Consider the following 141,327-nt stretch of genomic DNA (forward strand, 5'->3'; position numbering starts at 1 on the left):
CACGTGGTATCAGGGAATGTTCAATCTCTCTCCCTGGTTGACCACCCTCCTCTCTGCCGTAGCCGGTCCTCTGATTTTGTTGCTCCTTGCATGTACAATTGGCCCAGGTGTCATGGGGAGAGTTCTAGCATTCTTGAAACAACGACTAAACATTATTGGAGATGATGTCCTCTTGCTAAAGCACACTGTTGAAAATGAATATAGACAACCTCTTTTAGAATTAGCCTCTGAGACTGATGAAGACTCTGAATCGGGAACCATTCCTTTGGAAAAGCGTACTGGCTCCCTGCGGGCTCTCCTGGAGGGGGGATCCACTGGGGATGTCATAGCTTTAGAAGAATATTACCCATCTTAAAAAATAAAAACAGAGGACATATGGATATATCATTGGTTCAGGTTTTCTTAGGCCTCACAGCCGGGAGAACTTGACTTGACCTTTTTCAGTGCTACATGACAGACATGATTTATGGCACCCATAGCATTGCTCCTGAGTTAGATTTCTAGTTTTGCTTTCCCTGAGTTAGGTTTCTATTCCGCTGAACTTTCCCTGAGTTAGGTTTCTATTCAGGTAAAATGTATGATTTCCTGAAAACCACGTGGTATTTTGCTAATACGTATACTCTAAACGCTCGCTGATTGGTATTGGTAACTTTCTATATGCTACTTCCCTCCTTGCTGTAGTTACCCCTCCCTGCTAAAACTGCATAATAAAAGAGACTGTTGCGATCTAAAGGAGAGCATTAACAACCCCTTTTTCGTGCTCTCTCATCTTGAAAAACTCCTGGTGTGGTGTCTTTTATTTGGCTTCTTTTGTCCTTGCGAGGACCTCCTAAATTGTCTCAGCGAGGGCTGAGACTCGTTCCTGCGGGAACCCAGGACAACATCAACAGGGAACCTAGGACAACAAATACGTGTTGCAGACCAGCAGCAACAATTATTAACATAAATGTTGCTACCTCTGTGTTCTATTCTTATTATCTACGTACCGCATGGTGTCCTGTCGCAAATGGTGGCACTGGCACAATGCAGTTTTTCGATGCAGAGCGCTGCTAGAGGCCGGGGAGTGTTGTGATTCGCCAGCAGCCTCCGGACCTGGCAGCAGAGTCGGACAGTGAGGAGGCTGGGGAGGACAATGGGCCAGTCCTGGAGTCAGGGGAAGGCCCAGACGAGGGCTCTGCATCAGAGACAGAGATGGGGCCAGGGCCATCTGGGAGCGATGCACGAACTCCGGAGCCTCCAGAGGCGGACAGCAGAAAGGCAGAAGAACAGGAGGAGCCTGTTCCTAGTGCACGCGTGAGAAGAGCTGCCAGAAGGCAAGAGCAGCTAAAGGAAAAAGAATGACTCGGGAGTAAGGCCAGAAGGTGATTGGCCACTTCTATAAGGCTTAAAAGAGTAGCAATGAGCCGTTGGGTTCTTTGTAGAAAATCAATGTTGATTCCATTGCTTCTTGTCAGTGTCTCTTGAACTTTGTGGGGGTTTTGCCAAGAAAAGTCTTTGGCAGGTTGCCGGAATAGCTCAGGGCCGGAATAGCTCAGGCTGTTACAGCCTGTTATTAGAACACAGTAGCCTGCAATTACTGCAGGTTCAAGCCCAGCCCAAGGTTGACTCAGCCTTCCCTCCTTTATAAGGTAGGTAAAATGAGGACCCAGATTGTTGGGGGGGCAATAAGTTGACTTTGTAAAAATATACAAATAGAATGAGACTATTGCCTTATACACTGTAAGCCGCCCTGAGTCTTCGGAGAAGGGCGGGATATAAATGTAAACAAAACAAAAAAAAGACATCAAAGGTTGGTGATAAGGCCGAAGAATAGAATAGAATAGAATAGAATAGAATTTTTTATTGGCCAAGTGTGGTTGGACACACAAGGAATTTGTCTTGGTGCATATGCTCTCAGTGTACATAAAAGAAAAAATATGTTCATCAAGGAACAACATTTACAATACAATTGATGGTCAATATATCAATATAAATCATAAGGATTGCCAGCAACAAAGTTACAGTCATACAGTCATAAGTGGAAAGAGATTGGTGATGGGAACGATGAGAAGATTAATAGTAGTGCAGATTTAGTAAATAGTTTGACAGTGTTGAGGAAATTATTTGTTTAGCAGAGTGATGGACTTCGGGAAAAAACTTTTCTTGTGTCTAGTTGTTAGCTCTATAGCGTCGTTTTGAGGGTAGGAGTTGAAACAGTTTATATCCAGGATGCGAGGGGTCTGTAAATATTTTCATGGCCCTCTTCTTGATTCGTGCACTATACAGGTCCTCAATGGAAGGCAGGTTGGTAGCAATTATTTTTTCTGCAGTTCTAATTATCCTCTGAAGTCTGTGTCTTTCTTGTTGGGTTGCAGAACCGAACCAGACAGTTATAGAGGTGCAAATGACAGACTCAATAATTCCTCTGTAGAACTGAATCAGCAGCTCCTTGGGCAGTTTGAGCTTTCTGAGTTGGCGCAGAAAGAACATTCTTTGTTGTCCTTTTTTGATGATGTTTTTGATGTTAGCTGTCCATTTTAGATCTTGTGATAGGATAGAACCTAGAAATTTAAAGGTTTCTATTGCTGAAACTGTGTTGTCTAGTATTGTGAGAGGTGGAAGTATGGAAGGGTTTCTCCTAAAGTCTACCACCATTTCTACGATTTTGAGTGTGTTCAGTTCCAGATTGTTTTGGTTGTACCACAAGGCTAGTCATTCGACCTCTCATCTATATGCGGATTTGTCATTGTCTCGAATGAGACCAATCACTGTTGTGTCATCTTTATTTTTATTTATTTTATTAGTTTAATTTACATACCGCCCTTCTCTCGAGGGACTCAGGGCGGTTTACAGCCAAATAAAACAGAGTTACAAAAATTAAAAAAACATTTTAAAAATCTAAATTCAAATTAGGCCGAAATGGATAAAACAATGATAAAACCATAAAAAACCCACATTTAAAATACGTTAGGCCAGCCCTGCACAATAGAACAAGAAGGTCTTCAGCTCGCGTCAAAAGGTCCGGAGGTGGGGGAGTTGACGTGACTCCGGAGGCAGCTCATTCCAGAGGGCCGGAGCCCCCATGGAGAAGGCCCTCCCTGTGGGTGTCGCCAATCGACATTGTTTGATTGACGGTACCCTAATGGATAGATGGTACTCTAATGGCAGAAAGCGAAGAGGAACTAAAGAGTCTCTTGATGCGGGTGAAGGAGGAGAGTGCAAAGGTTGGCTTGAAACTCAACATTAAGAAAACTAAAATCATGGCATCCGGCCCTCTCAATTCCTGGCAGATAGATGGTGAAGAAATAAAAGTAGTGACAGATTTTATTTTCCTGGACTCCAAGATCACCGCAGATGGGGACTGCAGCCAAGAAATTAAAAGGCGCTTGCTCCTGGGGAGGAAAGCTATGGCAAATCTAGACAGCATACTAAAAAGCAGAGACATCACCCTGCCAACAAAAGTGCGTATAGATGGGTGTGAAGGTTGGACCATAAGAAAGACTGAGCGCCAAAGAATTGAGGCCTTTGAACTCTGGTGCTGGAGAAGACTCCTGCGAGTCCCTTGGACTGCAAGGCGAACAAACAAGTCAGTTCTAGAGGAGATCAACCCTGACTGCTCTTTAGAAGGCCAAATCTTGAAGATGAAACTGAAATACTTTGGCCACCTAATGAGAAAGAAGAACTCACTGGAGAAGAGCCTAATGCTGGGAAAGATTGAGGGCAAAAGAAGAATGGGACGACAGAGAACAACGTGGATGGATGGAGTCACTGAAGCAGTAGGCCTGAGTTTAAATGGACTCCAGAGGATGGTAGAGGACATTATTAACACAGCTGCTTGCAATTACTGCAGGTTCAAGTCCCACCAGGCCCAAGGTTGACTCAGCCTTCCATCCTTTATAATAAGGTAGGTAAAATGAGGACCCAGATTGTTGGGGGGCAATAAAAGTTGACTTTGTATATAATATACAAATGGATGAAGACTATTGCTTAACACAGTGTAAGCCGCCCTGAGTCTTCGGAGAAGGGCGGGATATAAATTCAAAAATAAATAAATAAATAATAAAAATTCTCAGCTGTTTTAATACAATAAGTTTGTTCTGGACTGAATTGTGTTTGGTAATCACTACTTGGGCCTCGGTCACAACAGGGAACCTGAAAACAGGCCCTGCGAGGTGCTCACGAGGCCTCTGCATGGCCTGTTTTTGGTTGGCAGTGTGCACCCGGTTGTGGCTGGCAGAATCCTGCAGGAGGCCACGGAGGACAAAAACAAGGCACGGGAGGCTGTGCGCGGCCCCCCAAAACCCTGTTTTGGCTGGTAAAGTGCTGCAGGAGGCCGTTCAGGCCAAAAATGTTAAATGTCTGTCTGGATGCCGTGCTTCCAAACTCAGGTTAGATAAAACAATTTGGGCATCCTACAGCACACTTGTAAAACCATAATTTTATTTTTATTTTTTTATTTTTTTATTTTGTCACCACAATATATATAAGTATTATACAGAAAAGATTATGAAGTGTATAAACATATATATGAGTAAATAATAGGAAGAATAAGCATATATATATATAAGAAGAAGAAAAGAAAAACATTAGGACAGGAACGGTAGGCACGTTTGTGCTCTTATGCACGCCCCTTATGGTCCTCTTAGGAATGGGGTGAGGTCAGTAGTAGAAAGTTTTTGGTTAAAGCTTTTGGGATTATGGGAAGAGACCACAGAGTCAGGTAAAGTATTCCAAGCATTGATGATTCTGTTACAGAAGTCATATTTTCTGCAATCTAGATAAAAGCGGTTAACGTTAAGTTTAAATCTATTGGTTGCTCTTGTATTATTGCAATTAAAGCTGAAGTAGTCTTTAATAGGAAGGACATTACAATAGATGATTCTATGAGTTAAACTTAGGTCTTGTCGAAGACGACGGAGTTCCAAGTTTTCTAAGCCTAGGATTTCAAGTCTGGTGGGATAAGGTATTTTGTTGTTTTCAGAGGAGTGAAGAACTCTTCTTGTAAAATATTTCTGGACACGTTCAATTGTATTGATGTCAGAAATGTGGTGAGGGTTCCAGACAGGCGAGCTGTATTCTAGAATTGATCTAGCAAATGTTTTATATGCTCTGGTTAGTAGTGTAGTGTTTTTGGAAAAGAAGCTGCGCAAGATTAGGTTTACAACTCTTAGAGCCTTTTTTGCTATGTAGTTGCAGTGGGCTTTGGCACTTAGATCATTTGATATGAAAACTCCAAGGTCTTTAACATGGTGGGGGTCATCTGCAAGGTAATGTCCATCAAGTATGTACTTAGTGTTTGGGTTCTTTTTTCCAATATGTAAGACTGAGCATTTGCGGGTTGAGATTTGCAGTTGCCAAGTTTTAGACCAAGCAGTTAGATGATCAAGGTCTTTTTGAATGGTAGATGTATTGTCTGTGGTGTTAAATAGTTTGACATCGTCAGCAAAGAGAACACAATTACTTGAGATATGGTCACAAAGATCATTTATGAAGAGTGTTGGTCCAAGAACGCTGCCTTGAGGAACGCCACTCTTGACAGGAACAGGATTTGATAGAGCATTGCCAATTTTGACCACTTGTTGTCTGTTAGACAGAAAAGCAGATATCCAATTGTGAAGGGGTCCTGAAATGCCATAGGATTTTAGTTTTAGGAGAAGTTTATCATGTACTACTGAGTCGAAAGCTTTGCAGAAGTCTATGTAGATTGCATCTATTGTTTTGCCTTGATCAAGATTTGTAGTCCGTATGTTTTTACAGTGGAGAAGTTGTAAGTTGCATGATAATTTTTTCCTGAAACCAAATTGTTTATTAGAGAGTAGGTTGTTTGTTTCTAAGTGTGAGGTGATGGATTGGTTGATGATTGATTCCATGACTTTGCAGGTGACGCAGCACACAGAGATTGGTCTGTAATTTTCGACTAAGCTGGGGTCTCCTTTTTTGAAGATTGGGATGACTGTGGCTAGTGACCAAAGTTTAGGAAGAAAACCGGTAGTAAAAGCTTTATCAAAGGTTATGCTTAGGGGTTCTGCTATATTAGTGGAAAGTTTTTTTAAGAAGTATGCACATAGTCCATCGGGTCCAATAGATAGCAATGGTTTCAAGTTATGAAGAGCTTTTCCAACATTATCTTCTGTGAAATCTATATGTGTTAAGTCGTCATACTCATTGCTGGTACGTTTTGGGAATCTCGGATATGAGTCATCGCTGTTAACAAAAACTGAGCCAAAGAATATAATACGACAAGTCTGAACACAAAGAATGAAATACTCCAGAATTTGAGATGCTTAAAAAGGCAATTCCTTTGTTCTTTTAAGAACAGGGTGAAATACTCAAAATTTAAATAAATGAGCAGGATTCTGTTTTAAGTTTTCTTCAAGAAATTAAATCTTTCCATATTTGCTACTATCAAGTTTATAAGCATTTGGATGAATGTATTCTTCTGTTGAGAAATGTGGTGGCTCAGTGGCTAAGACACTGAACTTGTCGATCAAAAGGTAGGCAATTCAGCAGTTCGAATCCCTAGTGCTGCGTAACAGGGTGAGCTCCCGTTACTTGTCCCAACTTCTGCCAACCTAGCAGTTCCAAAGCACGTAAAAAATGCAAGTAGAAAAATAGGGGCCACCTTTGGTAGGAAGGTAACAGCGTTCCGTGCACCTTTGCCATTCAGTCATGCTGGCCACATGACCAAGGAGACGTCTTCGGACAGCACTGGCTCTTTGTCTTTGAAACGGAGATGAGCACCGCCCCCTAGAGTCAGGAATGACTAGCACATATGTGTGAGGGGAACGTTTACCTTGACCTTTAAACTTCTGTTATGGTTGCATTGTTTTTATAGCTTTATAATTTTGTTTTCTTGAGAATCTCGCCGAATCGTTGAGTTGGGCGGTGTACAAGTTGAATTCAGGAGTCAGAGGAAGAACTTTGCATAGTTCAGGCCAAGAACAGACATAAGGATGGAACCAAGTAAAGCTAATATTTCTATGAGTTCTCACCTGAGTGGATACCTTGATGAGAAATAAGGGAATTGCTCTTTCTAAAGCCGTTCCTATGATCCAAGGAATTATATGGGTTTTGTCCTGTGTGGATGAGTTTATGAGAACGAAGAGATCTCTTTTCATGGAAGCTCTTGCCACACTGTGCATTTATATGGTTTCTCCCCAGTGTGAATCCTCTCGTGGAAAGTCAGGGAACTGTTATGTTTGAAGCTCTTCCCACACGCCGCACATATATATGGTTTCTCCCCCGTATGTTTCCTTTTGTGAGAAGTCAGGTGACTGATATTGCTGAAGCCCTTCCCACAGTCTGCGCATTTATACGGTTTCTCCCCCGTGTGGAGACTTTTGTGCGATGTAAACTGACTGTTCCACATAAAGCTCTCCCCGCATTCCATACACTTATACGGTTTCTCGCCCGAGTGGCTCCTTTTGTGGGCAATCAGGTTCCAGCTTTTGCTAAAGCTCTTCCCACACTCTGTGCATTTATAGGGTCTCTCCCCTTGGTGAATCCTTTTGTGAGAAGTCAGCGATCCATTTTCCCGGAAGGTCTTACCGCACTCCAAGCATTTGTAGGGTTTCTCCCCTGTGTGGATACTTCTATGGGAAGCAAGGGAACATTTCTTTTGGAATATTTTCCCACACTCCGTGCACTTGTACGGCTTCTTCTCAGTGTGGATCCTTTTGTGATTAACGAAGGCGTTGCTACCCCGGAAGCTCTTTCCACATTCTAGGCATTTGTACGGTTTCTCGACGGGGACGGAGTGGCACCTTTTATGGGAAGTGAGGCTGCTGCTCGTGCAGAAACTCTTCCCACACTCTGAGCATTCATAGGGTTTTTCCCCTGTGTGGATCCTTTTATGGGAAGTCAGCTGACTGTGCCACCGGAAGCTCTTTCCACAGTCCGGGCATTGATACGGCTTCTCTCCCGAATGGCTCCAGGTATGGGAAGTCAGGGTACTGTTCTTGCTGAAGGTCTTTCCACACTCTGTGCATTTGAAGGGTTTCTCTCCTGTGTGGATCCTTCGATGACAAGTAAGGTATCCGCTTTTTCTGAAGCTCTTTCCACACTCCGTGCATTTATAGGGTTTCACTCCTGCGTCGGTTATTTGGTGGGAAATGAGGGAATGGTTGCTGACAAAGCTTTCTTCACATTCCCTGCAGCTATGTATCTTTTCTTCCACATTGATGTGTCCGTGTGTAGAGAAAGTCCAATCTGAATATTTTTTCACCTCCCCGTAGGGATATTTTTCTCCCATCAGGTGGCTCCTGTAAGGTTTGCTTACATCAAATCTATCTTCGCATGCTTTCAAGTTTTCCCCCGCACATTTTCTCTTCTTTTTTTCTTGATGCTTTTGCTCGGCGAGAAAGTCTTGAACGGGAGCACATGGGGAAATGGATTTTTTATTTATTCCCTCGGTGAGTTGCTTCTTCTCCAAACTTTTTGATCCCATTTCGTTGGCCAACTTCTCTTTATCTTCTTCTTCAGGATGATGTGCATGGAATTGTTGGTTGCAATTTCTCCCCTCTCTCCCATGTGCTCTTTCTGCAGAGAAGAAAGAATGAAAATATAGCAAGGCTAAGGAAAGGTTATAAAGATTAAACCGCAAACTACAGTTTAGCATTTTTCAAGGTTATTCCATGGACCAACATGAGGTATCCACTAAGGAAAACCAAATACTCATAAGTTCTCATGTATAAAATTGCACAGCAAGGGCATGAAAAGTGTCTATTTTTGAGTACAGTAGTAGAAAACTTTTTAAAAATTGGAATCTCATGTAAACGTAGCTATGCTGTCCTTGCCCAGTTCTCATCTTAATAAATTAATGATACGTAACATTGTACATGAATCTCAGCAAGTATAAGTATAAAGTACAGGTAGTTCTCACCTTAAGACCAGTGGTTCTCAACCTTTATAGTGCTGCGACCCCTTTAATACAATTCCCCACGATGTGGCGACCCCAACCGTAAAATTATTTTCTTTTTGAATTTATCGTGCCTGAAGCTGTATTGGCTAGCGATCTGAACTGCTTGTGATTGCCTTGAGGACAGAGGCATTAAAGCAGAGACTCCTCCCCTATTAAGTTTATCGTGCCTGAAGCCAGATTAGGCTAGCGATTGGGAGTGATTGCAGCTGGCTTGAGAGGGAGACATCAGAGCAAAGATTTCTCTCTTTTTAAATTCATCGCGCCTGAAGCCGAATTCGGCTAGCGATTTGAAGAGCCTGCAGCTGGCTTGTGGAGTCAACTATTGAGGGCGATTCTTCGAATCGCAAGTATACTTCCCATATTTCTGATGGTCTTAGGCGACCCCTGGCAAATCGTCATTCGACCCCCAACAGGGTCGAGAACCGCTGCCTTAAGACCATTTAGCAACTGTTCAAAGTTATGATGGAGCCCCAAAAGGTACTTATGACCTGGTGTCAAAGTTCTAATAGCCTCAAGTTCATGTGAACTCATTTTGGGAGCTTGGTAACCAGTCCAGAGTTATGGCCATTTGTGGTGTCCTGCAGCCACATGACTGCAATTTACAATTTTGCTGAAAAACAAATTTCCGATTTTGGGCAAAAATGCCCCATAGTAAACAATGGCTTCACTTAATGACTGCTGCATTTGCTTAATGACTGTGGATTTATGTCAACGTCGAACTGAACTTGGCAGAAGCCATTTTCTAGTTCATCGTTGCCACCCAGTACGGAAGCGGGGGAGGAAGGTGGAATGCCTTACGAGACACAACATAGATCTTTCTCCTGGGAACCAAGGTCATCAACCCAGGTGATGGAGGAAGGAGGAAAAAGGTGTCTGATGAGCCAGCCAATTAACCTAATTAGCCAATGTGACCAGCGACACGCGAGAAAGGATTTATTGCTTGTTTTTTTTTAATTATGCTGAAACCGTGGGAAAGAGCCAGAGTTGGTTTTCCACTAAGTGTGCCGATATGATGAACCCAATAAAGAAGTTCTTTGAGGAAGCAAGTGGACTCGGAGTTCTGATTTGTTTGGGTTCCTTGGCAATTCACTTAATGACCATGGCAATGGTTCACTTATTGGTCACCACAAAAAAAGGTCTTAACTTGACTTGCTTCCATGATAACCTGCTTTACGAACATTAAGGCTCCATTACAGTCATAATTTGAGGATTACCTCAAGAAGATCTAACGGGCCCTCTGGGATGAGATTTCCCCCCTCCCCTGAATTCTGATGGCTCTCCCCGATGATCTTCACAAAAGTGTTGAAAACCTGGCTATTCCCCCAGACTTTGGGGCAGCGGGATAAACAAGTCCCTATTGGAAGGGGATGTTAATTTTTTTTTTGAGCTCCTCATGCTTTCTTCATGGTTTTTTTTGTACTTTATCTTTTTAATTTTAAGCCATTCAGAGTTCTGGGAGCCAGGGCACCTATTAAGTTTATAAATAAATAATTTTTTCATCTCCGCAACCACGGGATTGTCGCATGAATATTAAGTTTATAAATAAATAATTTTTTCATCTCTGCAACCACGGGATTGTCGCATGAATAGGGAACGTCTGTCAAAAAGAATATCTTTTCCTGTAAGGTCAAAGAATCTGAAAGAATACAGCGAACCTTGTTAATACCGTGTTTCTCAGAAAATAAGACCGAATCTTATTTTCTTTTAGACTTGAAAATAAGCACTTGGGCTTATTTTTGTGGCGGTCTTACTTTTTTTTGAGGTGCAGCAGGCCAGACTCGGTGAGCTGGACGTGCCGTGGATGCACCGCCGCTTCCATTTCGAACCTTCAGCGTTCGGAATGGAGGCTTTTTGCCGAACGGGAGGAAAATGGGGAGGAGGATTTTGCTGCCGGTTGTCCTTCCCTCAGTCTGTACTGAGCTTGAGGAATGGATGACAGGCAGGAAAAGCCCCCTCCCCATTTTCCTCCCGTTTGCCAAAAAGTCTCCCGCGAGCCTCCCAAAAAGATGGAAAAAGCAAAGCAGCTGGCCGCGGAGCTGCCGGCTTCAGAGAAGTGGCCCAACATGCAGAAGCGCTGCACCCAGAAAGAGAAGGGCAAAAGCGGTATTTGTGCTACCCCAAGGGGCCAGCAGGCTGCAGATGCAGCTGGACAGTTGCCCCCCGCCCCGCCCCCGGTACTGCTACTTCTGTTGGCCACGCCCATCCCCCGGGCTTATTTTCAGGGTAGGGGTAATAATAGGGCCACTCCCCAAAAAATTAGGGTTTATTTATTTATTTTATTTATTGTTCAAATTTTTATACCACCCTTCTCCGAAGACTCAGGGCGGTGTACAGCATAGATAAAACACATATACAAAAATTAAGATGCAATATATAATTAAAAATCTGATTCCATGAGCTGAATATTTAAAATGCGTAAATAAAATTATAGAATAGAATAACCCCGCTAAAAAACCCCAATAAAAACCCTCGATTAAAATTTATCATTAGGCCAGCCCTGCTTGATGAAAGAAAAAAGTCTTAAGCTCGCGCTTAAAGGTCTGAAGATCAGGGAGTAGGCGTAGCCCCACGGGTAGTTCATTCCACAGGGCAGGGCCCCCCACAGATAACGCTCTTCCGCTGGGGGCCGTCAGCCGACATTGTTTGGCCGATGGCACCCTAAGGAAGCCCTCCCTGTGAGAGCGCACAGGTCGATGGGAGGCTACTGGTGGCAGCAGGCGGTCCCGTAAATATCCCGGTCCCATGCCATGGAGCGCTTTAAAGGTGATGACCAAAACCTTGAATTGCACCCGGAAGACCACCGGCAACCAATGCAGCCTGCGCAGGAGAGGTGTTACATGGGAGCTACGAGATGCTCCCTCTATCCCCCGCGCGGCCGCATTTTGCACCAGTTGGAGCCTCCTGGTTGGGCTTATTATTGGGGTGGGTCGTATTTTCGGAGAAACACGGTATAAATGGTGATAGTTTATAATACTTTATTAGGTGCAATAGAAATTTCCACAGCCAGGAAGATAAAGCAGAAAGGGTTAAATTGATTAAACTAAATATAATTTGCAGCCCTTCTTTTATACTTATGGACTGGCTTTTATTGTTTTATCTATATATAAAATATGAAGAAAAATAGAAATGGGAAATTAGGGGAAGGAAAAAGAGAGGGGGAAAGAAGATGTAAGGGTCAAGGGAAAAAAGGAAAAAATGTATTGACTTCCGACTCTTTTTAGTACAGTACAACATAGAAAGACTCGAGCCTCAACTTTTTGCTTTTATACATTAGTATATAACTAGTGGTTTCTGTAATGACAAATCTATCTAGTCGACAAAACCAGAGTCAAAGTTTCATTTTTTTTCCCCATCACAAACACAAAATCCAGACGGTGATATCCAAATGGAAAACGTACTTAAATATATTCTCCTCTTTGAATAAAATAATCAATTTAACCATTTCTGCTTGCTGCGCAAATATGTATTTCTATTTGCACCGAATAATCTTTATAAACTACCTGTCAGGCCTGGAAGCCATTTTTTATATTGGGCCTTCAGACCTGCCACATTTACTACTGTGGGAAATTGGGAGGGGGGATTGCATGGATTGCATAATAAAATTCCTTTCTCAGAGGTTCAAGGCCATCTTGCCCTGCACCTGGATGGCTGGAACTGAGAGGCATTTCCAGTTAGGATGAATAGAATAGAATGGAATGGAATGGAATGGAATGGAATGGAATGGAATGGAATGGAATGGAATAGTATAGAATAGAATAGAATAGAATTTATTGGCCAAGTGTGATTGGACACACAAGGAATTTGTTTTGGTGCATATGCTCTCAGTGTACATAAAAGAAAAAGAAAAAAAATACCTTCATCAAAGGTACAACATTTACAACACAAATGATGGTCATAGGTTGCAATTTAACCCTTAATGATAGCAACAAAAAGTTACAGTCATACAGTCATAAGTGGAAAGAGATGGGTGATGAAAACGATGAGATTAATAGTAGTGCAGATTTAGTAAATAGTTTGACAGTGTTGAGGGAATTATTTGTTTAACAGAGTGATGGCCTTTGGGGAAAAACTGTTCTTGTGTCTAGTTGTTCTGGTGTGCAGTGCTCTGTAGCGTCATTTTGATGGTAGGAGTTGATGGTGTTTGGATTGGACCATGTGATGGTCTTGTGGGTGTTAGGCAGGGACTTGAACTTTCCTTTGGATGGGGAAAACCTAAAAGCTTTCAGATTCGGGTTTTCCCAGATGTGCCAATATAACATCTCTAATAAAATGTAACTTTGAGGAATCTCAAGCCTCAGAGTTTTCTTTCGTTGGGGTTGTTACTTGGAACCCTGACATCAACCTGAATCTCCTTTAAACAATTCACCAGCTCCCCGGAATCCAGGGTGCTGTCCAGGGTGCTGAGCCCCGAACGCTGACCCAAAACCAGGCAGTGTGAAGACTCAGGGAAGATGGGGGGGGGGGCGGGAAACTGCTATCGCCATTTATATTAACAAGGTTCACTGTTTTCTTTCAGATTCTTTGGCGTTACCGGGAAAGAGACTCTTATGGCCAGCTGTTCCCTATTCATGCTACAATCCCATGGTTGCAGAGACAAAAAATGGAGTAGTGGGGTTTTTTTTAAGCCCTCATTCTGTGCTTCCATAGAGAAAATCTGCACAGTTTCACGCAGAATCTCAAAGCTCTCAATTAGTTTGGGGTGTGTGTATGTCATATAATGCACCCTCCTCCAATGCGGCGGCAGCCCAAAAAGCCAATGCAATTCTAAGTTGCATCAACAGAGGGATTCAACCAAGATCAAGTGAGGTACTAATATCACTCTAGTTGTGTTCTAGAAGACCAGCGGACCTATAAGAGGCACGTTGGCTCAATAGATGGTATGCAGAAAACATGAATTGTGGGGATAAGGATATAGAGCAGTGGTAGTCAACCTGGTCCCTACCGTCCAGTAGCGGGCGCTCCAACTTTCATGGTGGACAGTAGGGGTTTTGTCCGATACTGAAGCACTTTCCTTTTTTTTTTATTTAATTGACTTTTTTAAAAAAAATCATAGCATTATTTAAAAACATTTTCATTAGGTTTTCATCAAATTCCCTGTGACAATTTAAATTTCTGAAAATATACTATTTGTATTGCCCGTGCATAAATTTAGTTCACGTTACGTAAGTGAAACTAAATGGCGCTATAGTACGACCGCAAACAAAAGAGCCTCGTCCCAGAATAGCTCGCGCATCTCCCCCCACACCACCCAGCTGTAACAGACAAGCAAGCTGGTAGCTGGCGCCTCTCCACCCAAACCCAATCCACAATGCGCGAGAGGCATGCGCAGACAACGATATACGGCGCAGTACTGTGGAACCGGTGGGCGATTAGAAAATTTTACTACTAACAGAGATACAAAAGTGGGCGGTAGGTATAAAAAGGTTGACTACCCCAATATAGAGCAAAAAGTCCTTACCCACAAAGGCGACATTCTTTGAATTCTCCAGCATCACCTCCCAATGGAGGGCTTTCTGACCAGCATCCAGATGGGACCATTCCTCCTCAGAGAAATACACAGCCACCTCCTCAAAGGACACGAGACCCTGAATATGGAAATGAAATGTCCCCATTAAAGGGCAGACCAAGGAAAGAGGCTCAAAACTAGGAGCAGATGGCCTTCATACGGTCCCCTACAACTCTCTGCTCTTTCTCCTCCTACCTGACTTGGAGGTCCACCTGCTCTTTCAAAGATGGTAGAAGAAGGAGCAGATCCTACAAACACCACGGACGTCATCCCACTGTCTGTAAGGGAGACAAAAGCAAAGGAGACTTCAGACAACATTGTTAATAAAACATGGGGAGATTGTCAGGGTTCCAATTAACATACCCACAGCAAACAAAGCTCTGAGGCAGGCAATCTCCTCAGAGAATAGGTTTATTAGATATGTCATATATTGGCACAGGCTGGTGAAAACCGACTCTGTCTATTCTCACGGTTTTCACCTAATTAAAAGTAAAAGTTTGTCACTTTCTCAAAATAATCAGTCAGGATACCGTCCAGTTGCTAAGTGACTCCAGTCCCCTCTTTCCGGACACCTGCAGGAATGACCTTGGTTCCCAAGAGGAAGTATTTTGTTTTGACTACAACACCCCAACTATCTCTATTCCCCCCTCCCTACTCCTCTTCTCCAGTGTGTCAGCACTGAAGTCTCAAAATGGCCACCGTCAGGCCAGTTTCAGGGTTGACAGAGGTATTGCACCAAAGAGTCCACGGACATTGGAAGATGGAGTTTTGAAGGACTTTCCTCACCTGCTGAAGAGTCACAACGCTGATCTTCCCTAGAGCCGCCTCTGAGAAAGAGCTCCCTCCCTTCCTCTGGATTTTCCATGACTGTCTCCAAGAAGCTTCCCGGGACCTGTTGTATCCCACGACACCAAAAATGGAAAATAATGAACCAACACACAGAATGAACCGGATTCTTATACTTTGCCCTCAGCTTTGTAACTTAATCGCTCTATATTCATCAATGAAGATGAAGGAAAGAATTATCCCAAATATTTCTGGAAGGAGATATGCTGCCTAAAGAATTAAACACCTCATATTACTTATGCCCAGAATCATGAGGTATAGTCGTACACCTATGAGAAGCAACCTAGAAACTAAGAAGAAATGTCCCGACAGAACAATTAACCAGCGGAACAACTTGCCTCCAGAAGTTGTGAACTCTCCAACACTGGAAGTTTTAAAGAAGAGATTCGACAACCATTTGTCTGAAACGGTATAGGGTAGGGGTCTACAAACTTGGCTCTTTTAAGACTTGTGGACTTCAACTCTGGGAGTTGAAGTCCACAAGTCTTAAAAGAGCCAAGTTTGCAAATCCCTGGTATAGGGTTTCCTGCCTAAGCAAGGGGTTGGACTAGAAGACCTCCAAGGTCTCTTCATACTATTCTATTCTATTCTACTTCATGAGCTGAACATCTCTGAAAGTTGAAAAGGTGAAGTCCTCTCACCTGTGACTCTTCCTGCTTCTCCTCCTCTGCCTGGCTTAAGAGGAAGCCTTCTGCCAGGGCCACCGCTTGGGAACTAGTCTCTACTCCACACTCCCAGATCCAGCCCTCCATCTGCAGGGGCAGACGGGCCAGGAGTTGCCCCAGGATCACTAGGTCCAACATCTGAGCCTTCGTGTGTCTTTCTGGCTGAAGCCACTGACGGTAAAGGTGGTGGAGATGGCTGCAAATCTCTCGGGGACCCTTAGACTCTTGGTACTGGATGCTCCCGAAGTGCCAGCTCTGGACCTCTGAACTGATGGCTTTCTCCTTCAGGATCTTCTGTCCGGTTCTTGGCCCGGTCTCCCCAACTTTTTCAGCTCCTTGATCTTCTGGGTGTTGTTTCTCCATATTTTTTTCTCTCTCTATCAACAGATCCAAATGCAGCCAACAGATCTCTTGGTTCTCCAAAGGCCTTTTCTTTCGTATGACCTGGATTAGATGAAGAGAAGGAACACAGGATGTTTCAGCTGCTATACCTGAGTGCAACCCAAGTCATTTCTAGACGTTCCCACACTGGTTGGGGCTTTAAAAAAACCCAGCGAGGTAATGTCAGACATATTATGAGGAAAGAAAGATAATTTGGAATCAGTCAAGAAAGATTGCAGGTGGTCCTTGAAGCAATGGATGGAAACTAATCAAGGAGAGAAGCAACCTAGAAAGGAGGAGAAATTTCCTGACAGAACAATTAATCAGTGGGAAAACTTGCCTGCAGAAGTTGTGAATGCACCAACACTGGAAATTTTTAAGAAAATGTTGGATAGCCATTTGTCTGCAATGGTGTAGGGTTTCCTGCCTGGGCAGGGGGTTGGACTAGAAAGCCTCCAAGGTCTCTTCATACTATTCTATTCTATTCTACTTCATGAGCTGAACATCTCTGAAAGTTGAAAAGGTGAAGTCCTCTCACCTGTGACTCTTCCTGCTTCTCCTCCTCTGCCTGGCTTAAGAGGAAGCCTTCTGCCAGGGCCACCGCTTGGGAACTAGTCTCTACTCCACACTCCCAGATCCAGCCCTCCATCTGCAGGGGCAGACGGGCCAGGAGTTGCCCCAGGATCACTAGGTCCAACATCTGAGCCTTCGTGTGTCTTTCTGGCTGAAGCCACTGACGGTAAAGGTGGTGGAGATGGCTGCAAATCTCTCGGGGACCCTTAGACTCTTGGTACTGGATGCTCCCGAAGTGCCAGCTCTGGACCTCTGAACTGATGGCTTTCTCCTTCAGGATCTTCTGTCCGGTTCTTGGCCCGGTCTCCCCAACTTTTTCAGCTCCTTGATCTTCTGGGTGTTGTTTCTCCATATTTTTTTCTCTCTCTATCAACAGATCCAAATGCAGCCAACAGATCTCTTGGTTCTCCAAAGGCCTTTTCTTTCGTATGACCTGGATTAGATGAAGAGAAGGAACACAGGATGTTTCAGCTGCTATACCTGAGTGCAACCCAAGTCATTTCTAGACGTTCCCACACTGGTTGGGGCTTTAAAAAAACCCAGCGAGGTAATGTCAGACATATTATGAGGAAAGAAAGATAATTTGGAATCAGTCAAGAAAGATTGCAGGTGGTCCTTGAAGCAATGGATGAAACTAATCAAGGAGAGAAGCAACCTAGAAAGGAGGAGAAATTTCCTGACAGAACAATTAATCAGTGGGAAAACTTGCCTGCAGAAGTTGTGAATGCACCAACACTGGAAATTTTTAAGAAAATGTTGGATAGCCATTTGTCTGCAATGGTGTAGCCATATTTTCTATTCTATTCTATTCATTCCATATATTCTATTCTTCTATTCTATTCATTCCATATTTTCTATTCTATTCTATTCTATTCTATTCATTCTATTCTATTCTATTCTATTCCATATTTTCTATTCTATTCTATTTTATTGTATTCATTCCATATTTTCTATTCTATTCTATTCTATTCTATTCTATTCTATTCATTCCATATTTTCTATTCTATTCTATTCTATTCATTCCATATTTTCTATTCTATTCTATTCTATTCTATTCTATTCATTCCATATTTTCTATTCTATTCTATTCTATTCTATTCTATTCTATTCTATTCTATTCTATTCTATTCATTCCATATTTTCTATTCTATTCTATTCTATTCTATTCATTCCATATTCTATTCTATTCTATTCTCTATTCTATTCTATTCTATTCTATTCTATTATTCTATTCTATTCTATTCATTCCATATTTTCTATTCTATTCATTCTATTCTATTCTATTCTATCTATTCTATTCATTCCATATTTTCTATTCTATTCTATTCTATTCTATTCTATTCTATTCATTCCATATTCTATTCTATTCTATTCTATTCTATTCTATTCTATTCTCTATTCTATTCTATTCTATTCTATTCTATTCTATTCTATTCCATTCTATTCATTCCATATTTTCTATTCTATTCTATTTATTCTGTTCTGTTCATTCCATATTTTCTATTCTATTCTATTTATTCCATATTTTCTATTCTATTCTATTCATTCCATATTTTCTATTCTATTCTATTCTATTCATTCCATATTTTCTATTCTATTCTATTCATTCCATATATTCTATTCTATTCTATTCTATTCTATTCATTCCATATTTTCTATTCTATTCTATTCTATTCTATTCATTCCATATTTTCTATTCTATTCTATTCTATTCTATTCTATTCTATTCTATTCATTCCATATTTTCTATTCTATTCTATTCTATTCATTCCATATTTTCTATTCTATTCTATTCTGTTCTGTTCTGTTCTGTTCTATTCAATTTATTCCATATTACCTATTCTATTCTATTCATTCCATATTTTCTATTCTATTCTGTTCTGTTCTATTCTATTTTATTGTATTCATTCCATATTTTCTACTGTATTCATTCCATATTTTCTACTCTATTCTATTCTATTCTATTCTATTCTATTCTATTCTATTCTATTCATTCCATATTTTCTATTCTATTCTATTCTATTCTATTCTATTCTATTCTATTCTATTCTATTCTATTCTATTCATTCCATATTTTCTATTCTATTCTATTCTATTCTATTCTATTCTATTCTATTCATTCCATATTTTCTATTCTATTCTATTCTATTCTATTCTATTCTATTCTATTCTATTCTATTCATTCCATATTTTCTATTCTATTCTATTCTATTCTATTCTATTCTATTCTATTCTTCTATTCTAATTTACTGACCATTCAAAGTTACTCCACCATTGCAAAATGTGACATGACCGTTTTTCACGTTTATGACCGCTGCCGCATCTCAACGGTCACATAATCGAAATTCAGATGCTTGGCAAATTGGCAGGTACTTACGACGGTTGCGACGTCTTGTGGTCACGTGATCCCCTTTTTGCAGCCTCTTGACAAGCAAAGTCAACGGGGAGCCAGATTCATTTAACAACCGTGTTACTAAAGGTCGTCCTCGACTTATTACAACCGCAAAGGAGCCCAGCGTTTCTGTTGTTACGGGAGCCATTTTTAAAGTGAGTTTTTGCCTCACTCTGTGACCTTTCTTGCCTCTGTTGTTAAGTGCATCCCTGCAGTTGATAAGTTAGTAACTCAGTGGTTGTGCGAATCTGGCTTCCCCATTGACTTTGCTTGTTAAGGGGTTGGCAAAGGTGGATCACTTGACCCCGGGACACAGCAACGGTGTCGTGTCCCACTCCTCCGCTGACGGCCGGGTCAGGGAAATCCGAATCAGGCGTGCCTCTGCAGCTCTGCCAAAGTCCTAGCAAAGTCTTCAGGGCAGGCAGGAGACCAGAAAGTGACTTCAGCAAGATATGTTTAGACTTTGCCTGACTCAGAGAATGCCAGAAAGCAGATCCTTTATATAGGCCATGGGGTGTGGCTCCATGACTCAGCACTTATCCAGGCCTGCCCCTCCCTTTCTTCTGTTGCCTCCGCCTATCAAGTCTTCTGACGCGAGGGTCACTCCAGTCGGCAGCTGTTGGCAATTGACCTCCCTCAGGCTCACATGCTGTGGGGGAGGGGGAGGGGTCTAGTTGCTCCGTTTGCCTGGGCATGGAGCCAGAGCTGGGGGCTGGAGGCTGGAGGCACTTCTTCCTCCTCAGCCTCCTGGGCATGGAGCCAGGTCTGGGGCCGGGAGGTATGCTAGGACATTCCTCAGCGTTCGGAAGCAGATAAGATGGGCCCGGCTGCGGGGAAAGCGGACAAGGCACAACACATCCTTCTGTATCTTGTAATCTACAAAATCAACTAAACATTGCAACTAATTCTACGTGGGACAAACATCACAACAATTAAAAACCAGGATCCACGAACAACGGGTGGCAATCAGACGCCACGATCCCAAATCCTTCATCCCTACCCACACCGACACCGAACAGCACCAGCTCGATTGGAGCAACACAACAATTATCGGCCACGCTACCACCCACCACGGTCGTGAGTTCATCGAAGCCTGGCACTCTACAAGCAATTCTGTCAACACATTGACTGACAACTGGCCTACAAACCCCTAAGAATGCAAATCAACTGCACAGTGAACCAGAGACGGCACCAACCCTCAACCAACCAATTGACCTCCCTCAGGCTCACATGCTGTGGAGGAGGGGGAGGGGTCTAGTTGCTCCATTTGCCTGGGCATGGAGCCAGAGCTGGGGGCTGGAGGTATTTCCTCTTCAGCCTGTCTGGGCATGGAGCCAGGGCTGGAGCCGGGAGGCATACTAGGCCATTCCTCCGTGTTCGGAAGCAGATAAGAAGGCCCCGGCTGTGAGATCGGACGAGACACAACAAACGGTCATAAATATGAACCAGCTGCCAAGCATCTGAATTTTGATCACATGATTATGATCAGGGATCTCCAACCCTGGCAACTTTAAACCTGGCGGACTTCAACTCCCAGAACCCCCCAGCCAGCAAAGCTGGCTGGGGAATTCTGGGAGTTGAAGTCCGCCAGGCTTAAAGTTGCCAAGGTTGGAGACCCCTGATCATGAGGATGCTGGAAAGGTTGTAGCTGTTTAAAAAAAACAGTCATAAATCCCTTTTTTCAGTGTTGCTGTAACTTTGAACGGTCACTAAATGAACGGTTGTAAGTCGAGGACTACCTGTATCTTAACAACTGCAGCGGCTCAATTGTCGTCTGCGGCGAGAGAGGTCGTAAAGTGGGACAACACTCACTTAACAACTTTCTCGCTTAGCCACAGACATTTTTGGTCACACGTCGAGGACCGCCTGTTTTGGGAAGAAACCGGTTTTCGTGTTTCTTTGTCAAATACGGAGGATACAAATTGTGGAGATTTTGGATTGAGGATACAAATTGGGAGATTTATTTATTTATTTATTTATTTATTTATTTATTTATTATTTGCATTTATATCCCGCCCTTCTCCGAAGACTCAGGGCGGCTTACACTGTGTTAAGCAATAGTCTTCATCCATTTGTATTTTATATACAAAGTCAACTTTTATTGCCCCCAACAATCTGGGTCCTCATTTTATCTACCTGTGTCATAACAATATATATAAGCATCACACAAAAGATTATATAGTATATAAACATATATATGAGGAAATATTAGGAGGTATAAGCATATTATTATTATTATTATTATTTATTATATTTGTATACCGCCCATCTCCCGAAGGACTCAGGGCGGTTCACAGCCAATAAAACAACAGAAAACATATAATACATATAAAACAGCAAAAAGAATAGACAATTAAATTCAGTTGATGCCTTAAAACTTTTAAATACAAATTTAAAACCCCATTTAAACCCCTGATTTAAAAACCCCAATATAAAACTACGTTCAAGCTAGTCCTGCTCTTCGAAACAGCAACGTCTTCAGCTCATGGAAGGACCTGAGATGGGGGAGTTGACGAAGCCCCAGAGGGAGCTCGTTCCAGAGGGTAGGGGCCCCCACAGAGAAGGCCCTCCCCCTGGAGGTCGCCAGCCGACATTGTTTAGCTGACGGTATCCGGAGGAGGCTCTCTCTGTGAGAGCGCACTGGTCGGTGAGAGGCTAATAAATAATATATTTATTTATTTATTTATTTATTTATTTATTTATTTATTTATTTATTTATTTATTTATCACATTTTTATACCGCCCTATCTCCCAAGGGACTCAGGGCGGTTTACAGCCTATTAAAAACACAAATACACAAATATAAATACAAAATAAAACACTAATTAAAAAACTTATTAAATAAGGCCGAATTAAAATTTATAATTAAAATAATAAAACCCCATTAAAACTACATTAAATTAAAATCCTAGCCCTATATATAGGGCTATATATAGGGCTTCTTCCTATATAGGAAGAAGAAAAGAAAAACAATAGGACAGGAACGGTAGGCACGTTTGTGCTCTTATGCACACCCCTTACGGTCCTCTTAGGAATGGGGTGAGGTCAATAGTAGAAAGTTTTTGGTTACAGCTTTTAGGATTATGGGAAGAGACCACAGAGTCAGGTAAAGTGTTCCAAGCACTGATGATTCTGTTACAGAAGTCATATTTTCTGCCATCTAGATGAAAGCGGTTGACATTGAGTTTAAATCTATTGGTTGCTTTTGTATTATTGCAATTAAAGCTGGAGTCGTCTTTAACAGGAAGGTCATTACAATAAGATGATTCTGTTGAGTTAAACTTAGGCCTTCTCTCTTTTCATCCAAGTTTGCTTTTTAATAGCCTCCCTTCTCCCTCTCGCTGCAGGAGAACTTCATACCATATGCCAGCCTCAAAGGTAACCCCCCTGTTACGGGCTCCATTCCCGTTAACACAAGCTAAGCCCAAGCGAAGAAGCTTGTGACTTTGACAAAAGTTGGTGTTTGGGGAAGCTTCCCGGGACACTGGGTCCTGCCTGAAAAGGGGTGGCAGGGGAACATGGAACCTAGGCTCTTCCCCTCCCAAGTTTCAGCAGATGGACGGAGAATTGGTGTGTCTCCACCTCCTCCCCAGAAGCACCAACACTCACCCACGGTCACTGCTTGCCTGCAGCCTCTTTGGCCAAGGTGTGAGAGAGAGAGAGCGCAGAGTCCTAGAGAGGCCGGACTCTCCCTGAGGTCACTCACTTCCTGCCTTGCTCTGACACATCTCAGGATGCGGAAGAGAGAGTGAGATAAACCCCCCCCCACCCACTTCAACCTGGCATTTATTTATTTATTTATTTAATTAGATTTTTTTTTTCTCCCGAAGGACTCAGGGCGGTTCACAGTCAGATAAAAACAACCATGAATAAATTACAAGGTAAAACAGTAATTAAAAAAAAAACTTATTAAATATGGCCCGGATTAAAATACCTTTAAAAGCAATAAAACCCACTAAATAAGATGAAAAGCCGAATTAAAAAATGTCTAAAATTCTATGCCAGTCCTGCGCGGATAAATAAATACCTCTTCAGCTGGCGGCGGAAGGTCCGAAGGTCAGGAAGTTGACGGAGTCCTGGGGGAAGTTCGTTCCAGAGGCGTGAAGGATCTGCGCAGGCTCCGTTTCTTCTCTGACGCAGGAGACAGCCGATCCCCTGATGGTGGCAGAAAAGGAGCCCCCTGGTGGGCTCTTGGGGCAACGCAACGGACCTCTTGCAACAGGGGAGTGCGTTTGTGGGGTTGGGGAGGAAGCCCCTGGTGAGACAGAGACTAGAAAAGAACTTCTACAAATCCCCAAGGTGCTTTTTTTTCAAGAAGCCACTGGACTTTCTGGTTTTTCTTTGAAGACGTTTTGCTTCTCATCCAAGAAGCTTCTTCAGCTCAGAGCTCCTCTCCTCTTCATCTCTTCTCTTCTCCTCTCCTCTCTCCTGCCTTCCCTTCCCTTCCCTTCCCTCCCCTCCTCTTCATCTCATCTCTTCTCCCTCCCTCCCCTCCCCTCCTATCCCTCTCTCCGCTTCTCCTCTCCCCTCCCTCTTCTTCATCTCTTCTCTTCTCCCCTCTTCTTCATCTCTTCTCATCTCATCTCCTCTCCCCTCCCCTCTCTTCTTCATTTTTTCTCTTCTCCCCTCTTCTTCATCTCCTCTCTTCTCCTCCCTCTTCTTCATCTCATCTCCTCTCCCGCCTCTCCTCTTCATCTTATCTCTTCTCCCTCTTCTTCATCTCTCTCCTCTCCCTCCCTCTTCATCTCTTCTCTTCTCATCGCATCTCATCTCCTCCCACTCTCCTCTTCATCTTTCTCTTCTCCCTCCCTCCCTCCTCTCTCTTCTCTCCTCTCCTCTCCCTTGCCCTCCCTCCTCTCCTCCTTCCCTCCTATCCATCTCTCCTCTTCTCCTCTCCACTCTTCTTCTCTTCTCATCTCATCTCCTCCCTTCATCTCTCTCCTCCCTCCCTCCCTCCCTTCGCCTGTTCATCTTTCTCTTCTCCCTCTTCATCTCTTCTCCTCTCCCTCCTTCCCTCCCCACCCTTTTCTCCTCTCCTTCATCTCTTCTCTTTTCTCTCCTCTCCTTCCCCTCTTCTTCATCTCTTCTCATCTCATCTTCCCACCCCTTCATCTCTTCTCCTCTCCCTCCTCTCCCCTCTCCTCTTCATCTCTTCTCCTCTTCTTCATCTCTTCTCCCTCCCTCCCTAATCTCTTCTCCTCTCCTCTCCCTCCCTCCTCTTTATCTTTCTCTTCTCCCTCCTCCCTCCCTCCCTTTTCTCCCCTCCCTTCATCTCCTCTCCTCTCCCTCCTCCCTCCCTCCTATCCATCTCTCCCCTCTTCTCCTCTCCCCTCTTCTTCATCTCTTCTCATCTCATCTCCCCTCCCTTCATCTCTTCTCCTCCCTCCCTCCCTCCCTTCGCCTGTTCATCTTTCTCTTCTCCCTCTTCATCTCTTCTCCTCTCCTCCTTCCTCCCCACCCTTTTCTCCTCTCCTTCATCTCTTCTCTTTTCTCTCTCTCCTCTCCCTCTTCTTCATCTCTTCTCATCTCATCTTCCCACCCCTTCATCTCTTCTCCTCTCCTCCTCTCCCTCCCTCCTCTTCATCTCTTCTCCTCCCTCCTCCCTCTCCCTCCCTTTTCTCCCTCCCTTCATCTCCTCTCCTCCCTCCCTCCTCTCCTCTCTCTTCATCTCTTCTCATCTCCCCTCTTCTTCATCTCTTCTCCTCTCCCCTCCTTCCCTGCCCTCCATCTCTTCTCTTCTCCTCTCCCCCCCCTTCCCTCCTCTCCTTTCCTCTTCAGGTGGAGGTGCCTGAATGCCTCCCCCCCCAAAAAAACACAATCCATGCAATTATTTTGGGTTAGCATCCTTGTATGCAGGTACCAAATTCCTTGTGATTCTCCGTCTCTCTCACCGTGCGCTTCCCTCCCATCATCTTGCGCCCCCTCCCCACCCCCCAGCCCCGGAAAACGCACCCCCGGATTGCAAGAGCGCCTTTGCATTGCCTGAAGAGCCCACCAGGGGGCGCTCCCTCTCTGCCAACAAGAGGCTGGACCCTCTCCGGCTTCAGAAAAGGAACGGAGCATGCGCGGACCCGTTCGGAGGCGCTCAGAGGTGTTTGGAGGGGGGGAGTTGAGTGACAGCAGGGAGAATCTGGCCTCTCTAGGACTCTGCACTCCCTCGCCCTGGCCAGCAGGCAGAGAGGCTGCGGGAAAGTCTTGCGGGCAAAGAGGTTCAGACGTGACTCCCGGGTGAGTGGGGGGCTGGGGGGGCTTTCCCCCCCCCCAAACCTGGAAGCCCCAGGAGCCTCGGGCTGCACAAGGGAAGGAGACCCTGCAGCCTTTGCAGTCCAAGGAAGAGGGAAGCGCCGGTTCCCACGTCCCTCTGCACGTGTCCCCCTTTCGCCTTTCCATGCACGTGCCAGGGGAAAGGGGGAAACCAAACCAAGGCTGATCCCCACGTGGGGGGGGGGGAAAGTCAGGATGGACAGACAGGAGAAGGAGAAGGGATGCTTTTGCAATGGCAGGGCTCCAGCAGAGAAGAAGCTTTCCAGCGATGGAGAATGGACTGAGATAGAGGATAGAGGTAGAGGGTAGGGTAGGGTAGGGTAAGGAATAGAGTAGAATTTAGAGTGGGAAGGGACCTCGGAGGTCTTCTAGTCCAAGGGTCTCCAACCTTAGCAACTTTAAGACTTTAAGCTGGCTGAGGAATTCTGGGAGTTGAAGTCCACAAGTCTTAAAGTTGCTAAGGTTGGAGACCCGTGTTCTAGTCCAACCCCCTGCTTAGGCAGGAAACCCTACACCACTTCAGACAAATGGTTGTCCAACATCTTCTTAAAAGCTTCCAGTGTTGGAGCATCCACAACTTCTGGAGGCAAGTTGTTGCACTGATTAATTGTTCTCAAGGTCAGGAAATTTCTCCTTAGTTCTAAGCTTAGTTCTAAGTAGGGTAGGGAATAAACTAGAGAGTAGAGAAGAAATAGGAATAGGAATAGGATAAAAGTTGGAAGGGACCATGGAGGTCTTCTAATCCAACCCCCTTCGTAGGCAGGAAACCCTACACCACTTTGGACAAATGGTTATCTAACATCTTCTTAAAATCTCCCAGTGTTGGAGCATTCAAAATTTCTGGAGGCAAGTTGTTCCACTGATTAATTGTTCTCACAGTCAGGAAATTTCTCCTTAGTTTTAAGCTTAGTTCTAAGTAGGGTAGGGAATAGACTAGAGAGTAGAGAAAGGGCCGGAATAGCTCAGGCTGGTAAAGCCTGTTATTAAGAACACAAAGCCTGCAATTACTGCAGGTTCAAGCCCGGCCCAAGGTTGACTCAGCCTTCCATCCTTTATAAGGTAGGTAAAATGAGGACCCAGATTGTTGGGGGGGCAATAAGTTGACTTTGTAAAAATATACAAATAGAATGAGACTATTGCCTTATACACTGTAAGCCGCCCTGAGTCTTCGGAGAAGGGCGGGGTATAAATGTAAACAAAAAAAAAAAAGAATGGAAGGGAAGGGAAAGGAAGGGAAGGGAATGGGAATGGGAATGGGAATTGAATAATAGTTGGAAGGGACCTTGGAGGTCTTCTAGTCCAACTCCCTGCTTAGGCAGGAAACCCTATGCCATTTCAGAGAACTGGTTATCCATTTAAGCCAGTGGGACTTTGAGCTTCTTTCCCGTGCATTGGATTGGATTAAAGAGGCGTCAAGGCTATTTGTCTTCCAATAGGTTGGAACTTTTGAAGACACATCAAGCTGGAAACCAGCTTCTTGAGTGCGCATGCGTTAGGCTTGATGCGAGGAAAAAGAAATACAACGTAAACACGGGGTTAACAATCGCGGCAAAAGTGGTTGTAAAATGTGGCAAAAGTCACCAAGCAACTGCCTTTCTTAACAACAGAAATGCTGGGCTGCTTTGTGGTCGAGGACTACCTGTAAGGTTGTGTTATTAGTAAAAGCAAAGTGCAGAGTGAGTGCAGAGAAGAGCAACCAGGATGATGAGGGGACTGGAGGCTAAAACATACGATGAACCAGGCATGGCTAGTCTAGGGATGAGGAGGACCAGGGGAGACAGGATAGCAGTCTTCTAATATTTGAGAGGCTGCCACAGAGAGGAGGGGGGTCAAGCTATTTTCCAAAGCACCTGAAGGCCAGACAAGGAATAATGGATGGAAACTGAACAAGGAGAAATTCAACCTGGAAATAAGGAGACATTTTCTGACAGTGGGAGCAATCAATCAATGGAACAGAAGTTGCCTTCAGAACTTGTGGGAGCTTCATCACTGGAAGCTTTCAAGAAGAGACTGGACTGCCCTCTTGTTGTGTCTGTGCCCCCCGAGCCGGCCCTGCTGCCAGAAAGTGACTTGGACAGTGAGGGGGAAGGGCCGTCAGGACTTACCTCGGGAGCACCGGCTTCCCTGGCTCAGCTCCAGGAACCAGAGGCAGGCCAGGTGGAAGAAATAATGAGGCCTCCATCCCCTGACTTTTTCCACCCCCCAGGCCACGCCTGCAGACCCAGCTGACAGCAATCAGGCTTGATTGAATCCTAGGTTTCATAGGCAGGAGAGGAGGGAACAATAGAAGCAAGGGTGGGGCAGGCCTAGGAAGTGCTGAGTCATGGAGCCACTCCCCACAGGATATAAAAGGCAGCAAGAGCTGGTGTGTCTCTTTGTAACAGGCAAATCCACTGATTGACTAGAGCTGAAGTTTGTGACTCACCAGCGTCGTGGAAGATAACGAGGGCTCTTGGCAGACACTGGCTCTTTTGCCCCCAGAGCTGATAGTGCCGGCTAATTAAGCCATCATTCAGACGGAGGCAGAGGAGGATAGAACACCTCTGTCAGAAATGGTGTAGAGTCTCCTGCTTGGGTGGGGGGTTGGAGTAGATGACCTTCCAACTCTTTTAATCTGTTATCAGAGCTTGAAGTCCCCTTCGTCCAGCCACGGGCCTACTAACTTGCCTAGGATAATAGCCAACCAAATCTCTTTGACCTTAATGGTTTGACGTCAACCTTGGCAGATTTTTAATAATTCTAGAACCTTTCCCCCCCCCAGATCTAGAAGCTGAAAGCTACTTGGGCCTCCTTGTCTGGGAGACCAAAAGACCTCCTCATCAAAAAGGGTGAATGGGCTTGAAGAATTTCTCCAGGGCTTTGTTGATCATCCAGATCGTGTGAATGAAAAGATCTTTGGAGTTCCTCAACCTCCATTGGCCCCATTGGGAACAATGTTAGAGAATGGAGAAGAAGTGGAGGGATATTACCCAGTGGGCAAGGACTCCTGGGCAGGAGCTGGGCAGAAGACCCTGGAGGTGAAAGCCATCAGTTCAGAGGTCCAGCGCAGGCTCTTCAGGAGCATCCACTACCAAGAGGCCAAGGGACCCCGTGAGATTTGTAGCCACCTTCACCACCTTTGCCATAAGTGGCTGCAACCGTTGAGGAATACCAAAAGGCAGATGCTGGACATGGTGGTTCTGGAGCAATTCCTGGCTGTCCTGCCTGCAGAGATGCAGAGTTGGATTCGAGAGTGTGGAGCAGAGACCAGTTCCCAGGCGGTGGCCCTGGCGGAAGGCTTCCTGCTGAGCCAGGTGGAGGAGCAGAAGGAACATGGAGAGTTGAAGGTGAGACCCTCATTTGGGGCAAACGTTCCGTTACTCGTTCCATCCCCAGGGGAGCCTTCAATGTTGTGGTTTGAAAGCAAGAATCCCTTGGATTTCCTTTTATTTCAGGCCCAGGCACCATCTGTGGAGGTCACTGAACATCACAGGAAATGCGGGGATTTGTCAAATCCTTCTCAGGAGCTGCTTTTGGGAGCCGTCTCTAAAAATCTATGTCAGGACATTTCAAAAGGTAAAAGGAAGGTCCTTTAAGGCAGGGCTGTCAAACTCAATTTCATTGAGGGCCAAATCAGGGTTGTGTTTGACCTTGGTGGGGGGGCGTGGCCAGAGGGCATGGACAGCTTGACGCCACATGTGTCGGGGGTGCCTGTGGAGGCCTGAGCGCTCTGCCAGTGAAAATGGGCTCCCAAGCTCCATTTTCGGCTGCGACAGCCTCCTGCAACCCTCTGCCAGTGAAAACAGAGATCGGGAGAGCCTCACGCTGCCCTCGTAAGCTCCATTTTTGGCTGCGACGGCCTCCTGCAACCCTCTGCCAGCAAAAACAGAGATCGGGAGAGCCTCACGCAGCCCTCGTAAGCTCCATTTTTGGCTGCGACGGCCTCCTGCAACCCTCTGCCAGCAAAAACGGAGATCAGGAGAGCCTCATGCAGGCCTCATAAGCTGCGTTTTTGGTTGCGACAGCCTCCTGCAACCCTCTGCCAGTTAAAATGGAGATTGGGAGAGCCTCACACAGCCCACATAAGCTCCGTTTTTGGCTGTGACAGCCTCCTGCAACTCTGCCAGCGAAAACGGAGATCGGGAGAGCTTCACGCAGCCCTCGCAATCTCCGTTTTCAGCTATGACAGTCTCTTGCAACCCTCTGCCAGTGAAAATGGAGCTCGGGAGGGCTGTGTGGCGGCCAGACTTTCACTGTTTCCAGGGTGGCCCCACAGGCCAGATCTAAACACCCTACGGGCTGGATCCAGGCTCTGGGCCTTGAATTTGACATCCCTGCAGTATGGTGTCTTGTTTATAATTTCTCCCTATAATTGTACACCTCTTGTTTATAATTTCTCCCTATTTTTTACTTAATTACTATTTAAAAAGCCTCCTTCCAATTTTTGTTTCTGTCACAGGGAACGGATCGATGCTGGCAGCATTTTTAGGATCATCTCCTTTTGCTGGTGGATCCAAAACAGCAGCTGAAGGTTCAGCTCAGGTATGGTGGGGGTGGGGGGGAGGTGTTAAATGTCAAAGATGATGCGATGGGCTGACACTGATTCAGGAAGATTCAGATCTTCTTAAGCAGGATGCATGCTAATCTACTCCATGAGAAACACGAGACCGCAGAACATTGCAAAAGGCCGTAAATACATTCCGGTTGTGTTGAGCACCTGAGGTGACTATGGAGGGGGCTGATCGTCGGAACTTTGAATCTTTGTTGTAGGTACTCTTACTAGGTAGATTTATCAGAAGTTTGAACAGTCGCTAAGCGATAGGTCATAACTCTCGGGCTACCTGTATCTTTGCAGCTTTTCCTTTCTTGCCCAATAATAAATAGAATAGAGGAGGAGGAGGAGGAGGAGAAGAAGAAAAGAAGAAGGAGAAGGAGAAGGAGAAGGAGAAGAAGAAAAGTTGGAAGGGATCTTGTAGGTCATTTAGTCCAACCCCTTTCCCAAGCAGGAGACCCTACACCATTTCTGACAGTTGGCAGTGCAGTCTCTTCTTGAAAGCCTCCAGTGACGGAGCTCCCACAACTTCTGAAGGCAACTTCTGTTCTATGGTTTGATTGCTTTCACTGTCAGAAAACGTCTCCTTATTTCCAGGTTGAATCTCCCCTTGTTCAGTTTCCATCCATTGTTCCTCCTCTGGCCTTCAGGTGCTTTGGAAAATAGTTTGAGACACACACACACACCCCTCTCTGTGGCAGCCCCTCAAATATTGGAAGACTGCTATCGTGTCTCCCCTGGTCCTTCTCTACTTGAGGCGTAGGGTTCACTTTGTGTCAATTTTATTTTTGCTTATTCTGGCTTAATTCCAGCTTTGAATTGCTTTGGAATGGCCCTTTCACTGCACCTGCTACTCTCACAGCAGACAGTACTGGTTGCTCCCGCAGCCACACTTTTGAGCTCCTTTAACTTGCTTTCCAAGTTCTTCAGGACTTCCAGGGCTTCTCTCACTATATCTTCTTGACCCTAGTGCTTCTGTGTCCCAGCCTTTTTTTCCTCACTATGTTCAGCTGACTGTCCCTTCCTTCCTTCCTTCCTTCCTTCCTTCCTTCCTTCCTTCCTTCCTTCCTTCCTTCCTTCCTTCCTTCGTTGACTTCTATGGTATGGTTGGCTTTGGGCTGGTATGGCCACCTATAAGCTCTGGCTTGTTGTGACCCAGGCTTGTTGCGACCCAAGTAGGTAGTAGGAAACTCAGTCCATGAAAACAAAACAAACTGTTGTGTCTGCACCCCCTGAGCCGGGCCCCCTGCCAGAAAGTGACTTGGAAAGTGAGGGGGAAAGGCCATCAGGACTTACCTCGGGAGCACCAGCTTCCCTGGCTCAGCTCCAGGAGCCAGAGGGAGGCCAGGTGGAGGAGATAACGAGGCCTCCATCCCCTAACTCTTCCCCCCCCAGGCCACACCTCCAGACCCGACTGATGGCAATCAGGCCTGGCTGGACCCTAGGTTTCGTAGGCAGGAGAGGCGGGAACAACAGAAGCAGGGGTGGGGCAGGCCTAGGAAGTGCTGAGTCATGGAGCCACACCCCACAGGATATAAAAGCAGCAAGGGCTGCTATACCTCTTTGTAGCAAGCAAATCAACTGCTTAACCAGAGCTGAAGTACTGTTTGTTCCTGGTTGACTCATCAAGAGAGATAACAGACACACTTGGCAGATGCTCGCTAGTTTGCTGCCAGAGCTGATAGTGCCGGCTAATTAAGTTATTGCTCAGACTGAGGCGAGTGGGACAAAACACAAACAAACTTTATTTGAACAGCTGAGAATTACTTCATTCCCAGCGTAGTTTAACTAAAAAAACAAATTCCTCCCAACAAAAATTTTAAGTCACAAAAATAAATGCAAGACGTAGACAAAGTAGAAAACTTCTGCTTCGGCCTCTGGTGGCTCAGCAGACTAAGTCCGTCTGTTATTAACACAGCTGCTTGCAATTACTGCAAGTTCAAGTCCCACCAGGCCCAAGGTTGACTCAGCCTTCCATCCTTTATAAGGTAGGTAAAATGAGGACCCAGATTGTTGGGGGCAATAAAAGTTGACTTTGTATATAATATACAAATGGATGAAGACTATTGCTTAACATAGTGTAAGCCGCCCTGAGTCTTCTCGAGAAGGGCGGGATATAAATTCAAATTTTAAAAAAAAACCAAAAACGCAGCTACCAACGTTTTCTGGCAAAGCCTAAACGCCTTTGCTGATCTGTTTTAAGCCTTATGGGAGGGGCCAATCATCTCTTGTCCCTACTCCCGAGTTGTCCTTTTTGCTTGAGCTGCTCTTGCCTTCTGGCAGCTCTTCTCATGCGTGCATTAGGAACAGGCTCCTCCTGTTCTTCTGCCTCACTACTGTCAGTCTCTGGAGGCTCTAGAGTCCGCACCTCACTCCCCGATGGCCCTGGCCCCACCTCAGCCTCATCACTGTCAGACTCTGTTGCCAGCTCCGTAGGCTGCTGACAGACCACAACACTTCCTTCCTAGTTGTCTTCTGTGGTATGGTTGGCTTTGGGCTAGTATGGCCAGCTGTAAGCTCTGGCTGGGTACAAAAGTGTTAGGCACAGGCATGTATCCCTGAGATGACATCACAGGGCATCTCCTGATATGTCATAGAACAACTCCCAGTGCTTCCTTGTGCAACTATCAGGCAGGATGGAAGCCACCGACAGCTTTGCTTGAGGCCCATCTATCAGTTGAGTAAGAAGGAAATTGGAATTCCTTTCCCTGAATTGACTACAAGAATTCAGTCAACTGTATGAAACTTGCCCCAACTGTACTTTTGGTGAGAGGCTATAAGTTCGGTCCATTTTCTTGCACATTTTTTTTACACCCACTAGAAAATAAAACATGAGCCCACTGTAGATTTCTTCTTTGATAATTTGTCAACGAAGAGAGAAAATTTGCAAATCCTTCTTTGGACTGAAGTATCATGGAAAACTCTTTCCTTCAGCAGGGCACTGTGTCCTTCAAGGAGGTAGCTGTGTATTTCTCGAAAGACGAGTGGTCTCAGCTGGATGCCCATCAAAAAGCCCTCCATGAGGAAGTCATGCTGGAGAACTCTCGGAATGTGGCCTCTTTGAGTAAGGACCTTGCTTGCCCTTGAATGTTGCCTTGTATGTTTATGGAAATTCTCAATCGTCCAGGTCGTGGTTGTCCTAAAGGAGCTTTTCAAAAGGCAGTTTGTCAGCCTCCACTCCAATCCTCACATCCTTTTGTACACTTTATATGCAGTAGTTAGATTGCAATGGGTTTTTATGTGTAATGTAAATAGCTCATGGACTTAAGATGTATTACTACCCTATTCAGGTTAAGTGGAGAGGGCCCTTTAAGAGTATCGTCTGACATGAGATCAAGGGGAGGGGAGATTAATGGTTTGTAATCAGCAAGAATGTTAGAGCGCGGGCTTTCCAATGGACATTGCATTCCTGAGATGATTAACAGCCAGAGACCGGCGGAAGAAGATTACCACGGGGGCCGAGAAGGAGCTGGCATTTGACCAGACCTGCCTGGCCTCTTGGGGGAGGAGGGACTAACGAGGGGATATGGAATGTTAGCCATATTTTGTCTCAGATCCAACTTTACCCAGCTGTAGTCAAGATGTATTTAGTAAAAGTACTTTTCTTCATTTCCAAATGAGGTCAAGGTGTTTTCTTTCCTAAATATAATCAGAGACAACCTGACACAGTTGAACTTTATTGCTTTTTTTCCCCCTTGAAAACACCTCGCTTCTCTTCCAAAAAGCCTCTTTGATTTTTCAGAGTTTGGTGAGAAGCAAAACATTTTTAAAGAAGAAAAAAAACAACCAAAGTCCAGTTGCCCTTTAAAAAGCACCTTTGGGATATTGTCTTGTATGAACTTGTAGATCTTGTGGATAGAATTAGAATTAGAATTGAAGAGTTGGAAGGGACCTTGGAGGCCTTCTCGTCCAACCGCCTGCTTAGACAGGATACCCTACACCAGGGGTCTCCAACCTTGGCAACTTTAAGACTTGTGGACTTCCAGAATTCTGGGAGTTGAGGTCCACAAGTCTTAAAGTTGCCAGAGTTAGAGACCTCTGCCCTACACCACTTCAGACAAAAGGCTATCCAACATCTTCTTAAAAACTTCCAGTGTTGGAGCATTTACAACTTCTGGAAGCAGGTTCTTCCACTGGTTAATTGTTCTAAGTGTCAGGATAAACTGCTTCTGTCTGTGGCTTTACAAATACAGATGCAACAACAGTGGAATTTTCTTTATGAAGAAATCATGAAGATAAGCACAGGTTGTTTTTTTTTTGAAGGTTTCTATCCACTGATGTGTATTAGGGACGCGGTGGCTCAGGGGCTAGGACGTTGAGCTTGTCAATTGAAAGGTCGGCAGCTCAGCGGTTCGAATCCCTAGTGCTGCCGTGTAAGGGGGTGAACTCCCGTTCCTTGTCCCAGCTTCTGCCAACCTAGCAGTTTCGAAAGCACGTAAAAATGCAAGTAGAAAAAATAGGGACCACCTTTGGTGGGAAGGTAACAGCGTTCCATGCGCCTTTGGCGTTGAGTCATGCCGGCCACTTGACCACAGAGACGTCTTCGGACAGCGCTGGTTCTTCAGCTTTGAAACGGAGATGAGCACCGCCCCCTAGGGTCGGGAACGACTAGCACGTATGTGCGAGGGGAACCTTTACCTTTATCTTTTTATCCACTAATGTAATAGACATTGTCCATTTCAATACTATATGTAAACTTAGTAATAACCAAGACTAAATCAAGCTATTACATTTCGACCTGGGTTTAGAAACAAAACAGTCCTTGCTAAAATCCCAGCGGGAAATTCACAGTCAATTTCTATAGCTGCTCTTTGTTTCCTTTCTCTGGCCTTATTACAATAGTCTTTCTCTTTTGTTTTTCCCTCCAGGGGATAAAGGGCAAGGGAATAAAAACTGCAAAGAAACCCTCCAAACTTTGATGCTGGAAGAGGGGAAGGAACCGTTTGCAAATCAAACGCAACCAAAACCGCGCGGGGAAAGTCACTCCGAAAATGGAAGGAAACGAAGCTCTTCCTTCCCATGGCCCCAAATTCAAGATTTGTTTGTCCAACCAAACCGCCATCTTAAAAGTAAGGGGAAACGTTTCGGGAAAGGCGGAGAAATATTGCAGGATATATCCGATGTAAGTAAAGCTTGCAGAAACCTAGTCAAAGAACAGAAGGGCCAGTTCAAGGAGAACAAGAGAGGTTGCCAACGTATTCTTGCCCTGTCTCTGCGCGAAAGAGTCAGCAGGGGGGAGAAACCCTACAAATGCACGGAATGTGGGAAACACTTCAGCAATAGCAGTTCCCTTACGTGCCACAGAAGGATCCACACCGGAGAGAAACCCTATAAATGCACGGAGTGTGGAAAGAGCTTCAGTAGCAGCAGCAACCTCACTGCTCATAAAAGGAGCCACTCAGGAGAGAAACCGTATCATTGCCTGGAGTGTGGGAAAAGCTTCAGTACCAGCAGCAGTCTTACGTCTCATAAAAGGAGCCACTCAGGAGAAAAACCGTACAAATGCCCGGAGTGTGGGAAAAGCTTCAGCACCAGCAGCAGCCTAACGTCCCATAAAAGGAGCCACTCGGGAGAGAAACCGTATAAATGCCCGGAGTGCGGAAAGAGCTTTAGTACAAGCAGCTACCTTACTTCTCACAAAAGGATCCACACGGGAGAGAAACCCTACAAATGCACGGAGTGCGGGAAAAGCTTCAGCAACAGCAGTAGCCTCACTTCCCACCGAAGGAGCCACTCGGGGGAGAAACCCTACAAATGCCTGGACTGTGGAAAGAGCTTCAGGAAGAGCAGTAATTTTTCTTCGCACAAAAGGATCCACACAGGGGAGAAACCCTATAAGTGCAGGGAGTGTGGAAAGAGCTTTAGTCAGAGCAGTGACCTCATTTCCCATAAAAGGATCCACACCGGGGAGAAACCCTACAAATGCATGGAGTGTGGGAAAAGCTTCAACACCAGCAGTAATCGCGCTTCCCATAAAAGGACCCACACAAGGGAGAAAATCTACAAATGGATGAAGGTCCATTTTAACAAAAGCACCAGCGTTTCTAAACATAGAAGGATCCATACCGGAGAGAAACCGTATAAGTGCATGGACTGCGGGAAAACCTTTAGGAAGACCACGACTTTCATTTGCCATAAAAGGATTCACGCGGTGGAGAAACGTTATAAATTCTTAGAAGGTGAAACTGGAATATAAGAAAACACTTTTATGTTCTCACAATAGGAAAGAGAGCCTATCAGAGTTTTAATTAAGGTCTCACTTTACTTAGCCAAATTCAGTCCGCGGAGAGCAGAAAACTGTCCCAACTTCACGTAATAGTAAAAGAGCTTCTGTTAACGTAGGTCTTTTGCTAGTACTAAGAAGCAGCAGTGGGGAGAAAGCATATAGATACCGGGAATGTGAGAAGAGCTTCCGTAGAAGCACACTGGACACCGTTCCCCCATTATGGCTGCGTATAGGAATGAAAATATGTAGTGTGTCGGAAGAGCTTCAGCCAAAAGAGCCACCCAAGGGATGGATGAAGTGTGGAAAGTGTTTCCGTACACATAGACGAGGCTTCTTGTTAAGGAATCCACAGTGGAGAGATTATATAAATGTACCAGCAGTGGGGAAAGTTTTGATTCCGTACCGATTTTTCCCTCGGAACTTAAACAATCCAGATACGTTGTAGGTGGATATGGGGGATACCTTTTTTCTTGCTCATTGTCCTCAATAATAATATCTCAATTCTCTTTTGTAACGTTTAACGTTGATGGATTGGCACCTTTTCTGTTACCCGGAAAGGTTTTAAAAGGTTGGGAACAGAAATTGCGGATTTTACGGAAATGTTTGGTAGAGAAGATGTACGTAAGTGCTCCTGCTCCTAAGGTAGCAGGCAGAGGCTGTGTCCCAGGGCATCTGCCCAGCTTCCATTCTACCAGGATCATGAAGCTCTGACAACAGCAATCCATGCCAGAATTCCTTGGACTACCGCTACCGAATCACAATTTGTAGGACTGCTTTGATAATTAATCAGAAGCTGCGATTGGTGTAGAACTTGTTTTTGGAGTGTAGCGCTTATCTTTGGAACCTGGCCTCACTACCTATAATATTCCAAATCCAATTCCATTCCTCCTTTTTACGTACATAACCCTACACTGAGTTATTTGAGAGGACATGTCCTTCAAAATTATTCTTATCCCTCTGTAAACTCAGTTGGGTCAACTACCTCTGAGAAGGTTTTTTTGGTAGATTAACGGTTGGAAGGGACCTTGTTGGTCATCTAGTGACTAGTCCAACACCACCACCACCCGCCCAAACACGAGACCCTACACCATTTCTGACAAATGGCAGTCCCTTGAAAGCTCTTCTTGAAAGCTTCTAGTGATGAAGCTCCCACAATTTCTGAAGGCAACTTCTGTTCCATGGGTTGATTGTTCTCACTGATAGAAAATTTCTCCTTATTTCCAGGCTGAATCTCTCCTTGTTCAGTTTCCATCCATTGTTCCTTGTCTGGTCTTCAGGTGCTTTGGAAAATAGGTTGACCCCCTTCCTCTCAGTGGCAGCCCCTCAAATATTGGAAGGCTACTATCCTGTCTCTCCTGGTCCTTCTCTTCACTAGACTAGCCATCTCTTATGTCCATCCATGGTTCACTCAGATGTCTTTCTTTCTTTCTTTCTTTCTTTCTTTCTTTCTTTCTTTCTTTCTTTCTTTCTTTCTTTCAACCGTTCATCATATGCTTCTTCCTTTTCATTCTGTAAGCTCAGCTGGGCCAACCACCTGAGAACTAAGGAGGTCTTGGGTCCAAAGGCAGGAACAATTGTGTGAAACAAGTTTCCCCATTGATACCGAGCGCATTGCGGTTAGCCTTTTACAAGGTCATGAACATCGTTTTGTTTAAATGAGCTTTTGAGCAGTTCTGGTGACCTTCGTTTCGCAATAGGTGCTTGTTCCAATGCTTTGATTGGATACCAAAATCATTCAGGAATTTGGGTAAGAAAAAGCAGTTGTAGTAAGTTCTTTTATTTATTTATTTATTTATTTAATCACATTTTTATACCGCCCTATCTCCCGAGGGACTCAGGGCAGTTTACAGCCTATTAAAAACACAAAAACAGATATAAATACAGGATAAAACACTAATTAAAAAACTTATTAAATAAGGTTGACTTTAAAATTATAATTAAAATACTAAAACCCCATTAAAAACTAAATTAAAATTAACATCCTAGCCCAGTCCTGCGCAAATAAATAGATGTGCCTTAAGCTCGCGGCGAAAGGTTCGAAGGTCGGGAAGTTGACGGAGTCCCGGGGGAAGTTCGTTCCAGAGGGTGGGAGCCCCCACAGAGAAGGCCCTTCCCCTGGGTGTCGCCAGTCGGCACTGCCTGGTTAACTTTTTGCCACTTCTTGGTTAACTTGGGGGTGAACATCTAGCACTCTTGACTTTATGTAGTCCAACGTCAGTGTTTGTAGCTCAAGAATACTTGTTTCCAACACCTTCAAACCAGTGGCGAAATCTGAACCGGTTTACTACCGGTTTGTTGGCTGCGCATTTGCGCTATGCGTGTGCATGCACAGTGCACACCAAAAGGAGGCGTGGGAAGTAAGTAGAACAGCTGGGAGGGGTGATCAGTTGTGGCGCGCGATCGTCAGAGCTTTTTTTTTTTTTTTACTTTTTAAAAGCATTTTTGACTACCTATTCACCCGAACCGGTAGTAAAAAAATGCCTAAAAAGTAAAAAAAAGTTCTGACGATCAGCTGAGTGTGGGCGATCGTGGGAACTTTTTTTTTTGTTTGTTTTTTAAAGCATTTTTTTACTACCGGTTCAGGCGAATAGGTAGTAAAAAATGCATTTAAAAAGTAAAAAAAAAAAAGGCTCAGACAATCGCGCGCCACAGCTGTGAACTGGTAGTAAAAAAATGCTAAAAAAGTTTTTTTAAAGTTCCAACGATCACGCGTCGCTCAGCTGATCGTCAGAACTTTTTTTTTGCTACTAGTTTGGCGAACCAGTAGCCTTTTTTACTACCGGTTCGAGAGAACCGGACTGAACCAGTAGCATTTCACTACTGCTTCAAACTAAGTCAATAAACCATGTAACAATTGGTGGCACTTTGAACCAAACTTCGGATCCTATTTTAGATGGTTAACACTCTGCCGTTGAAATTATTAGAAAGTTGGATTTTAATATTTTGCCAAGAACACATCTGCACAGTGAGTATTTGAGGCCCTATTAATCCTTCTCAACATGATCATAATTTTTTTTTCTACACATGAATGCTCTTGGCTTATTTCTCAATACGCTTATTATTTCTCAATACACTTTCATATCTAAATAATAATATCAGAGTTGAAAGGGACCTTGGAGGCCTTCTAGTCCAACCCCCTGCCCAGGCAGGAAACCTACGCCATTTCAGACAAATGGCTATCCAACATTTTCTTAAAAATTTCTAGTGTTGGAGCGTTTACAACTTCTGCAGGCAAGTTGTTCTACTGATTAATTGTTCTAACTGTCAGGAAATTTCTCCTTAGTTCTAAGTTGCATCTCTCCTTGATTAGTTTCCACCCATTGCTTCTTGTTCTACCCTCAGGTGCTTTGGAGAATAGTTTGACTCCCTCTTCTTTGTGGCAACCCCTGAGATATTGGAACAGTGCTATCATGTCTCCCCTAGACCTTGTTTTCATTAAACTAGGCATACCGAGTTCCTGCAACCATTCCTCATATGTTTTAGCCTCCAGTCCCCCAATCATCTTCGTTGCTCTTCTCTGCACTCTTTCTAGAGTCTCAACATCCTTTTTACATCGTGGCGACCAAAACTGAATGCAATATTCCAAGTGTGGCCTTACCAAGGCATTATAAAGTGGTATTAACACTTCGCGTGATCTTGATTCTATCCCTCTGTTTATGCAGCCCAGAACTGTGTTGGCTTTTTTGGCAGCTGCTGCACACTGCTGCCTCATATCTAAATGGTTGTCCACTAGGACTCCAAGATCCCACTCACAGTTACTACTATTGAGCAAGGTACCACATATCCGGTACCTGTGCATCTAAAGTTAAAGCTACTACCACTTCCATCCTATATCCCTAAATCTGATCAAATGAATCAAACATAATGCCTCTGGGTCACAGTATTCATGTAGAAAATTGTTAAGGATTGGGCCTTTTTCATTCTTCTTTTTCATTTTTCATATTCATTTTACTGTAAGAATTCCATAGATCAGAGGTTTTCAAACTTGGCAGCTTTAAGACTTGTGGACTTCAGCTCCCAGAATTCTCCAGCCAGCTATGCTGAAGTCCACAAGTCTTAAAGCTGCCAAGTTTGAAGACGTCTGCCACAGATCCTGGGAACAGAATAATTGAGCCTTTCCGTTATGTGTTTTTGAATATTCATTGGCTGTTCCTCAGACGCCAGATTTATTGGCGCCCATTTATTATTCCTCAGACGCCCTATTTATTATAGGGCCGGTTTAGCTCATGCTGGTAAAAGCCTGTTATTAAGAACACAGCAGCCTGCAATTACTGCAGGTTCGAGCCCGGCCCAAGGTTGACTCAGCCTTCCATCCTTTATAAGGTAGGTAAAATGAGGACCCAGATTGTTGGGGGGGGGGGGCAATAAGTTGACTTTGTAAAAAATATACAAATAGAATGAGACTATTGCCTTACGACTTCCGGGTGGCTCCACCTCTTCGCTGAGCCCTAATTAAAGGGGCTCCGCACTGAACATCGTAAAAGCCAGGAAAAGCCGGCTTTAATCTTTTTCTCTGGATGAAAGAGGAAAGATAAGAGCGCAGGAATGTTGGTAGACCTCCCCAGAGGCTTTGTTTTAATTAAGCAGAGCTTCGAAGGGTCGATGGGTCCCATAAATATTTCTGCCATCTCCGACTTCAGTGCGTGTCTGCAAAAGCAGGAAAAGAAGAAGGTGTCCATCTCTGCTAATTGTCTTATCTTTATGGATCTCTTTAAGCAGACGGAATGAGTGCAAGCGGACGATTATTGGATTGCAAGTATTTTTGATTTCCTGACTTCTACTTTCTAAAAAGAGAATTTTTTTTCCTTTGTTCTAATTGACTCTAAGATGGCGCCTGAACGGGAGTGAAATGACGAATGGAATTTTAAACAGTCTGTGCAACTAAGAAGATAAGAAATGTTATGTGTGGATTTTAATGAAGTGAACTGAGCTCTCCTATACTTAAAGGGAGAAGAGAAGTTTCTAGACTTATATTTTGTGAATTTTAAAACTGAAATGGCTACTAAACCACCTAAGACTGGGGGCAGAAGGGTTCTGAACCAGCTTTAGAAGATCTGATTAAAGAGCAAGGAAAGTGTCTGAAGAAAGGTTTAAGGAGATTATGGATAATAATGAGAAAATAAGAGAAGAAATAAAAGAGAATAATAAAAAATAAGAGAAGATATCTTAATGGCTTTTCAAGGTTTGGCAAAAGACTGGAGGTGGTGGAGGAGGAGGTGCAAGAAATTGTTCAGTCAAATCAACAAATAGAAAATAGAATGGGGAATGCAAATCAAATTGGATAAAAATGAAGATCAAGTGGTGGTGATGCAGTATAGAATGATGGAAGGAGCTCTGAGAATTAGAGGTTTGAATGAAGACAAAGGGAAGATTTAAAAATTTTATCAGAAGCTCTGTTAACGTAGGTCTTTTGCTAGTACTAAGAAGCAGCAGTGGGGAGAAAGCATATAGATACCGGGAATGTGAGAAGAGCTTCCGTAGAAGCACACTGGACACCGTTCCCCCATTATGGCTGCGTATAGGAATGAAAATATGTAGTGTGTCGCAAGAGCTTCAGCCAAAAGAGCCACCCAAGGGATGGATGAAGTGTGGAAAGTGTTTCCGTACACATAGACGAGGCTTCTTGTTAAGGAATCCACAGTGGAGAGATTATATAAATGTACCAGCAGTGGGGAAAGTTTTGATTCCGTACCGATTTTTCCCTCGGAACTTAAACAATCCAGATACGTTGTAGGTGGATATGGGGGATACCTTTTTTCTTGCTCATTGTCCTCAATAATAATATCTCAATTCTCTTTTGTAACGTTTAACGTTGATGGATTGGCACCTTTTCTGTTACCCGGAAAGGTTTTAAAAGGTTGGGAACAGAAATTGCGGATTTTACGGAAATGTTTGGTAGAGAAGATGTACGTAAGTGCTCCTGCTCCTAAGGTAGCAGGCAGAGGCTGTGTCCCAGGGCATCTGCCCAGCTTCCATTCTACCAGGATCATGAAGCTCTGACAACAGCAATCCATGCCAGAATTCCTTGGACTACCGCTACCGAATCACAATTTGTAGGACTGCTTTGATAATTAATCAGAAGCTGCGATTGGTGTAGAACTTGTTTTTGGAGTGTAGCGCTTATCTTTGGAACCTGGCCTCACTACCTATAATATTCCAAATCCAATTCCATTCCTCCTTTTTACGTACATAACCCTACACTGAGTTATTTGAGAGGACATGTCCTTCAAAATTATTCTTATCCCTCTGTAAACTCAGTTGGATCAACTACCTCTGAGAAGGTTTTTTTGGTAGATTAACGGTTGGAAGGGACCTTGTTGGTCATCTAGTGACTAGTCCAACACCACCACCACCCGCCCAAACACGAGACCCTACACCATTTCTGACAAATGGCAGTCCCTTGAAAGCTCTTCTTGAAAGCTTCTAGTGATGAAGCTCCCACAATTTCTGAAGGCAACTTCTGTTCCATGGGTTGATTGTTCTCACTGATAGAAAATTTCTCCTTATTTCCAGGCTGAATCTCTCCTTGTTCAGTTTCCATCCATTGTTCCTTGTCTGGTCTTCAGGTGCTTTGGAAAATAGGTTGACCCCCTTCCTCTCAGTGGCAGCCCCTCAAATATTGGAAGACTGCTATCACGTCCCCCCTGGTCCTTCTCTTCACTGGACTAGCCATGTCTTCTGTCCATCCATGGTTCACTCAGATTTCTTTCTTTCTTTCTTTCTTTCTTTCTTTCTTTCTTTCTTTCTTTCTTTCTTTCTTTCTTTCTTTCTTTCTTCCTTTCCTTCCTTCCTTCCTTCCTTCCCTTCCACTTACCTCCCTCCCTCTCTTCCTCCTTCCTTCCTTCTTCCTTCCTTCCTTCCTTCCTTTTGCTTTGGAAAATAGCTTGACCCCCTCCTTTCTGTGGCAGCCCCTCAAATATTGGAAGGCTACTATCCTGTCTCTCCTGGTCCTTCTCTTCACTAGACTAGCCATCTCTTATGTCCATCCATGGTTCACTCAGATGTCTTTCTTTCTTTCTTTCTTTCTTTCTTTCTTTCTTTCTTTCTTTCTTTCTTTCTTTCTTTCCTTCCTTCCTTCCTTCCTTCCTTCCTTCCTTCCTTCCTTCCTTCCTTCCTTCCTTCCTTCCTTTTGCTTTGGAAAATAGTGTGACCCCCTCCTCTCTGTGGCAGCCCTTCAAGTATTGGAACATTGCTATCATGTCTCCCCTGGTCCTTCTCTTCACTAAACTAGCCATGCTGAATTCTTGCAACCGTTTATCATGTGCTTCTTCCTTTTCATTCTGTAAGCTCAGCTGGGCCAACCACCTGAGAACTAAGGAGGTCTTGGGTCCAAAGGCAGGAACAATTGTGTGAAACAAGTTTCCCCACTGAAACCGAGCGCATTGCGGTTAGCCTTTTACAAGGTCATGAACATCGTTTTGTTTAAATGAGCTTTTGAGCAGTTCTGGTGACCTTCGTTTCGCAATAGGTGCTTGTTCCAATGCTTTGATTGGATACCAAAATCATTCAGGAATTTGGGTAAGAAAAAGCAGTTGTAGTAAGTTCTTTTATTTATTTATTTATTTATTTAATCACATTTTTATACCGCCCTATCTCCCGAGGGACTCAGGGCAGTTTACAGCCTATTAAAAACACAAAAACAGATATAAATACAGGATAAAACACTAATTAAAAAACTTATTAAATAAGGTTGACTTTAAAATTATAATTAAAATACTAAAACCCCATTAAAAACTAAATTAAAATTAACATCCTAGCCCAGTCCTGCGCAAATAAATAGATGTGCCTTAAGCTCGCGGCGAAAGGTTCGAAGGTCGGGAAGTTGACGGAGTCCCGGGGGAAGTTCGTTCCAGAGGGTGGGAGCCCCCACAGAGAAGGCCCTTCCCCTGGGTGTCGCCAGTCGGCACTGCCTGGTTAACTTTTTGCCACTTCTTGGTTAACTTGGGGGTGAACATCTAGCACTCTTGACTTTATGTAGTCCAACGTCAGTGTTTGTAGCTCAAGAATACTTGTTTCCAACACCTTCAAACCAGTGGCGAAATCTGAACCGGTTTACTACCGGTTTGTTGGCTGCGCATTTGCGCTATGCGTGTGCATGCACAGTGCACACCAAAAGGAGGCGTGGGAAGTAAGTAGAACAGCTGGGAGGGGTGATCAGTTGTGGCGCGCGATCGTCAGAGCTTTTTTTTTTTTTTTACTTTTTAAAAGCATTTTTGACTACCTATTCACCCGAACCGGTAGTAAAAAAATGCCTAAAAAGTAAAAAAAAGTTCTGACGATCAGCTGAGTGTGGGCGATCGTGGGAACTTTTTTTTTTGTTTGTTTTTTAAAGCATTTTTTTACTACCGGTTCAGGCGAATAGGTAGTAAAAAATGCATTTAAAAAGTAAAAAAAAAAAAAGGCTCAGACAATCGCGCGCCACAGCTGTGAACTGGTAGTAAAAAAATGCTAAAAAAGTTTTTTTAAAGTTCCAACGATCACGCGTCGCTCAGCTGATCGTCAGAACTTTTTTTTTGCTACTAGTTTGGCGAACCAGTAGCCTTTTTTACTACCGGTTCGAGAGAACCGGACTGAACCAGTAGCATTTCACTACTGCTTCAAACTAAGTCAATAAACCATGTAACAATTGGTGGCACTTTGAACCAAACTTCGGATCCTATTTTAGATGGTTAACACTCTGCCGTTGAAATTATTAGAAAGTTGGATTTTAATATTTTGCCAAGAACACATCTGCACAGTGAGTATTTGAGGCCCTATTAATCCTTCTCAACATGATCATAATTTTTTTTTCTACACATGAATGCTCTTGGCTTATTTCTCAATACGCTTATTATTTCTCAATACACTTTCATATCTAAATAATAATAATATCAGAGTTGAAAGGGACCTTGGAGGCCTTCTAGTCCAACCCCCTGCCCAGGCAGGAAACCTACGCCATTTCAGACAAATGGCTATCCAACATTTTCTTAAAAATTTCTAGTGTTGGAGCGTTTACAACTTCTGCAGGCAAGTTGTTCTACTGATTAATTGTTCTAACTGTCAGGAAATTTCTCCTTAGTTCTAAGTTGCATCTCTCCTTGATTAGTTTCCACCCATTGCTTCTTGTTCTACCCTCAGGTGCTTTGGAGAATAGTTTGACTCCCTCTTCTTTGTGGCAACCCCTGAGATATTGGAACAGTGCTATCATGTCTCCCCTAGACCTTGTTTTCATTAAACTAGGCATACCGAGTTCCTGCAACCATTCCTCATATGTTTTAGCCTCCAGTCCCCTAATCGTCTTTGTTGCTCTTCTCTGCACTCTTTCTAGAGTCTCAACATCTTTTTTACATCGTGGCAACCAAAACTGAATGCAATATTCCAAGTGTGGCCTTACCAAGGCATTATAAAGTGGTATTAACACTTCACGTGATCTTGATTCTATCCCTCTGTTTATGCAGCCCAGAACTGTGTTGGCTTTTTTGGCAGCTGCTGCACTGCTGCCTCATATCTAAATGGTTGTCCACTAGGACTCCAAGATCCCTCTCACAGTTACTACTATTGAGCAAGGTACCACATATCCGGTACCTGTGCATCTAAAGTTAAAGCTACTACCACTTCCATCCTATATCCCTAAATCTGATCAAATGAATCAAACATAATGCCTCTGGGTCACAGTATTCATGTAGAAAATTGTTAAGGATTGGGCCTTTTTCATTCTTCTTTTTCATTTTTCATATTCATTTTACTGTAAGAATTCCATAGATCAGAGGTTTTCAAACTTGGCAGCTTTAAGACTTGTGGACTTCAGCTCCCAGAATTCTCCAGCCAGCTATGCTGGCTGGAGAATTCTGGGAGCTGAAGTCCACAAGTCTTAAAGCTGCCAAGTTTGAAGACGTCTGCCACAGATCCTGGGAACAGAATAATTGAGCCTTTCCGTTATGTGTTTTTGAATATTCATTGGCTGTTCCTCAGACGCCAGATTTATTGGCGCCCATTTATTATTCCTCAGACGCCCTATTTATTATAGGGCCGGTTTAGCTCACGCTGGTAAAAGCCTGTTATTAAGAACACAGCAGCCTGCAATTACTGCAGGTTCGAGCCCGGCCCAAGGTTGACTCAGCCTTCCATCCTTTATAAGGTAGGTAAAATGAGGACCCAGATTGTTGGGGGGGCAATAAGTTGACTTTGTAAAAAATATACAAATAGAATGAGACTATTGCCTTACACACTGTAAGCCGCCCTGAGTCTTCGGAGAAGGGCGGGATATAAATGTAAAAAAAATAATAAAAAAATTGTACAGGTAGTCCTCGACCTACGACCACAGTTGAGCCCAATATTTCTGTTGCTAAGCAAGACAGTTGCTAAGTGAATTTTGCCCCATTTGACGACCTTTCTTGCCACGTTGTTAAGTGAGTCACTCAGTTCTTAAGTTAATAACCCGGTTGTTAAGTGAATCTGGCTTCCCCATTGACATTGCTTGTCAGAAGGTCGAAAAAAGGGAAATTACACGACCCCAGGACATTGCAACTGCCATAAATAGGGGGCCCCTGGTGGCTCATCAGGCTAATGCAGCCTGTTATTAACAGCAACTGCCTGCAATATTGCAGGTTCAAGTCCCACCAGGCCCAAGGTTGACTCAGCCTTCCATCCTTTATAAGGTAGGTAAAATGAGGACCCAGATTGTTGGGGGCAATAAAGTTGACTTTGTATATAGTATACAATTGGATGAAGACTATTGCCTGACATAGTGTAAGCCGCCCTGAGTCTTCGGAGAAGGGCGGGATATAAATGCAAATTAAAAAAAAATAAAAATAAAAATAAATATGTTATCATAAGGGATGCTGCAAAGGTCATGTGGAAAACGGTCATAAATCACTTTTTTCAGTGCCGTTGTAGCTTCAAACGGTCACTAAATGAACTTGTGTAGTGAGTTTTAAAAACTTTTTTTTCCTTTAGCGGAGATTTTAAGACCCTTTTCACAATAAAATTGCATATAATCCCTAGAAAATATATAAATATCTAGTTGAAAATTCCTTTGAGAATTTGGGGTAAGATGAGCGTCCTTATTTACATGCTTAAACCTAATATTTATTTAGATTTAGGGAGACATTCCCTCCTTTATTTAATTGCATTTTTTAAAATGAACTTCTGGGATGTTGAATACTGTCTTTAGCAAAGCCACCCTGTGAAATTTTTAACACAAAACATCTCGCTTCTTGAGAAGGTGGATTTAATTCAGCTGCTTTGTGTAATCCTTTTAAGAGTTATTATCAGAGTCCATTATTCTGGCACAAATATTGTGCTATTGGTTTGGAGATCTCCTTCCTTAATGCTGGAAGACATATGGGAAATAGTAACTTGCAAATATAATATTGAGTCATTTCTTTCTGAAAAAGGGGAAATTTAAATCACTGCAGTTAAAAGTAGCATTGGGTTTTTTTGTGTTTTTTATTTGAATTTATATCCCGCCCTTCTCCGAAGACTCAGGGCGGCTTACATTGTGTCAAGCAATAGTCTCATCCATTTGTATATTATATACAAAGTCAACTTTTATTGCCCCCAACAATCTGGGTCCTCATTTTACTTACCTTATAAAGGATGGAAGGCTGAGTCAACCTTGGGCCTGGTGGGACTTGAACCTGCAGTAATTGCAAGCAGCTATGTTAACAACAGACTGCATTAGCCTGTTGAGCCACAAGAGGCCCTTTGAGGGTATATTAAGTTTCTCAGATATTTTAAGTCAATTCACCAATAAGATTTTTAATATCATTTCAGATCGACCAATGGATTATACAAACGCATGTGTTCTTGTCTATACTCCCCAGTATTAGGAATCTGCCAAGAAACCCAAAAACTAAAATTTTTCAGACATTTAAAAGAATTTTCATACCCAAACTGGAAGCTAATTCGTATCAGTTGCTTGTTACCTGCCTACATTTAAATTAGTGTTTGCTTCCTTAGCAAAAGCTCAAGGAAAGAGACTTTGGAACACAATGCTAAATATTTTATGGAGTTCGTTCTGTTCATAACATAATTTGTGGTTTAAAATTATGATTTTAAATTTGAAGTCATAGGTAACATTTGTGTGTCTTTGGTTCACTAGCGGTGAAAAAATAACATTTAAAAGTTGTATTTTGTTTACAATTTGGATTTCTAACACCATCCAACCTAACAGCAACTTCAGGAGACGTAAGAATATATATTTTCCTTTGTTATTAATCCTTTTTACTAACTTGTAACTTCTGTGCTTCGGTGTTGGTGAGGTCTTCTTTGCATTAAGGCTCATCGCGCTTGATCCAATATTCTTATTCAAAGTTCCAATGCACATTATTTATATGGGGCTTGTTTTATAATTATTTGTTAGCAAAGTATTTGTATCATCCTAGGTCAGGGATCTGCAAATTTGGCTCTTTTCAGACTTGTGGACTTCAACTCCCAGAGTTCCTCAGCCAGCTTTGCTGGGAATTCTGGGAGTTGAAGTCCACAAGTCTTAAAAGAGCCAAGTTTGCAGACCCCTATCCTAGATGGACCTAAGTGTTGTTGTTAGAGTTTAATAAATGTGATCACTATACTTCATTTGAATTTAGGTGAGTCCTGTTAGATTTATTAGAAGAAGGAGAAATACAGATCCTGTCTCGGATCACCCGATGAAAAGGGGAGATATGAAACTTAACAAACACAAGAATTTAAGGATTAATGTTTTTTAAAAAGATGAACAAAGAATAAAGAAGTTCTGTCAGAATGGACAGGCTTGGTCAATGTATTTTTTTTCGTATTCAAAGAGTCCCTTGATATTCCCTTCCAAAGCCTTGAACCTCAATACTGACCTGTTCAAAAAAGATTATATTGTATGTGTAAGGCACCCTCCCACCCAATAAGAGTGAAGGGACCACATGAGGCTATTCTCAATGCCCAAAAATTCTGGTGGGAAATGAATATTAGCGTAAAGTATCCAATAATATACTTTTAAGGTAAAAGTTACCCTCGCACATATGTGCTAGCCATTCCCGACTCTAGGGGGCGGTGCTCATCTCCGTTTCAAAGCCGAAGAGCCAGCACTGTCCGAAGACGTCTCCGTGATCATGTGGCATGACTCAATGCCAAAGGCGCACGGAACGCTGTTACCTTCCCACCGAAGATGGTCCCTCTTTTTCTACTTGCATTTTTTACGTGCTTTTGAACTGCTAGGTTGGCAGAAGCTGGGACAAGTCACAGGAGCTCGCTCTGTTACACGGCGCTAGGGATTCGAACCGCTGAACCTCCAACCTTTCAATCAATCGACAAGCTCAGTGTCTTAGCCACTGAGCCACCACGTCCCCTTAATAATGTATTTTTTTCCTCGTGTTTTTAAAAAATTACTTTTACCAATCTATTTTCCCTATCGTACTTACACCTTCACTTGCTCTTATTAATAATGATCTGTTCATACGCAAACATTCCTTTGCACAAAAACCTCCTGCCGATATCAAAGAAAAAGCACAGACTTCAAGTGTTGTAGGAATTTAGCACCTACCCCCCTCCTAGAAGAATGAAATATTTTAGAAAATACTTAAAAGGCAAAATATATTTCCCTGGATGAGAAATGGAGAAACATGTTTTAAAGTCAAAGCAACTCCCCCCACCTTTGTCAATGGGCCATTAAGGCCTGAGCCAGTCCATTGTCTACATGACAAAGATAGGATTAGCCCCTACCCATCTAGCAACAGAATCTTACCATATGGCAAGGCTCAAGCAAGCTTGAGAGACAACCTACAATGTTAGCTAAGACCCCCACCCCCTGGGAGTCTGACAGCCAATCAGGATACTCTTCCTGTGCCCCAGAAAGTTCAAAGCTCAGAAAAAGCATAAAACCAGGGAGCACACAGGATCTCAGCCCTTTTTCTGTTCAGGATCTCAAGCCATGTGATCCTGGCCACCATTAAACCATCTTTCCAAGCAGCCTCCATGTTTCCAGTGTCTGTCCCCACTTGGAACTGAACCCAGATGGATATTTCTTCCAACAGTGTATGTGTGTGAAGCAGACGTTCACAAAAGTTGGAATGGAGGCAGTCCTCCCTTTTTCTTCCCATGAAGAGACCCATGCAGAAAAGAATCCTATATAAAATAGATGTTGCATAGAAAGAGCTTTAGTTGGAGAAATAACTTTTGCTGTCCCATGTGTCACACCCATCACAGTAAATGGACCCAGCAGGTTTTGATGTTTGCTGTCCGTCAGATTTTGGTCACCTCTCACATTGCACTTCCTAGTCAAATACAGCCATTTTTTTTAATTCCTTCTGATATTTTTTTTTATTTACATTTATATCCCGCCCTTCTCCGAAGACTCAGGGCGGCTTACACTATGTTAAGCAATAGTCGTCATTAATTTGCATATTATATAGGTCAACTTATTACCCCCCCAACAATCTGGGTCCTCATTTTACCTACCTTATAAAGGATGGAAGGCTGAGTCAACCTTGGGCCTGGTGGGACTCGAGCCTGCAGTAATTGCAAGCAGCTGTTTTTAATAACAGGCTGTATTACAAAAAACCCGCGGATTTTTATCAGACAACCAACTTCAGCCAGCACTTCCTAGGTTATGAAAGGAGATGCTTCTCTACTCAAACCAAAATGGGTTTTTTCCCTTCACCTCCATGTACTTTTTCCTCATATTTTGCTTCAGTTCATTACATTAACTTTCTAGTCAAGCATCTTGCTTTCTGGTTTGGCTTTTTCTTCAAGTACTTTTATTTTTTTCCTCAGGCTTTCCAGGCCTCTTGATTTCCTCACAGGGTGCTTTTCCTGAGGCAAAACTCTTGACCTCGGCTGCGTTTTCTTCAGAGGGCCCAACTAGGCCTCAGTTTCTTTCCGTCCATGTAACCCACACCCCCAACTCCTGGCTCTCCGAGAGAAGATCCTTTCACATCCACTGAGGTGAGGAAGAGAGTGTGGTGGGATTCAAATAAGATAACAGCTGGTTCTCTGTCCGAATGACTGGCTGGGTAGGCATGGCTGGGTGGTTATGTGACCTCACTCACACCCAGGGATGCCTCTCCTCACCTAGCCTCACCTCACCCCTCCCCTCCCAGCCATTGCTTGCCTCGCTTATTTACACATTTAATACTTAATGTCAACAACCTCAGATATGCAGAAGATACAACTCTAATGGCAGAAAGCGAAGAGGAACTAAAGAGCCTCCTGATGCGGGTGAAGGAGGAGAGTGCAAAAGTTGGCTTGAAACTCAACATTAAGAAAACTAAAATCATATGGCTTCTGGCCCTCTCAATTCCTGGCAGATAGATGGTGAAGAAATGGAGGTAGTGACAGATTTTATTTTCCTGGGCTCCAAGATCACCGCAGATGGGGACTGCAGCCAAGAAATTAAAAGACGCTTGCTCCAGGGGAGGAAAGCTATGGCAAATCTAGACAGCGTACTAAAAAGCAGAGACATCACCCTGCCAACAAAAGTGTGTATAGTCAAGGCTCTGGTTTTCCCAGTTGCAATGTATGGCTGTGAAGGTTGGACCATAAGAAAGACTGAGCGCCAAAGAATTGAGGCCTTTGAACTCTGGTGCTGGAGAAGACTCCTGAGTCCCTTGGACTGCAAGGCGATCAAACTGGTCAATCCTAGAGAAGATCAACCCTGACTGCTCTTTAGAAGGCCAGATCCTGAAAATGAAACTCAAATACTTTGGCCACTTAATGAGAAAGAAGGACTCACTGGAGAAGAGCCTAATGCTGGGAAAGATTGAGGGCAAAAGAAGAAAGGGACGACAGAGAACAAGGTGGATGGATGGAGTCACTGAAGCAGTAGGCATGAGTTTAAATGGACTCCAGAGGATGGTAGAGGACAGGAAGGCCTGAAGGAATGTTGTCCATGGGGTCGCGATGGGTCAGACACGACTTCGCAACTAACAATAACAACAACCCTGCGAACTTTAGTAGCTTAACAGATGGATCGTTGGAGATGCAGTCATTGGTATACAGAGAGAAGTGGGGAGAGCACACAGCCTTGGGGGGGCCCTGTGCTAATTGTACAGGTATTTGATGTGATCTTGCTTAGCTTCACCTGCTGCAGTAGGAAGGCCTGGAGGAATGTTGTCCATGGGGTCGCGATGGGTCGGACACAACTTCGCAACTAACAACGTTTCTTCCAGGGCAGTGGGGGGGACAAGCAACAGGGCTGGTCTAAAACTGTTCCCCCCAACTCCCCCTTCCTCCCCCACGCACTTGCATGCAAAGGGATGGCAGGGGAACATGGGGGCAGGGCCTTCCCCCCCCCGCCCCTTGCTAGGTTTCCAAAGACTGGAGGAGGACTTTGCAAGTCCCAGCATGTGGCTTCTCCCTCCCCTAATGAGCCCCCCACCACTCCCCAGGCAGCTCCCATTCCCTGCAAGACTTTCCTGCACATCGCAGCCCAGGAGGGAAGGGAGTGGCAAAATCCTAGAGAGGCCCAACTTTTCAGGTTTTCACCCCTCTGAAAATCCCAAGGTCCGGGAGTTTGAAACCCCACACCTAACTGGTCAGAGGATGCTGGGGATGCTCAGTTTCTTCCTGACACTTCTTAGGCTACCTTTGGTGGGGGGGGGGTTTCCTTTCTTTGCAGACCCCGCCCCCTGGAGGGCTTCTGTCCCCCCCCACATGCAGACAGAGGAACCGCCTTGCAAAAGGGAGGGGAGGGAGGAGGCCTTTTTTTCCAAGAGAGGCTCAGGATGATGGGAAAGGAGGAAGAGCAGTGGTGGGATTCAGTCAGATCAAACCGGTTCGGGAGAACCGGTAGCTAAACTTTTTCTGGACTTCATGGAACCGGCTGAATAACCTTCCTCCCCCGCCCTACCCCTCCCCATCTGCCAACCCCGCCCCACTTTTTTTTTTTTTTGTACATTTATATCCCGCCCTTCTCCAAAGACTCAGGGCGGCTTACATTGTACACTTCCCCAAGGAAAGCTGAAGCCCCTTCCCAGCCCCTCTCCTCCCCCCCACCCGAACTCGCTCCTTACCAGGGATCTCCTCGCTTCCAGAGATCCGGACCAGCGGCCTCGCCAGCAGTATCAGGGGGAGCCCAGTAGAGCCGGTAGAAGCTGCTCCCCCATAAGCGCCCCCCAAAGGGGCTTAAAAGGTGTTTAAGGGGCGTGCATAAGTGCACAAAAGTGCCTCCCGTTCCTGTCCTATTGTTTCCTTTCAATGTATGTGCTTGTATATAATGTTGTGACAAAAGAATAGAATAGAATAGAATTTTTTTTTTCATAAAAAAGTTTTATTTTTACAATCATATCAAACAACTCATCCAACGTACAGTTATATACAATTAGTCGGATTTGCCCAGTCACCCCACCCCCTTTTTAACACTCTTCCCTCTTCTACCTTCTTCTACTTTCCAGACCTTCCTCTCCTTCTCTTATCTACATCCTCTCCTCCCTCCACCCTACACCTTCCTTCTCCCTCTTCTACCCCTCTTCTCCTCTTTCCTACCTCCTACTCTCTCCTCTTTTCTCCCTCCCCACCGTTCTAAAATGGTAACTGGGCAGACCCGACCCTACATTAATTATATTTATACATCTTCAATAATTCCTCTACATTAACCATCACTCCATCTCTACCCTCAACCCCCCAATTCCCCTCCCTCTTACCCCCCACCCCGACTTCCCAGAGCAAAATGCAGGGTATCAAAACTAACAATCAGCCTTTGGGGGGGGGAGGGGACGCAGATCTAATGATATATCCCTGCATTAAATGCTCCAAGGGGCTCAAGCTTCCTAGTCACATTTCTTGAGGTGAATTTCCTATTCAATCCCTATGTACAAATGGGTTTTCCTCATCATAGTTTAGCTTTCTATTCCTTTTTCAGGATCTTCCTTTTCTTTCGTCAGAAGAGGCTGGAGGGGTCTCTGCCCTTTCTTCTCCTCCCTTCGCTGAGAGACTGAGAGAATGATTTCAAAAGGGCACCTCTATGTATTGAATTAAAGAAATAAAAATTGACAGAAATCTCCATTTTTCCAGATTGTGGCTTCCCTGCCTGTGTTCCATCTTCCTTCACTTAAGACCAAAGTTCTCAACAACCGCAAGGCACAAGCTGTGTTTCCCAGAGAGCCTCCTGGTCCTTCTCTTCTGACTGATCTGCTCTTTCTGACAGGATTTGGGCCCTTTTGAGGCCTCCTCCAGTCTCTGCCCAGCCTTCAGGGCGGCTGTTCTTGAGGGAAGCGAGTTCAAATCCTCCACAGAGATTTTTCTCTAGCTCTACAAACGGTTCCTAGACAGGAAAGAGAGGAAGATGGAGAAAGTGCTGCCTCTCGAAACCACAAAGCTTTTCTTGGGCTGCCAGGCATTGAGAGGGGCCTTTCCCCCTACTCCCAAGCCCATCATCCCTTCCCTCTCTCTTCCCCTCAGACGCGCTCCTCTTTCCCGCGCTTTCTAGAATCCTGGCATTTTGCCCCTTTATCCACCAGGGGGCGACCTCTGCTAAGAGACGGTAACGTCATGCGCTTCCCCATTGGTCCACTGGAGGGTGAACGTCACGGCTGCCTTTCCAGAGGAGACTGGGAAGGAAGTGACGTCACAAACGTTTGCCGCTCTAGCACGCCGCACTCGCTCTCCTTAACCCCTGGGCCTCCGCAAGAGGCGGAGAGGCTGCGGGAGAGTCTGGCGGGGGGAGATCCAGAGGTTCTCCGGGTGAGTTGGGGGCTCTTCCCGGGCAAAGGGAGGCGGAGGAGGGAGAGACCCTCGCCCGTTTGGAACCCTCTCACCTGTCTGGAACCCTCACCACATCTCTGACATCAATACAATTGAACGTGTCCAGAAATATTTTACAAGAAGAGTTCTCCATTCCTCTGAAAACAACAAAATACCTTACCCCACCAGACTTGAAATCCTGAGCTTAGAAAACTTGGAACTCCGTCGCCTTCCAAAGACCTAAGCTTAACTCACAGAATCATCTCTTGTAACGTCCTTCCTGTCAAAGACTACTTCAGCTTTAATTGCAATAATACAAGGGCAACCAATAGATTTAAACTTAATGTCAACCGCTTTAATCTAGATTGCAGAAAATATGACTTCTGTAACAGAATCATCAGTGCTTGGAATACTTTACCTGACTCTGTGGTCTCTTCCCATAATCCCAAAAGCTTTAACCAAAAACTTTCTACTATTGACCTCACCCCATTCCTAAGAGGACCATAAGGGGCGTGTATAAGCGCACAAACGTGCCTACCGTTCCTGTCCTATTGTTTTTCTTTTCTTCTTCCTATATATGTTTATATGTGTATATACTATATAATCTTTTTGTATGATGTTGTGACAAAATAAATAAATAAATAAACCCCGGGTCCCATGCTCCCCAGCCGCCCTCTCCATGCGAAGAGCCCGAGTGGGGGGAGGGGAGGGTCAGGAGAGGAGCGAAGCCGGGCGAGGAGGAGGCAGGATTCGGCCCAGGCTCCCCGAGGGCCCCATCCTGTCTCCGGAGGGGGAGAGAAGCGGGGCGGCCTCTCCAGCTGCCTCCTTCCCGGCCCTGCGCTGGGATAAGCCGCTTGGGGCTCCAGGCAGGTTGGGTGAAGGTTGTTTAATTGCTAAATTCCACTTTCTTTGTATTTATTTTTCCTTCAATCGCAGATACAGAAATTCAAAATTAGTTGTAATCTTTGCAAGCCAAACTTTTCTGTTGCTGGGAAAAAAAGAGCGGACTCACTTGGAGGGATCAGAGTCCTGAGGCGCCAGAAATGGTCCCGTGAAGGAAAAGGCATCTGGAGACCCAGAAGAGTCCTTGGAGCCACTTGGAGTTGCTCTGCAGGAGAGAGAAAGGATGGAGACACAACCTTTGGGAAAGGAGGGAGCCGGAAAAGGCCCTTCAGCTGCTCAGCCTGGGAAGCTCTGGACAAGGACTGGGCAGAAGATCCTGGAGGAGGAAACCATCCTCCCTTCAGAAGTTCAGCCCTGGAATTTCATCCAATATCAGGAGGCTGAGGGTCCCCGAAGACTTTGCAGCCGACTCTATGACTTTTGCAGGCGATGGCTGAGATCAGAAAAGCACACCAAAGCCCAGATGCTGGACCTGGTGGTTCTGGAGCAGTTCCTGGCTCTTCTGCCCCCAGAGATGGAGAGCTGGGTGCGGGAGTGTGGAGCAGAGACCAGCTCCCAGGCGGTGGCCCTGGTGGAAGGCTTCCTCTTGAGCCAGGCGGAGGAGCAGAAGGAGCAGGTTGAGATGCAGGTGAGATACTTTAGGGAGCTCAAAAGACAACAGAGAATGTGTTTGAATACTTCACCCCTCCTTCCCAAACCTCTCTGACATTCATAATAGGTAGCGATGTCCCACCTATTCTTGTAGGACATTGTTCCATTGTTTTCTCACTCAGCCTCACTGATGGATATTGGGGGCTTTGAGGCTGTGTTCCGAATATAGGAATCCACTTAACGTTGTGTGATATATTTTAATTCTGCTTTTCCTTCCTTCCTCGTAAGTGCTGCACTGTGGAGAACAGAGATCCTGAGGGAAAGAGGAACCCATCAAACTCCCCTCAGGAGCTATTTTTTAGGAGGATCCCTTGGGAGGATCAAAGTCAGGACACCTCAGGAGGTAATTGAAGATCCTTGGATTACCCATCTGTCTTACCTTCACTCTCTCTTCTCTTCTACATGATACCTCCCCCTATTTATAGTTCTCCAGACAAATTGCATCTTCAGATAATCGCCCAGGGACCCTCTAGGTGAGCCTCCTCCTCCTGGGGAAGGGGGAGATTGAGGTCCACCTGAAGGGGCCTGCTGAGGAATTGGTGCTTTTTCTGAAAGATAAAATTGCTCGACTTCGTTCCCAGTTGAATTCTGGCGTAGTTCCTCGTCCGGTGGAAGCCCCTGAGGCAGGTTCTTGCTTTATTATCTGGGAACGGTTTGACCCTGTTGCTCCTGAGGAAGTAGACAGGATCCTAGGGAGGATGCATGCAAGCGCCTGTGTTTTAGACCCGTGTCCCTCCTGGCTTGTGAAACCTTCCTGGGAGGTGACAGGTGGGTGGATGCTGGTGGTCATTAAGGCTTCCCTACAGGAGGGGGCAGTTCACCAGCACTTGAAGGACGCTCTGGTCCACCCTCTTCTTAACAAGCCATCGCTGGATTCCACCCTGTGAAATAATTTCCAACCTGTCTCCAATCTTCCCTTTTTGGGGAAGGTGGTTGAGAAGGTGGTTGTGCAGCAGCTCCAGAGGTGGTTTTTATTTTACCATATGTTTACAATAACTTTATATCTATTGTGTGCTCGTGTATTGTTGTGGCTGAATTAGTCATTGACAGGTAGGACCCCTACCTGTCAAGATTCAGGCCTGAATTTGGGACAGAATTGGCCTTGGTTGTGCTTTTGTATGATCTCTGGCGAGAGCGGGATGCAAGTAGTGCATCCATCCTTGCTCTACTTGACCTCTCGGCGGCTTCGATACCATCGACCATGGTATTCTCCTGGGGCGGCTTCGGGGGATGGGAGTGGGAGGCCTTGTGCTATTCTGGCCTACTTCCTTCCTCTCAGCCGCTCTCAGTCAGTGTTGATAGGAGGAGAGACATCCAGCCCTCGTCCACTGCTTTGCGGGGTTCCGCAGGGCTCGGTATTCTCTCCGCTCCTCTTCAATATTTATATGAAACTGTTTTGTAAGTTCATCTGCCAGCATGGACTGAGATATCTTGCTGTATGTCTCAGCCCATGGTGGGTTAAATGATCCTGTGTCCTCCCTCTTGCAGTGCCTGGAGGCTGTTAGGAGCTGGATGGGGAGCAACGGGTTGAAACTAAACCCTGGCAAGACCAAGTGGCTCTGGGTTTGGGGTTCGTTGGCCAAGGGAGAATTGCCACCTCTGGTCTTGGATGGGGTGGCACTACCCAAACAGACCCTGTGTGTAATTGGGTTTTCTCCTAGACTCACGACTCCTGCTTGAAGAGCAAGTGGCGGTCGTGTCCAGGAGGGCCTTTGCGCAACTACGGGTTGTGCACCAGTTACGCCCCTTCCTGGGCTGACAATCCCTACTCACAGTCACTCATGCCCTAGTCACTTCCATTCTTGACTATTGCAACACGCTCTACGGAAGCTCCAGTTGGTGCAAAAGTCAGTGGCCAGTATGGCTTTGTGCAGACCCCTGTGTGCACAAGTATCTCCTGTAGGAGTTGCATTGGCTGCCAATTTGCTTCCGGGTGCAATTCAAGGTGCTGGTTGTCACCTTTAAAGCCCTACATGGCTTGGGACCAGGTTATCTGAGGGACCATCTCTTACTGGTTACATCTGCCCAACCAACCTGAGTGTGGAGGCAGGGAATGTTGTGTGTCCCATCTCCTAGGAAGACACACGTGGTGAGACCCAGAAGAAAGGCCTTCTCCGTGGGGGCTCCCTCTCTGGAATATCATCCCCCGCAGAGATTAGAATGGCCCCCACTCTAGCACTCTTCTGGAAGGCGTTGAAGACCTGGTTCTGCCAGCGAGCCTGGGGAGCCCAGAGCGGGATGGAGCTCATTAAATGGCTCCTGTGTGGTGCTGTTGCCAGTGCAGGGGGTGGGAATGATTTTATTATTTTAATGTATTATATAATTCTCCTTTTATTAGTTTTATTATTTTAATATGGGTTTTTGTAAGCCACCTTGAGTCGCCATGTGCAGATAGGCAGCATTTAAATTGTCTAAAATAAATAAATAAAACAATTATTTATTTTGAAATTATTTATTCCTTACAGAGAAACAAAGAATGAAATTTTCTGATTTTTATGATGGCGATCAAACAGCGGTTGAACCCCTAAATCAAGTAAGAAAGGGAAAAGTTATTAGATTGCTATTCTCCCTTCAGGAAGTGAAGTGGGTGTGCAGAGTGCTCTCTCCTTCTATTTCCCCCCCTTGTTTGGACTGGATTATTTTTCTGCCCTTCCACAACATGGACAGCAGAATAGCAGGTTGAAGTTGCTGTCAGTCAACACAGCTTCCTCTGGTTATCTTATTCTGCTAGGTGCTCCTCTGTTGCATGGGCCCGAAGGCTGAAGATGATTGATAAGACTTTACAACAAACAATGTCCAGAATCAACAGCATAGAAAGTCTAGAATCAACAGCAGTTTATTGAGCATCAGACAAAGTTTATATAGTTTCTCAGTTTCTCATTTCTCATCTAACATACGTGTTACTTCATTATTAGTTAATTAGTCTCCAAGGAACAATAATTGGTTAGTAATTACATCATTGGCTTTTCATGAGAATACCTGTTTATGCTAGAAAGCAAATGCAACAGTGTTTCAGGGCTACAACTTTGTTTCATCCTGTATTCTTGTATATGCTGGGAACGCTGCTTAACTGAGGTTTGCCATCCAAGATAAAAGCGCTACCGGCATTCCAAAATGCATACATGATGAACAACAAAATGTTAGTCCTTCACAAACCCTTCATTTCCTCGCTTTTTGTTTTTAATGAAGAAAAGAGATTTTTTTCAATAGCACGCAATTGAATTGGATGCAAAGTAATTGGAGAAGGCTTACGGAAAAGAGCACAAAATGAAGGAATGCATTGCATAAAACAACCACAACTTATAAGAAAAACAAATATAATCAAACCATAGAAAAACAATAATTTTAGCCAAGAAAGATCAGGTAGCCAATTATTTAATCAATCAAAAGGAGAAAAATTTTCAGGAACATTATCTTTTATGGAAGCCTGTAAATTAGCTAGTTCATCCTCAATAGTTTTATCAAGTGAATGAAAATGCACAGCACAAGCACGCTGACCAACCAAGGTACAAAATCCACCTTGATGAGCCAACAAATAGTCTATAGTAAAACATTGTTAAAGCATATCTTTATTTAATTCTTCAGTTTCATTCTGTAAATCTCTAATGATTGCAGCAGTAGCATTGATTGATTTTTCTAAACAACATGTAAGTCCTAAAATAGAATGTCTATTTTCTTTTCTTTTTTTAATTGAAAAAGTTTTTACAAACAAAAACATTTTTCCCCCTTTTTCCCTCCCCTCCCCCCGCAAACCCCCCTTCCCCCCTCCCTTCACCACCACCCCACCCGGCTTCCCGGGTCAATCACAAGGTATTGTTATAGATAAACCAAACATAGAATAAAATTTTCCCTTCTAATCCAATTAACCTCATCCAAATCTTTTCATTTCCTAACCCCCCCATTATATAAAATAATACATCCTAATTATTCAAAGACAATCTGATATCTCTTAATCTGATACCTGTTTTGTAAATAATCAATCCATTTTTTCCATTCAATTAAATATCTTTCCTGCGTATTATCTTTCAAAAAGGCTGAGATTTTAGACATCTCAGCCAAGTTAGTAACTTTCAATATCCATTCTTCTATTGTAGGTAACTCTTTTTTCTTCCAATATTGTCCAATCAACAGCCTTGCTGCTGTTACTAAGTTCAAGATCAATTTAGTCTCCATCACTGTACAATCCGTTATAATTCCCTAAAGGAAAAATTGCGGCAGGAACTTTATCTTCTTCAGGATATTTTGAATAATCCACCAGATTCTTATTCAAAAGGCCTTAATTTTCTTAGAAGTCCACCAAATATGAAAATATGTAGCGTCATCACAGTCACATCTCCAACATTTCGCTTGGATATCAGGATACATACATGATAATTTTTTTGGATCTAAGTGCCATCTATAAAACATCTTATAAAAATTTTCCCTTAGATTCTGTGCTTGTGTAAACTTAACATTTCTAACCCAGATAGAATGTCTATTTTCTTGAGCAATTATCCCAAGGTAATGTCTCCAGTTATTGCTCCAGCAATTGCACGTCCATAGGTAGACAATGCAGAAAGTTGAGTGTCCACGATGACTTCATCAGAACATGCTGGTCCTAAGGCTGCACGCTTCCTGTGAGATGATAATCGACCAGGAACACCTATTTGTACTGGTAATGACAAATATCCAATTGCAGCACATTGATAGTTCTGAGGGTGTACATTTGTTGCATATTTATCAAAAAAGAACCACATAGTGGGATCTTTTAACTGCCAGCCAGCACAAATTGATCCAACATTAAAAGAATCTTTGGCTTTAAAAAGAGGAAAATTATCAGGATACGTATCAGGCCCAATATTATGACCCTGTGATGTTTTGTTAATATTACCCCATAACCAATATTTTTTAGTACAATGACTATAATTTCCCAAGTTATCTAAAATACATTTTGCTTTTGGGTAATCAGACCAATTATTAAGCCAAGTTTGTTTAGCATAACAACAAAAACATTTTTCCCCCTTTTTCCCTCCCCTCCCCCCGCAAACCCCCCTTCCCCCCTCTCTTCACCACCACCCCACCCGGCTTCCCGGGTCAATCACAAGGTATTGTTATAGATAAACCAAACATAGAATAAAATTTTCCCTTCTAATCCAATTAACCTCATCCATATCTTTTCATTTCCTAACCCCCTCATTATATAAAATAATACATCCTAATTGTTCAAAGACAATCTAATATCTCTTAATCTGATATCTGTTTTGTAAATAATCAATCCATTTTTTCCATTCAATTAAATATCTTTCCTGCGTATTGTCTTTCAAAAAGGCTGAAATTTTAGCCATCTCAGCCAAGTTAGTAACTTTCAATATCCATTCTTCTATTGTAGTTAACTCTTTTTTCTTCCAATATTGTCCAATCAACAGCCTTGCTGCTGTTACTAAGTTCAAGATCAATTTAGTCTCCATCACTGTACAATCCGTTATAATTCCCTAAAGGAAAAATTGCGGCAGGAACTTTATCTTCTTCAGGATATTTTGAATAATCCACCAGATTCTTATTCAAAAGGCCTTAATTTTCTTAGAAGTCCACCAAATATGAAAATATGTAGCGTCATCACAGTCACATCTCCAACATTTCGCTTGGATATCAGGATACATACATGATAATTTTTTTGGATCTAAGTGCCATCTATAAAACATCTTATAAAAATTTTCCCTTAGATTCTGTGCTTGTGTAAACTTAACATTTCTAACCCAGATAGAATGTCTATTTTCTTGAGCAATTATTCCTGGATATGATCCCAAGGTAATGTCTCCAGTTATTGCTCCAGCAATTGCACGTCCATAGGTAGACAATGCAGAAAGTTGAGTGTCCACGATGACTTCATCAGAACATGCTGGTCCTAAGGCTGCACGCTTCCTGTGAGATGATAATCGACCAGGAACACCTATTTGTACTGGTAATGACAAATATCCAATTGCAGCACATTGATAGTTCTGAGGGTGTACATTTGTTGCATATTTATCAAAAAAGAACCACATAGTGGGATCTTTTAACTGCCAGCCAGCACAAATTGATCCAACATTAAAAGAATCTTTGGCTTTAAAAAGAGGAAAATTATCAGGATACGTATCAGGCCCAATATTATGACCCTGTGATGTTTTGTTAATATTACCCCATAACCAATATTTTTTAGTACAATGACTATAATTTCCCAAGTTATCTAAAATACATTTTGCTTTTGGGTAATCAGACCAATTATTAAGCCAAGTTTGTTTAGCATAACAACAAAAACATAAACCTCAATTGACTTGGAGGTTTAGAAAATAACCAAGAAGAAGAAATATGTTGAAGTTGCGAAACAATAAAAGTAGAAGAGGTAATTAGATTAGGAATAAAAGCAACTTGACCAAGAGCCATAGGAGGTTCATAATATAAAGTTATGTTGCGGCCATGAATTAAAAACATATATTGAGCATGACAAATCTAAAGGGAAAAAGCAGGAGTTGTTTCAGAAATAGTAGAAACTGTAGGTGGAAAACAAAGAAAACAACACAAAAAAATAGTAATAGAATTAGCAGTTATAACAGCAAAAACTGCAGTTACAAGATTTTCTGGAGTTTGAGGTAAAGAAGCTTTCTTTAGTTGTTGTTGAGCTTCATAGGTAGTAGTTTTAACTTGACCCCAAGTCATGGCAGGAGGATGTGGCGACCTGGGAAGACGAGCCTCCGTTTTGAGATTCGGATTGAAGTTTGGAATGGGATTGTGAAGATTCTGATGCCACGCCATGATAAGGACGAACACACCGGCCTGGAATCCACACAGCTTGTTTTGTTTGTGGATCCTCAATTGCAGCGTAACCACGACCCCAGGTTATAATTTTAGCAGGGATCAGGAGGTTGACGATAGGATATCAGAGGTCGAGAGACAGGATCCTGAATATGAAAATGTAAATTGACTGGAATTTCTGAAAAGGAATCTAAAAAGGTTAAGTAATTCCAGCATAAAGAGCAATAGAGATCAAATTTTGAATCTTTCGCAGATTGTATGGACCAGATTCAGTTTTCAGTAATTTAGTTAATGTAGCTTTAAATGTTCGATGAGCTCGCTCAATTATAGCTTGCCCTTGAGAATTGTAAGGAATTCCATGAGTCAACTTAATATTCCATTGTTGACAAAAGGAAACAAAAGTCCTTACTAGTGTATGCCGGACCGTTGTCTGTTTTCAGTTGAGTCGGTCGGCCCATTGCAGAAAAAGCAGAAAGACAATGAGATACTGCATCAGAAGTGCACTCATGTCTAGAAGCAGTAACCCACAAAAAGTGAGAATATGTGTCAATGGATGCATGCAAATAAGTGTATGGTTTAAAATTAGGTAATTGTGTGGCATCCATTTGCCAAATTTGATTAGCTTTTGTTCCACGAGGATTTACTCCCATAGGAAAAGGAACAGCAAATTGTTGACAAGAAGTACATCCTCGAACAATATCACGAGCCTGAGAAAAAGGAATATGAAATTGTTTAGCCAAAGACTTAGCATTTCGATGAAAATATGAATGACTAGCAACAGGATCAGAAAATAGTATTGCAATATGTTTAAGAGCTTCATCAGCTCATTGATTTCCTTCTGTCAAAGAATCCTGAAAAGGAGTATGGCTTCTAATATGTTCAACATATAAAGGAAAAACACGTTCTTCCAAAATATGTTTTAGAGATAAAAATAAAGACAAGAGATTGACATCAAGAGAAGCTGAACAATAAGCATAAGGAAGAGACTCCATTGTAAGAAATACATATTGTGAATCAACAATTAAGTTAAGAGATTGGTCAGAAAATAATCTTAAAGCCAAAATGACAGCAGCCAACTCAGAACGTTGAGCAGATGTCTGAATTGAAGCGTATTTAGAAAACCATTGTTGACCATCTGTCCAAACCACAACACCTCGAGTAGGTGATCCATCTGTGAAAACTGTTAAAGTTTCAGGAAGAGGAGAACGAACAAAAATAGAAGAAAAAGAAAGATTTAATGTATTTGTAATGACTATGCGAGGACCTTTAGGCAAAAAATAGCTAACATCACCAAGATATTGAGAAAAGGCAATCTGATATGAATCAGAGACAGTCATTAAATGTTCATGTTCAAGTTTAGTACGAGTGAAAGCAATACCCTCTAAGTCTTGACCTGTTAGTTGTAAAGTACGTTGCCTTGCCTTTATGATTAATTCTTCTAAAGCTGACTGATAAGGAAAAATATTTCTCGGAGGAGAAGCAGATAAATTTAACCATTCATGAATGTGAATTGCCTTTTCAGGAGCTATATAGAGACCCCTGCTGGCCACAATGGCAGTCAATTTTTTCTAGCGAAGATCATGTAAAAATCTCCATTTTCCACTTTTCTTTTTGATAACAAAAACAGGAGTATTCAACTTCTGGTGGCTCCGCTCTCTCCGAAGGACGCCCGTGTGACACCTATCCTGCGCAGGCTGCACTGGCTACCTGTGGCCTTCCGGGTGCGCTTCAAGGTGTTGGTGAACGTCTTCAAAGCGCTCCATGGCATAGGGCCGGGCTATTTACGGGACCGCCTGCTGCTACCGGATACCTCTCACCGACCCGTGCGCTCTCACAGAGAGGGACTCCTCAGGGTGCCGTCGGCGCGACAGTGTCGTCTGGCGACGCCCAGGGGAAGGGCCTTCTCTGTGGGGGCTCCCGCCCTATGGAACGAACTCCCCCCAGGACTCCGTCAACTTCCGGACCTCCGAACCTTTCGTCGCGAGCTTAAAACTCACTTATTCATCTGCGCTGGACTGGGTTAGTTTTAAATTTATGGGTTTTTTAATGGGTTTTTATTCTAAATTTTAATCTTGGCCAATTCAATAAGTTTTTTAACTGTATTTTAATTGTATTTATTGTATCATTGTGTATTTTAATTGGCTGTGAACCGCCCTGAGTCCTTCGGGAGAAGGGCGGTATAAAAATTTAAATAATAAATAATAAATAATAAATAAATAAATAAGGGCACCCGCGCTGGAATTCTGTAAAAAGCCGGCGAAAACTGCGAATATCAGCTGGCTGAAAGTACTTTCCCCGGTAAAGGGGGAGGGAAAGAGCAGAAGAAGGAAAGGTAGAACTGTCTAGAGGCCCCGTTTGGGGAGCTCGAAGGGGAAAGTTCCCTGGAAATCCCTCTGCAGCAGCTCCAGCCCCAGCATGTCTCTGTTTCATGCAGAAAGAGAAGAGAGCGACCACTTCTGCTTCAAGTGATTGTTATGGATATTTATAAGCAGACGGAATAAATACAGGAGATCAGTCACTTAAATTGCAAGTATTAAATCTGACTTCTATTTTTTTTAAAAACTTTTTTCTTCTTTCATCTACAATCAACATAATGAAATAAAATGGTGTTTACTTGCTGAGAAAGTGAAAGTGAATGGAGATTTTATCTTATTGTGCTGGACTGTGGATTGTTGGATTATTTTAGTTTGTTTAAGTATTTTATTTATTTGCCATGAAGGTTCTTTCAGAAGAATGGATTCGTGACTTTATACAGGATTATACAGAAAGAATGTATTTAATTATTCAAAAATACGAATGGATAAAAAATGGAGATGTTTTGGATGAGAGTTTGGAGGAAATTAACCAGTGTAATCAGGACTTGGAAAATGGAATGGAGGATATACAAACAAAAGTGGATAAATATGAAGATATGATCGTGAACAAACAAGTTGATGTAAAGAAGCCTTTTTTTAAAAGTTTGGATGAAATGTGCTACAGGAGGCTGTCTCCCGAAACGGAAAAATTCACAGGGTTAATGCTTTCCAAGAGTTCTCTTTTTGGACTGATGGAATATACGGCAGTAACTTGTGGATTCTTGGACATAAGGAACTACTAGGAAATATTGCGACTGACTTTTCAAAAGGAGTAATGAAGGAAAGACAGAGACTAATGCATCAAAAAAAATGGCAAGAGACAAAAGTATTATCCTTGAAAGAATTTTTTTTTGAAATATTAACAGATAAAAATATTAGCGTCCCTGAAAGCAATACGTGAGGAAGATCTGGAAGAAATGGGTTGATTATATGTTTTATATCTATCATAAAAGACTAGATATTTGGATTTATACTGGATTTTGACGAGGAAGGACTAAAGTTGAATAGATATTGTAATTTCCTGTATTGAAATTTTATAATGTGTTGTACTGAATTTTAAATAGAATATTCTCGAAAGATCTTATGTAAGAAAGACTTGGGGGGAAAATTATATGGTTATAGAAGCTATAAGGGAGATATTCTCTGAATTGGATTGGATTTTTATGCTTTAACTGGTTTTAAATACTTTAGGATTAATTTGTTCTATTGACTTATATATTTTATTACTGTTTATTGTTAATTTTTTGAAGGATTTTGGTTATGTAAGGAGGAAGTCAGAGCTAGAGAGGGAAAATTGGTATAATAGTTTTTGGGGGAATTTTTTTTAGCATATGTTTGTTTTATTTTTAACTATACCTTGTGCTTGTTCCGGGAAGTCAGGGGGGGAGGGGGTTTGTGAAGGGAGAGGGGTTGGGGGGAAAGGGGGGGATTTTTTTTGTAAAACTTTTTGAATTAAAAAAAAACAAAAAACAGGAGTACCCCACAGACTAGTGGAAGGCTCAATATGGCCAGCATCCAATTGCTCCTGTACTAAGGAATGAAGAGCAATCAATTTTTCAGAAGATAAAGGCCATTGCTTAATCTAAACAGGTGTAGAACAAATCCATTTAAGAAGAAATGCCATCGTCTAAAACCAGATGAGTGTTGAGAAGAGAAAGACGGTCCCTGTCCCCATATATAATAATGTGTTGTACTGAATTTTAAATAGAATATTCTCGAAAGATCTTATGTAAGAAAGACTTGGGGGGATATCCCTATAGAAAGGGGATATCCCTATAGAATATCCCTATAGAATATCCCTATAGAATATCCCTATAGAAAGAGAAGTAGAGCCAAAACCAAAATCACCACAATGCCCTGTGCCAGAAGCAGAAACCTCATATGGAAGAAAAAGAAGTTGTGCCACAGAAGAGACTTTAGAGAGAAGTTGTGGAATATTAACCCAAATTTGCATCAGAATAACTCCAGTATAATCAAAATCAATAACTCCTGGAACTACAAAACATCCCAATTTATGAGCAGAAGAATGTGGTAAAATAAGGCCAACTAGTCCAGAGGGAATAGGACCAGAAAACTGTGAAGGAACAAGTTTAACTTCTAAGGGAAATTTAAAATCCAAATCTTCCTGTGTAACTAAATCAACCCCAGTACTACTGGCTGTGGCTAGGGCTGCACAAGAGAGGGAGGAGGAGGAGGAGGAGAAGGTAGGGTTATGGGAAAGGCACGCTTTGTTTTCTCCATTGGCAAGTTTCCCGAGCGAAAACTTAATGTCTTCTAACAAACCCTTTGTAAAATTTCCACTAACTCCATAATCTGTAACAGTTTTTTTCAACTCCGGTAAAATTTGATATGGCAAACCTTCCCATTCTGCTATCTGTTGTCCAGCTTCCGGTCCTGGATGATATTGCACTGGGCACACAGATAACAATTCAGCTAACTCTTCCCCAGAAATAGCAGCATCTTTCTTAAAATTTTCCACCATCTTTTGAAAATAAAATTGTGGAACGATGTCAGGGGGAGGTTTTTGTCCAGTATCAGGAGGTGCAGAAGGCAGCAAAAGTTTAGTTTCAGATACTGGAGGAAGCACTACAGCTGTAGAATGCTGAGGCGAAGGAGGTGATAAAAGAGAAACTTCCTCATGGCCAAATGTTTCCACAGCATGCCTACACAAATGCCAAACATGCAAAATGTCTATCTCTGCTCTTGGCTCAGAATGCAAAGCTTTACCAATTCTTTCCCAATCTGACAATTTTAAAGAACCCTTTTAAGGATACCATGAACATTTTAAAGCAATTTCTCGTACCAGCCGAAAAAGAGCTTTCTGTGAAACAACTAAACCAGATTTTTTAAGAAGATAAGAAAATTCATCTGCATGCTTTCTCTGTCCATGTGAAAGCAAAGACCCCATATTTACTTGGTAAGGCCACACTTGGAATATTGCATTCAGATTTGGTCGCCACGATGTAAGAAAGATGTTGAGACTCTAGAAAGAGTGCTGAGAAGAGCAACAAAGATGATTAGGGGACTGGAGGATAAAACATATGAAGAACGGTTGCAGGAACTCGGTATATCTAGTTTAATGAAAAGAAGGACTAGGGGAGACATGATAGCAGTATTCCAATATCTCAGGGGTTGCCACAAAGAAGAGGGAGTCAAACTATTCTCCAAAGCACCTGAGGGTAGAACAAGAAGCAATGGGTGAAAACTAATCAAGGAGAGAAGCAACTTAGAACTAAGAAATTTCCTGATAGTTAGAACAATCAATAAGTGGAACAACTTGTTTTCCTTATTCTCTTTTGTACGATATTCTGTTTATTCTTGACCCTTCTTTATTACGTATTTAAAATTTGTAAACTTAGCTACTTCGTGTCATCTGCTTGCCATATGGCTGTTGTATGTGTTAAAAAATTTGAGTAAAATTCTTATTTTAGATAAGAAAAATGAAAATTTACCATACCTGATATGTATTTGTATAAACCTTTTTTGACTAATAAAAACTTTTTGAATAAAATAAGTGGAACAACTTGCCTGCAGACGTTGTGAATGCTCCAACACTGGAAATTTTTAAGAAAATGTTGGATAGCCATTTGCCTGCAATGGTGTAGGGTTTCCTGCCTGGGCAGGGGGTTGGACTAGAAGACCTCCAAGGTCCCTTCCAACTCTGTTATTATGTTATGTTATGTTATGTTATGTTATGTTACGTTACGTTACGTTACGTTACGTTACGTTACGTTACGTTACGTTACGTTATGTTATGTTATGAAGAGATCATGCGAATCCTCCTGTTCTGTTCTTTTTTCCATGTTCAGGAGAGTCTTGTGTCCTTCGAGGAGGTGGCTGTGTATTTCTCTGAGGAGGAATGGTCTCAGCTGGATCCTGACCAAAAAACACTGCATTCGGAAGTCATGCTTGAAAACCATTGGAACGTGGTCTCTCTGGGTAAGAGTTTTCTAGTCCCCAATCAGAGAATTCAACAAGACAGATTAGTGTTTTTTAATAAAAACTAACTATAATCAGATATCATCTCCTGGAAAGGAAAAAGAAAGTATCTGGCCTTCTGGTACCCCAGGAAGTTTAGAGTCAGTGTCTCTTTGCTTAGATGCTTTTGGGCCATTCCTTATCTGTATTTTTCCATTTCTATTTGAACTTATCTGTGGAGGATGAGAAGAATGGGGTGTGCTTTTATGTGTCCTCTGGAGATCATATGTTATTTGTCCTCTGAAACCTCCCCAAATTGTGTGAGAACAGAACTTTCACGCTCAGGCCATGGAGGAGGATTCTCCCACTCCAATTCCAGAACAAAGGCCTCTTGAAGTGTGCCTCAGAGCATCCTAGGGTACAGATGATCCCTCAGTTACGACAGTTCACTAAGTGACCATTTCAAGTTATGACCCAACTGTCTCCCAAGTACTTAAGACTCAGTCCTGAAATGACAAATGTTACAGCACCACGGCCGTCATTCATACTTACAAATGACAGCTGAGGTGTTGCAACATGTACCCCCACCCCAACTGGCTGGGACTTACTTTACGAGGATGGAGCGAGCTGTCGGTTCCTTTGCCTGCTTGGGTGCCTACAGAGGCCTAAAGTAGTGAGAGATACGCAAGATCAATAGTGGGAAATCTGGCACTAGTCATCTCACATGAACTCACACTACACTGCTTTAGGCCTCTGTTCTGTGCTAAGAAAGGCCTGCACAAGCTCCAGGGCAAAATGCTTTGGAAACAAAGGGAAGGCCTCTTTCTTTTCAAAGACTTTTGCCCTGGATCTTGTGCAGTCCTCAGTTTGTAGGGAACACAGGACTAAAGTACTGCAATGCGAGATCCCGCAAGATCATTAGTGTGAGATCTTGCACTTCTCGTCTTGTGTGATCTCACACTAAAGTAGTTTAGGCCTCCGTTCTCTGCAAACGGAAGCCTGTACCAGATCCAGCCAAAATGCCCTTGCCAACCGATGAGTACTTTGGGGCAGTGAAGTAGTCATTCTTGAAGCCTCCCAACCTTTCCAATTTCAGTGCAAAGACATTTACTAGCTAATGGGAGGCTTCAAGCAAGGGACTTCGCTCCAAAGTCTCATCCCTGGGATCAAGGAACGAGCCGAGTGGGAGTCCTGCCTGCCAGACAGACGCCATGGAGCAGCTGCTCCAAGGTACACCAGGGAAGAAAGAGCTTGTTTCAAAATTGTTTCAGTTCTCTCAGGTCTCTGCCGAAATTAACCCACCCCAATAAATCTTAACTTTTCTCCTTATTCCTCCTTGGATGTTTCCCCTGATTATTCCATGACTCAAAACAGACTTTGATTGAGGTTTGCACATATATAGATGATTGTAAAGAAAGATATTTTTTCTAGATATTTTCAAAGCTTTCAGGACTCATGAATATAGAAATCATTCTGTCTATATCAAACCACTGTAAGCATGCAAACATAAAATATAACGGAATTTTGGAAAAATTCAGAAGGAAATTCACTTGACTTTCTACGGTTTGATCTTTTTCTCTAACCTTGTTATCATTTTCATTTCTCTTTTGCTTTGAAGGTAATAATAGTCAGAAGAATCAAGATTCCTGTGAACTGTTCCAAGTGATTAATGCTAAAGATGGAACAGAGAAATTTGGAATTCGAATGGAATTAGAAACCCATGATAGAAACCAGTCAAATGATTGGAATCAGGAAAGCTCATCTTCCGCTGATGCTCCGATACGAAATTTTCATGCCGAACAGGAGAAAATAAGGAAAAAATATATTGGGAAAAGTTTGAAGCCAATCAAAGCTAAATTACTAGTAAAAGAACACTATTTAAGCCAAAACGAAGGAGAAGATGATATAAGAAGACACAACGGAAAAAGTTACAATGTGACATTCATTCCTTCTCTTGGAAATAAGTTTCTTACACCTCAAAAAATGATTGACGCAAAAGAGAAGCCTTATCAATGCTTGGAATGTGGAACATGTTTTAGAACAAGCAGGCAACTTACTTCCCATGAAAGGATTCACACTGGGGAGAAGCTATACAAATGCAGAGAATCTGGTAACAGGTTCAGAAGACATAGTAATCTTATTTCCCATAAAAGGATCCACTCAGGAGAGAAACCGTATAAATGCATGGAGTGTGGAAAGACCTTTGCTTACAGTAATGTACTTACTATCCACAAAATGATCCACACAGGGAAAAAACAATTTAAATGCATGGATTGTGGAAAGACCTTTGTTCGAAGAGGTCATCTTATTTCCCATAAGAGGATCCACACAGGGGAGAAGCCGTATAAATGCATGGAGTGTGGAAAGACCTTTGCTCATAGAGGTAATCTTATTCGCCATAAGAGGATCCACACAGGGGAGAAGCCGTATAAATGCATGGAGTGTGGAAAGACCTTTGCTCATAGAGGTAATCTTATTCGCCATAAGACGATCCACACAGGGGAGAAGCCATATAAATGCATGGAGTGTGGAAAGACCTTTGCTCAAAAAGGTCATCTTATTTCCCATAAGAGAATCCACACAAGGGAGAAGCCGTACAAATGCATGGAGTCTGAGGAAACATTTACGCATAGCAGTGGACTCAGTAAGCACAATAAGCTACACACAAGAGAAAAGTCCTATAAATGCATGGAGTGTGAAAAGACCTTTGCTAAAAGAAGTCATCTTATTTCCCATAAGAGGATCCACACAGGCGAAAAGCCATATAAATGCATGGAGTGTGAAAAGACCTTTGCTCAAAGAGGTCATCTTATTTCCCATAAGAGGATTCACACTGGGGAAAAGCCATTTAAATGCATAGAGTGTGAAAAGACCTTTGCTTACAGACGTACTCTTATTCGCCATAAGAAGATCCACACAGGGGAGAAGCCGTATAAATGCATGGAGTGTGCAAAGACTTTTGCTCAAAGAGGTCATCTTATTTCCCATAAGGTGATCCACACAGGGGAAAAGCCATTTAAATGCATGGAGTGCGGAAAGACCTTTGCTCATAACAGTAGCCTAAGAATACACAAACGGAGACACACAGGGGAGAAGCCGTATAAATGCCTGGAGTGCGGACAGATCTTTGCTCATAACAATAGCCTAAGAATACACAAACGGATACACACAGGGGAGAAGCTGTATAAATGCATGGAGTGTGAGGAAACATTTACGCATAGCAGTGGACTCAGTAAGCACAATAAGCTACACACAAGAGAAAAGTCCTATAAGTGCATGGAGTGTGGAGAGACCTTTGCTCAAAGAGGTCATCTTATTTCCCATAAGAGGATCCATACAGGGGAAAAGCCATTTAAATGCATGGAGTGTGGAAAGACCTTTGCTCAAAGAAGTAATCTTATTTCCCATAATGTGATTCACACAGGGGAAAAGCCATTTAAATGCATGGAGTGTGGAAAGACCTTTGCTCATAACAGTGGCCTAAGAATACATAAAAGGATCCACACAGGGGAGAAACCATATAAATGCATGGAGTGTGGAAAGACCTTTGCTCAAAGAGGTCATCTTACTTCCCATAAGAGGATTCACACAGGGGAAAAGCCATTTAAATGCATGGAGTGTGGGAAAACGTTTTCGAATAGCGGTGGACTCAGTCACCACAATAAGCTCCACACAAGAGAAAAGTCCTATAAATGCATGGAGTGTGGAAAGACCTTTGCTCAAAGATGTAATCTTATTTCCCATAAGAGGATCCACACAGGGGAAAAGCCATTTAAATGCATGGAGTGTGGAAAGACCTTTGCTCAAAGAAGTAATCTTATTTCCCATAATGTGATTCACACAGGGGAAAAGCCATTTAAATGCATGGAGTGTGGAAAGACCTTTGTTCAAAGAGGTCCTCTTATTCGCCATAAGATGATCCACACAGGGGAGAAGCCATATAAATGCATGGTGTGTGAAAAGACCTTTGCTCAAAGAGATCATCTTATTCATCATAAGAGGATCCACACAGGGGAAAAGCCATTTAAATGCATGGAGTGTGGAAAGACCTTTGTTCGAAGAGGTCATCTTATTCGCCATAAGAGGATCCACACAGGGGAGAAGCCATATAAATGCATGGTGTGTGAAAAGACCTTTGCTCAAAGAGATCATCTTATTCGCCATAAGGTGATCCACACAGGGGAGAAGCCATTTAAATGCATGGAGTGTGGAAAGACCTTTGCTCGAAGAGGTCATCTTATTCACCATACGGTGATCCACACAGGGGAGAAGCCGTATAAATGCATGGAGTGCGGAAAGGTCTTTGCTCATAACAGTGGCCTAAGAATACATAAAAGGATCCACACAGGGGAGAAGCCGTATAAATGCATGGAGTGTGGAAAGACCTTTGCTCAAAGACGTCATCTTATTTCACATAAGGTGATCCACACAGGGGAAAAGCCATTTAAATGCATGGAGTGCGGAAAGACCTTTGCTCGTAACAGTGGCCTAAGAATACATAAAAGGATCCATACAGGGGAGAAACCATATAAATGCATGGAGTGTGGAAAGACCTTTGCTCATTACAGTAGCCTAAGAATACACAAATGGATACACACAGGGGAGAAGCCGTATAAATGCATGGAGTGTGGAAAGTGCTTTGCTCAGAGTGGAGGTCTTTCTTCTCATAAATGGATCCACACTCGTGAGAAACTACATAGCAATAGCAATTCCACTTAGACTTATATACCACTCCAAAATGCTTTACAATACTCTCTGAGCAGTTTACAAAGTCAGCATATGGTCCCCAGCAATCTGCATTCTCATTTTACCGACCTCAGAAGGATGAAAGTCTGAATCAACCATGAGCCTGTCCAAATGAAACTCCTGGCTGTGGGCAATTAGCCTGTAGTACTGTATTCTAGCCAGTGCCTCACCATGTATATGCATATTGTGTCTTTCTGATCTAATTAGCAATGACTGCATCTCCAATGATCCATCTGTTCAGCTACTGAAGTTCGCAGATGACACAACAGTGATTGGTCTCATTCGAGAGATTGGTCTCATTGTTAAAAAAGCCAACACAGTTCTGGGCTGCATAAACAGAGGGATAGAATCAAGATCACGTGAAGTGCTAGTACCACTTTATAATGCCTTGGTAAGGCCACACTTGGAATATTGCATCCAGTTTTGGTCGCCACGATGTAAAAAAGATGTTGAGACTCTAGAAAGAGTGCAGAGAAGAGCAACAAAGATGATTAGGGGACTGGAGGATAAAACATATGAAGAACGGTTGCAGGAACTGGGTATGTCTAGTTTAACAAAAAGAAGGACTAGGGGAGACATGATAGCAGTGTTCCAATATCTCAGGGGCTGCCACAGAGAAGTGGGAGTTGGGCTGTTCTCCAGAGCACCTGAGGGTAGAACAAGAAGCAATGGGTGGAAACTGATCAAGGAAAGAAGCAACTTAGAACTAAGGAGAAATTTCCTGACAGTTAGAACAATTAATAAGTGGAACGACTTGCCTTCAGAAGTTGTGAATGTTCCAACACTGGAAATTTTTAAGAAAATGTTGGATAACCATCTGACTGAGATGGTGTAGGGTTTCCTGCCTGGGCAGGGGGTTGGACTAGAAGGCCTCCAAGGTCCCTTCCAACTCTAATGTTATGTTATGTTATGTTATGTTATGAGACAATGATGAATCCGCATATAGACGAGAGGTCGAACGACTAGCCTTGTGGTGCAACCAAAACAATCTGGAACTGAACACACTCAAAACCGTAGAAATGGTGGTAGACTTTAGGAGAAACCCTTCCATACTTCCACCTCTCACAATACTAGACAACACAGTATCAACAGTAGAAACCTTCAAATTTCTGGGTTCTATCATATCGCAAGATCTAAAATGGACAGCTAACATCAAAAACATCATTAAAAAAGGACAACAAAGAATGTTCTTTCTGCGCCAACTCAGTAAGCTCAAACTGCCCAAGGAGCTGCTGATTCAGTTCTACAGAGGAATTATTGAGTCTGTCATTTGCACCTCTATAACTGTCTGGTTCGGTTCTGCAACCCAACAAGAAAAACACAGACTTCAGAGGATAATTAGAACTGCAGAAAAAATAATTGCTACCAATCTGCCTTCCATTGAGGACCTGTATAGTGCACGAATCAAGAAGAGGGCCGTGAAAATATTTGCAGATCACTCGCATCCTGGACATAAACTGTTTCAACTCCTACCCTCAAAACGACGCTATAGAGTACTGCACACCAGAACAACTAGACACAAGAACAGTTTTTCCCCGAAGGCCATCACTCTGCTAAACAAATAATTCCATCAACACTGTCAGATTATTTACTGAATCTGCACTACTATTAATCGTCTCATAGTTCCCATCACCAATCTCTTTCCACTTATGACTGTATGACTATAACTTGTTGCTGGCAATCCTTATGATTTATATTGATATATTGACCATCAGTTGTGTTGTAAATGTTGTACCTTGATGAACGTATCTTTTCTTTTATGTACACTGAGAGCATATGCACCAAGACAAATTCCTTGTGTGTCCAATCACACTTGGCCAATAAAATTCTATTCTATTCTATTCTATTCTAAATGAGATAAGGTTGAATCCAGTGGTGAAATCTAATTTTTTTTTACTACTGGTTCTGTGGGCGTGGTTTGGTGGGCATGGCAGAAGGATACTGCAAAATCCCATTACCTCCCCACTTCTGGGGGAAGGATATTGTAAAATCTCTATTCCCATCCCACTCGGGGGTCAGCCAGAGGTGATATTTACCGGTTCTCCGAACTACTCCAAATTTCCACTACCGGTTCTCCAGAACCTTTCAGAACCTGTTTTACACCTGGGCAGGAAAAAGAGTACCTGAAACCTAGCTCAAAAACAATAACTGTGAGAAGTACCTTGGAGTCTGAATGGATGAGTTTCCTGTGTGCAGCAACAGCCAAAAAAGCTAATACAATTCTTGGTTGTATAAACAGAAGCATAGAATCAAAATCACATGAAGTATTAGTCCTGCTCTATGAAGCCTTAGTAAGCCACCCCTGGAATACTGCATCCAGTTTTGGTCCTCAAATTACAAAAAAGATGGTGAGACTTTGGAAAAAAGTACAGAGAAGAGCAGTAGGCTGATTAAAGACCTGCAGACGAAAACATATGAAGAACAATTGCAGAATTTTGGTTTGGCTAATCTAGAGAAAAGGAGGATTGGGAGTGACATGATAGCAATATTCCAGTACTTGAGAGGCTGCCACAAAGTGGAATGGGTCAGTTTATTTTCCAAAACGCCAGAGGGCAGGACAAGAAACAATGCATTCAAAATAATCGAGAGAAGCAATTTTGAATTAACAAGGATCTTCCTTTCAGTAAAGACATTTAACCAGTGGAACAGCTTTCCTTCAGACATTGTGGTTGCTTCATGCTGGATGTTTTTAAGAAGAGACTGGATAGTCACTTGTCTGAAATAGATCCTATAGGAAGATCAGTAGATCCTGAAATGGTCTAGACCAGCAGTCACCAACCGGTGGTCCGCGAGAAAATTTTGGTGGTCCGTGGAGAAATCTTTGTATTTTTGCCGGTGCACCCTGGTGGAGGAACTGTGGCACAAACGGGCTGAAGCAGCGATTGCCATGGCTGGAAGCTGTGGGAGTGAAGCACTTCTTGCACTTGCGCAGCATCAGCATTCCGCCTCTGTATATTTGCCCAGCTGGTGGCACAAAGCAGCCCTCGTCTCCTGCCGCTTGAGACTTGGAGCTGTAAATGGCGACTGGTCTGGGGAGCAGCCGGATTTTGCTCTCTATTGTGGATGCCAGATCAGCCCCCTGCAAGCTCTTGTTTCTCAAGGAGCGCTCGCTGAAATGGCGTGGGAAACTTCAGTCACTCGGAGAGATGAGACCTTGCAGGGTACGGGTCTGGCATCCACAATGGAGAGCAAAATCTAGTTGCTCCCCTGATCAGATGCCATTTACAGCTCTGAGTCCCAAGCGGCAGGAGATGAGGGCTGCTTTGCTCCACTGGCTGGTGCAAATATACCAAGGCGGAATGCTGATGCTGCACAAAATGAAATAGAGAAAAAGACAGAATGAGAGAGAGAATGAGAGAGAGACAGAGAGAATCAAAATGAGAGAGAATGAGAGACAGAAAGAGAAAGAGAGAATGAGAGAGAGAGCACCGCCTTTTTGGAAGAAGTATGGGGGCTCCCAAAGGGGGATGTCTTGCATTAAATATCGACACCCCCACCTCAATTTCGTGAGGTCGGCACAACAGGCAGCGGTCCTTCCTGGCATGCCTTGTTTTTCCGGAGTACTACGCCCCCCCCCGCTTCTGCCCACCTCCTCCTCCTCCCTGAGTCAATCAGAATGAGAAAGAGTTGGGGGGGAGAGAGGAAGAGAATGAGAGAGTGGGAGAGAGAAGTGGGAAACAGGAGGGAGAGAAAGAATGAGAGAGAGAGGGGGAGAGAGAATGAGTGGGAGAGGGAGAGAAGAGGCGAGAATGAGAGAAAGTGGGAGAGAGGAAGAGAATGAGAGAGTGGGAGAGAAGGGAAACAGGAGGAGAGAGAAAGAATGAGAGAGAGGGAGAGAGAATGAGTGGGAGAGGGAGAGAAAGAGAGCGAGAATGAGAGAAAGAGTTGGGGGAGAGAGAATGAGAGAATGAGTGGGAGAGGGGAAGAGGATGAGAAAAAGTGGGAGAGAGAATGAGGGGGAGAGGGGGAGAGGGAGAGAAATGAGAGAGGGAGAGAGAGATGAGATAATGAGTGGGAAGGAGAGAGAGAAAGAGAATGAGAGAAAGAGTGGGAGAGAGAGAGAGTGGGAGAGGAAGAGAGAGAAAGAAAATGAGAGGGGGAGAGAAAGATGAGAATGAATGAGAAAGAGGGAGAGTGTCAGTTTTGGAAGGCAGTTTTCTTTTTGCTTCTTAGCTGCCACATATTTTAACTGGGGAAGTTGGGAGGGGGTTGTTGTTGGAGCGGTAAAAAGTTAGTCATAAAAACATTCCATATTCATGGACTTTTGCCTGCGTCTGATGTAGGCTGCCTGAAGACTGTATCCAATCTTAACAGGGAGAGAGAGAAAGATTGAGAGGGGAGAGAAAGAGAGAGAGAGAGAGAAGGGGGGAGAGACAAAGAATGAGAAAAATGGAGAGAACGATGAGAGAATGAGAGACAAAGAATGGGAGAGAGAGGGGAAGTGGGGAGAGAGAGGGGAGGTGGGGAGAAAGAAAGAGAAGGGAAAGTGCCTGAAGGACCCCATCCCATTACTGGGAATCCAGGCGCTTCAGCAAGCGGCGCTTTGGATTCGTATTAGTGGTCCATTGGATTTAAAATTATGAACTTGATGGTCCCTGAGATCCAAAATGTTGGGGACTCCTGGTCTAGACCACTGATGGCTAACCTTTTTGCCATTGCATGCTGGGCGGGGGGACGGACACACATGCATGCCCACACCCATAATTCTATGCATCCTGCGCAATCCCCCTCCCCCGCTTCTGGCATGTGATGGCCCATTAGGCCTGTTTTTCTTTCTCACCTGGCTCCAGGGCCTCCCTGAGCTGAAAACAGGGCCTCCCTGAGCTGAAAACAGCCCATTTGACAACTTCCAGTCCCCAGCCTCCAGGTCCTCTCTAGGTGTCTGGGGAGGGCAAAAAGGGCTTCCTCTCCCCAAGAGGTCCTCCGAATGCCAGAAATGGCCTATTTGACAACTTCCAGTGGGACCGGAAGTTGTCAAGCGGGCTTTTTTTGGCCTCCGGAAGACCTCTTGGGAGGGTGGATTTTCGCCCTCCCCAGACTGCTAGAGAGGCTCTGGAGCCAGGTGAGAGAGAAAAATGGGCTTCCCTCACCCCAGGCCCTCCGGAGGCAGGAAACAGGTGGTTTCCCTACTTCTGGTGAGCTCAAACTGCCCAAGGAGCTGCTGATTCAGTTCTACAGAGGAATTATTGAGTCTGTCATTTGTACCTCTATAACTGTCTGGTTCGGTTCTGCAACCCAACAAGAAAGACACAGACTTCAGAGGATAATTAGAACTGCAGAAAAAATAATTGCTACCAACCTGCCTTCCATTGAGGACCTGTATACTGCACGAATCAAAAAGAGGGCCGTGAAAATATTTACAGATCCCTCACATCCAGGACATAAACTGTTTCAACTCCTACCCTCAAAACGCTATAGAGCACTGCACACCAGAACAACTAGACACAAGAACAGTTTTTTCCCGAAGGCCATCACTCTGCTAAACAAATAATTCCCTCAACACTGTCAAACTATTTACTAAATTTGCATTACTATTAATCTTCTCATAGTTCCCATCACCAATCTCCTTCCACTTATGACTGTAACTTTGTTGCTGGCAATCCTTATGATTTACATTGATATATTGACCATCAATTGTATTGTAAATGTTGTACCTTGATGAACGTATCTTTTCTCTTATGTACACTGAGAGCATATGCACCAAGACAAATTCCTTGTGTGTCCAATCACACTTGGCCAATAAAATTCTATTCTATTCTATTCTATTCTATTCTATTCTATTCTATTCTATTCTCAGAAAACCTGAAAATTAGCTTTTCTGAAATGCTTTTCTGTCCGGGGGATGCGGGGGGTGGCCTGTTAGACCTGGAAACCATTTCTGTTGTGCCTTCAGTCCTGCTACGTTTCCTTGTGTGGGAAACGGAGGGGGGATTGTATGGAGCATGGGTGATACATAGTCATAACAACATTCCTTTCACAGAAAGTCAAGGCCATTTTACCCTGCACCTGGGTGGCTGGAACTAGGAGGCCTGTCCAGTTGGGACTATGCTGTAATTGGACCATGTGATGGTCTTGTGGGTGTTGGGCAGGGACTTGAACTTCCTTTGGGTGGGGAAACCCTGAAAACTTTCAGATTCAGGTTTCCCCAGATGTGCCAATATGACATCTCTAATAAAATGTGACTTTGAGGAAATCCAAGCCTCAAGATGTATATGTATATGTAATCCTGGACTTGTGACCGCAATTGAGATCAACATTTCTGTTGTTAACTGAAACATTTGTTAAGTGAGTTTTGCCCCATTTTATGACTTTTCTTGCCACAGTTTTTAAGTGAATCACAGAGGTTATTAGTAACACGGTTGTTAAGTGAATCTGGGTTCCCCATTGATTTTGCTGGTGAGAAGTTTGCAAAAGGGGATCACGTGACCTGGGGCACTGCAACTGTCATAAATACGAGTCAGCTGCCAAGCGACTGAATTTTGATCACGTGACCATGAAGATACTGCAATGGTTGCAAGTGTGAACAACAGTCAGAAGACGAGATTTTCAATTCCGTTATAACTTCGAATGGTCACTGAATGAATTGTTGTAAGTCTAGGACTATCTGAAAATCCTTATTGTTTTTAAGGAATACTGTAGCCTCTATGCTCAATTTTCCTTTTTTGATGCTTCCTGTTGTGACCCAAGCCCAAGTAGGTAGGAGGAAACTTAGTCCGTGAAAAAAAAAAACTTTCTTAGAACAGCTGGCACCTGGTTTTCAGGGAGGGGGCCGGAGGTGCAGAGTTGGAAGGAAGTTGGAGGTCTTCTAGTCCAACCCCCTGCTTAGGCAGGAAACTCTACGCCACTTCAGACAAATGGTTTATCTTTCCCCACTTTATGCTGCAATTTGCAACAATCACAAGACACACAAGTTCCAAGAGAGGTTCCTGGTCCTCGTCTTCTGCCCACTCTGACTGTTCTTTTTCTTCAGCGTCATTCAGCAGGCACAGGAAACGGATCGCCCAGGGTGCTCCGTTGTGAGGCTGAGCGTCATGATTTGGGAAAGGCAGCTGTATGTAGTGAATTAAAAAATAAAAATTGACAGACATCTCCATTTTTCCAGATTGTGGCTTCCCTGCTTGTGTTCCATCTTCCTTCACTTAAGACCGAAGTTCTCAACAACCGCAAGACACAAGCTGTGTTTCCCAGAGAGCCTCCTGGTCCTTCTCTTCTGACTGACCGGCTGTTTCTGGCAGGATTTGGGCCGTTTTGAGGCCTTCTCTAATCTCTGCCCAGCTTTTAGGGCGGTTCTTCTTGAGGGAAGCGAGTTCAAATCCCCCAAAGTGATTTTTCTCCATCTCCACAAACGGTTCCTGGACAGGAAAGAGAAGAAGATAGAGAAAGCGCAGACTCTGGAAACGTCGAAGCCTTTGTCTGCCAGAGAGCCATGGAGAGAGGCCTTTCCCCCTACTCCCAAGCCCATCATCCCTGCCCTCTCCCTTCCCCTCAGACGCGCTGCTCTTTCCCGCCCTTTCTACAATCCTGGCACTTTGCCCCTAATCCACCAGGGGGCGCCCTCTGCTAAGAGACGGTAACGTCATGCGCTTCCCCATTGGTCCACTGGAGGGTAAACGTCACAACTGCCTTTCCAGAAGAGACTAGAAAGGAAGTGACGTCACAAACGTTTGCCGCTCTAGGACGCCGCACTCGCTCTCCTTAACCCCTGGGGCTCCGCAGGAGGCGGAGAGGCTGCGGGAGAGTCTGGCGGGGGGAGATCCAGACGTGCCCCGGGTGAGTTGGGGGCTCTTCCCGCGCAAAGGGAGGCGGAGGAGGGAGAGACCCCCGCCCGGTCATCCTCCGGCTTCAACCCCGGGTCCCATGCTCCCCAGCCTCCCTCTCCATGCGAAGAGCCCGAGGGGGGGGAGGGGAGGGTCGGCCTTGCGGAGGCCCAGCAGGAGAGGAGAGAAGCCGGGCGAGGAGGAGGCAGGATTCGCACCAGGCTCCCCGAGGGCCCCATCCTGTCTCCGGAGGGGGAGAGAAGCGGGGCGGCCTCTCCAGCTGCCTCCTTTCCGGCCCTGCGCTGGGATGAGCCGCTTGGGGCTCCAGGCAGGTTGGGTGAAGGTTGTTTAATTGCTAAATACCACTTTCTTTGTATTTATTTTTCTTTCAATCGCAGATACAGAAATTTAAAATTATTTGTAATCTTTGCAAGCCAAAATTTTCTCTTGCTGGGAAAAAAAAAAAGAGTGGAATCACTTGGAGGCGCCAGAAATGGTCCTGTGAAGGAAAAGGCATCTGGAGACCCAGAAGAGTCCTTGGAGCCATTTGGAGTTGCTCTGCAGGAGAGAGAAAGGATGGAGACACAACCTTTGGGAAAGGAGGGAGCCGGAAAAGGCCCTTCAGCTGCTCAGCCTGGGAAGCTCTGGACAAGGACTGGGCAGGAGATCCTGGAGGAGGAAACCATCCTCCCTTCAGAAGTTCAGCCCTGGAGCTTCATCCAATATCGGGAGGCTGAGGGTCCCCGAGGACTTTGCAGCCGACTCCATGACTTTTGCAGGCGCTGGCTGAGATCAGAAAAGCACACCAAAGCCCAGATGCTGGACTTAGTAGTTCTGGAGCAGTTCCTGGCTCTTCTGCCCCCAGAGATGGAGAACTGGGTGAGGGAGTGTGGAGCAGAGACCAGCTCCCAGGCGGTGGCCCTGGTGGAAGGCTTCCTCTTGAGCCAGGCGGAGGAGCAGAAAGAGCAGGTCGAGATGCAGGTGAGACACTTTAGGGAGCTCAAAAGACAACAGAGAATGTGTTTGAATACTTCACCCCTCCTTCCCAAACCTCTCTGACATTTATAATAGGTGGCGATGTCCCACCTATTCTTGTAGGACATTGTTCCGTTGTTTTCTCACTCAATCACACTGATGGATATTGGGGGCTTTGAGGTTGTGTTCCGAATATAGGAATCCACTTTACGTCGTGTGATATATTTTAATTCTGCTTCTTTCTTCCTTCCTCCTATTGGAAGTGCTGCTCTGTGGAGATCAGAGATCCTGAGGGAAAGAGGAACCCATCAAACTCCCCTCAGGAGCTATTTTTTAGGAGGATCCCTTGGGAGGATCAAAGTCAGGACACCTCAGGAGGTAATTGAAGATCCTATGATTACCCATCTGTCTTACCTTCACTCTCTCTTCTCTTCTACACCATACCTCCCCCTATTTATAGTTCTCCAGACAAATTGCATCTTCAGATAATCGCCCAGGGACCCTCTTTAGGTGAGCCTCCTCCTTCTGGGGAAGGGGGAGATTGTGCTCCACCTGAAGGGGCCTGCCGAGGAATTGGTGCTTTTTTTGAAAGATAAAATTGCTTGACTTTGTTCCCAGTTGGATACTGGCGTAGTTCCTTGTCCAGTCGAAGCCCCTTTATTATCTGGGAATCGTTTCACCCTGTTGCTCCTGAGGAAGTAGACAGGGCAGGATCCTAGGGAAGATACATGCATGGTACTCTCCTTGGGCGGCTTCGGGAGATGGGAGTGGGAGGCCTTGTGCTATTCTGGCCCACTTCCTTCCTCTGCAGCTGCTCTCAGTCAGTGTTGATAGGAGGGGAGAGATTCAGCCCTTGTCCACTGCTTTGCGGGGTTCTGCGGGGCTCGGTATTCTCTCCGCTCCTCTTCAATATTTATATGAAACTGCTTTGTAAGATCATCTGCCAGCATGGACTGAGATATCTTGCTGTATGTCTCAGCTCATGGTGGGTTAAATGATGCTGTGTCCTCCCTCTTGCAGTGCCTGGAGGCTGTTAGGAGCTGGATGGGGAGCAACGGGTTGAAACTAAAGCCTGGCAAGACCGAGTGGCTCTGGGTTTGGGGTTCGTTGGCCAAGGGAGAATTGCCACCTCTGATCTTGGATGAGATGGCACTACCCAAACAGACCCTGTGTGAATTGGGTTTTCTCTTAGACTCACGACTCCTGCTTGAAGAGCAGGTGGCGGTCATGTCCAGGAGGGCCTTTGCGCAACGACGGGTTGGGCACCAGTTATGCCCCTTCCTGGGCTGACAATCCCTACTCAGTCACTCATGCCCTAGTCACTTTCATTCTTGACTATTGGAACACGCTCTACGGAAGCTCCAGTTGGTGCAAAACGCAGCGGCCAGTATTTTATTGTATTTTATTTTATTTTATTTTATTTATTTCATTATTTATTTATTTATTTATTATTTGATTGATTGATTGATTGATTGCATTTGTATACCGCCGTTCTCCCGAAGGACTCAGGGCGGTTAACAGCCAATTTAAAAGATACAATAAATACACGTTAAAAACAGACTAAAAATTTATGTAAATAGTGGCCAAAAATATTAAAAAACTAAATAATACAAAAAACTAAAACCCCATTTAAAATTACTTAATCAGGCTAGCCCAGCTCGATGGAATAAAAGAGTCTTCAGCTCACGGCGGAAGTTGGAGTTGGCGAAGCCCCGGAGGCAGCTCGTTCCAGAGGGCAGGAGCCCCCACAGAGAAGGCCCTACCCCTGGGGGTCGCCAGTCGACATTGTTTCACCGACGGCACCCCAAGGAGGCCCTCCCTGTGGGAGCGCACAGGTCGGTGGGAGGCTGTTTGTGGCAGTAGGCGGTCCCGTAAATAGCCCGGTCCTAAGCCATGGAGCGCTTTAAAGGTGGTAATCAACACCTTGAATTGCACCCGAAAGACCACCGGAAGCCAGTGCAGCCCGCACAGGAGAGGTGTTATATGGGAGCCACGAGGTACTCCCTCTATCACCCGTGCAGCCGCATTCTGGACCATTTGGAGCTTCCGGATGCTCTTCAAGGGGAGCCCCATGTCGAGAGCATTGCAGTAGTCCAGGCGAGATGTAACGAGGGCATGGGTGACTGTGCGCAGAGAAACCCAGTCCAGAAAGGGACGCAACTGGCGGATCAGGCGAACCTGATAAAAAGCCCCCCTGGCGACGGCCGTCAAATGATCTTCAAGAGACAGCCGTGCATCCAGGAGGACGCTAAGTTGCGTACCCTCTCTGTGGGGGCCAATGACTCGCCCCCAATAGTCAGCAATGGAGTAAGCTGGCTGTACCGGGAAGCTGGCATCCACAGCCACTCGGTCTTCAAGGGATTGAGCTGAAGTCTGTTCCTCCCCATCCAGACCCGTACGGCTTCCAGACACCAGGACATGACGTCAACGGCCTCGTTGGGGTGGCCTGGGGTGGATATGTACAACTGGGTGTCACCAGCGTACAGATGACAACTCACACCAAAGCCACGGATGATCTCACCCAGTGGCTTCATATAGATGTTGAAGAGAAGAGGCGAGAGGACCGACCCCTGTGGCACCCCACATAGGAGGCGCCTTGGCGTCGATCTCTGCCCTCCTGCCAACACCGTCTGCGACCGGTCGGAGAGATAGGAGGAGAACCACCGATAAATGGTGCCACCCACTCCCATCCCCCTGAGCCGTCGCAGCAGGATACCATGGTTGATGGTATCGAAAGCCGCCGAGAGATCTAATAGGACTAGAGGAACAACCCCTGTCCCGAGCCCTCCAGAGATCATCAACCAACGCGACCAAGGCCGTCTCTGTGCTGTAACCGGGCCGGAAGCCGGACTGGAATGGGTCTAGATAGATAGTTTCATCCAGGTATTGAGGGAACTGTCGTGCGACCACACTCTCAACAACCTTCGCCATGAAGCGAAGGTTGGAGACAGGACGATAATTAGATAAAATGGCTGGATCCAGGGAAGGCTTCTTGAGGAGGGGCCTCACCACTGCTTCTTTCAAGGTGGAAGGGAAAACACCCTCCATCAAAGAAGCATTAACAATTCCCTGAAGCCAGTCACGTGTAACCTCCCGGGTGGCCAGCACCAACCAGGAGGGACATGGGTCCAATAAACATGTGGTCGCATTCAGCCCCCCCCCCCCAGTATCCTGTCCATGTCCTCAGGAGTCACAGAATCAAACTCATCCCAGATGGAAACATCAAGACCAGCCTCCGCCATCTCGCCCGGCCCTACCCAATCTGCGTCCAACTCTTCACGAATCTGAGCGATTTTATCTTGCAGATACTGTACAAACTCCTCAGCTCGCCCCTGCAGGGGATCTTCCAACACTCCCTGATGAATAAGGGAGCGGGTCACCCGAAACAGGGCGGCTGGGCGGTTATCTGCAGATGCAATGAGGGTGGAAAAATACTCCTGTTTTGCCACCTTCATCGCCACCAGATAGGTCTGAATTTGAGACCGCACTAGTGTCCGGTCAGATTCGGAGCGGGTGGCCCTCCAATTACTCTCCAGGCGTCTTCTCCGGCGCTTCATCTCTCTCAGCTCCTTGGAATACCAAGGAACTAATCGAGAGCGGCGCCGAGTCAGAGGCCGCAAAGGCACGACCCGATCCAGAGCCCCCGCCGCCGCCCCTTCCCAGGCAGCGATAAGGTCCCCAGTCGAGCCGCGGGCCAAGTCCTCAGGTAGTGGCCCAAGCTCCATCTGGAACCTCTCCGGGTCCATCAGGTGCCTGGGACGGAACCAGCGAACCGGTCCCGTCTCCCTGCGCTGAGGGTCGGCGGTTCGAAAGTCAAGTTGAAGGAGAGAATGATCTGACCATGACAAGGGTTTAATAACTATATCCCCTAATTCCAGATCATTCAATCACTGTCCAGAGTCGAAAATCAAGTCCAGAGTGTTTCCCCCGATGTGAGTGGGACCCGTCACTAACTGGGTCAGGTCCAGGGCCGTCATGGAAGCCATGAACTCCCGAGCTGCCATGGACTCCTCACCCTCCGATGGCAGGTTGAAATCTCCCATGACCATAAGTCTGGGGGTCTCAACCGCCATCCCAGCGATTACATCCAGCAGCTCGGGCAGGGCTGCTGTCATGTAGCAAGGAGCCAGGTATGTGATCAGCAAGCCCACCTGCCTCCCCAGGCCCCACTTCACAAAGAGGGATTCACATCCGGCTATCTGTGGTACAGTGGTCTCCCTTGGTTCTAGACTCTCGTTGATAACAACCGCCACCCCCCCCACCCCTACCCTGGGCCCTCGGCTGATGCAATGCACGGAAACCTGGTGGGCACATTTCCACCAGGGGGACTCCCCCTTCCGTGCCCAACCAGGTCTCCGTAATGCCCATCAGGTCCGCACCCCCCTCTTGGATAATATCACAAACGAGGATGGCTTTATTTTCCATGGACCTATGGCTTTGTGCAGACCCCTGTGTGCACAAGTATCTCCTCTAGGAGCTGCATTGGCTGCCAATTTGCTTCCCGGTGCAATTAAAGGTGCTGGTTGTCACCTTTAAAGCCCTTCATGGCTTGGGACCAGGTTATGTGAGGGACCATTTCTTACTGGTTACATCTGCCCAACCCACTAGAGTGTGGAGGCAGGGAATGTTGTGTGTCCCATCTCCTAGGAAGACACACCTGGTGAGACCCAGAAGAAGGGCCTTCTCCGTGGGGGCTCCCTCTCTGGAACATCATCCCCCGACAGATTAGAATGGCTCCCACTCTAGCGCTCTTCTGGAAGGCGTTGAAGACCTGGTTCTGCCAGCGGGCCTGGGGAACCCAGAGCGGGATGGAGCCCATTAAAAGGCTCCTATGTGGTGCTGTCGCCAGTGCAGGGGGTGGGAGTGATTTTATTATTTTAATGTATTGTATAAGTCTCCTTTTATTAGTTTGATTATTTTAATATGGGTTTTTGTAAGCTGCCTTGAGTTGCCATGTGCAGATAGGCAGCATTTAAATTGTCTAAAATAAATAAATAAAACAATTATTTATTTTGAAATTATTTATTCCTTACAGAGAAACAAAGAATGAAATTTTCTGATTTTTATGATGGCGATCAAACAGCGGTTGAACCCCTAAATCAAGTAAGAAAGGGAAAAATTATTAGATTTGTATTCTCCCTTCAGGAAGTGAAGTGGGTGTGCAGAGTGCTCTCTCCTTCTATTTCCCCCCCTTGTTTGGACTGGATTATTTTTGTGTCCTTACACCACATGGACAGCAGAATAGCAGGTTGAAGTTTCTGTCAGTCAACACAGCTTCCTCTGGTTATCTTGTTCTGCTAGGTGCTCCTCCAACTTTGCCTTTACAAGAAGCACTTCTTTTAAAGTTCTTCAACAATTAGGAATAAATGTTTCACAGTGGCAGAAACTGCTGGATCACCTTTCTTTTTGTAATTAATTCAACCTCAGAAAGTACAGATTAACAGTTGGAAGGGACCTTGTAGGTCATCTAGTCCAACCACCCTACACCATTTCTGACAGTTGGCAGTCTAGTCTCTTCTTGAAAGCTCCCAGTGATGAAGCTCCCACAACCTCTGAAGGAAACTTCTGTTCCATTGGTTCCATTGGCCTGGTCCTATTAGACCTCTCAGCGGCTTTTGATATCATCTACCATGGTATCCTGCTGCACCGATTGGAGGGATTGGGAGTGGGAGGCACCGTTTATCGGTGGTTCTCCTCCTATCTCTCCAATCGGTCGCAGACGGTGTTGGCAGGAGGGCAGAGATCGACCCCAAGGCGTCTCACTTGTGGGGTGCCACAGGGGTCGATTCTCTCGCCCCTCCTGTTCAACATCTATATGAAGCCGCTGGGTGAGGTCATCAGTGGCTTTGGGGTGAGGTACCATTTGTACGCGGATGACACTCAGCTGTACTTTTCCACCCCGGGCCACCCCAACGAAGCCATCGAAGTGCTGTCCCGGTGTCTGGAAGCTGTACGGGTCTGGATGGGGAGAAACAGGCTCAAGCTCAATCCCTCCAAGACGGAGTGGCTGTGGATGCTGGCACCCTGGTACAGTCAGTTGCATCCGCGGCTGACTGTTGGGGGCAAGTTATTGGCCCCGATGGAAAGGGTGCGCAACTTGGGCGTTCTCCTGGATGGACGGCTGTCTTTTGAAGATCATTTGACGGCCATCTCCAGGAGAGCTTTTTACCAGGTTCGCCTGGTCCGCCAGTTGCGCCCCTTCCTAGACCGGGATGCCTTATGCACGGTCACTCATGCGCTCGTGACATCTCGCTTGGATTACTGCAACGCTCTCTACATGGGGCTCCCCTTGAAGGGCATCCGGAGGCTTCAGTTGGTTCAGAATGCAGCTGCGCGGGTGATAGAGGGGGCCCCTCGTGGCTCCCATGTTACACCACTCCTGCGCAGACTGCATTGGCTACCTGTGGCCTTTTGGGTGCGCTTCAAGGTCTTGGTTATCATCTTTAAAGCGCTCCATGGCATAGGGCCGGGTTATTTACGGGACCGCCTACTGCCACCGATCGCCTCCCACCGACCCATACGCTCTCACAGAGAGGGACTCCTTAGGGTGCCGTCCGCCAGGCAGTGCCAACTGGCGACACCCAGAGGAAGGGCTTTCTCTGTGGGGGCTCTCACCCTCTGGAACAAGCTTCCCCCAGGGCTTCGTCAACTTCCTGACCTCCGAACCTTCCGCCGCGAGCTTAAGACACAACTATTTATTTGCGCAGGGCTAGCCTAGGGTTTTAGTTTTAAATTTAGTTTTTAATGGGGTTTTATATTATTTTAGTGATATTTTTAATTCGGCCTAATTAATAAGTTTTTTAATTGTTGTTTTTACTTGTATTATTCTCACGTTTTTTATCTGGCTGTAAACTGCCCTGAGTCCTTCAGGAGATAGGGCGGTATAAAAATTCGAATAAATAAATAAAATAAATAAATTGGTTGATTGCTCTCACTGTCAAAAAAGGTCTCCTTATTTCCAGGTTGAACTTCTCCTTGTTCAGTTTCCATCCATTATTCCTTGTCTGGCCTTCGGGTGCTTTGGAAAATAGCTTGACCACCTCCTGTCTGTGGCAGCCCCTCAAATATTGGGGCGCTGCTATTGTGTCTCCCCTGGTCCTTCTCTTCACTAGAGTAGCCATGCCCAGTTCCTGCAACCGTTCATCGTATTTTTTAGCCTCCAGTCCTCTCATTATCTTGGTTGCTCTTCTCTGCTCTCTTTCTAGAGTCTCAAGATCTTTTTTACATCATGGCAACCAATACTGGATGCAAAGTTCCTAAGTGTGGCCTTACCAAGGCATTATAAAGTAGTACTAACACTTCATGTGATCTTGATTCTATCCCCCTCTTGATGCAGCCTATGATCCTGTTGGGTGTTTTGGGGCAACTGTAGCATACTGCTGGCTCATGTTTAAACGATTGTCCACTAGGACTCCAAAATCCCTGTTCCACTTACTACTTTTGAGCCAGGTATCACCTATTCTGTGCCAGTGGATTTGGCTTTTCTTTCCTAAATATAGCACATTACATTTCTCAGCATTGAATTTCATTTTGTTAGAAGGTGCCAATCTGTCTGTTCTTCTATATCTCAAGCCTATCTCCTGGAGTGTTGGTATTCCTGCCAATTTGGTCTTGTCTGCAAATTTGATGAATTCCCCTTCAACCCCCTTGTCTAAATCATTGATGATTTAAAAAGCCAACACAGGTCTCGGCTGCATAAACAGAGGGACAGAATCAAGATCACATGAAGTGTTAATACCACTTTATAATGCCTTGGTAAGGCCACACTTGGAATATTGCATTCAGTTTTGGTCGCCACGATGTAAAAAAGATGTTGAGACTCTAGAAAGAGTGCAGAGAAGAGCAACCAAGATAATGAGGGGACTGGAGGATAAAAAAAATGAAGAACGGTTGCAGGAACTGGGTATGTCTAGTTTAATTAAAAGAAGGACTAGGGGAGACATGAGAACAGTGTTCCAATATCTCAGGGGTTGCCACAAAGAAGAGGGAGTCGGGCTGTTCTCCAAAGCACCTGAGGGTAGAACAAGAAGCAATGGGTGAAAACTAATCAAGGAGAGAAGCAACTTAGAACTAAGGAGAAATTTCCTGACAGTTAGAACAATCAATAAGTGGAACGACTTGCCTGCAGAAGTTGTGAATGCTCCAACACTGGAAATTTTAAAGAAAATGTTGGATAGCCATTTGTCTGCAATGGTGTAGGGTTTCCTGCCTGGGCAGGGAGTTGGACTAGAAGACCTCCAAGGTCCCTTCCAATTCTGTTATTATGTTATTATGTTATGTTATATTATGTTATGAAGAGATCATGCGAATCCTCCTGTTCTGTTCTTTTTTCCATGTTCAGGAGAGTCTGGTGTCCTTCGAGGAGGTGGCTGTGTATTTCTCTGAGGAGGAATGGTCTCAGCTGGATCCTGACCAAAAAACGCTGCATTCGGAAGTCATGCTTGAAAACCATCGGAACGTGGTCTCTCTGGGTAAGAGTTTTCTAGTCCCCAATCAGAGAGTTCAAGAAGACAGATTAGTGATTTTTAATAAAAATTAACTATAATCAGATATCATCTCCTGGAAAGGAAAAGGAAAGTATCTGGCCTTCTGGTACCCCAGGAAGTTTAGAGTCAGTGTCTCTTTGCTTAGATGCTTTTGGGCCAATTTTTTTCTGTATTTTTCCATTTCTATTTGAACTTACCTGTGGAGGATGAGAAGAATGGGGTGTGCTTTTATGTGTTTTCTGGAGATCATATGTTATTTGTCCTCTGAAACCTCCCCAAATTGTGTAAGAGCAGAACTTTCATGCTCAGGCCATGGAGGAGGATTCTCCCAATCCAATTCAAGAACAAAGGTGTTGCATGGGCCCAGAGGCTGAAGATGATTGATCAGATTTAAACAGCAAACAATGTCCAGAATCAACAGCACTTTATTGAGCATCAGACAAAGTTTATATAGTTTCTCAGTTTCTCATTTCTCACCTAACATACGTGTTACTTCATTATTGGTTAATTAATCTCCAAGGCACAATAATTGGTTAGTAATTACATCATTGGCTTTTCGTGTGAATATGTGTTTATGCTAGAAAGCAAATGCAACAGTGTTTCAGGGCTACAACTTTGTTTCATCCTGTATTCTTGTATATGCTGGGAACGCTGCTTAACCAAGGTTTGCCATCCAAGATAAGAGCGCTACCCGCATTCCAAAATGCATACATGATGAACAACAAAATGTTAGCCTTTCACAAACCCTTCATTTCCTCGCTTTTTGTTTTTAATGAAGAGATATTTTTCAATAGCACGCAATTGAATTGGATGCAAAGTAACTGGAGAAGGCTTACGGAAAAGAGCACAAAATGAAGGAATGCATTGCATAAAACAACCACAACTTATAAGACAAACAAATATAATCAAACCATAGAAAAACAATAATTTTAGCCAAGAAAAATCAGGTAACCAATTAGTTAACCAATCAAAAGGAGAAAACTTTTCATGAACATTATCTTTTATGGAAGCCTGTAAATTAGCCAGTTCATCCTCTATAGTCTTATTAAGTGAATGAAAATGCACAGCACAAGCACGCTGACCAACCAAGGTACAAAATCCACCTTGACGAGCTAACATATAGTCTATAGCAAAACGTTGTTGAAGCATATCTTGATTTAATTCTTCAATTTAATTCTGTATATCTCTAATGATTGCAGCAGTAGCATTGATTGATTTTTCTAAACGACATGTAAGTCCTAAAATAGAATGTCTATTTTCTTGAGCAATTATTCCTGGATATGATCCCAAGGTAATGACTCCAGTTATTGCTCCAGCAATTGCACGTCCATAGGTAGACAATGCAGAAAGTTGAGTGTCCACGATGACTTCATCAGAACATGCTGGTCCTAAGGCTGCACGCTTCCTGCAAGATGATAATCGACCAGGAACACCTATTTGTACTGGTAATGACAAATATCCAATTGCAGCACATTGATAGTTCTGAGGGTGTACATTTGTTGCATATTTATCAAAGAAGAACCACATAGTGGGCTCTTTTAACTGCCAGCCAGCACAAATTGATCCAACATTAAAAGAATCTTTGGCTTCAAAAAGAGGAAAATTATCAGGATACATATCAGGCACAATATTATGACCCTGTGATGTTTTGTTAATATTACCCCATAACCAATATTTTTGAGTACAATGACTATAATTTCCCAAGTTATCTAAAATACATTTTGCTTTTGGGTAATCAGACCAATTATTAAGCCAAGTTTGTTTAGCATAACAACAAAAACAAACCTCGAGTAAACTGATTAATACGAAGATAATTCCATTTAACAAAATTCAATTGACTTGGAGGTTTAGAAAATAACCAAGAAGAAGAAATATGTTGAAGTTGCGAAACAATAAAAATAGAAGAGGTAATTAGATTAGGAATAAAGGCAACTTGACCAAGAGCCATAGGAGGTTCATAATATAAAGTTATGTTGCGGCCATGAATTAAAAACATATATTGAGCATGATGAATCCAAAGATTAGGACTGAGGGAAAAAGCAAGAGTTGTTTCAGAAGTAGTAGAAACAGTAGAAGGAAAACAAAGAAAACAACGTAAAAGAATAGTAACAGAATTAGCAGTTATAACAGCAAAAACTACAAGCTACAAGATTTTCTGGAGTTTGAGGTAAAGAAGCTTTCTTTAGTTGTTGTTGAGCTTTATAGGTAGTAGCTTTAACTTGACCCCAAGTCATGGCAGGAGGATGTGGCAACCTGGGAAGACGAGCCTCCGTTTTGAGATTCGGATTGAAGTTTGGAATGGGATTGTGAAGACTCTGATGCCACACCATGATAAGGACAAACACACCGGCCTGGAATCCACACAGCTTGTTTTGTCTGTGGATCCTCAATTGCAGCGTAACCACGACCCCAGGTTATAAATTTAGCAGGTCCACGCCAAGCGGGATCAGGAGGTTGACAATAGGACACCAGAGGTCGAGAGACAGGATCCTGAATATGAAAATGTAAATTGACTGGAATTTCTGAAAAGGAATCTAAAAAGGTTAAGTAATTCCAAGCATAAAGAGCAATAGAGATCAAATGTTGAATCTTTTGCAGATTGTATGGACCAGATTCAGTTTTCAGAAATTTAGTTAATGTAGCTTTAAATGTTCGGTGAGCTCGCTCAATTATAGCTTGCCCTTGAGAGTTGTAAGGAGTTCCATGAGTCAACTTAATATGCCATTGTTGACAAAAGGAAACAAAAGTCCTTACTAGTGTAAGCTTTCAGTTGAGTCGGTCGGCTCATTGCAGAAAAAGCAGAAAGACAATGAGACACTGCATCAGAAGTGCACTCATGTCTAGAAGCAGTAACCCACAAAAAGTGAGAATATGTGTCAATGGATGCATGCAAATAAGTGTATGGTTTAAAATTAGGTAATTGTGTGGCATCCATTTGCCAAATTTGATTAGCTTTTGTTCCATGAGGATTTACTCCCATAGGAAAAGGAACAGCAAATTGTTGACAAGAAGTACATCCTCGAACAATATCACGAGCCTGAGAAAAAGGAATTTGAAATTGTTTAGCCAAAGACTTAGCATTTTGATGAAAATATGAATGACTAGCAACAGGATCAGAAAATAGTATTGCAATATCTTTAAGAGCTTCATCAGCTCATTGATTTCCTTCTGTCAAAGAATTCTGAAAAGGAGTATGGCTTCTAATATGTTCAACATATAAAGGAAAAACACGTTCTTCCAAAATATGTTTTAGAGATAAAAATAAAGATAAGTGATTGACATCAAGAGAAGCTGAACAATAAGCGTAAGGAAGAGACTGCATTGTAAGAAATACATATTGTGAATCAACAATTAAGTTAAGAGATTGGTCAGAAAATAATCTTAAAGCCAAAATGACAGCAGCCAACTCAGAACGTTGAGCAGATGTCTGAATTGAAGTGTATTTAGAAAACCATTGTTGACCATCTGTCCAAACCACAACACCTCGAGTAGGTGATCCATTTGTGAAAAGGAAGAGGAGAACAAACAAAAATAGAAGAAAAAGAAAGATTTAATGTATTTGTAATGACTATGCGAGGACGTTTAGGCAAAAAATAGCTAATATCACCAAGATATTGAGAAAAAGCAATCTGATATGAATCAGAGACAGTCATTAAATGTTCATGTTCAAGTTTAGTACGAGTGAAAGCAATACCTTCTAAGTCTTGACCTGTTAATTGTAAAGCACATCGCCTTGCCTTCATGATTAATTCTTCTAAAGCTGACTGATAAGGAAAAATATTTCTCAGAGGAGAAGCAGATAAATTTAACCATTCATGAATGTGAATTGCCTTTTCAGTAAAGAGAGAATAAAGACAAGCAGTAGGTAAAAGTGAAGTTGAAATTATTGCTAACCATAATCCCTTAGCTGTAGAAGCTATTCTATCAACAAATCGCAGTTTAAGTTTATTTAGAATTTTATGTAAACAATTTTTCTGCAAAGTGGTGAGAGACACCAAGTCTCCAGAATGCTTGGAACCTTTTAACAAAGAGAAGAGAGGTAACATTTCTCCTGTAGAGATTTGAAAATATGGACAAGCCCAATTAATTATGTCTAACAATTTTTGCCTTTTTCAGAAGCTATATAGAGACCCCTGCTGGCCACAATGGCAGTCAATTTTTTCTAGTGAAGTTCATGTAAAAATCTCCATTTTCCACTTTTCTTTTTGATAACAAAAACAGGAGTATTCCACGGACTAGTGGAAGGCTCAATATGGCCAGCATCCAATTGCTCCTGTACTAAGGAATGAAGAGCAATCAATTTTTCAGATGATAAAGGCCATTGCTCAATCCAAACAGGTGTAGAACAAATCCATTTAAGAGGAAAAGCCATCATCCAAAACCAGATGAGCATTGAGAAGAGAAAGAAGATCCCTGCTCAATATATTAGTATGAATATCCCTATAGAAAGAGAGGTAGAGCCAAAACCAAAATCACCACGATGCCCTGTGCCAGAAGCAGGAACCTCATATGAAAGAAAAAGTTGTGCCACAGAAGAGCCTTTAGAAAGAAGTTGTGGAATATTAACCCAAATTTGCCTCAGAATAACTCCAGTATAATCAGAATCAATAACTCCTGGAACTACAAAACATCCCAATTTATGAGCAGAAGAATGTGGTAAAATAAGGCCAACTAGTCTAGAGGGAATAGGACCAGTGTACTGAGAATGCACAATTTTAACTTCTAAAGGAAACTTAAAATCCAAATCTTCCTGAGTAACTAAATCAACCCCAGCACTACTGGCTGTGGCTAGGGCTGCACAAGAGAGGGAGGAGGAGGAGGAGCAGGAGGAGGAGGTATGGTTACGGGAAAGGCACGCTTTGTTTTTTCCATTGGCAAGTTTCCCGAACGAAAACTTAATGCCTTCTAACAAACCCTTTGTAAAATTTCCAGTAACTCCATAATCTGTAACAGTTCGCTTCAACTCCGGTAAAATTTGATATGGCAAACCTTCCCATTCTGCTATCTGTTGTCCAGCTTGCGGTCCTGGATGATATTGCACTGGGCACACAGATAACAATTCAGCTAACTCTTCCCCAGAAATAGCAGCATCTTTCTTAAAATTTTCCACCATCTTTTGAAAAGAAGATTGTGGAACGATGTCAGGAGGAGGTTTTTGTCCAGTATCAGGAGGTGCAGAAGGCAGCAAAAGTTTAGTTTCAGATACTGGAGGAAGCACTACAGCTGTAGAATGCTGAGGCGAAGGAGGTGATAAAAGAGAAACTTCCTCATAGCCAAATGTTTCCACAGCATGCCTACACAAATGCCAAACATGCAAAATTTCTATCTCTGCTCTCGGCTCAGAATGGAAAGCTTTATCAATTCTTTCCCAATCTGACAATTTTAAAGAACCCTTTTCAGGATACCATGAACATTTGAAAGCAACTTCTTGTACCAGCCAAAAAAGAGCTTTCTGTGAAACAGCTAAACCAGATTTTTTAAGAAGATAAGACAATTCATCTGCATGCTTTCTCTGTCCATGTGAAAGCAAAGACCCCATACTTACAGAAACCTTGAATGGTTGAGAAGCCCTAAGGCTGAAGGTGCACCTGTCCTCGCCGAACAAAGTAAGGGGTCCCTGTTCGGGCGTCAAATGTTGCATGGGCCCAAAGGCTGAGGATGATTGATAAGACTTTACAGCAAACAATGTCCAGAATCAACAGCACTTTATTGATCATCAGACAAAGTTTATATAGTTTCTCAGTTTCCCATTTCTCACCTAACATACGTGTTACTTCATTATTGGTTAATTAATCTCCAAGGCACAATAATTGGTTAGTAATTACATCATTGGCTTTTCGTGTGAATATGTGTTTTTGCTAGAAAGCAAATGCAACAGTGTTTCAGGGCTACAACTTTGTTTCATCCTGTATTCTTGTATATGCTGGGAACGCTGCTTAACTGAGGTTTGCCATCCAAGATAAGAGCGCTACCCACATTCCAAAATGCATACATGATGAACAACAAAATGTTAGCCTTTCACAAAGCCTTCACAAAGGCCTCATGAAGTGTGCTTCAGAGCATCCTAGGATACAGGTGATCCCTCAGTTACGACAGTTCACTAAGTAACCATTCCAAGTTATGACCTAACTGTCTCCCAAGTACTTAAGACTCAGTCCTGAAATGACAAATGTTACAGCACCATGGCCGTCATTTATATTTACAAATAACAGCAGAAACGTTGCAACATGTACCCCCACGCCAACTGGCTGGGACTTACTTTACGAGGATGGAGTGAGCTGTCGGTTCTTTTGCCTGCTTGGGTGCCTACAGAGGCCTAAAATAGTGAGAGATACGCAAGATCAATAGTGGGAAATCTGGCACTAGCGATCTCACATGAACTCGCACTACACTGCTTCAGGCCTCTGTTCTCTGCTAACCAAGGCCTGCACGAGCTCCAGGGCAAAATACTTTGGAAACAAAGGGAAGGCCTCTTTGTTTTCAGAGACTTGGCCCTGGATCTTGTGAAGTCCTCAGTTTGTAGGGAACACAGGACTAAAGTACTGCAGTGCAAGATCCTGGAAGATCATTAGTGTGAGATCTTGCACTTCTCGTCTTGTGTGATCTCACGCTAAAGTAGTTTAAGCTTCCGTTCTCTGCAAACGGAAGCCTGTACCAGATCCGGCCAAAATGCCCTTGCCAACCGATGAGTACTTTGGGGCAGTGAAATAGTCATTCTTGAAACCTCCCAACCTTTCCAATTTCAGTGCAAAGACATTTACAAGCTAATGGGAGGCTTCAAGCAAGGGACTTCGCTCCAAAGTCTCATCCCTGGGATCAAGGAACGAGCCGAGTGGTAGTCCTGCCTGCCAGACAAACAGACGCCATGGAGCAGTTGCTCCAAGGTACACCAGGGAAGAAAGAGCTTGTTTCAAAATTGTTTCAGTTCTCTCAGGTCTCTGTTGAAATTAACCCATCCCAATAAATCTTAACTTTTCTCCTTATTCCTCCTTGGATGTTTTCCCTGATTATTCCATGACTCAAAACAGACTTTGATTGAGGTTTGCACATATATAGACGGTTGTAAAGAAAGAGATGTTTTCTAGATATTTTCAAAGCTTTCAGGACTCATGAATATAGAAATCATTCTGTCTATATCAAACCACTATAAGCATGCAAACATAAAATATAACGGAATTTTGGAAAAATTCAGAAGGAAATTCACTAGACTTCCTACGGTTTGATCTTTTTCTCTAACCTTGTTATCATTTTCATTTCTCTTTTGCTTTGAAGGTAATAATAGTGAGAAGAATCAAGATTCCTGTGAACTGTTCCAAGTGATCAATGCTATAGATGGAACAGAGAAGTTTGGAATTCGAATGGAATTAGAAACCCATGATAGAAACCAGTCAAATGATTGGAATCAGGAAAGCTCATCTTCCACTGATGCTCCAATACAAAACTTTCATGCCGAACAGGAAAAAATAAGGAAAAAATATATTGGGAAAAGTTTGAAGCCAATCAAAGCTAAATTACTAGTAAAAGAACACTATTTAAGCCAAAACAAAGGAGAAGATGATACAAGAAGACACAACGGAAAAAGTTACAATGTGACATTCATTCCTTCTCTTGGAAATAAGTTCCTTACACCTCAAAAAATGATTGACGCAAAAGAGAAGCCTTATCAATGTTTGGAATGTGGAACATGTTTTAGAACAAGCAGGCAACTTACTTCCCATGAAAGGATTCACACTGGGGAGAAGCTATACAAATGCAGAGAGCCTGGTAACAGGTTCAGAAGACATAGTAATCTTATTTCCCATAAAAGGATCCACTCAGGAGAGAAACCGTATAAATGCATGGAGTGTGGAAAGACCTTTGCTTACAGTAATGTACTTACTATCCACAAAATGATCCACACAGGGAAAAAACAATTTAAATGCATGGATTGTGGAAAGACCTTTGTTCGAAGAGGTCATCTTATTTCCCATAAGAGGATCCACACAGGGGAGAAGCCGTATAAATGCATGGAGTGTGGAAAGACCTTTGCTGAAAGACATAGTCTTATTCGCCATAAGAGGATCCACACAGGGGAGAAGCCGTATAAATGCATGGAGTGTGGAAAGACCTTTGCTCGAAGCAGTAATCTTATTCGCCATAAGAGGATCCACACAGGGGAGAAGCCGTATAAATGCATGGAGTGTGGAGGGACCTTTGCTCAAAGAAGTAATCTTATTCGCCATAAGATGATCCACACAGGGGAGAAGCCGTATAAATGCATGGAGTGTGGAAAGACCTTTGCTTATAGTAATGTACTTACTATCCACAAAATGATCCACACAGGGAAAAAACCATTTAAATGCATGGAGTGTGGAAAGACCTTTGCTCAAAGAGGTAATCTTATTTCCCATAAGAGGATCCACACAGGGGAGAAGCCATATAAATGCATGGAGTGTGGAAAGGCCTTTGCTTATAGTAATGCACTTACTAGTCACCAAATGATCCACACAGGGGAAAAGCCATTTAAATGCATGGAATGTGGAAAGACCTTTGCTCAAAGAGGTAATCTTATTTGCCATAAGAGGATCCACACAGGGGAGAAGCCGTATAAATGCATGGAGTGTGGAGGGACCTTTACTCATATAGGTAATCTTATTCGCCATAAGACGATTCACACAGGGGAGAAGCCGTATAAATGCATGGAATGTGGAAAGACCTTTGCTCAAAGAGGTCATCTTATTTCCCATAAGAGAATCCACACAAGGGAGAAGCCGTACAAATGCATGGAGTGTGAGGAAACATTTACGCATAGCAGTGGACTCAGTAAGCACAATAAGCTACACACAAGAGAAAAGTCCTATAAATGCATGGAGTGTGGAAAGACCTTTTCTCAAACAGGTCATCTTTTTTACCATAAGAGAATCCACACAGGGGAAAAGCCATTTAAATGCATGGAGTGTGGAAAGACCTTTGCTCGAAGAGGTCATCTTATTTGCCATAAAAGGATCCACACAGGGGAGAAACCGTATAAATGCATGGAGTGTGGAAAGACCTTTGCTCAAAGAGGGGTTCTTATTCGCCATAAGGTGATCCACACAGGGGAGAAGCTGTATAAATGCATGGAGTGTGGGAAAACGTTTACGCGTAGCACTGGACTCAATAATCACAATAAGCTCCACACAAGAGAAAAGTCCTATAAATGCATGGAATGTGGGAAAACCTTTGGTCAAAGAGGTCATCTTACTTCCCATAAGAGGATCCACACAGGGGAGAAGCCATATAAATGCATGGAGTGTGGAAAGAGCTTTGCTGAAAGAGGTACTCTTATTCGCCATAAGAGGATCCATACAGGGGAGAAGCCATATAAATGCATGGAGTGTGGAGGGACCTTTGCTGATAGAGGTACTCTTATTCGCCATAAGATGATCCACACAGAGGAAAAGCCATTTAAATGTATGGAGTGTGGAAAGACCTTTGTTCAAAGACGTTATCTAATTCGCCATAAGGTGATCCACACGGGAGAAGCTGTATAAATGCATGGAGTGTGGGAAAATGTTTTCGCATAGCAGTGGACTCAGTAACCACAATAAGCTCCACACGAGAAAAGTCCTATAAATGAATGGAATGTGGAAAGACCTTTGCTCAAAGAGGGGATCTTATTCGCCATAAAAGGATCCACACAGGGGAGAAACCCTATAAATGCATGGAGTGTGGAAAGACCTTTGCTCAAAGAGGGGTTCTTATTCGCCATAAGGTGATCCACACAGGGGAGAAGCTGTATAAATGCATGGAGTGTGGGAAAACGTTTACGCGTAGCACTGGACTCAATAATCACAATAAGCTCCACACAAGAGAAAAGTCCTATAAATGAATGGAATGTGGAAAGACCTTTGCTCAAAGAGGTCATCTTATTTGCCATAAGAGGATCCACACAGGGGAGAAGCCATATAAATGCATGGAGTGTGGAAAGAGCTTTGCTTATAGTAATGGACCGGGATATCTTCAGGACCGCCTTCTGTTACCACATGCCTCCCACCGGCCAGTACGCTCTCACAGAGAGGGCCTCCTCAGGGTGCCGTCAGCCAAACAGTGCAGGCTGGCGACCCCCAGGGGGAGAGCCTTCTCTGTGGGGGCACCTACCCTCTGGAATGAGCTTCTCCCAGGACTTCGACAACTTCCAGACCTCCGGACCTTTCGCCGCGAGCTTAAAACATATCTATTCTTTCGAGCAGGACTGGCTTAATAGGATTTTTTAAATATGGATTTTATTGGGGTTTATTTTCTATTTTGTATTGTATTTTAAATTTAGGCTATTGGAATAAGTTTTTTAAATATTGTTTTTATTGAAATGTATCGTTTTATTTTATCTGCCTGTTCACCGCCCTGAGTCATTAAATTATTGTTGTTGTTGTTGTTGTTGTTGTTGTTATTATTATTATTATTATTATTATTATTATTATTGGGTAAAGGTAAAGGTTCCTGTTGTGACTCCAGCCCCCGAACCTGGCCCCATGACCGAAAGTGACTCAGTGTGAGGGGGAAGGGCCAGTAAGGCTAACCTCAGAAGCACTGATTCCTTTGGCCCAGCTCCAGGAGCCAGAACCAGACCAGTCGGAGGACGTAATGAGGCCGACATCCCCCGATTCCTCCCTTCCTCAGGTTATGCCTACAGATGCAGCTGATAACCATACTAATCATGTGGTGGTCTCTCATGATGTAAGAGTCAAACACGCGTTCTTCCTCGGGATGAGAGTCCAGAGTCAAATCCAAAGTCAAAATCCCTTTTATTATAATTCATGCAAGGGGATACATACTTGTAACGTCACGATAGGTCAGTGAAGATGCATGTACAATGAAACAATATATGATTGGCTGAGGTGCTGCCTATTCAGTGAGTGCTAAGCTGAGATGGATACCTAAAATCATTTCTCTGTTTTCATCTGCTACTTGTAACAGTGTGTGTCAGGTTCCTCCCAAGAGCAGAGATTCCCTGGGAATGAGTCAGAGGCAGGAGACTAAAGTTCACATGGTTAGTGGTCTGCCAACTAAACAACCTAATGTATAATCTCTACAAATCAAGCCTGGACTGACCCGTGCTTCAGAAGATTAGAGAGACGGCGTCATCAAAGGGAAGGGTGGGGCAGGAGCTCCACCCCACAGTATATATAAGGAGCTTTGGGACTGCTCTCACTTCTACGGGAAGCAAATTAGCTGAACCATCGAAGTGAGCTGAAGTCTTAATCTGTTTGAACTTCTTGGCAGGCAGCTGTGTTTTCTCGGCCAGGACTGATAGGAGCTGTGTAACCACTGGCTGTAGGCCAGCTCATTACTCCAAAGTGAGGACGGAGACAGAATAGTTCCCCTCGTACATACATGCTAGTTGTTTCCGACTCTAGGGGGCGGTGCTCATCTCCGTTACAAAACCGAAGAGCCAGCGCTGTCCGAAGACGTCTCTGTGGTCATGTGGCCAGCATGACTCCACCCCAAAGGCACATGGAACGCTGTTACCTTCTTACCAAAGGTGGTCCCTATTTTTTCTACTCGCATTTTTTACGTGCTTTCGAAAGTGCTAGGTTGGCAGAAGCTGGGACTACTAACGGGAGCTCACCCCGTTATACGGCAGCAATAGGGATTCAAACTGCCGAACTTTCAATCGACAAGCTCAGCTGTCTTAGCCCCTGAGCCACCGCGTCCGTAGTAATGGTCCACACAGTCCGTAGTAATGATCCACACAGGGGAAAAACCATTTAAATGCATGGAGTGTGGAAAAACCTTTGCTCAAAGAAGTAATCTTATTTCCCATAAGGTGATCCACACAGGGGAAAAACCGTATAAATGCATGGAGTGTGGAGACCTTTGCTCAAAGAGGTCATCTTATTTGCCATAAAGTGATCCACACAGGGGAGAAGTTGTATAAATGCATGAATTGTGGAAAGACATTTGCTTGAAAGCATGGTCTTACTTGCCATAATAAAATCCACACGAGAGAATAAATACATGGAATGTGGAAAGAGCTTTGCTCAGAAAGGTAATCTTACTTCTCACAAAAGGCTCAAGGCTCAGGAGGAACTATATAGCAATAGTAATTCCACTTAGACTTATATAGCAGCGCACAATGTTTTACAGCACTCTCTGAGCAGTTTACAAAGTCAGCATATGGTCTCCAGCAATCTGGGTCCCCATTTTACCCACCTCAGAAGGTTGAAAGCTGAATCATCCATGACCCTGCCAGACTTATAATTCTGGCTATGGGCAATTAGCCTATAGTACTGCATTCTAACCACTGATCCACCATGTCTGTAGATTTTTATCTGTATGCATATTGTGCTTTTCTGATCGAAATGAAACGAGGTTGAATCCAACAAAATGAAATTTAATGTGGAGAAAAATAAGCTTTTACACCTGGGCAGGACAAACAGATTACCTGAATCCTAGCTCAAAAATAGTAACAGTGAAGGGTCCTTGGGAGTCGGAATGGATGATCACTTAAGTATGAATCCCCTGTGTGCGGCAGCAGCCAAAACAGCATGTACAATCCTTGGTTGTATAAACAGAGGAATAGAATCAAAATCACTTGAAGTATTAGTATCGCTTCATAAAGCCTTAGTAAGACCACACCTGGAATACTGGTCATCACATTACAAAAAAAATGGTTGAACCTTTGGAAAAAAATGCAAAGAAGAGCAGCTAAGCTGCTTAAAGGCCTGAAGACTAGAACAAAAACAGTTATAGGAACTCAGCATGGCTAGTCTAGTGAAGAGAAGGACCAGGGGAGACAGGATAGCAGTCTTCCAATATTTGAGGGGCTGCCACAGAGAGGAGGGGATCAAGCTATTTTCCAAGGCACCTGAAGGCCAGACAAGGAATAATGGATGGAAACTGAACAAGGAGAGGTTCAACCTGGAAATAAGGAGAAAGTTTCTGACAGTGAAAACAATCAACCCATGGAACAGAAGTTGCCTTCGGAAGTTTGTGGGAGCTTCATCACTGGGAGCTTTCAAGAAGAGACTAGACTGCCAATTGTCAGAAATGGTGTAGGGGGGTTGGACTAGATGACCTACAAGGTCCCTTCCAACTCTTTTATCTGTACCTTATGAGGTTGATAAATTGCAAAAAGTTTACAGTTTCACTGTGCCTAGCAAGACATGGCAAGCTCCTCTCTGATGGGAATATTGTTAAAACGGCCATTTTGTCTGTGAGCAATTCCCTTTTTCATGATTTCCCAAACAGGGATAAAATTGTGCAATGCACCTCTGAGGTGCCACTTATAGAAATACCATTAAAGATCGAGTCCAGTGCATGGCAAGTGATGTTGGTCAGCAGCTTACTACTGACTTACAAAAGGCAGCCTGTTACTCCATGTACTTGGATGAAATCACAGATGTAAATAATCATGCCAGGCTAATAATAATTTTGCGTTATGCTGCTAGTGACATCCCGGGAGAAGAGCTGGTGAAACTGGTGTCTTTGCCTGAAAGAACACGAGAGATAGATATCTACAATGCTGTGATTGAGGCTTTTTCGTCACAAGACGTAAGACCAGAAAAAGTGGTTTCAATTGCTACTTGGGGCACCTTCTATGGTGGGGGGCAACATCTGGTTTCATACAGTTGTTTGTTAAAGCAATAAAGCATAAAGTCATTCACTTCCATTGTATTATACATCAAGCAGGGAAAGCAGCAAAAAATTTGAAGATGTCCTCAAAGATGTCACAACAATGATGAATTTTATCATGGCTCGTGCTCTGAATTTTTGACAGTTTCAAATACTTCTTGAAGAGGTTCAGGCACTGCCGGTGGCTTCAGGAGGCGCTGGCTGGCAGGGAGAGAGGAGCCAGCCCGGCAACCTTTGTAGCCACGCAGCTGCAAAGTTTGCCAAGCTCCCCCCAATCTCTTACCCCATCTGCCACCCCAAATTGTGGCCCACTGCAAGACACACATTTTACCGGAGAGTAGCAGCTCTGGGTTGTCTCTCAGCCGTTGCATGCAGGGAAACACCTTGCCACAGTAAAAAAAAAAAAAAACTTCTCGCGAGTGCCAGGCAATTAAGTTCTCCCACTCAGGAGAAGGTTTTCTTTACTTTACAAGGTTTTTCCCTGCACACAATGGCTGAGAGACAACTTGGAGCTGCCAGTCTGCGCTCTGCAGGCGAGCAGCAGAGCAAGTAAGCCAGCGATTTGCCAACTTCCTGTGGTCTGCAGTTTATTCGTGAGCACCATGGTCACAAGTAAACTGCAGATTAGAGGCAGCCAGCAGGGAGCAAAAGAAACCTCCACCTCCTGCCTCCGTGCATCGAGGAGGCTGAGCAGCAGCGGGAAGAACACGGCTGCCAGCGATGCCCTCAGGTGAAGATGTTGTGAGCAGGGAGGAGCCTCAGTTTACTCCTGAGCGCCATTGGCCTTTCTCCCTGCCTCTCCCAGCCAATGTTGGTCACAAGTAAACTGCAGCTAGGATCTCCCACATGCTTCCCTCGCAGGCCAGCTCTGGTGCCATGATCTCCCCTCCCTCTCCACATGCATCAGTCCACCACCTGCCAGTGGTGTCACTCCTCTACCAGCTCTCCCTCCCCTGCCCGCCCACCGGCCCATGCCTTTCAGCCTTACCTTTGCCAGCAGCGGCTAGATTCTGCAAGTAGTGCCTGGGTGGGGCGGGTGGGCACGTAGGGTGAGGGAGCATCAGGTGGGGGGGTGTGAGTGAACGGGGACTGGTTCAAGGGCGCGGCCAACCAGAGGACACTACCAGTTTGGGGAACCACGCCAAATTTCCACTAACGGTTCTCCCAAACCGGTCTGAACTTGTGACAGCCCACCTCTGATTTCCCCCGTCCCTCTGTTGTGTGTCAACCCTAAAGCCTCCAAAATGTCCTCAGTTATGTTCACTTCAAGGTTGACACTTAAATAAGAATAAAAGAAGTACAGAAAACTCAAGCTCAATCCCTCCAAGACGGCTGTGGATGCCGGCATCTCGATTCAGTCAGCTGCAGCTGCAGCTGACTGTTGGAGGCGAGTTATTGGCCCCAAAGGACAGGGTGCGCAACTTAGGTGTCCTCCTGGATGAGCGGCTGTCGTTTGAAGATCATTTGACGGCCGTCTCCAGGGGGGCCTTCCACCAGGTCCGCCTGGTTCGGCAGTTGCGCCCCTTCCTTGATCGGGATGCCTTGTGCACAGTCACTCACGCACTCGTTACCTCTCGCTTGGATTATTGTAATGCTCTCTACATGGGGCTCCCCTTGAAGTGCACTCGAAGGCTTCAGTTAGTCCAGAATGCAGCTGCGCGGGTGATAGAGGGAGTGTCGCGTACCTCCCATGTAACACCTCTCCTGCACAGACTGCACTGGCTACCTGTGGCTTTTCGGGTGCGCTTTAAGGTTTTGGTTATGACCTTTAAAGCGCTCCATGGCTTAGGGCCTGGGTATTTACGGGACCATCTGCTGTTACCATATGCCTCCCACCGACCCGTACGCTCTCACAGAGAGGGACTTCTCAGGGTGCCGTCTGCCAAGCAGTGTCGGCTGGCGGCCCCCAGGGGAAGGTCCTTCTCTGTGAGGGCTCCCACACTCTGGAACGAACTTCCCCCGGGTCTGCGCCAAATACCTGACCTTCGGACCTTTCGCCACGAACTGAAGACACACCTTTTTATTCGCGCGGGGCTGGCTTAAATTTTATGGATTTTATAGTTTTATTATTAATTTTAAATGGGGTTTTAGTTTCTATATTTTTTAAATTTTTAGGCAAATTATAATAAGTTTTTTAATCTTGCATTTTATATAATATTGTCTTGTCTGTTTTTATTTGCCTGTACACCGCCCTGAGTCCTTCGGGAGAAGGGCGGTATAAAAATCAAATAAATGAAATGAAATGAAATGAGAAAACTAGATTTTATTACAAGAGTTTTAAAATATTAATGAAAAACTATTACATAGTACCTGACAAAAAGTAATAGAACTGTTACCTAAGATATTTCCATATTGCTCTTCGATTGGCGTCCTCACTTGCAATTTTCTTCATTTTTACTTGAGCATCGTCGGCCATGTGATTGATCTTTAACCATTTTTCCACTGTAGGAGTAGGATCCCATTCCTTTAGAGGTAGGCCGATTAGACTAAGAGTCATTACGTTTGATATATTAGAAACAGCTAGGTGACTTCTCTTCTCTGAACATATTATGTTCATGTTTGAAAAACCCGTTTCCGCTTCTGCTGAACTTACAGCAATTGTTCTGACAATATTTTTAGCTCTTTGAACACTTTCAGGAATGGCATAGTTCCGGGAATTTTTAAAAACGTTTTCCACAAAATCTCGATAATCATTAATATCTATTTGGTAATTGAAAATGTCATTGAATGCAAGCAACTGTTCTTCACCTGCTTTCCATGGAACTGTTACTTCTTCAATATTCCAGTAATCTGGCTCCAAAAATTTAAGAAATTGCAATTTATTCCTGTCTTGAAATTGGCTACAATCTGTTTTTAAATGTTCACAATCCATTAGTCTTTTCTTCAAACTCATTACGATGTTTTCTAAAAGTCTTTCCCGAGGAAGCCCAACAAATTGATGATTTTTTACAAATTTTATGTTTTTGAAGGTTTCTGAAGTAATTAATCCATCAACTTTTTTTTCGTATGGACCCTTTTCCTTTCGAAGCATTCGAAATGCTTTAATAGATCTTACCACAAGTTCTTCAGCCTTTATTATGTCTACATGTTTTGCTTGCAGTGCATTTGAAAGAAGAGAAATTTCATTTAGAATATCAATCATCAATGCCAAATCAGTTATAAAATACATATTTTCAAGGCAGGCAGCCATACCTAGGTACTTTTCATTTGAACAAAAACAGTGATGTAGCGCTGGATAAGCATGCCACACAGCTAGGGTTGACCTTAAACTACAGGCAGCCCAGCTTGGTCCCAAAATACTACCAATTTTTATAATCTCAATTCCAAGTTGTTCGGATATTTTGGTAAGTTCAATTTGCTTCTTATTGGATTGATGAAAAATAGTATATATCTTATCAATAAATATTTTAAAATGATTTACTTGCTTTATTTCCTTTATCGAATCGTCTAACACAAGTTGGAGGCGATGACTTAAACAGTGCCACATTACTATGTTTGGAAACTCTTTTGCTATCCTCGTGCTCACTCCAGATTTTCTCCCAAGCATAACGCTGGCACCATCGGAGCAAAATCCTATTAAGTTTTTTTTTAGATAGTTCTTAGTAAGCCCAACATTATTTAAACTTTGCATAACTGAAGAATATATTGTCTTTGCATCTTGTTTTTCCAATTCAACCAGCTCAAGGAAGATCGTTGGTGACGTAACTGAATCCTCAACTTTTACGAAAAGTAGGACAACTGGTTTGCACGATATTGTTGAGGCTTCATCTATAATCAAGCATATTTTCAGATTATTTTCAATAATTTTAGTAAATAATTGTTTTTTAATTTCTTTTGCAATGAAATCTACTATTTTCACTGCAGTTTTACACGAATGTAGTCCTATTCCCATATCTAATCCACTTTTAATTTGCATTTCTATCTCATCTTCTATGTCTGAAAATGATTTACATCTTTGTGCCAGGCTGTAAACTGTATTAAATACTCTACAAGTAGTTTGTATATGTCTTTCATTCATCTTACATTTTGCTACTGAAGCCTGCTCGTATTGTTTAATTTTCTCTTTACAAATATTATGAGCTTTTGATGAAAAATGTTCTTTCATTTTTTTCCTTAGAGAAGCTTGTTTTACATCTCTACTTCTCCCTGCTGCCTCAATCTGAAAATATTTCCACTCCTTTGACACATGACTATTCATTTTTTGGAAATCATGTTTTGCACAATACTGGCAACCTAACTTTTTGTTAGAAATTTCCAATCCATCATATTTTCCTTTAAAATTGTTATATTGTTGCAGTGTCCAGCATTCAGGAAGACTGTTTTCAATTTTGGAGGTATCGTTATTTATTTCAATAACTGACGGGCTGCTTTCTCCAAGTTGGAGTGGCTGGAGTGGTTGTGCTTGTGCCTGTTTTATATCATCCACGACCAATTCTGATATAACTGATTCCAATCTTGGTTTCTTACTGCTTCTTACTGAAAAATTCTGTTGCCTTTTCGTCCTGTTAAGGGCAACTGCGAAAAAATTTAAAAAGTTTTAGTTTGGACTCGATTGTAGTCGCTATACATGTGAGACAGAGCAATTTACCAAAAACTAGACGAGCGGCCAAGTCAGACGAGGCAAGAAAAGGAGTGGCTGGGAAGGGTGGGGCGGGGCCAGACAGTGGTGGGATCAGCTGGTTCATCGAACTGCACAAAAAGTTAGCTACCGGTTCTACTGAAGCGGAACGAACCGGCTGAATCCCATCACTGACCACAACCATAGTTGTAAAAAGCCTAAAATCACTGATCCCTTCATTCTAAATCACAAATGGCAGCATTTCAATAAAAGAGAATATTTGTAGCTCAGGGTTGAAATAGCAATAGCACTGAGGCTTATATACCACTTCATACTGCTTTACTGCCTTCTCTAAGCAATTTCCAGAGTCTGCATATTGACCCCAACAATCTGGGTCCTCATTCTACCGACCTCGGAAGGATGGAAGGCTGAGTCAACCTTCAGCCGGTGAGGATTGAACTCCTGGCAGTGAGCTGAATTAGCCTGCAATACTGCATACTAACTACTGCGCCACCATGGCTTCTTGGTGCTCTCTGAGCTTGGTTGTTTTCTTGCAGACATTTCAAGACCCCAAACTAGGGTAGGTAACATCAGTGCTAGATAGTTATCTAGTTTGGGTCATGAAATGTTTGCAAGAAAACAGCATTGTCAGAATTCTGTCTTTCAAGGTAAAAATGTCTAAGAAAAGAAAAACATTGACCAAACAGCCTACAGTAGAACCTCCGGTCACGACGCTTCTGACCACAACCAAATCGGGGTTTCTTGTAAGTGCCAAATTTCCTGTTGTTTGTTTACAAACAACAGCAACCCATGTGTGGCCACTGCACTAATTTTCGCATCACAACTAAAGTTATGGAACAAATTATGGTCGTGACCAGAGGTTCTACTGTATATGAGAAAAGTCAGTTTTTTAATAATGCAAACAGGGACTTTCCCATCAAGCGATAGATATGTGAGAATGAGCGTCATTAATCATATAGGTAAAATTAAAGAGAAACAAACAAAAAAAAAATCAATGAATGAGGAATCCCTCTCAAATATTAGATGACAAATTATTATGTGGGGCATCTAACCAGATTGCTTTTGACCACTTTTGCCTTAGGAAGAGGAGAAGAATGGATCTTCTCTTTGTCCAACCCAGGAAATAAATTCTGACTGCAGATATATTCACAGAAACTGGTTATTTCCATGTCTGGGAGAATCCCTGTTCTTGGGGTCTCAGCTAATAACAGGGAATCCTACCCAGGGAAGCCACATTTCTGGAGTTCTCCAGCATGACTTCTTTATGAAGGGCTTTTTGTTCAGGATCTAGTTGAGACCATTCCTCCGCGGAGAAATACACAGCGACGTCTTCAAAGGTCACGAGACCCTGAGAAAGGAAGAAAAGCAAGTTTCTGTATTAACATATGACCCTAGGAAAAATGTCTGTTTTTTTCCTTGGTTGACTTATCCCAAAAGTTCAGAGTGAAAAAGGGGGCTCTTTGTTTGCCAGACTCAAAATTGGGCAAGAATGAAGTTGATTTCCTACCGGTAGTAAGAATCCTTCAGTGTAAATACTTTTTAGGCATCACACCTCAACAGTTTTGAGAAGGCGGCTAAGCTCATGTCAGTCATAACAACCTAAATTTCTCTATTTCATGTTGCTGATGGAAACCAGTGGTGGGATTCAGCCAGTTCGCACCTATTCAGGAGAACCGATTGTTAACTTTCTAAGCAGTTCAGAGAACCAGTTGTTGGAAATAACCTTATTATGTTTTTTTACAGGCTAATCCTGTAAGGAAGGCAGGAAGGAAACATTCTGGTGTTGTTTCTAGCCTAAGAAACTGCCTCCCTGGTTAACCCTTACTACATTGTAACAGCTAAGGTGAAGCGCCCATCGAAATGAGTGATGTTGAATTGGCCACGCCCACACGTCACATGACCACCGAACTACGCCCACCCAGCTGGTCATTAGGGCAGAGAACCTGTTGCTAAATTATTTGAGTCCCACCACTGGTAGAAACTAGTGTAAAATCCCAGGCACACTAACAAAATGGAAGCTCAGGAAACAGTCTCCTCTATCTTTTGGTTGATGTTCTTCTTCCTACCTGAACTGGAGGCTTAGTTGTTATTTTGGGTTCACCAGAAAAGGGAGAGAGCCCGATGAATACCAATTACTTCATGATATTCTCTGTGTAGGAGACAAAAGCGATGGAAGGGGAATTTTTAAAAGTGTATTTCATTCAGAGAATAAGGGTGGAAAAGATGCTATACAGAGGAGGATCCAAAGGACAAGAGAGACCTGGACTGTCTTGAAAGAACTTCAATCAGCTTAGGAGCACCTTCCCTTACCTGGTGAGATGCCCAGACTTGGCCTTTCTTGGGAGATCTTCCAAATAAGCAGTTCCTGGGAAAGATTTAACCGGTTTCTCTTTCCATCCAGATGTTGAGGAATGGCCCCCGAGAGAGGCCTTTGGACCTGATAAGAAACACAGAAGGGGAAATAGAGAGACCACCTGAAGAAATGGACACAGCTGGATATCTTTGGAAGAAAAGCCCTTGTGTTAATAATGCCAAAAAGTTAAGAACATCAACATATATCAATGTCCCAAAGATGCTTTTGCTGGAGGACCAGTAGCGGAAATTTTGAGCAGTTTGGAGAACCAGTAAATACCACCTCTGGCTGGCCCTGCCCCCATCTATTCTCTGCCTCCAGAGTCCCAGCTGATCAGGAAGAAATGAGGATTTTGCAGTAACCTTCCCCTGGAGTGGGGACAGAATGGAGATTTTACAGTATCATTCTCTGCCACGCCCACCAAGCCATGCCACGCCCACATAATCGGTAGAAATTTTTTTTGAACCCACCATGCTCCATAGACATATATTAAGATGTATATTAAGACCCCCTTTGAGCGCTGAAGATGAAGGTCTCTCACCTGCAGCTCAACCTCCTCTTTCTTCTCCTCCTTCTGGCTCAGGAGGAAGCCTTCCGCCAGGGCCACCGCCTGGGAGCTGGTCTCTGCTCTACATTCCCGCACCCAGCCCTCCATCTCTGGGGGCAGGAGAGCCAGGAGCTGCTCCAGAAGAATCAAGTCCAGCATCTGTGCCTTTGTATGTTTTTCTGGCTTCAACACTGATTGCAAAAGTGATGGAGTCGGCTGCAAAGTCCTCGGGGACCCTTCCTGAAGTTTTGATGCTGGACCTCTGAGCTGATGGACTCTTCCTCTTCATCCTCTGGTTCAGTTTTTATCCTGACCTCCACATAGCTCCCAAACTGATCAACAGGAGGGCTTTGTCCAGCTTCTGCATCTAATGGGTATTGTCCCTCCATTTTTTCCTCTATTCTCTAATCCAGATACAAAGGATGCCAACAGCTGCTTGGATCTCCAAGACTGAGGATATGAAACGGGCCAATGGATCTCCACCCGACTTATCTTGCCCTGGACAAAACTCAGTACACCAGCTAGCCTTCCTTATGTAGGATATAGTTTGGTTCACAAGCAACTTCTACCTGCAAGTTTGAAAAGAAAACACGATTTCAGAATCAATGTTGCATTTTCAGCTGTTTTACATCTCTTTTTTGTTTCCGGGTGGGCCTAGGCCAGAGCAGAGAAAGCAAGTGGGTCTCTTTGGATAGGAGAGGTAGAAAGAAAATATTCAGGAACCATCAATAACCCAGAATATAGAAGGTATGCTGTATTTTTCAGAGTGTAAGACGCTCTGGAGTTATAAGACGCACCTTATTTTTTGGGGAGGAAAATAAGAAAAAAAAAATCTGCCTCTGTCTAGCAGCATCAATCACGATTCATCTGACTAGAGTCCTGTCAGTGTATGAGAGAGGTGAGGGCTGTTTGGAAACTGAAACAGTCTTGTTGTGTGGGCAACAAGGAAGGAGACAGCAAGGAGCCTGGGCATGGCTTAGCTCAACTGTTCCTGTACTAAAGCTGCGTGCTGTGCTGATCTCTGAAACTAGAAGCTGTGAATGCTCCAACACTGGAAATTTTTAAGAAAATGTTGGAAAGCCATTTGTCTGAAATGGTGTAGAGTTTTCTGCCTGGGCAGGGGGTTGGACTAGAAGACCTCCAAGGTCCCTTCCAACTCTGTTATTATAAAACTGAAACTCCTCCCCTCTGTTTGTGTTTACTACCACTTGGAAAACTTGCTTTTGGTATTACTTCATGTGTTACATTATATATAAAGAGAAATTATTGAATCCTGCTGAATCAGTTACTTGTGGGTGCTTTCTGGATGCGATTGCTGCTGCAAATTCTGACATGTCCTTGCAGCAAATAGCTTCACTACATTATTGCAGCCTGATTCAGCACAAGCAGCTGACTGGCGGGTGCATTAGCCTCCTGAAATACCCCCAATCAGCTGTTCCAGGCTGCAGGGATTGCCACAGACCATCGCCTCCTCCGTGCCTCACGTTTTTGACCATATTCGGTGTATAAGACGCACTCAAATTTTCACCCTCTTTGGGGGGGGGGAGTGTGTCTTATACTCCGAAAAATATGGTAAGTTTAGGAGGACTTTGAATTTCTTCTCCCTCACAGCCCACCCTCTTTGCTTCTTCAGGTAACGGATCTCATTCACGGCTCTCTCAAAGCAACCAACTCTTAATTCTGGAAACAAGTAAGCAACATGCAGCAATTGGTTGCTTGAGTTCGACATTGGCTGAAGCAAACTCTGGATCTGACTAAACATTTGTAGGCACTTTCAGTTCCCCCCTTAAGTGTCTGATATCCATCCTCCTTCGTCTTCCTTTTTCCCAGGGATGGGTGGGGTGGGGTGGCTTTGTTGCATCCTCAAAGTTTGGAAATCGCTGGCTGGTTTATTTATTTATTTATTTATTTTTCAAATTTTTATACCGCCCTTCTCCGAAGACTCAGGGCGGTGTACAGCAGATAAAACACCAATAATCCAAAAATTTAAAATACAATATCCAGTTTAAAAATCTAATTCGATCGCTGTAGGTTAAAAATATTAATTAAAAAAATTACAAAAATAGAATAAAACCCCTATTTAAAAGCCCACTAAAAACCCACAGTATTAAAATCAATCAGGCCAGCCCCGCTTGGTGAAAAAATTAGGTCTTGAGCTCGCACTTAAAGGTCTGAAGATCAGGGAGAAGACGGAGTCCCACCGGCAAATCGTTCCGCAAGGCCGGAGCCCCCACAGAGAACGCTCTTCCCCTGGGGGCCGCCAGCTGACATTGGTTGGCGGACGGCACCCTAAGGAGGCCCTCCCTGTGAGAGCGGACTGGACGCACCGGACGATGGGAGGTAACTGGCGGCAGCAGGCAGTCCCGTAAGTATCCCGGTCCCATGCCATGGAGCGCTTTAAAGGTGATAACCAGCACCTTGAAGCGCACCCGGAAGACCACCGGCAACCAGTGCAGCCTGCGCAGGATTGAGTCCTTCCGACGGAAACACCCCTTTCAAGAGACCCAACAAGGACACGGTTCACACAACAGGCCCAAAACCAGATGAACGGACACCGACCTCAAAGCTCCCGTTAAATGCTCCGACCAAACTGCCAGCTTAATGGGATGTGGACTCCTTGGTATCCTCTGAGCTTGGCTGTTTCGTTGCTGATTGTCCATTACCCAACTAGACAACCTCAACAATGCTAATGGGGATTCCCTGGTTCACAGCTTCTCCAGAAATACCTGTGTGGCTCCCCCCACTCCATTCCAGCCCTTGGAGGGGAATCAGGCATTTTGGGAAAAAGGGGGGAGTCCTTCCCTCTCCCCCCCACTCCCACTCAGGGGCTTTCTCATAAAATAGGAAGTGGGGAGATGGAGGGCTCCCTCAGAATCCCCCACTTCTAGGGATCAGGACCAGTGCCCTCACCAGCAGTATCAGGGGAAGCCCAGCAGAGCCCATGGATGCTTCTCCCCCACAAGCGCCCCCAAAGAGTTGGAGACACAGATGCTTCCAGCCGCAGACAGAATCAGTGGGTTTGGATTGGGGAGGAGGAATTTTCCTAGAACTTTGGGATTGGGAGGGGCCCATAAAAGTGAAAGGACCAATGGGAATTCTCCCTTCTGCCATGTCATTGGTCCCGGGCAAAGTCTCCCTTATCTTCCGCTGGAGGGGTTCTGTGCAGAGAGAGAAGCAGAGAAAGTGGTGGTAGGGGTCCTTTCAGTCTTTTATGGCTTTTACAGTCTTTTACAGCTCAAGGGGGGGATTCATGGCAGCCCCGAAGGAGAGTGTGGACTTCTTCCCCCCCCCCAGATGCTATCTGGAGATGGGGGCTGCAATGGATGAACAATGTTGAAATGCAGCCCCCCTCCAGGACCAGGGGGTCTCTGAGTCAGCTGACGATTGAAGGGAGGCCCCCCTCCCCCAGACAGAAGAAGAAAACAGCAAATAATCCAAACACAATAAAAATAATTAAATCACAACCGTTTACACAAGGGAAGAAAAGCCCTGCCCGACTCATTGCTACAGCTTTTGGTTATTAGACCAATTACCAGAACAAATAGACACAGGAACTAGATAGATTTCTCAACCCTGCTTCTTTTCAGGAACAGAAATTAACCTTCTTCCTTCCAAACAAAGCTGAATAGGGAAATTATCCCATCAATAAACACAGAATTAAAGGTCCCCAAGCACCAAAACTCAGAAAGGATATATAAAATCACACGTTTGAATGTCAATCTTCCTAGCCAGCCAAGAAGCCTTGCTGAATGTCGCTCATCTTGGTTCCTTCTTTCTGGCAACTCTGCTTAGTTATTCAATTTATCCTTCAAAGTGTTGATCATTAAGTCCTGGCTGGAAGAAATTTCCTCCCAACATTGATAGAGTCCTTCGATGCCTTCACAAACAAACACACACACACACACACACACTTCCTCTTTGGGAGTGCCCCTCCCCCAATCTCATGGGGTCACTGTCCTGCGTGCCCTTCCTGAAAGCTTCTGCCTTCTGAGCCCTTCCTGGCACAGGGGCCGCCTGAGGGCAGGTTTTACTCCCAGCCTACTGCAAATAGCAGAAATATTTTTGCTGCTTCCCCCCTCCCCACCCCCTTCCCCTTGGAATGGAATCCAGCATTTTGGGGACAGGGAGGAGTCCTGCTTGCCTTTTGTAATGCAAGCCTTCCCTCTCCCCCCACACCCATTCAGGGGCTTTCTCAGGAAATGGGGAGGGGGAGATGGAGGGCTCCCCCAGAGCCCCTCCTCCTGCTTGGAGATGATGCGGTATTTCTTCCAGGGAGGGGGAAAGCAACATGGCTCTGAAACTGTTCCCTCCCCCAAACCCCTCCCCTGCCAGCACCTTCATGCAAGGGAACATGGCACCAGGGCCTTCCCTTGCTAGAATTCCAAAGATTGTATGAGGACTTTGCAAGACCTCCTTGCAAGTCCTAGCACGTGGCTTCTCTGCCCCCCTCCGAGAAGAGCCCCCTCCCCACTCAGCACCAATTACCTACAAGGCTTTTCCGCATGTGAAAGAGCCCAAGAGGGGAGGGAGGGGCAAAGTCCTAGAGAGGCCAAATTTTCAAGTGACATCATCAACCCTCTGAAAAATCCCAAGGTCCAAAGTTTGAAACCCCACAACCGAACTGGTCAGAGGTTCCTGCACATTTCTTCCTGAAACTTCTTAGGCCACCTTTGGTGGGTTTTCTTTTTTTCTTTGCAGACCCCGCCCCCTGGGGGGCTTCTGTCCCCCCATGCAGAGAGAGAAAAAACCCCTTGCAAAAGGGATGGGAGGAAGGAGGCCTTTTTTGCAAGTGGGGCTCAGGATGATGGTAGAGGCGGAGGAGCAGTGGTGGGATTCAGCCAGTTCGAACCGGTTCGGAAGAACCAGTAGCTAAACTGTTTCTGGATTTCGTGGAACTCGTGAATAACCTTCCTCCTGGCCCCACCTGTTCCCATCTGCCACCCCCCCCAAATTGCATAGATAAAGGGGGACCTCTCCTGCACAGGCTGCATTGGTTGCCGGTGGTCTTCCGGGTGCAATTCAAGGTTCTGGTTATCACCTTTAAAGCGCTCCATGGCATAGGACCGGGATATTTACGGGACTGCCTACTGCCGTCAGTAACCTCCCATCGACCTGTGTGCTCCCACAGAGAGGGCCTCCTCAGGGTGCCGTCGAGACAATGTCGGCTGGCGACCCCCAGGGGGAGAGCGTTCTCTGTGGGAGCTCCAGCCCTGTGGAATTAACTACCCGTTGGGCTACGCCTTCTCCCTGATCTTCGGACCTTTAAGCGCGAGCTCAAAACCTTCTTCTTTCACCAAGCAGGGCTGGCCTGATATAATTTTAAATTGACTGTTTTAATGGGATTTTAAGGGGATTAATTTTATTTACTATTTTTATTCAAAAATTTTAATTTTCAGCTTATTGAATTAGATTTTTAATTGGTTTATTGTATTTTAAATTTTCTCCAATATTTATGTTTTATTTTTGTTGTACACCGCCCTGAGTCTTCGGAGAAGGGCGGTATAAAAATACGAATAATAAATAAATAAATAAATAAATAAGACTGCGGGGGAATAAGTTTATTTATTTATTCGATTTTTATACCGCCCTTCTCCCGAAGGACTCAGGGTGGTGTACAGCCAAATAAAAAAGCGCAATATATACATTAAAACAAGACTAAAACAAACATATTACAAAATGGCCAAAAATTTAAAAAAATTAAAACATTTAAAATAGTTTAAAAACCCTAAAATATAAATAACCCCGAATTAAAATTTAATTAGGCCAGTCCCGCTTGAATAAATAGATGCATTTTCAGCTCACGGCGAAAAGTCCGAAGATCAGGCACTTGACGTAAACCAGGGGGAAGTTCGTTCCAAAGCGTAGGAGCTCCCACAGAGAAGGCCCTGCCCCTGGGGGCCGCCAGCCGACATTGTCTGGCGGACGGCATCCTGAGAAGGCCCTCTCTGTGAGAGCGTACGGGTCGGTGGGAGGCATAGGGTAACAGCAGGCGGTCCCGTAAGTACCCGGGCCCTAAGCCATGGAGCACTTTAAAGGTGGTAACGAAAATCTTAAAGCGCACCCGAAAGACCACAGGAAGCCAGTGCAAACTGCGCAGGATTGGTGTTACATGGGAACAACGGGTTGCTCCCACTATTACCCGCGCAGCTGCATTCTGGACTAGCTGCAGCCTCCGGGTGCACTTCAAGGGCAGCCCCATGTAGAGAGCATTGCAATAATCCAAACGGGAAGTGACAAGAGCATGAGTGACCGTGCATAAGGCATCCCGGTCAAGGAAGGGGTGCAACTGGCGAACCAAGCGTACTTGGTAAAAAGCCCAAGTCGCACGCCCAAGTGAGGGGCAGGAAGCCCTGCCATGGTGGGGTGGGGGGAGAAGAGAAAGCAAGGGGAAGCCAAACGTGGAACTTTGTGTTTATTAGGAATGGAAGCGGCGAGAGGAAAGTAAGTGTGAATGAAGCAATTAAGAGAGTAAAAAGGAAAAAGGAGGAAAAAGGAAGCAGGAGATCTGCTTGGGGCCCTGGATGCCGGAGGCTGCCAGTACTGCCTGGTATGCTAAAAGGAAGCAGGAAGCAGTGTTGAAGAGGTGCTCGTACCTACTGGCAGGGCAGTAGGTCCTCTGGGATCACCTTTTTGATCCAAACTGGAAGCTCCCTTAACAGGAAGGTGCCCATACTTGACAGAAGGAGTCAAGTCCTTCCCAGAACTTTTTTTTCTGAAAATTGTAGGAGGATCCACCCGGCTAGGCCAAAGTGAAAAATAAAACCTCACATCGGAGAGGGAAACATGGGAAGCAGTAGCTCGAGGGTGGAGGGAAATCCCCTGGAAAACCTGCTGGGGGCCTGGAGTGCCCGGAGGCTGCCAGTTTTACCTGGTATGCGGAAAAAGAAATTGAGGAAATTGTGTAATAAAGATGAGAATAGGAAGACAAATTTGGCTAAATAAAGGTACTTAAAAGAAAAGGGAAATATATAAATAGGAATGTTTGGGTTTTTGTTTTGTTTGTTTATTTGTTTGTCTTTCTCTTTCTTCTATGGAACCACGTGGTATGTCTGTTAAGATTTGTGCCTTCCCTAATTTAACTGAGATTTATGGCGGGAATGATCAGTGTGTGTGTAAATCTCAGAGTTTTTTCCTCTCTGTCCTCCTTGTTTTTATGTGTGTATGTCTGTCTTTGTGGGCCCTTGAAGTAATTGTAACTGTAAAATGTATCTGATCTCTAGAGACAAGAATTTTAAATTGTTAGGGAAAAACAAAAACAAAAGGTTGAAGCAATAAAATAGGGAAAAGAGAGAGAGAGAGAAAAGAAAGAAAGCCTTTGCCCTATTTTCGTGTGGCCACCGGGAATAGGGTACAGAACTTTTCATTTCTGCTTTTTTCTCCTCCTCTTTATCTTAAAGTAACAACTCAAGTTTATAAGGAAACATTTTAAGTTCACTTACAAGATAAGTTTATGAGGAAACGTTTTAAGTTCACTTACAAGAGAAAAAAAAAATTCAGTCTTGCATTTACTGTGTATTTAAATGATTTTACCTGTTCATCCTCTTCCTGAAGTATGTGAAGTTTTTTTTTTCTCATCAGTTGTGTCTCCATTTTGTTGAAACTGCATTACCTTTTAGTAACTGCAATATTGATGTGTTGTTTCTTTTCAAACTCTGCCTGCAAGATATCTACCCCCTCCCCAACTTTTTAATCCTGTTACAATGCCTTTCCTGAGAAGATTACCCACAAAAGTGGGGAGGAGATCCTGTTCTAATGTCTTTCAGCCCTGAAAAGATGACTCTGCAACTGTGGAAGCAGAGCACATGGTTCCAGATGCTGCCTCCAGAGGAGACCTTCCATTTGTTGGAGCCAGGAATTGAGTTTGAATCCAGCCCCCACTGAAAGTCATCACAGCAACCAGATTGGAGCAGACCTTTCCAAACCTGACTGACCAACAAGCATGCCACCCAAAAGATATGAAAGAAAGGACCCTGAGATGTATAAGTAAAGACTAAAAGACTCTTTTCAATTCCCATAAGACAACTGGAAAGACTATGGGGAAGGGTGGAAATTCATTGTAAGGTTTTCTGTCTTGTCTCATTTACATTGTAATCAGTCTAAAGTACTCATGTAAGGATTGTATTTGAGTGGCTACCACAGCAAGTTCTGAACACGTTAGATTTTTGTCTGGTGGGAGGGAAATATGTCCAAAATGTTTGTATCGCCTGTATTGTAAAAGTAGCTGCATACACAGGCACACACAGAGAGACACACCATTCAGAATTAGTCTATTCCCTTCACTTACCTCCACACAAGACTTTTAGGTTGATTTTTGCTCTGTGGCACTAAAAGCCCAAGGAGTCAGATCTCCCTGCTAATTCCATAGGGGAGGGCATCCCCCTCAGGCAATTCCTCACTTGAAGAGATAGCAGAAAAAGTGATATCCAAAACCCAAGCCCTGACTATGACTCACAAATGATGCTGCCCAGTTGCCCAGTAAAGCAAGATATGTTGCACTGGTGGTCTCATGAGTAGAAGTCCCAGGGCTCATTGTGTGTAATTTTTTTTTAAAAAGAAGAAAGGAAAAAGCCTGGATTGCACACTGATTAACCTCAATTTGGACTGGAAAAAAAAATCTTGGATAGACTTAAGTAAGAGCTAGGGCAGGTTCAGTAACCAACCCTTGGAAATGGACAGCCTGTAATTTAAAGGAAAACCATGGCTGTGAAAATTTTGGGATGTGTGCTTGCTTGACCTGACTGGAAGCTCTCAGAAAGTGATATCTAACTGCTGAAATTAATTGGCATAGAAAATTGGATACTGTAAAATTCTTACCAGAACTTTTCCCCTGGCTGCTAGACCTTCATGGTTGAAAGCTTTTGGGAGCCACTGAAGGAATCTTTTTTTCTGTTGTCTCTATCAATGGCTTCCTTTGCATCAGGAAAATTAAAAGCACCCACTGATTTGATCAATTTTAATTTTTGCCAAGAGCATGTTTCAAAACTCACGTTTTGAAAAAAAAAAAAAAAGTAGGGATTGTAGGAATTTAGCACCCACCCCCCTCCTAGAAGAATGAAATATTCTAGGAAATATTTTAAAAAGCAGAATATTATACCTTCCTGGATGAGAAATGGAGAAACATATTTTAAAGACAAAGGAGCTCCCTGCAACTTCCTGACTCCCCCCCCCACCTTTGTCAATGGGCCATTAAAAGCCTCAGCTAAGCTCACTCATTCTCCCCACCTTTGTCAATGGGCAATTAAGGCTTCAACCAAGCTCACTCAATCCCCCCATGATTTGCAACACAATACAACTGAAACTCACCACATGGCAAGGCTCAAGCAAGCTTGAGAGACAGCCAGCAAGGCTAGCTAAGACCCCCACCCCCTAGGAGTCTGACAACCAATCAGGATACTCTTCCTGTGCCCCAGAAAGGTCAAAGCTCAGAAAAATCATAAAACCAGGGAGCACACAGGATCTCGGGCCCTTTTCTGTTCAGGAACTCAAGCCATGTGATCCTGACCACCATTAAACCATCTTTCCAAGCAGCCTCCATGTTTCCAGTGTCTTTGTCCCCACTTGGAACTGAACCCAGATGGATATTTCTTCCAACAAAAGTGTTGATCATTAAGTCCTGGCTGGAAGAAATTTCCTCCCAACACTGATAGAGTCCTTCGGTGCCTTCACAAACAAACACACACACACACACACACACACACACACTTCCTCTTTGGGAGTGCCCCTCCCCCAATCTCATGGGGTCACTGTCCTGCCTGCCCTTCCTGAAAGCTTCTGCCTTCTGAGCCCTTCCTGGCACAGGGGCCGCCTGAGGGCAGGTTTTACTCCCAGCCCACTGCAAATAGCAGAAATATTTTTGCTGCTTCCCCCCTCCCCACCCCCTTCCCCTTGGAATGAAATCCAGCATTTTGGGGAAAGGGAGGAGTCCTGCTTGCCTTTTGTAATGCAACCCTTCCCTCTCTCCCCACACCCATTCAGGGGCTTTCTTAGGAAATGGGGAGGGGGAGATGGAGGGCTCCCCCAGAGCCCCTCCTCCTGCTTGGAGATGATGCGGTATTTCTTCCAGGGAGGGGGAAAGCAACATGGCTCTGAAACTGTTCCCTCCCCCAAACCCCTCCCCTGCCGGCACTTTCATGCAAGGGAACATGGACCAGGGCCTTCCCTTGCTAGAATTCCAAAGATTGTATGAGGACTTTGCAAGACCTCCTTGCAAGTCCCAGCACGTGGCTTCTCCGCCCCCCTCCGAGAAGAGCCCCCTCCCCACTCAGCACCAATTACCTACAAGGCTTTTCCGCATGTGAAAGAGCCCAAGAGGGGAGGGAGGGGCAAAGTCCTAGAGAGGCCAAATTTTCAAGTGACATCATCAACCCTCTGAAAAATCCCAAGGTCCAAAGTTTGAAACCCCACAACCGAACTGGTCAGAGGTTCCTGCACATTTCTTCCTGAAACTTCTTAGGCCACCTTTGGTGGGTTTTCTTTTTTTCTTTGCAGACCCCGCCCCCTGGGGGGCTTCTGTCCCCCCATGCAGAGAGAGAAAAAACCCCTTGCAAAAGGGATGGGAGGAAGGAGGCCTTTTTTGCAAGTGGGGCTCAGGATGATGGGAGAGGCGGAGGAGCAGTGGTGGGATTCAGCCAGTTCGAACCGGTTCGGAAGAACCAGTAGCTAAACTGTTTCTGGATTTCGTGGAACTCGTGAATAACCTTCCTCCTGGCCCCACCTGTTCCCATCTGCCACCCCCCCCAAATTGCATAGATAAAGGGGGACCTCTCCTGCACAGGCTGCATTGGTTGCCGGTGGTCTTCCGGGTGCAATTCAAGGTTCTGGTTATCACCTTTAAAGCGCTCCATGGCATAGGACCGGGATATTTACGGGACTGCCTACTGCCGTCAGTAACCTCCCATCGACCTGTGTGCTCCCACAGAGAGGGCCTCCTCAGGGTGCCGTCGAGACAATGTCGGCTGGCGACCCCCAGGGGGAGAGCGTTCTCTGTGGGAGCTCCAGCCCTGTGGAATTAACTACCCGTTGGGCTACGCCTTCTCCCTGATCTTCGGACCTTTAAGCGCGAGCTCAAAACCTTCTTCTTTCACCAAGCAGGGCTGGCCTGATATAATTTTAAATTGACTGTTTTAATGGGATTTTAAGGGGATTAATTTTATTTACTATTTTTATTCAAAAATTTTAATTTTCAGCTTATTGAATTAGATTTTTAATTGGTTTATTGTATTTTAAATTTTCTCCAATATTTATGTTTTATTTTTGTTGTACACCGCCCTGAGTCTTCGGAGAAGGGCGGTATAAAAATACGAATAATAAATAAATAAATAAATAAATAAGACTGCGGGGGAATAAGTTTATTTATTTATTCGATTTTTATACCGCCCTTCTCCCGAAGGACTCAGGGTGGTGTACAGCCAAATAAAAAAGCGCAATATATACATTAAAACAAGACTAAAACAAACATATTACAAAATGGCCAAAAATTTAAAAAAATTAAAACATTTAAAATAGTTTAAAAACCCTAAAATATAAATAACCCCGAATTAAAATTTAATTAGGCCAGTCCCGCTTGAATAAATAGATGCATTTTCAGCTCACGCGAAAGTCCAAGATCAGGCACTTGACGTAAACCAGGGGAAGTTCGTTCCAGCGTGGAGCTCCCACAGAAGGCCCTGCCCTGGGGCCGCCAGCCGACATTGTCTGGCGGACGGCATCCTGAGAAGGCCTCTCTGTGAGAGCGTCTGGTCGGTGGGAGGCATAGGGTAACAGCAGGCGGTCCCGTAAGTACCCGGGCCCTAAGCCATGGAGCACTTTAAAGGTGGTAACGAAAATCTTAAAGCGCACCCGAAAGACCACAGGAAGCCAGTGCAAACTGCGCAGGATTGGTGTTACATGGGAGCAACGGGTTGCTCCCACTATTACCCGCGCAGCTGCATTCTGGACTAGCTGCAGCCTCCGGGTGCACTTCAAGGGCAGCCCCATGTAGAGAGCATTGCAATAATCCAAACGGGAAGTGACAAGAGCATGAGTGACCGTGCATAAGGCATCCCGGTCAAGGAAGGGGTGCAACTGGCGAACCAAGCGTACTTGGTAAAAAGCCCAAGTCGCACGCCCAAGTGAGGGGCAGGAAGCCCTGCCATGGTGGGGTGGGGGGAGAAGAGAAAACAAGAAGGGAGGGCCATCCTAGGGAGCCACCCTGTAATGTATCTTTAAGAGTTTTGGAGGGAAAACTGAGCGGGAAAAAGCACGTTGCTGATTGGTTGAAGCCACCGGCTAAACTGTATATAAAGAGAGGTTTTTCCGAGCATTGGTTGCTGGGTTCACCATATAGTAAAGAGCTGTTGTCACTATCCTGGTCTCCTGCCTCGTTATTGCCCGAATCTAACACTGGCGACGAAGGTGGGATTTCGAGGCTAAGAGCGCCAGGAAAAGAGCTGAACTCACCAGGAAGACGCGAACCCAGCAAACAAAGGGCGGAAAGCAGCGATGTCCAGCTACACACCGCCAACGCCATTCGACCCAGCTAAGGAGAAATGGGGGTCATACATGGCTCGTTTCGAGTGTTTCCTCGAGGCAAACGAATTTCAAGGAGTCTCAGACAACAGGAAGCGAGCGTATTTCCTGAGACACTGTGGTCCAGAGGTTTTCGACACCGCAGAATCGTTGGCGGAGCCAACGCCGGTACAATCGGTGCCGTGGCAGACTCTGAAGACTGTATTGAAAGCCCATTATGCACCAACGCCGTCCAAGTACGTGCAACGGTACGAATTCAGGGAGCGTAGGCAGCAAGAGGGCGAGTCCATCAGCGTATACATGGCAGCCCTGAGGAAAGCCACGAAGCATTGCGAGTACCGAGACTTGGAAGAGGCATTGCTGGAGCAACTCGTTCGTGGGGTCAGGGACATCCGTTTGCGACGGCGGCTGCTGTCCAAAAGCAACTTGACGCTGACAAACGCCTTGGACGAAGCCAGGGCTCATGAGATGTCTACCCAGGCGGCGGAAACCCTACAAAAGCCGATCGCACCAACGGCTGGTGCGAAATCAACCCCGGTCCACAACGAAGAGGTCCAGGCCGAGTCGGAGGGTGAGGAAGAGGAAGGAGTTTTCCACACCGGGAGGCCGGAGAAAGAAGACCGGGGTGAATGCGCGAGTTGTGGAGGACAACACCAACGACAACAATGCAAATTTAAGGATGTGACTTGTCGGCCGTGCGAAAGGAAGGGGCACATAGCACAGGCCTGTCGAGCACCCCAACCTTCCCGCCAAAAATTCAAACCGACCAATCAGAACGCGGGAACGGCGAAGCGGCCCGTGATTGGTCGATTCAAAAAAGGCGCGAAGTTGAATCAGACTGCCGTGAGAGTGGGTCACGCATCAACACGCCTAGAGAAAAAAATCTTTATGAAAACAAAGATTGAGGGGGTGCCGTGCCGATTGGAGGTGGACACCGGCTCATCGATCACGATCATGTCCTGGGACACTCTCGTGAAAGCCTTACCCGCCATCGCAAAGCGCAAGCTGCAACCACAGAAATTAAAGGTACAAGACTACCAAGGGAATCGCATCCCTGTTCGAGGGGTAACGTCCGTCCACGTCGAGTATGGACAATACAAGAAAACTCTGCCCATCACCATCGTTGATGGGACCCTGCCAAGCTTGTTGGGACTGGACTGGTTCCGAGCATTGGGCATGGGAGTGACTGGAATCTTCAGAAACGAAGTCAACCTCAAAGACACACTCATGAAGGAGTTTGAGGACGTTTTCAAAGACTGCCTGGGCAAGTACACGGGGACCCCTATCTCTTTTAACTTAGACCCACAAGTTGCCCCTATTCGTTTAAAGGCTAGGAGGGTCCCGTTCGCCCTAAAGCCCAGGATTGACCGGGAACTGGACAAGCTAGTAAACCAGGGAATTCTAGTGCCAGTTGACCATGCTAAGTGGGAGACCCCTATAGTCACCCCAGTCAAACCGGACGGGTCGGTCCGGATTTGCGCTGACTACAAGGCAACGCTTAACAAAGCATTGCAAAAGAGTGCTTACCCCATTCCGGTGGTACAGCACTTACTGCACTCATTGGGGCAAGGGCAGGTTTTTGCCAAGCTAGACTTGGCCCAAGCCTATCAACAGCTACCCGTAGATAGCAGCACAGCCGAAGCGCAGACAATTGTGACTCACAGAGGGGCTTTTAAGTGCACCCGGTTACAGTTTGGGGTTAGTGTGGCTCCAGGGTTATTTCAGAACCTAATGGAGCGGCTGTTGCAAGGACTACCAGGGGTGGTACCATACTTCGACGATGTATTGGTATCAGCTGAGAACCTAGAGGAATTAGGGGTAAGGCTGCGAAAAGTTTTGGGCATTTTCCGGTCTGCCGGTCTAAAAGTTAAACTGAACAAATGCCAGATCGGGGTTGAATCGGTGGAATTCCTGGGCTACCGGATAGACAGGGAAGGGATTCACCCCACTGAAAGCAAGGTACGGGCCATCAGGAAGGCCCCGGTCCCAAAGAACAAGACGGAGTTACAGGCATTCTTAGGTCTGGTAAACTTCTACGCGGTATTTTTAAAAAATAAGGCAACCATAGCCGAACCGCTGCACAAACTACTAGCAAAGACAGCTGCGTGGTCCTGGGGAAAGGCAGAAGCTAGAGCATTCGAAAGGGTAAAGAATCTCCTATCCAGCGATAGCCTTCTTATTCAATACAATGGCACGTTGCCATTAGTGTTAAGCTGCGACGCATCTCCCTATGGGGTGGGGGCTGTGCTCAGCCACAGGTTGCCGAATGGCACAGAAGCCCCTATTGCATATTACTCCCGAACCATGTCATCAGCTGAAAGGAATTATAGCCAGCTTGATAAGGAAGCCTTGGCTATAGTCTCCGGGGTAAAGAAATTCCATGAATATGTATTTGGTCGTGATTTCGAAATCATCACGGACCACAGACCCTTGCTAGGCCTGTTGGCAGGCGACCGCCCAACGCCCGTGGCACTCTCGCCCAGACTGACCCGATGGACTATCTTCCTAGCGGCGTATTCCTACAAATTACTACACCGGCCAGGGAAGGAATTAGGGCATGCGGACGCCCTGAGCAGATGCCCGTTACCAGAGACTATCGAAGACCCCACTCCGGGGACACCCGTCCTACTAATTGACTCTTTGGACTCTGGCCCAGTCACATCCAAGGAGGTGGCTCGGGCTTCGTACAAGGACATTACAATAAGGACTGTAATGGGTTGGGTACAAAGAGGGTGGCCCGCTGCGCCGGGCGAGCGTTTTAAAGAGTTTGTAAAGAAACGGGGGGAACTCTCAGCTCAAGGGGGGTGCCTGCTATGGGGGGATAGAGTGGTGATCCCGGAAAAATTAAGGAAGAAGGTATTGGAGCTCCTGCATGAGGGCCACCCAGGGATCGTGAGGATGAAGGGGTTAGCAAGGAGCTATGTGTGGTGGCCCTTAATGGACACGGAAATTGCTGAAAAGGTAGGCGAATGCCAGGCCTGCCAGGAGTCCAGACCACTACCCCCAACGGCCCCGATTCGGGATTGGGAGAGACCCCAGGGCCCCTGGTCTAGGATCCATATCGATTTTGCCGGCCCCTTCCACGGCCAAACCTTTCTGGTAGTAGTCGATGCCTACTCCAAATGGCTGGAAATCATTCTCATGAGATCCATGACAGCCGAGGCCGTGATTTCAGTCCTACGGCACCTATTCGTAACCCACGGGTTGCCCGACACGTTAGTCTCCAATAACGGCCCGCAATTCACGGCAACCCAGTTTGAGGGGTACTTGGCAGAGGAGGGCATCCGGCATGTCCTCTCGGCGCCTTTCCACCCTGCGACGAACGGCCTTGCAGAACGTTTCGTTCGGAGCGCAAAGGAAGCATTGTCCAGAATCAGGCCAGGCGACTGGCAAACAAAAATCGATACCTTCCTAGCAGTCCAACACAGAACCCCCTGTGTAACAACTGGCAGAAGCCCGGCAGAGCTACTAATGGGTCGGAAGCTTAGGTGCCCACTAGACCGTTTAAACCCAAACTACACACCAGACGGTTACAAAGGGGTACAGGGTAAAACAAGAGGGATGGCAGTAGGCGACCTAGTGTGGGCGCACAACTACAGCGAGGGTCCGACCTGGGTAACAGGAAAAATCCTAGAGGTAACAGGACCAAAATCATATCTAGTAGAGATAGAGGATGGTCGGGTATGGAAGCGCCACATAGACCAAATAAGGAAACGCATAACCGGTAAATCAGAAACAGACGAAACAGGCCCTGACTACCCACTGTTTGAATCCACAACTGACTCAAACCCGGGGCAAACGCGGGACTTATCTGAGTTCCAGGAGGTCCAGCGACACCCACAGGCTCCTCCGGAGGACAACAGGGACGTCTCTGCAAATAATCCAGGGCCGGATGGCCTAGAGGAGGAGCTGAGAGGAACAAACAGTCCCTCCGGTCAGCTCGACTCACTCCCAGAAAGTGAATTGCGCAGGTCCGAAAGAGTCAGGAGACGCCCAGTCTACTTGCGTGATTACGTAGAAAAATAAGATGTTAATTTTATGTAAATATTGGTAAAGTGTTTTCTGGGAGGGAAGGAGTGTAATGTATCTTTAAGAGTTTTGGAGGGAAAACTGAGCGGGAAAAAGCACGTTGCTGATTGGTTGAAGCCACCGGCTAAACTGTATATAAAGAGAGGTTTTTCCGAGCACTGGTTGCTGGGTTCACCATATAGTAAAGAGCTGTTGTCACTATCCTGGTCTCCTGCCTCGTTATTGCCCGAATCTAACACACCCCACTTCCCACTCCTGGGATCCCAGCCCCTTCCCCCCTCCCGCTTCCCCAAGGAGAGCTGATGGCCCCTTCCGAGCCCCTCTCCTCCCTCAGGAACCCGCTCCTTTACCGGGGATCTCTTTCGCTTCCAGAGAGCCAGACCATCGGTCTCGCCAGCAGTATGTGGGGGGGGGGCAGTAGACCACAAGCAGCCCAAAGAGAGAGGGAGAAAGATGCAGATGCTTCCAGCCCCAGCAATGGAATTGGTGGGTCTGGATTGGGGGGCAGAGAGAGAAGTTTTCTTAGAACTTCAGGATTGGGAGGCGCCCAGAAAAGTGGAAGGACCAATGAGAATTCTTCCTTCTGTCGTGTCATCTGTCTTTGGGCAGAGTCTCCCTTGTCTTCACCCCCTGGAGGAGAGTTGGGCATACAGAGAGAGACAGGTGGACAAAGTGGGAGGGGGCTCCCTCCAGTCTTTTGGGGTGAGGGGACACAGATCATGGGGGGGGTTTCATGCCTGCCGGGGAGGGGAGTGTGGACTTTTTGCACCCCCCTCCGGGTCCTACCTGGAGTGGGGGTGCCCCTCCCCCAATCACTTCCACCTTTTGAGCCCTTCCTGGCAAAGGGGTTGCCGGAGGGCAGGTTTTACCCAAGCAGAAATACCTAGACCCATTCATCTTTTGTAATGCAAGCCTTCCCTCCCCCACCACATTCAGAGGCTTTCTCAGGAAATGGGAAGATGGAGGGCTCCTCCCCCAAGTCCTGCTTGAATTTTGCAGAAATACCTGTCCTGTATTTCTTCCATGGGGGGGGAGAAGCAACAGAGCTGGTCTAAAACTGTTTCCCCCAACTCCCCCTTCCCCCACCCCCGCACTTGCATGCAAAGGGATGGCAGGGGAACATGGGGCTAGGGCCTTCCCCCCCACCCCCATCCCTTGCTAGGATTCCAAAGACTGGAGGAGGACTTTGCAAGTCCCAGCATCTCCCCCCCCCAAGGGCTCCCATATAACACCTCTCCTGCGCAAACTGCACTGGCTGCCTGTGGTCTTCCGGGTGCACTTCAAGGTGCTGGTTATCACCTTTAAAGCGCTCCATGGCTTAGGACCAGGTTATTTACAGGACCGCCTACTGCCATCGTTTACCTCCCACCGACCTGTGCGCTCTCACAGGGAGGGACTCCTCAGGGTACCGTCAGCCAAGCAATGTCGGCTGGTGGCCCCCAGGGCGAGGGCCTTCTCCAAGGGGGCTCCTACCCTCTGGAACGAACTTCCCCCAGAACTTTGACAACTTCCTGACCTCCGGACCTTCCGCCGCAAGCTGAAGACGTATTTATTCTTCCGCGCAGGACTGGCATAGAATTTTTATTATTAGTTTTAATTTTAACGGGGTTTTATGGTTTTAATGTATTTTAACTAGGGGCCAAATTGAATAAGTTTTTTAATATTGGTTTTTATTTGTATTGTATCTATCTATTGTTGGTTTTTATCTGGCTGTGAATCACCCTGAGTCCTTCGGGAGAAGGGAGGTATAGAAATTAAATAATAATAATAATAATAATAATAATAATTATTATTATTATTATTATTATTATTATTATTATTATTATTATTGCCTTACACAATGTAAGCCGCCCTGAGTCTTCGGAGAAGGGCGGGGTATAAATGTAAAAAAAATAAATTATTATTATTATTAAGAGCCCCCCACCACTCCCCAGGCAGCGCACATTTCCTGCAAGACTTTCCTGCACATCGCAGCCCAGGAGGGAAGGGAGTGGCAAAATCCTAGAGAGGCCCAACTTTTCAGGTTTTCACCCCTCTGAAAATCCCAAGGTCCGGGAGTTTGAAACCCCACACCTAACTGGTCAGAGGATGCTGGGGATGCTCAGTTTCTTCCTGACACTTCTTAGGCTATCTTTGGTGGGGGGGGGTTTCTTTCTTTGCAGACCCCGCCCCCTGGAGGGCTTCTGTCCCCCCCACATGCAGACAGAGGAACCCTCTTGCTAAAGGGAGGGGAGGGAGGAGGCCTTTTTTTCCAAGAGAGGCTCAGGATGATGGGAAAGGAGGAAGAGCAGTGATGGGATTCAGTCAGGTCGAACCGGTTCGGGAGAACCGGTAGCTAAACTTTTTCTGGACTTCATGGAACCGGCTGAATAACCTTCCTCCCCCGCCCTACCCCTCCCCATCTGCCAACCCCGTCCCACTTTTTTTTTTTTTTACATTTATATCCCGCCCTTCTCCGAAGACTCAGGGCGGCTTACATTGTACACTTCCCCAAGGAAAGCTGAAGCCCCTTCCCAGCCCCTCTCCTCCCCCCCACCAAACTCTCTCCTTACCAGGGATCTCCTCGCTTCCAGAGATCCGGACCAGCGGCCTCGCCAGCAGTATCAGGGGGAGCCCAGTAGAGCCGGTAGAAGCTGCTCCCCCATAAGCGCCTCCCAAAGGGGCTTAAGAATAGAAGAATAGACTAGAATAGAATTTTATTGGCCAAGTGTGATTGGACACACAAGGAATTTGTCTTGGTGCAGATGCTCTCAGTGTACATAAAAGAAAAGATACGTTCATCAAGGTAATGATTAAGAGGCGTTTAAGGGGCATGCATAAGTGCACAAAAGTGCCTCCCGTTCCTGTCCTATTGTTTCCTTTCAATGTATGTGCTTGTATATAATGTTGTGACAAAATAAATAAATAAATAAATAAAAAGAGAGAGAGACGGAGAAAGACGCAGGTGCTCCCAGCCCCAGAGACGGGTCTGGACTGCGGGGAGAAGTTTTCTTAGAACTTTGGGATTGGAAGGAGCCCCCCCCCCAAAAAAAGCGGACGGACCAATGGGAATTCTTCCTTCTGCCGCGTCATCGGTCTTTGGGCAGAGTCTCCCTTAGTCTTCATCCCCTGGAGGAGAGTTGGGCGCAGAGAGAGAAGCGGTGGGGGAGGGGACGCAGATCTAATGATATATCCCTGCATTAAATGCTCCAAGGGGCTCAAGCTTCCTAGTCACAGGGGAATTTCCTATTTCAATCCCTATGTAAAAATGGGTTTTCCTCATCATAGTTTAGCTTTCTATTCCTTTTTCAGGATCTTCCTTTGGGGTCTCTTTCTGCTCCTCCCATCGCTGAGAGGCTGAGCGAATAGTTTGAGAAGGGCAGCTGCATGTATTGAATTAAAGAAATAAAAATTGACAGAAATCTCCATTTTTCCAGATTGTGGCTTCCCTGCCTGTGTCCCATCTTCCTTCACTTAAGACCGAAGTTCTCAACAACCACAAGACACAAGCTGTGTTTCCCAAAGAGCCTCCTGGTTCTCCTCTTCTCACTGTCCGGCTGTTTCTGACAGGATTTGGGCCCTTTAGAGGCCTCCTCCAGTCTCTGCCCAGCCTTCAGGGCGGCTGTTCTTGAGGGAAGGGAGTTCAAATCCTCCAGAGAGATTTTTCTCTAGCTCTACAAACGGTTCCTGGACAGGAAAGAGAGGAAGATGGAGAAATTGCTGCCTCTCGAAACCACAAAGCTTTTCTTGGTCTGCCAGGCATCGAGAGGGGCCTTTCCCCCTACTCCCAAGCCCATCATCCCTTCCCTCTCTCTTCCCCTCAGACGCGCTCCTCTTTCCCGCGCTTTCTACAATCTGGCATTTTGGCCCTAATCCACCAGGGGGCGCCCTCTGCTAAGAGACGGTAACGTCATGTGCTTCCCCATTGGTCCACTGGAGGGTGAACGTCACAACTGCCTTTCCAGAGGAGACTAGGAAGGAAGTGACGTCACAAACGCTTGACGCTCTAGAACGCCGCACTCGCTCTCCTTAACCCCTGGGGCTCCGCAAGAGGCGGAGAGGCTGCGGGAGAGTCTGGCGGGGGGAGATCCAGTGAGTTGGGGGCTCTTCCCGCGCAAAGGGAGGCGGAGGAGGGAGAGACCCCCGCCCGGCCCTCCTCCGGCTTCAACCCCGGGTCCCATGCTCCCCAGCCGCCCTCTCCATGCGAAGAGCCCGAGTGGGGGGAGGGGAGGGTCAGGAGAGGAGAGAAGCCGGGCGAGGAGGAGGCAGGATTCGCACCAGGCTCCCCGAGGGCCCCTTCTTGTCTCCGGAGGGGGAGAGAAGCGGGGCGGCCTCTCCAGCTGCCTCCTTCCCGGCCCTGCGCTGGGATGAGCCGCTTGGGGCTCCAGGCAGGTTGGGTGAAGGTCGTTCAGTGGCTGAATTCCACTTTCTTTGTATTTATTTTTCTTTCAATCGCAGATACAGAAATTTAAAATTATTTGTAATCTTTGCAAGCCAAAATTTTCTGTTGCTGGGAAAAAAAGAGCGGAGTCACTTGGAAGGATCAGAGTCCTGAGGCGCCAGAAATGCTCCTGTGAAGGAAAAGGCATCTGGAGACCCAGAAGAGTCCTTGGAGCCATTTGGAGTTGCTCTGCAGGAGAGAGAAAGGATGGAGACACAACCTTTGGGAAAGGAGGGAGCCGGGAAAGGCCCTTCAGCTGCTCAGCCTGGGAATTGGGGGAAGCTCTGGACAAGAAACGGGCAGAAGATCCTGGAGAAGGAAACCATCCTCCCTTCAGAAGTTCAGCCCTGGAAGTTCATCCAATATCGGGAGGCTGAGGGTCCCCGAGGACTTTGCAACCGACTCCATGACTTTTGCAGGCGATGGTTGAGACCAGAAAAGCACACCAAAGCCCAGATGCTGGACCTGGTGGTTCTGGAGCAGTTCCTGGCTCTTCTGCCCCCAGAGATGGAGAACTGGGTGCGGGAGTGTGGAGCAGAGACTAGCTCCCAGGCGGTGGCTCTGGTGGAAGGCTTCCTCTTGAGCCAGGCGGAGGAGCAGAAAGAGCAGGTTGAGATGCAGGTGAGACACTTTAGGGAGCTCAAAAGACAACAGAGAATGTGTTTGAATGCTTCACCCCTCCTTCCCAAACCTCTCTGACATTCATAATAGGTGGCAACGTCCCACCTATTCTTGTAGGACATTGTTCCATTGTTTTCTCACTCAAACACACTGATGGATATTGGGGGCTTTGAGGTTGTGTTCCAAATATAGGAATCCACTTTACGTCGTGTGATATATTTTAATTCTGCTTCTTTCTTCCTTCCTCCTATTGGAAGTGCTGCTCTGTGGACATCAGAGATCCTGAGGGAAAGAGGAACCCATCAAACTCCCCTCAGAAGCTATTTTTTAGGAGGATACCTTGGGAGGATCAAAGTCAGGAGACCTCAGGAGGTAATTGAAGATCCTTGGATTACCCATCTGTCTTACCTTCGCCCTCTCTTCTCTTTTATACAATACCTCTCCCTATTTATAGTTCTCCAGACAAATTGCATCTTCAGATAATCGCCCAGGGACCCTCTTTAGGTGAGCCTCCTCCTCCTGGGGAAGGGGGAAATTGAGGTCCACCTGAAGGGGCCTGCTGAGGAATTGGTGCTTTTTCTGAAAGATGAAATTGCTCGACTTCGTTCCCAGCTGAATTCTGGCGTAGTTCCTCGTCCGGTGGAAGCCCCTGAGGCAGGTTCTTGCTTTATTATCTGGGAACGGTTTGACCCTGTTGCTCCTGAGGAATTAGACAGGATCCTAGGGAGGATGCATGCAAGCGCCTGTGTTTTAGACACATGTCCCTCCTGCCTTGTGAAAGCTTCCTGGGAGGTGACAGGTGGGTGGATGCTGGCGGTCATTAATGCTTCCCTACAGGAGGGGGCAGTTCACCAGCACTTGAAGGAGGCTCTGGTCCACCCTCTTCTTAACAAGCCATCGCTGGATTCCACCCTGTGGAATAATTTCCAACCTGTCTCCAATCTTCCCTTTTTGGGGAAGGTGGTTGAGAAGGTGGTTGTGCAGCAGCTCCAGAGATGGTTTTTATTTTATCATACGTTTACAATAACTTTGTATCTATTGTGTGCTCGTGTATTGTTGTGGCTGAATTAGTCATTGACAGGTAGGACTCCTACCAGTCAAGATTCAGGCCTGAATTTGGGACAGAATCGGCATTGGTTGTGCTTTTGTATGATCTCTGGCGAGAGCGGGATGCGAGTAGCGCATCCATCCTTGCTCTACTTGACCTCTCGGCGGCTTTCGATACCATCGACCATGGTATTCTCCTGGGGCGGCTTTGGGGGATGGGAGTGGGAGGCCTTGTGCTATTCTGACCCGCTTCCTTCCTTTGCAGCCGCTCTCAGTCAGTGTTGATAGGATCCAGCCCTCTGTTGTGTCTCGTCCGATCTCACCACCACAGCCGGGGTCTGCTTATCTGCTTCCGAATGCTGAAGAATGTCCTAGCATGCCTCCCGGCCCCAGCCCTGGCTCCATGCCCAGACAGGCTGAGGAGGGGGCATCTCCCAGCCCCAGCCCTGGCTCCATGCCCAGACAGGCTAAAGAAGAGCAAGTATCTCCAGCCCCCAGCTCTGGCTCCATGCCCAGGCAAACGGAGCAACTAGACCCCTCCCCCTCCTCCACAGCATGTGAGCCTGAGGGAGGTCAATTGCCAACAGCTGCCGATTGGAGTGACCCTCGCGTCAGAAGACTTGATAGGCGGAGGCAACAGAAGGAAGGGAGGGGCAGGCCTGGATAAGTGCTGAGTCATGGAGCCACACCCCATGGCCTATATAAAGGATCTGCTTTCTGGCATTCTCTGAGTCAGGCAAAGTCTAAACATATCTTGCTGAAGTCACTTTCTGGTCTCCTGCCTGCCCTGAGGACTTTGCTAGGACTTTGGCAGAGCTGCAGAGGCACACCTGATTCGGATTTCCCTGACCCGGCCGTCAGCGGAGGAGTGGGACACGACACCCTCGTCCACTGCTTTGCGGGGTTCCGCAGGGCTCGGTATTCTCTCCGCTCCTCTTCGAAATTTATATGAAACTGCTTTGTAAGATCATCTGCCAGCATGGACTGAGATATCTTGCTGTACGTCTCGGCCCATGGTGGGTTAAATGATGCTGTGTCCTCCCTCTTGCAGTGCCTGGAGGCTGTTGGGGGCTGGATGGGGAGCAACGGGTTGAAACTAAACCCTGGCAAGACCGAGTGGCTCTGGGTTTGGGGTTCATTGGCCAAGGGAGAATTGCCACCTCTGGTCTTGGATGGGGTGGCACTACCCAAACAGACCCTGTGTGTAATTGGGTTTTCTCCTAGACTCACAACTCCTGCTTGAAGAGCAGGTGGCGGTCGTGTCCAAGAGGGCCTTTGTGCAACTACGGGTTGGCCACCAGTTATGCCCCTTCCTGGGCCGACAATCCCTATTCACAGTCACTCATGCCCTAGTCACTTCCATTCTTGACTATTGCAACACGTTCTACAGAAGCTCCAGTTGGTGCAAAACGCAGTGGCCAGCATGGTTTTCTGCAGACCCCGGTGTGCACAAGTATCTCCTGTATGAGTTGCATTGGCTGCCAATTTGCTTCCGGGTGCAATTCAAGGTGCTGGTTGTCACCTTTAAAGCCCTTCATGGCTTGGGACCAGGTTATCTGAGGGACCATCTCTTACTGGTTACATCTGCCCAACCAACCTGAGTGTGGAGGCAGGGAATGTTGTGTGTCCCATCTCCTAGGAAGACACACCTGGTGAGACCCAGAAGAAGGGCCTTCTCCATGGGGGCTCCCTCTCTGGAACATCATCCCCTGCAGAGATTAGAATGGCCCCCACTCTAGCGCTCTTCTGGAAGGCGTTGAAGACCTGGTTCTGCCAGTGAGCTTGGGGAGCCCAGAGCGGGATGGAGCTCATTAAATGGCTCCTGTGTGGTGCTGTTGCCAGTGCGTGGGGTGGGAGTGATTGTATTATTGTAATGTATTATATAATTCTCCTTTTATTAGTTTTATTATTTTAATATGGGTTTTTTTAAGCCGCCTTCAGTCGCCATGTGCAGATAGGCAGCATTTAAATTGTCTAAAATAAATAAATAAAACAATTATTTATTTTGAAATTATTTATTCCTTACAGAGAAACAAAGAATGAAATTTTCTGATTTTTATGATGGCGATCAAACAGCGGTTGAACCCCTAAATCAAGTAAGAAAGGGAAAAGTTATTAGATTTCTATTCTCCCTTCAGGAAGTGAAGTGGGTGTGCAGAGTGCTCTCTCCTTCTATTTCCCCCCTTGTTTGGATTGGATTATTTTTGTCTCGTTCCACAACATGGACAGCAGAATAGCAGGTTGAAGTTGCTGTCAGTCAACACAGCTTCCTCTGGTTATCTTATTCTGCTAGGTGCTCCTCTGTTGCATGGGCCCGAAGGCTGAAGATGATTGATAAGACTTTACAGCAAACAATGTCCAGAATCAACAGCATAGAAAGTCTAGAATCAACAGCAGTTTATTGAGCATCAGACAAAATTTATAGTTTCTCAGTTTCTCATTTCTCATCTAACATACATGTTACTTCATTATTGGTTAATTAGTCTCCAAGGCACAATAATTGGTTAGTAATTATATCATTGGCTTTTCGTGAGAATACCTGTTTATGCTAGAAAGCAAATGCAACAGTGTTTCAGGGCTACAACTTTGTTTCATAAATTTCATGGAGGGGATTGTGAAGTCATGAGGAATTAACATAACATCAGAGTTGGAAGGGACCTTGGAGGCCTTCTAGTCCAACCCCCTGCCCAGGCAGGAAACCCTACACCATCTCAGTCAGATGGTTATCCAACATTTTCTTAAAAATTTCCAGTGTTGGAGCATTCACAACTTCTGAAGGCAAGTCGTTCCACTTATTAATTGTTCTAACTGTCAGGAAATTTCTCCTTAGTTCTAAGTTGCTTCTTTCCTTGATCAGTTTCCACCCATTGCTTCTTGTTCTACCCTCAGGTGCTCTGGAGAACAGCCCAACTCCCACTTCTCTGTGGCAGCCCCTGAGATATTGGAACACTGCTATCATGTCTCCCCTAGTCCTTCTTTTGTTAAACTAGACATACCCAGTTCCTGCAACCGTTCTTCATATGTTTTATCCTCCAGTCCCTAATCATCTTTGTTGCTCTTCTCTGCACTCTTTCTAGAGTCTCAACATCTTTTTACATCGTGGCGACCAAAACTGGATGCAATATTCCAAGTGTGGCCTTACCAAGGTATTATAAAGTGGTACTAGCACTTCACGTGATCTTGATTCTATCCTCTGTTTATGCAGCCCAGAACTGTGTTGGCTTTTAACAGCTGCTGCACACTGCTGGCTCATATCTAGATGGTTATCCACTAGGACTCCAAGATCCCTCTCACAGGTACTACTATTGAGCAAGGTACCACATATACGGTACTGGTGCATTTTGTTTTTTGGCCTAAATGTAGAACCTTACTTTTTTCACTGTTGAATTTCATTTTGTTAGATAGCGCCCAATGTTCAAGTCTGTCAAGATCTTTCTGTAACTTGAGCCTATCTTCTGGAGTGTTGGCTATTCCTGCCAGCTTGGTGTCATCTGCAAATTTGATGAGTTCCCCATCTATCCCCTCGTCCAAGTCATTGATGAAGATGTTGAAGAGTACTGGGCCTAAAACAGAGCCTTGGGGTACTCCACTGCATACTTCCCTCCATGTGGATGTAGTTCCGTTGAGTACTACACGTTGAGTGCGGTGGGTCAGCCAGTTACGAATCCATCTGGTGGTGGTGCTGTCTAACCCACATTTTTCTACTTTATCTAGTAGTAGGTTATGGTCTACTTTATCAAATGCTTTACTGAAGTCCAAGTAAATTATATCAACAGCATTCCTCTGGTCTACTAATTTTGTCATTTTGTCAAAGAATGCGATAAGATTAGTCTGGCATGATCTGTTTTTGACAAACCCATGTTGGCTTTTGGTTATTACTTTGTTTGCTTCTAGGTGTTCGGTGATTCGTTGCTTGATTATCTTTTCCAGAATCTTCCCCGGTATTGAGGTCGGACTGATAGGTCTGTAGTTTCCTGGATCTGTTTTTTTTCCTTTTTTGAAGATGGGAACTACATCAGCTCTTTTCCAGTCCTCTGGCAGCTCCCCTGTGCTCCAGGATCTTTGAAAGATATAGTTCAGTGGTTCTGAGATCACGTCTGCCAGTTCCTTCAGAACCTTGGGGTGTAATCCATCCGGTCCTGGTGATTTGAACTCGTCTAGGGTAGACAGGTGTTCACTTACCTGTATTTCATCCTGTATTCTTTTATATGCTGGGAACGCTGCTTAAACGAGGTTTGCCATCCAAGATAAGAGCGCTATCCGCATTCCAAAATGCATACATGATGAACAAAAAGATGTTAGCCCTTCAGAAGCCCTTCATTTCCTCGCTTTTTGTTTTTAATGAAGAAAAGAGAGATTTTTCAATAGCACGCAATTGAATTGGATGCAAAGTAATTGGAGAAGGCTTACGGAAAAGAGCGCAAAATGAAAGAATGCATTGCATAAAACAACCACAACTTATAAGAAAAAAATATATAATCAAACCGTAGAAAAACAATAGTTTTAGCCAAGAAAGATCAGGTAGCCAATTAGTTAATCAATCAAAAGGAGAAAAATTTTCATGAACATTATCTTTTATGGAAGCCTGTAAATTAGCTAGTTCATCCTCAATAGTTTTATCAAGTGAATGAAAATGCACAGCACAAGCACTCTGACCAACCAAGGTACAAAATCCACCTTGACGAGCCAACAAATAGTCTATAGCAAAACGTTGAAGCATATCTTGATTTAATTCTTCAATTTCATTCTGTAAATTTCTAATGATTGCAGCAGTAGCATTGATTGATTTTTCTGAACGACATGTAAGTCCTAAAATAGAATGTCTATTTTCTTTTTTTTTAATTGAAAAAGTTTTAACAAAACAAAAACATTTCCTTCCTCCTCCCCCAAAACCCCCTTCCCCCTCTTCACACACCCAGCTTCGGTCAATCTGGTATTGTTATAGATAAACCAAACATAGAATAAAATTTTCCCTTCTAATCCAATTAACCTCATCCATATCTTTTCATTTCCTAACCCCCTCATTATATAAAATAATACATCCTAATTGTTCAAAGACAATCTAATATCTCTTAATCTGATATCTGTTTTGTAAATAATCAATCCATTTTTTCCATTCAATTAAATATCTTTCCTGCGTATTGTCTTTCAAAAAGGCTGAAATTTTAGCCATCTCAGCCAAGTTAGTAACTTTCAATATCCATTCTTCTATTGTAGGTAACTCTTTTTTCTTCCAATATTGTACAATCAACAGCCTTGCTGCTGTTATTAAGTTCAAGATCAATTTAGTCTCCGTCACTTGACAATCCGTTATAATTCCCAAAAGGAAAAATTGCGGCAGGAACTTTATCTTCTTCTTCAGGATATTTTGAATAATCCACCAGATTCTTATCCAAAAGGCCTTGATTTTCTTACCAGTCCACCAAATATGAAAATATGTAGCATCATCACAGTCACATCTCCAACATTTCGCTTGGATATCAGGATACATACATGATAATTTTTTTCGATCTAAGTGCCATCTATAAAACATCTTATAAAAAATTTCCCTTAGATTCTGTGCTTATGTAAACTTAACATTTCTAACCCAGATAGAATGTCTATTTTCTTGAGCAATTATCCCAAGGTAATGTCTCCAGTTATTGCTCCAGCAATTGCACGTCCATAGGTAGACAATGCAGAAAGTTGAGTGTCCACGATGACTTCATCAGAACATGCTGTTCCTAAGGCTGCACGCTTCCTGCGAGATGATAATCGACCAGGAACACCTATTTGTACTGGTAATGACAAATATCCAATTGCAGCACATTGATAGTTCTGAGGGTGTACATTTGTTGCATATTTATCAAAGAAGAACCACATAGTGGGATCTTTTAACTGCCAGCCAGCACAAATTGATCCAACATTAAAAGAATCTTTGGCTTTAAAAAGAGGAAAATTATCAGGATACATATCAGGCCCAATATTATGACCCTGTGATGTTTTGTTAATATTACCCTATAACCAATATTTTTGAGTACAATGACTATAATTTCCCAAGTTATCTAAAATACATTTTGCTTTTGGGTAATCAGACCAATTATTAAGCCAAGTTTGTTTAGCATAACAACAAAAACATAAACCTCAATTGACTTGGAGGTTTAGAAAATAACCAAGAAGA

The 141,327-nt window shown here is 44.6% G+C and overlaps 8 protein-coding genes across 15 annotated transcripts in view; 5 read left to right on the forward strand and 3 right to left on the reverse strand.

Annotated features, from left to right (window-relative positions):
- Positions 1-1,825: 1,825 nt before the first annotated feature.
- Positions 1,826-16,380, reverse strand: LOC131192710 (zinc finger protein 331-like). Its single transcript, XM_058172129.1, has 5 exons — positions 15,893-16,380; positions 15,192-15,297; positions 14,601-14,683; positions 14,358-14,484; positions 1,826-8,517 (listed from the first exon to the last, which is right to left on the reverse strand). Exons 1-5 carry the CDS (start codon positions 16,277-16,279, stop codon positions 7,094-7,096), a joined length of 2,127 nt encoding a protein of 708 aa, XP_058028112.1. The 5' UTR covers positions 16,280-16,380; the 3' UTR covers positions 1,826-7,093.
- Positions 16,381-25,345: 8,965 nt separating this feature from the next.
- LOC131192717 (zinc finger protein 626-like) lies at positions 25,346-38,774 on the forward strand. Of its 4 annotated transcripts, none has more exons than XM_058172141.1 (6): positions 25,346-25,490; positions 28,288-28,852; positions 28,934-29,081; positions 29,965-30,047; positions 32,995-33,121; positions 34,926-38,774. In XM_058172141.1, the coding sequence occupies exons 2-6, from the start codon at positions 28,460-28,462 to the stop codon at positions 36,251-36,253; spliced, it is 2,079 nt and encodes a 692-aa protein (XP_058028124.1). In that variant the 5' UTR covers positions 25,346-25,490; positions 28,288-28,459; the 3' UTR covers positions 36,254-38,774. The 4 variants fall into 4 exon arrangements, with proteins under 4 accessions (XP_058028124.1, XP_058028122.1, XP_058028125.1 ...); XM_058172139.1 differs by having other exon boundaries at positions 32,992-33,121; positions 34,926-38,772; XM_058172142.1 differs by having other exon boundaries at positions 28,961-29,081; positions 32,992-33,121; positions 34,926-38,770.
- A 16,068-nt stretch (positions 38,775-54,842) lies between these two features.
- Positions 54,843-101,866, forward strand: LOC131192647 (zinc finger protein 845-like). Of its 5 annotated transcripts, none has more exons than XM_058171984.1 (6): positions 54,843-54,910; positions 82,409-82,991; positions 83,249-83,363; positions 88,021-88,088; positions 91,327-91,456; positions 98,744-101,866. In XM_058171984.1, the coding sequence occupies exons 2-6, from the start codon at positions 82,587-82,589 to the stop codon at positions 100,981-100,983; spliced, it is 2,958 nt and encodes a 985-aa protein (XP_058027967.1). In that variant the 5' UTR covers positions 54,843-54,910; positions 82,409-82,586; the 3' UTR covers positions 100,984-101,866. The 5 variants fall into 5 exon arrangements, with proteins under 5 accessions (XP_058027967.1, XP_058027969.1, XP_058027968.1 ...); XM_058171986.1 differs by lacking the exons at positions 82,409-82,991; positions 83,249-83,363; positions 88,021-88,088; positions 91,327-91,456 and adding exons at positions 55,847-56,441; positions 56,693-56,807; positions 58,930-58,997; positions 69,399-69,528 and having other exon boundaries at positions 54,861-54,910; XM_058171985.1 differs by lacking the exon at positions 82,409-82,991 and adding an exon at positions 55,847-56,441 and having other exon boundaries at positions 54,861-54,910.
- LOC131192833 (zinc finger protein 24-like) lies at positions 101,070-101,866 on the forward strand. Its single transcript, XM_058172387.1, has one exon. The coding sequence runs from the start codon at positions 101,070-101,072 to the stop codon at positions 101,319-101,321; it is 252 nt and encodes an 83-aa protein (XP_058028370.1). The 3' UTR covers positions 101,322-101,866.
- A 3,002-nt stretch (positions 101,867-104,868) lies between these two features.
- Positions 104,869-111,769, reverse strand: LOC131193669 (E3 SUMO-protein ligase KIAA1586-like; the record flags this gene model as incomplete). Its single annotated transcript, XM_058174118.1, has 5 exons — positions 104,869-104,921; positions 107,441-107,528; positions 108,789-109,579; positions 110,865-110,991; positions 111,710-111,769. Coding segments are annotated over 5 exons (1,119 nt in total), but the record flags the coding sequence as incomplete, so codon positions are not given.
- On the reverse strand, positions 109,547-114,611 carry LOC131192831 (zinc finger protein 24-like). The gene is made up of 3 exons (XM_058172385.1): positions 112,538-114,611; positions 111,954-112,080; positions 109,547-111,792 (listed from the first exon to the last, which is right to left on the reverse strand). The coding sequence occupies exons 1-3, from the start codon at positions 112,700-112,702 to the stop codon at positions 111,776-111,778; spliced, it is 309 nt and encodes a 102-aa protein (XP_058028368.1). The 5' UTR covers positions 112,703-114,611; the 3' UTR covers positions 109,547-111,775.
- Positions 114,612-133,034: 18,423 nt separating this feature from the next.
- On the forward strand, positions 133,035-137,162 carry LOC131192826 (zinc finger protein with KRAB and SCAN domains 4-like). The gene is made up of 4 exons (XM_058172377.1): positions 133,035-133,150; positions 133,517-134,120; positions 134,378-134,492; positions 135,433-137,162. Exons 2-4 carry the CDS (start codon positions 133,707-133,709, stop codon positions 135,450-135,452), a joined length of 549 nt encoding a protein of 182 aa, XP_058028360.1. The 5' UTR covers positions 133,035-133,150; positions 133,517-133,706; the 3' UTR covers positions 135,453-137,162.
- Positions 137,163-140,166: 3,004 nt separating this feature from the next.
- The window catches only part of LOC131193670 (zinc finger protein 665-like), a 10,979-nt gene continuing 9,818 nt past the window's right edge, over positions 140,167-141,327 (forward strand). The window contains exon 1 of the mRNA XM_058174119.1: positions 140,167-140,947. Within this exon, the coding sequence (XP_058030102.1) occupies positions 140,882-140,947 (66 nt within the window). The 5' untranslated portion in view covers positions 140,167-140,881. The remainder of the gene's footprint in view (positions 140,948-141,327) is intronic.

This window comes from Ahaetulla prasina, chromosome 2 (assembly GCF_028640845.1).
Source record: "Ahaetulla prasina isolate Xishuangbanna chromosome 2, ASM2864084v1, whole genome shotgun sequence".
Lineage (NCBI taxonomy): Eukaryota > Metazoa > Chordata > Lepidosauria > Squamata > Colubridae > Ahaetulla > Ahaetulla prasina.

What these genes read in the sequence shown, in the direction of transcription:
- LOC131192710 (XM_058172129.1), bottom strand. Translation starts at nt 16,279, where the DNA reads ATGGAGAAACAACACCCAGAAGATCAAGGAGCTGAAAAAGTTGGGGAG. An exon ending in AGAAGCAGGAAGAGTCACAG is followed by an intron (nt 15,298 to 15,892) that starts GTGAGAGGACTT and finishes GGGATACAACAG; the next exon opens with GTCCCGGGAAGCTTCTTGGA. An exon ending in CAGGTGGACCTCCAAGTCAG is followed by an intron (nt 14,485 to 14,600) that starts GTAGGAGGAGAA and finishes TTCCATATTCAG; the next exon opens with GGTCTCGTGTCCTTTGAGGA.
- LOC131192831 (XM_058172385.1), bottom strand. Translation starts at nt 112,702, where the DNA reads ATGCTGGACTTGATTCTTCTGGAGCAGCTCCTGGCTCTCCTGCCCCCA. An exon ending in AAGAGGAGGTTGAGCTGCAG is followed by an intron (nt 112,081 to 112,537) that starts GTGAGAGACCTT and finishes GTTTCTTATCAG; the next exon opens with GTCCAAAGGCCTCTCTCGGG.
- LOC131192647 (XM_058171983.1), top strand. Translation starts at nt 56,037, where the DNA reads ATGGAGACACAACCTTTGGGAAAGGAGGGAGCCGGAAAAGGCCCTTCA. An exon ending in AGGAGCAGGTTGAGATGCAG is followed by an intron (nt 56,442 to 56,692) that starts GTGAGATACTTT and finishes CTTCCTCGTAAG; the next exon opens with TGCTGCACTGTGGAGAACAG. An exon ending in CGGTTGAACCCCTAAATCAA is followed by an intron (nt 58,998 to 69,398) that starts GTAAGAAAGGGA and finishes TTCCATGTTCAG; the next exon opens with GAGAGTCTTGTGTCCTTCGA.
- LOC131192717 (XM_058172139.1), top strand. Translation starts at nt 28,460, where the DNA reads ATGTTAGAGAATGGAGAAGAAGTGGAGGGATATTACCCAGTGGGCAAG. An exon ending in ATGTCAGGACATTTCAAAAG is followed by an intron (nt 29,082 to 29,964) that starts GTAAAAGGAAGG and finishes TTTCTGTCACAG; the next exon opens with GGAACGGATCGATGCTGGCA. An exon ending in TCGGAATGTGGCCTCTTTGA is followed by an intron (nt 33,122 to 34,925) that starts GTAAGGACCTTG and finishes TTTTCCCTCCAG; the next exon opens with GGGATAAAGGGCAAGGGAAT.
- LOC131192833 (XM_058172387.1), top strand. Translation starts at nt 101,070, where the DNA reads ATGGAATGTGGAAAGACCTTTGCTCAAAGAGGGGATCTTATTCGCCAT.
- LOC131192826 (XM_058172377.1), top strand. Translation starts at nt 133,707, where the DNA reads ATGGAGACACAACCTTTGGGAAAGGAGGGAGCCGGGAAAGGCCCTTCA. An exon ending in AAGAGCAGGTTGAGATGCAG is followed by an intron (nt 134,121 to 134,377) that starts GTGAGACACTTT and finishes TCCTATTGGAAG; the next exon opens with TGCTGCTCTGTGGACATCAG. An exon ending in AAGTCAGGAGACCTCAGGAG is followed by an intron (nt 134,493 to 135,432) that starts GTAATTGAAGAT and finishes CTTCCTTTGCAG; the next exon opens with CCGCTCTCAGTCAGTGTTGA.